The sequence below is a fragment of the Ovis canadensis genome, chromosome 2 (genome assembly GCF_042477335.2).
Source record: "Ovis canadensis isolate MfBH-ARS-UI-01 breed Bighorn chromosome 2, ARS-UI_OviCan_v2, whole genome shotgun sequence".
Lineage (NCBI taxonomy): Eukaryota > Metazoa > Chordata > Mammalia > Artiodactyla > Bovidae > Ovis > Ovis canadensis.
Genome location: NC_091246.1, coordinates 62,090,405 through 62,234,583, shown reverse-complemented (window position 1 = coordinate 62,234,583; position 144,179 = coordinate 62,090,405). Strand labels below are relative to the sequence as shown.

The 144,179-nt window shown below is 40.4% G+C and overlaps 2 protein-coding genes and 1 long non-coding RNA gene across 17 annotated transcripts; 1 reads left to right on the top strand and 2 right to left on the bottom strand.

The window, feature by feature from the left end:
- Positions 1-15,949: 15,949 nt before the first annotated feature.
- Positions 15,950-21,195, bottom strand: LOC138433526 (uncharacterized). The gene is made up of 2 exons (XR_011254341.1): positions 18,322-21,195; positions 15,950-17,692 (listed from the first exon to the last, which is right to left on the bottom strand). It is a non-coding gene; the product is annotated as an uncharacterized lncRNA (long non-coding RNA).
- Positions 21,196-26,361: 5,166 nt separating this feature from the next.
- NMRK1 (nicotinamide riboside kinase 1) lies at positions 26,362-52,338 on the bottom strand. Of its 15 annotated transcripts, none has more exons than XM_069576340.1 (11): positions 51,307-51,592; positions 50,686-50,721; positions 46,422-46,603; positions 46,255-46,308; positions 39,207-39,297; positions 38,876-38,924; positions 33,505-33,652; positions 33,356-33,427; positions 32,631-32,737; positions 30,604-30,687; positions 26,362-26,964 (listed from the first exon to the last, which is right to left on the bottom strand). In XM_069576340.1, exons 4-11 carry the CDS (start codon positions 46,281-46,283, stop codon positions 26,957-26,959), a joined length of 588 nt encoding a protein of 195 aa, XP_069432441.1. In that variant the 5' UTR covers positions 46,284-46,308; positions 46,422-46,603; positions 50,686-50,721; positions 51,307-51,592; the 3' UTR covers positions 26,362-26,956. The 15 variants fall into 15 exon arrangements, with proteins under 15 accessions (XP_069432441.1, XP_069432440.1, XP_069432437.1 ...); XM_069576339.1 differs by having other exon boundaries at positions 51,304-51,501; XM_069576336.1 differs by lacking the exon at positions 46,422-46,603 and having other exon boundaries at positions 51,304-52,213.
- On the top strand, positions 50,312-106,216 carry OSTF1 (osteoclast stimulating factor 1). The gene is made up of 10 exons (XM_069576331.1): positions 50,312-51,869; positions 78,152-78,198; positions 84,945-84,995; positions 87,932-87,995; positions 89,824-89,877; positions 91,359-91,466; positions 92,573-92,622; positions 94,821-94,899; positions 97,330-97,428; positions 105,695-106,216. Exons 1-10 carry the CDS (start codon positions 51,836-51,838, stop codon positions 105,751-105,753), a joined length of 645 nt encoding a protein of 214 aa, XP_069432432.1. The 5' UTR covers positions 50,312-51,835; the 3' UTR covers positions 105,754-106,216.
- Positions 106,217-144,179: the final 37,963 nt, after the last annotated feature.

Genomic DNA, 144,179 nt, shown 5'->3' with positions numbered 1-144,179 from the left:
ATGTACTTGCCAATATATAGACTTACATAAAAGTTATTTGGGGCTGGACTTGGCCTAGGTCAAGAATTTAGTCTATTGCAACACTCCTTAATTTAATCTGCAGCCTCCAGATTGCCCTCATATATGAGAGTGCCCAGATAAGAGACTTTAGATGATTCTTCTCTCAATAAATAGTTTTCTTTTTCAAAAGTGAATTGATTGTGTTGTTCTTCTGATTCAAATTCCTCAGTGATGTTCCACTTCCTATTGAATAAAGTCTAAGTGTCTGTTGTTACAAATGCCATGATAGGCTTCAGGGACTAAGGTAGGACTTATGGGAAAGGCTGAGTCATTGCCCAGTGAGGTCATCCCCGTGGATGCCAGGACTTGTCTAATCAGCATACTCCCCGTAACCTGGTTTGAGTTTATCAGGACGTAAAAGACATCCCCCTGCAGCCAATAGCCAATTAGTAAATACCAGGAAACCGCTGCAGCCAATGAAGATTAGCCAGTTAGTAAATACTAGGAAACTCCTGCAGCCAATCAGCCCTTGCCAACTCTCTGTTCTAAAACCTATAAATACTGCTGTAAATGTGGGCTCGGGGCTCCTTGCTCCACTCCACTGCATTGGATGTGGCGGGAGCCCTAGCTCAAGCTAGAAATAAAACCCCTTCGTGCTTTTGCATTGCTGTGGACGTCTTATTCTCTCAGTTTTGGGGACTCGGACTCTGGGCATAACATTTGGGGGCTCGTCTGGGATCCCTTTAACTGGGAAGAATAACACTCTCCTGGTAGAAGGGGTTTCCTCACTAGGAGGAAAGATATTTGAACACTGGTGTTAAGTCTGGTTAAGTCCAGCGTAAGGCCGAGGCCCAGCATATGCACTGGAAGGCAGCTGGCTCTTGTTAGGCCTAATCAGAGGTGAATTAGTCGTCCTAGCCAGTGTAAGACCGAGGCCCAGTGAGCGCGCTGGAAGGCAACTGGCAGCCAGCATAAGACTGGGGCCCAGCATTCGCGCTGGAAGGCAGCTGGTTCTGTGAGGGATTGGGAAGGAACATCTCTCCTGATGCCGAATCTGGTGGGCAGTGGACGCCCTTCTGTGAGATAACAGTGGGAAGCAAGACAACAGTAACCCGGGATAGACCTAGTTCTGTGTTTTCGGCCGATATTTGTTTGTCGTCTGTCTGTTGCCTTTCTTTGTGTGCTGGCGCCATTTTTGTTTTTTTTGTGTGTGTGTTCATTGTGAGCTCCGTCATTATGGGTCAAAGCTCTTCCACCCCTTTGTCTGTAATGACTGACCATGAAGATCGGGAGAGTCAGAAGAAGAAGCCGATACTCCAGGAATCCTCTTTATATCCTAGCCTGATTGACTTAGACACTGAAATCTCACCTCCCCCATATATGCAGCCACCCTTGCCTCTGCAGGTACCGCAGGTGTCGTCCGTAGAACAAAGGAGGGACCCAGAACCCTCACCTCCACCGTGGGAAGGGGGACCGGCCCAAGGAACTTGTGGAAGGACTCGAAGGGCCGGAGACTTGTCTGAGGACGGAAGCCGGGAGGCTCCTTCATCCACCGTTCGGGCATTCCCTGTCCGGGTGGGGCCAGTAAATCCCAGTGGGGAGCGAACATACCAGTACTGGCCATTTTCTACAAGTGATTTATACAACTGGAAAACTCAAACCCCTTCTTTTTCCGAAAAACCCCAAGGTCTTATTGATCTCTTAGATTCTATCTTGTTTACTCACAGTCCTACTTGGGATGATTGTCAGCAGCTGTTGCAGGTGCTCTTGACCACGGAGGAATGGGAGCGAATTCTATCAGAAGCACGAAAACATGTTCCAGGAGTGGATGGAAGATCCACCACGCAGCCCCACCTAATTGAGGAGGGGTTTCCTTTGATGCAATCGAACTGGGATTTTGAATGCGCTGAAGGTAGGGAGCGTCTCCGAGTGTACCACCAGACTCCAATGGCTGGTCTCCGGGCAGCCGCCAGGAAACCAACGAATTTGTCTAAGGTAAATTTGATAAGGCAGGAGCCAAATGAGAGCCCGGCAGCCTTTTTAGAGAGGTTGATGGAGGCTTTCAGGCAGTATATGCCCATGGACCCTCAGGCTGATGAGTCACCCGCAGCAGTCTTGCTAGCCTTTGTTAATCAGGTAGCTCCGGATATCAGGAGGAAGTTACAGAGGATGGAGAGGCTGGGAGAACAGTCAATACAGGATCTGGTGAGGGCAGCTGAGAAAGTGTTTAATAACAGAGAGACCCCTGAGGAGAGGGAGGAACGAATTAGATGAGAGGAAAGGGAATTTAAAGCTAAGGAAAACTGAAGAAATCAGAAAGAGCTGGCTCAAATTTTCTTTGCGGGGACGAGACTGGGACCTGATTCCCGGAAGACTTGAGACACCCAGCCAAAAGGAAGGGAGAAACCAGCCAGACCGACCCTAAAGAGAGACCAATGCGCCTATTGCAAAGAGCAAGGGCAATGGAAAAATGAGTGCCCCAAGAGAAACCTGAAAAAAAGGACTGTAAGAAAAGAAGAGTCTCCCTTGGGTACCCACATTTTATATGTAGGAGAAGATAGTGATTAGGGGGGTCAGGGCCCGGTACCCCTCCCCGAGTCCTGGGTAACTATTAATGTGGAGACGAAACCGGTCAGCTTCATGGTGGATACGGGAGCCCAATACTCGGTCCTCAATCAAAAACTCGGGCCAATGTCCAAAAAGACTAGCTTGGTCCAGGGAGCCACCGGGACAAAAAGATATTACTGGACTACTAAACGAAAAGTGGACTTGGGAGCCCAAAGGGTGTCCCACTCATTTCCGGTGATCCCAGAATGTCCGGCCCCTTTATTAGGAAGAGACCTATTGTCCAAAGTCAATGCGCAAATTCACTTTGACTCTGGAGGTATATCAGTCACAGACGAGCTTGGACAACCAATTCATGTTTTATCCCTGGCACTGAGAGATGAATACAGACTATATTCACCAAAACCCCCTACAGCTGTGGACCCGGCTATGCTACAATGGATCCAAAAATACCCTCTGGCCTGGGCTGAGATGGCAGGAGTAGGACTGGCAAAACAAAGACCTCGCATCATTGTTGAATTAAAAGCAAATGCTACCCCTGTGAAGATAAAGCAGTACCCCATGAGTCAGGAGGCCCAGCAAGGAATCATGCCACACACACAGCACCTCCTGAAGGTAGGGATTCTTAAAAAGTGCTGGTCCTCATGGAATACTCCCCTACTGCCTGTGAAAAAGCCCGGGGGAACGGACTTTAGACCCATCCAAGATCTTCGTGAAGTCAACAAACGGGTGAGTGACATTCATCCCACTGTCCCTAACCCAAACACCCTCCTGAGTGGCTTGCCACCAGACTACATCTGGTATACAATCTTGGACTTAAAAGATGCCTTTTTCAGTTTGCCTCTGGCCCCCCAGAGCCAAGAGATCTTCGCATTCAAATGGACTGACAAAGACAGTCAAACTGTAGGACAGCTGACCTGGACTCGCCTTCCACAGGGATTTAAAAACTCGCCGACGTTGTTCAATGAGGCTCTAGGCGAGGACCTCTGTGAGTACTGGACTAGCCACCCCGACGTTGTCCTATTGCAATATGTGGATGACCTCATACTGGCTGCTACTACCAAGGAGGCATGCCTAGAGGCCACAGGCGACCTCCTTCAGACTTTGGGGACATTGGGGGTACTGGGCGAGTGCAAAGAAGGCCCAAATTGCTAAACAGAAAGTCATTTACTTGGGGTACAAAATAAAACAGGGGCAAAGATGGTTGACTCAGGCTATGAAAGAGACTGTTTTACAGATCCCCAAGCCAACGACTCCTCGGCAAGTGAGGGAGATCTTAGGGACTGTTGGGTACTGCAGGCTATGGATCCTGGGGTTTGCTGAAAAGGCCCGGCCTCTATATGAAGGAAGTAGAGAAAATAAGAACTGGACTTGGACTGAGCCAATGAGGCAGGTGTTTCAGGAACTCCGGCGGGCATTGCTAGAAGCCCCGGCCCTAGCTCTCCCTGACCCAGCTAAACCATTTCAACTGTTTGTGGATGAAAAGCAGGCAGTGGGAAAGGGAGGCCTGACACAGCAATGGGGACCTTGGAGGCGGCCTGTGGCATACCTCTCTAAACGGCTGGACCCGGTAGCTGCTGGATGGCCGCCCTGTCTCCTTATCATCACGGCCGCTGCTCTCCTTGTCCATGACGCTGACAAGTTGACTTATGGACAGCACCTCCTGGTCTACACTCCCCATGCCATAGAGCGGATCCTCAAACAGCCACCGGGTAAGTGGATTTCTAACGCTCGCTTAACCCATTACCAAGCCCTGCTGTTAGATGCTCCCCGGACACACTTTCAGACACCTTGTTTTCTAAATCCTGCTACACTCTTGCCCATCCTGGAGGAGGATGGGCCTCTCCATGACTGTGTTGAAGTATTGGCTGAGGTAACCGCCATATGAAGAGACCTCAGTGACATACCATTAAAGGACAGTGAGCTGATATGGTTCACAGATGGGAGCAGTTATAGAAAGGATGGGCAGAGAAACGCGGGGGCAGCCATAGTAGATGACGCTGGGAGGGTGGTCTGGGCTGAGGCTTTGCCCCCTGGAACATCCACCCAAAAAGCAGAATTGATGGCTGTGATACAAACACTAAAGAGGGCGAAAGGAAAAAAGTTCATCATTTACACTGACAGCCGGCATGCACTCGGCACCGTGCATATTCAAGGCCCTATATATAAAGAACGGGGGCTCTTGACTGCAGAGGGAAAAGAGATTAAGAACCTTCCTGAAATACGCAGACTCTTGGCAGCAGTCCACTTGCCCCGGGCGGTATCCATAGTACATGTCTCAGGACACCAGAAAGGAGAAGATGCCAGGGCCCGAGGCAACTGTGCTGCCGATGCAGCGGCCCTCGAGGTGGCCGCTGGATACTGCCAAGCTCATGTGCTGGCTGTAGGATTACCACCACTGGGGATGGGAACTCTCCCCCCACAAGCCCCATATACTCCCCCTCCGATTTAAGCTGGATGCAGGATAACACCAACCGCCCTGCGGGCAAGGACGGATGGTATCGGGACCAGGATGACAACCTGTTTCTTCCTGCCAACTTGGGCAGACATCTCTGTACCCACTTATATCAAACCACACATTTGGGAGAGAAAAAGACTTTGATGCTTCTACAAGCAGCGCAGCTGCGGTTTCCCCGGCAAAAGAAAACCATACAGGACATAGTCTGCACCTGCAAGGCCTGTCAGATGATGAGACCGGGAAAAGGACAGCATACGGGTGTAAGATACCGGGGGAAAGGCTGGGACAGCACTGGGAGATAGATTTTACAGAGGTAAGGCCAGGCAAATATGGCTATCGTTACCTGTTAGTTTTGGTTGATACATTTTCTGGGTGGGTAGAAGCTTACCCCACTAAAAAGGAGACAGCAATAATAGTGGCTAAGAAGCTCCTAGAAGAGACAATACCTAGGTTTGGTCTGCCGGCATCTATTGGCTCTGATAATGGACCTGCATTTGTGAGCAAAATTGTTAAAGGACTGGTCTCAGCCCTGGGGACCAAATGGAAGCTACATTGCGAGTACAGTCTCCAGAGCTCAGGACAAGTAGAAAGAATGAATCGGACCCTAAAAGAAACTTTAACAAAGCTGGCAATAGAGACTGGTGGGGACTGGGTAACCCTCCTTCCCTTTGCGCTTTTTCAGGCGTGCAATACCCCCTATAAACTAGGTTTGACTCCCTTTGAAATTGTATATGGAAGTCCACCCCCCATTTGTTCAGTGTTTGAGGGAAAGACTAAACAATCTCTCTTGCTACGCACGTTCCAACAAGAGATGCTGGCTTTAAGTAAAGTGCGTAAACATATCTGGTCACTGATACGAGAAGTTCATGAGGGCCAGAGTAAAGGAACAATCCCGTCCCATGATATGGGCCCGGGGGATTGGGTCTGGGTTAAGAGACACCAGTCAAAAACCTTAGAGCCAAGATGGAAGGGCCCCTATGTTGTTCTCCTTACCACCCCCACTGCCCTAAAGGTGGACGGAATTGGACCCTGGGTGCACTGCAACCTCGTGCATCGTGCCACCCCAGAGGAACAAGAAAAGGCCCCAAAAGAATGGAAGGCGGCACTGCATCCCACCAACCCCTTAAAAATGAAGCTCGTCTGCCAGCTGGCCCCAGACGAATCCCCCGGACTCTCCTGTTGGTGGCCCTCCTTCTCCACTCCGGAACTGCTGGTGCTAACCCACATCAACCTGCTAAGGTCACCTGGACACTTCGTAATGGACTAACCCATGAGGTACTCAATTCGACTACTGGAATCCCCCCAATACTTGGTGGCCAGATTTATTCTTTGACCTTGGACCTTTGTAAAAAGAACATATCAGTATGGTTCAAGTGATGATGCTGAGACAACAATATCAGGCAATGTCTCAGAATGAAGAGGATTCCTCTCCATGATCAAAGGACAGGGGGTAATGTTGGGACCTAACAAACGTCATGGTAGGCTTTAGGGACTAAGGTAGGACTCATGGGAAAGGCTGAGTCATTGCCCAGTGAGGTCATCCCCGCGGACGCCAGGACTTGTCTAATCAGCATACTCCCCGTAACCTGGTTTGAGTTTATCAGGACGTAAAAGACATCCCCCTGCAGCCAATAGCCAATTAGTAAATACCAGGAAACTGCTGCAGCCAATAAAGATTAGCCAATTAGTAAATACTAGGAAACTCCTGCAGCCAATCAGCCCTTGCCAACTCTCTGTTCTAAAACCTATAAATACTGCTGTAAATCTGGGCTTGGGGCTCCTTGCTCCACTCCACTGCGTTGGATGTGGCGGGAACCCTAGCTCAAGCTAGAAATAAAACCTCTTCGTGCTTTTGCATTGCTGTGGACGTCTTATTCTCTCAGTTTTGGGGACTCGGACTCTGGGCATAACAATGTCAACAAACTTCTGTGGAATCACATAGTAAGTATTTTCAGCTTTGAAAATATTTACGGGGGCACTGGCCCCTGGTCATAGTCGTTCACTGTTACTCAACTCCACTGTTACAGCATCCAGTCAACTACATAGGACATGTAAAGGAATAGGTCTGACTGTGTTCCAATAAAACTTTATTTAAAAAACTGATGACTGGCTGGATTTTCTGTCAAGATATACTTTTTTATTATGTTGTCACAAAAAAATACAGTATCATTCATTTTACTTAACAAACTTGTATGTGTATAGTCAACTAAATGACTTTAATAAACCATCTACAACAGTATTTTGAAGTTGAATAGTTAAAAGAAAGAGAATGATCTAGAGATAATATCTGAGGCCTACGAGGGTCTTAAGGTAATGTGGAAAACTGGAGAAAGTAATTAATGGCAATACAGTTAGTACATTCTCCTCTTTCCCGCTTGGGTTTAGAACAATTGAGCAGTAAGACAAAATACAGGCAGATGGTGGTCCAATTTTCCCCCTTTTTACTGATTGAAGCCTACCTTGGAGAGTACATCATTATACAAGGGTCAAATGGACACTCTAACTCCATCCAGAATTAGTCAGACTTACTGGTATAGTCATAGCAGTATTGACCAGGACAGCTTTTCCAACTGGGAAGGATTTTATGGCATAAGTAACAGAAAAGAAACTGTGCTTACTATTTGCCTCTACTTTGTCTTATCTCATGGACAGAGAGGACTGGTAGGCTACAGTCTGTGTGGTCACAAAAGTCAGACATGACTTAGCATCTTAACCTCTACCACCCAGTGTAGGCACAGGGACTTCCCTGCTGGCTCAATGATGAAGACTCTACCTGCCGATGCAGGAGATGCAGGTTCCATCCCTGGGTCAGGAAGATCCCCTGGAGAAGGAAATGACAACCCACTCCAGTATTCTTGCCTGAGAAATCCCATGGAAAGAGAAGCCTGGTGGGCTACAGTACATGGGGTCACAAAAATGTCAGACATGACTTAGCTACTAAACAAAGTAGGCACACACCTCCAGAGCAAAAGAATGGGAATCAAGGCATTTGGAGTCTATGCCTAGCTCACTGGGTGACATTCCTCTGTATCTTCAATTCTGCAATTTGTAAAATACAATTGGAATGACATTTTTTATTTGTTACATAAGCATAATAAAAAAAAAGAGGGGCAGGAATCCTCAAAGGGCTCCATGAGAGAGGCTCACCTCAAGAATTCAGGTCAGCGGATCTCAAGGTGGGAGATCCCAGCAGTGGCCCCTGACGCACTGACCCTCTAGGGTGTAGCAGGTCCTCGCCCACCCCTTATATTCTATGTTCTTAATGCTGCCCATTTCAAGGCTAGCTAATCATCCAATACTAACAACTCTCCTGAACCTTGCATATACAAATTGACCAATCCAGAACCCATTTAGCTCCTTCAACCACCTTTTTAAAAAAACTTTTTTATTATGGAAAATTTCAAACATGCAAAATAATACACACAGTGTAATAATTCCCCATGAATCCATCAATTAGCTTCAAGAATTATCAACACATGGCCAATCTCATCTCATCTACATCATTCTCTCGACACTTCTCCATTTTTTCTTTTAATATAGTAGGTTCTTGATGGTTATTTACTTTAAATATAGCAGTATGTACATGTCAATCCCAAACTCCCTAAGTCTCCCTCCCCCCAACTCTTCCCCCTTAGTAACCAAAAGTTTGTTCTCTAAGTCTATGAGTCTGTTTCTGTTTTAAACCACCTTCTTTATCAAACTGTCACACAGTAAGTCAATATTCCCCTGTCCTAATCAACCCAGCTACATGTACCAGATGACTGACGACAGTCCCTACACAGCAGAGCCTGCCAAAATTATTCAAACTAGCTAGTCCTAAGATTGCTTACCCTGCCTTGCCTTTCCTGTGAAAACCACAATAAAGCCTTGTGCCCCTGCTCCCCCAACCCCTCCATCTCACGATTGGTCCTAGTGCTTCCCCTCATGGTCCTGTGTGGTGAAATGTGCCCTTCCTCTTGAAAACTGTAAGTAAAAAGCCATCCTGTCAATGATAGCTGTCCTCTGAACTCTTGGTTTCACCATACCTGAATAATAATGAAGCCTGCATTTTAAAACAGGGAACTGTCATCAGGCCCTTCTAGAGACCCCAAAATATATCTTCAGGAGGTGGTGCAAAATGTGACTCCATAACCCAGTCACTGATATCATTTCCCTTTCTTTCTTACCATATTTGTTTTTAAATCAGTAAGGTGAGAACAAAATTACCAAAAGAGCTAGGCCCTGATTAGCAACAATTTGCCCAGTTTTCATTTATTCTTGAAATTCTAACCACTGGCATCCTAAAGAAAAATAACATATCCGAAAATTTATCAGTTTTGCATCTTAAGTATAAAACATTCTTAAGTGTTGTGAACACAAGAGAAATGTAATTTATGCTCCAAGCGTTCAAGGTTATGGTCCAGTGAGGAAGTAAAACTAGAAAATATTAAACAGTTGAGATGATTTAGTGTTAAACAAATGGATTTGTTGCTGTTCATTAAGTTGCTAAGTCGTGTCTGACTCTTTGCAACCCCACAGACTGCAACCCTCCAGGCTCCTCTGTCCGGGCAAGAATATTGGAGTGGGATGCCATTTCCTAGATTAAGTAAGGTACAATGGGAGTTAAGGAAAGGGAAGAACAGCTTGCAAGTAACATGAGAGCTAGATCTTAAAGTATAAGTATAACTTGAAGAGGCAAAGAGGTGGGAGTACTCTTTACAAACCAATTCAAACTGGTTTCAGTCAAAAAAAAAAAAAAAAGATTTATTGTTTCTTATTACCAAAGAGATCAGGCATAGGTAGATCTAGAAGCTCAATTGTGTCATCAGGAATATGTTAGTTGCTATTTCCTGGCTTTCTCAAGCACTAATTTTTCTAAAAGTTCCTAGTGAAGGTTCAGGTAAGGCTCAAGTTGGACCAGCTGGGCTCATGTGTTCTTTATTGCATTGATTGCCGTGACCAAAGGATCATGGTCTTCTGAATGGCCACGCTTGGGTCACATGTCCACCCACATGCAAACCTATGGGCCAAAGGTAAAAGCTTGATGATTCCCAAAGGAAATTCTGAGTGATGCTCGAAAAGGTAAAAAACACTTCTGGACATGAAAGCATAACAATCTTTGGCATAGTTGGAGAATAACAACATGAGCAAGGTGGAAAGGAAAGCAAAGACCAGTCTGATTATAATCCATTTTAAGAAACAGAGGGAAACAAATTTTGTTAATTCAGGTGCTATAAAATTATTAGAACCTTTCAAAGTCAGAGAGAAGAGATTGAATGAGTCACTAGGCAGTGGTGATTTATTTTAGATTCTGAGGCAGTAGAGCGATATGGTAAAAGTGGAATTATAGAACAATTAATCAGATAAGAGCCAGCAGCTAAACTATTGTGAGAAAGACCAGAAAAGGAAATTGTTGAAATAATCCTAAAATGGCATGATAAAGATTTATCCTACACGGTAATAGTGAAGAGAAGAGACTAAAATCTAAATATTATTTTCAAAGGAAGAAAAGACTAAATCAAATATAGGGGATGAATAAAAGAATCAAAGTGGAAGGCAAAGGTTGTAGCTAGAGTTACAAAGATATTACTAATAGAAATTTATTTTTTTTAAAGTGGGTTTCTCTTTCTCCCAATACTGCTGTCCCACAAGCATGCTTTCTTAGCCTATAGTTTCTTTCGGTAGCCTGGATAAGGACTGCTAGAGACTCTAAGTACTGAAAGATTATGGTACCCACCTCCACCATTATATGTGTTTCCATATGAAAATATTAAATGATAAAATAAGCATAAGAAGTTTAATGGTCATGATCTGTTAAATGATATTTTTTTTACAATCACAAAATCTTCTCATTAGAAATTTACTTGCTGATATCCTAATTCACATAATATGGTTGAAATACTTGCTCACACCCCACCAAAGGTAATGAAAACAGTATCAAAGAGATACCTGCACTTCCATGTTCATAGCAGCAATATTCACAATAGCCAAGATATAGAAACCACCTAAGTATTCTTCAGTGGATGAATGGATAAAGGAGATGTGGTATACATGTGCAGATAGATAAGAATTCTGAAGTTTTATTATAACTTTCAGCTGTTAAAAAAAAGCTTATTTATACAATCTTAGGAATTAGGACTATTCAACTGGGAGTATCAATTATATATAGATGAAAAGAAGGAAGAGGAAAGATGAAAAGTGCATGAGGTGAAGTGATCTTTTGATGGTGGATGGAACTCACATTAGCATTTAGGCAAAGAGATTCACTTTCCCTTCCGACTCCCCTTCTCTGGTCACTAGAGTGGAGGATAGATTCCTTATTTTAGGAACCTGGAGAGATCCAGTGATTTGGTGGGTAGAATATAGAGACTGTCCTGAAGGAGTATAGTCTAGGAGGCACTACTAGATTAATGGTGCATTCAACTAGAGATATACATGAATGTCTTGTCACTAACTTTCCACCACAATAAATTTTAGATATTTTCTCTAAATAACTGAGATTTAAATAATAAATAAAAATAATAATATTTAATGAACACATATCTTGGGCCAGATTACTATACTAAATCTAAAGCATTTGCATGGGTTAAAAATTTAATCTTCACAGCAAATTTATAAAGTAGGATTATCATTATATTTATCTCATAGACAAGGTGACTAAGCCTCAACATAGATAATAACTTGCTTGAGGTCATACAGCTATATTTGATTTTGCTCTATGTGATGGACACCAAGCCCTGGTTTTCACTGCCACATTATACTCTTTCCCCAAATAAATAATCTCCTAAATTTCTTTTAGCTGGGTGACAATGCTCCAGCCTGAAAACCAGGATTTTTATTTCTAAAGAAAGAGGGGCAGATGGAAATTGGGAGAGTCTCTGCCACATTCAAGACCACAGTCATTTTTCCCTCTACTATTGAAACAGATCACTGTTTCCGCAGCTGAGGACCAGATGAAGCAACTGGCTTGCATCTAGGGGCTGTATTTTCTAAAGAGTGAGCCACATCCAGTATTGTGGGGTGTTCATACTCTATGTGTACACGAGGAACTAGTAGGAGATCTTATAAACTCACATCTCACCCCAGGGACCTGCCTGCCAAACACACATTCATTTTCTGTGTCTCCTTCTTTTCCCCTTTCTTCTTTCCACCTATCCCTCTCACCTTCTCTAGTAAGCCTATATGGTGGACTGGAATTTGTTGTAATAGTATGTTAACTAAATTTTTTGTGAGCATTTTGCAATACATATAAATACTGAGAGTCATTATATTGTACACCTGAAACTAATACAATGTTATATGTCTGCTATACTAAAAAAAACAAAAAAACTATTAACATAGTTAATTTTTCTTGCTGGTCTCTTTTCCATCTACTTTCTGAAATAAGTTTTTACTTTGCAAAAGTTACTGGAGTGGTACAGAGAGTTATCATATTCCCTCTATCCAACTTCCTTGCATATGAACATCTTGCTTAACCATACTACAATGATCAAAACTAAGAAATTGGTACAGTATCATTAGCTACAGAATTTAGATGCATATCACCAGTTTTTCCACTACTGTCCTTCCACTGGTCCAGAATCCAACCCAGGATGTGGCATTATGTTTACTCACCATGTCTTCTCCAGTCTGTCACAGCTCCTCAATCTTTCTTTTCTTCACATGATCTTGACACTTTGGAAAAGTACTCATCATTTGTTTTATGAAATGCCCCTCAACTGGGCTTAACCCACGTTTAGATTGAGGCTTTGCCTTTTTGGCAGGAATACCACAGAAGTGACGAGCCCTCCCCAGTGCAGCATATTGGGGAGTACAGGATGTCAATGGCATGTTTTTAATCAAGGGAATGGCATGATACAATCTACAGTTTTGAAAGATAACTCTGGCAGTGAGATGCAGAGTAAACAAAAGAGAAGGAAGGTTGTTGTCAAGGTCCCCCTTAAAGGGCTGTAGTAATAGCCTAGGCAGGCTATGAAGGTTTTCTGAACAAAAGCTGCGACTGTCAGGATGGGGGTGAAGGTCTGAATATGAGATTTCCAAAATAAAATGAATAGGAGCTGGGGAGTTATTTCCGTGAGCGAAGCAAGGTGAGAGAGGAAGTGAGGATAATTACTAGGATATTAGGATATCAGGTAGATGGGTGACTCCATAATCAATTGGGCCAAGATCTTTGTAATCCAGATTCCCTATTGAGATTTTCTTTTTTAACTAATTTGCTGGTGTGTATGGCTGCTAGAAGAGGTTGTTTGCATGTTCGTGATGCAAAGATAGGGAGACAGGGGGAGAAAGAGATCTCCAACTACTTATTTACTCCTGCTTTTGAGTTTCAGGTTTGGAAATGCAGCATCTTTGGTCTGCATCTATGAGTGAGAGAAGTCAACATCTCATCACAGCCCTCATGTTCTTTGGTTTAAATGGAATTTTCATACATCCTTGACAAATATTTATTAAATATTGCAGGAAAGAGTTAATATGTCTGAGTCAGGGGCAAAGGTGACCCCAGGATGTGATGGAAGCCGCTGTCTCATGGCCAGGAGGAATATTTCAAAGAAGCTGCCTTTGGTCTTAGCCTGGAATGGTGAAGCTAAAATGGAAATTCAAGCAGAAAGCAGTGAAGGTGAGTCTTTTCCACTCATTTCTACATTAGATATAGAGGAGAGGAAAAAACCTCAGATTTTCTTAATGTTGGAGCAATTTACCTGAGCTTCCATTGGCCTAAAAACTGGTCCTAACCCTCAAAATGCATCATGGAGGGAAGAAAGGAGTTTAGGTAATTTGAATCCAGTGCAGTATAATTACATGTTAAATATATCTACTTCCAAATGAAACAGACATTTTAAACTGGACTGCACATAAGGTTATCTGTAGAGGTTTAAAAAACTGTAGATGTTCGTGACCTGTCCCAAGTGATTCTGGTACAGAAGGTGTTTTACACAAAGTTTCTTTGATCAGAAGCAGCAGAAATGTAACTAGATCAGTCTCAGCCAACAGTTGGAGTCAGTTGTGAATTTTTATCTAATGCTGCACGTCAAATTAACCAACTCAAATCTTAGCAGTTTAAAACACACTTACCCTGTACAGTTTCCTGTGGATCAGGATTTGGTGGAGGTGGCCTAACTGGTGGTTCTGCCGCAGCATCTCTCGTGAAATTGAAATCACGGTGTCAGCTGGGTTTCAGTCATCTAGAGGCTTGACTGGGGTTGGGGGACCCACTTCCAAGGTGGCTCAGTTACATGGCTGGCGGTCTGTCTCTGGCTACTGGTAGGTGGTCCTGTTATTTTGCCACAGAGGTTTTTTGCACAGGACTGCTTGAGTCTTTTCACAATTTGTTTGCTGGTTTTCCCCAGATCAAGCAATCCAAGAGAACAAGGCTGACGTGGTATTATACAATTTTGCAGCTGGGATGAAGCTGTTTTTGAGTGGGAGGAGGGGGACCATTATAGGTGGGATATCTATTGTTCCAAAGGCTGAAGACCATCCTTACACAGTGCTTTAGGTCCTAGAGCAAATATACCATATGTTTCAACATCCCTGTTCATTTTGTATAGGGTAAAAATGATTAAAATGGGAAGGCTTGAAGGTGAAAAATAAGAATTTTTAAAACCTCAAGGGGTATATGTGACTCACCTCTAACTGTGATGATTGACTTAGGTCTGTCTTACTAAGTCCTTAATATCTTTAACATTTGCAGATTCCTTTAGAGTTTCTTGGATGATTTCATAACATTTTATTTGATCTTAAGAATAACCTTTAGGTTTGTAGGATGGAATCTGAAAGATAGAGCTAATAATAGTGAACACCCACCAAGTGCCAGGCATTTGACTAAGTACTTTATATTCATAACATTTTTAACCAAATGCCATGAGGTCAGTATTAGTCATTTCAGTTTTGAGGGAGATTTAGCTTCCTTGAGCTCAGAGATGTTAAATGGTGTGCCCACAGCCAAGCATTAGAGCCAGAAAGAGAACCCAATTTTCCTCCACCAGTCCTATGTGCTTTTCACTTGGCTGCTTCCTTTTCCAGTCTCACCAACCACTGATGCTACTTTCTCCACAGGCTATGCCCTCAACTTAACTTTCATCTGATGGTAGATTGGGGCTCCCAAAATACAGAGGACCCAATAATTGCAGACCCAGACTTATAGTACCCTACTTCAGTTCAATTGCTCAGTCGTGTCTGACTCTTTGCGACCCTATGAATCGCAGCACACCAGGCCTCACTGGCCATCACCAACTCCCAGAGTTTACTTAAACTTATGTTCATTGAGTCGGTGATGCCATCCAGCCATCTCATCCTCTGTCGTCCCCTTCTGCTCCTGCCCCCAATCCCTCCCAGCATTAGAGTGTTTTCCAATGAGTCAACTCTCTGCATGAGGTGACCAAAGTACTGGAGTTTCAGCTTCAACATCAGTCCTTGCAAAGAACACCCAGGGCTGATCTCCTTTAGGATGGACTGGTTGGATCTCCTTACAGTCCAAGGGACTCTCAAGAGTCTTCTCCAACAACACAGTTCAAAAGCATCAATTCTTCGGCACTCAGCCTTCTTCACAGTCCAACTCTCACATCCATACATGACCACAGGAAAAACCATAGTCTTGACTAGACAGACCTTTGTTGGCAAAGTAATGTCTCTGTTTTTGAATATGCTATCTAGGTAGGTCATAACTTTCCTTCCAAGGAGTAAGCATCTTTTAATTTCATGGCTGCAATCACCATCTGCAGTGATTTTGGAGCCCCCCAAAATAAAGTCTGACACTGTTTCCACTGTTTTCCCATCTGTTTCCCCTGTTTCCCCATCTGTTTCCCATGAAGTGATGGGACCAGATGCCACGATCTTCATTTTCTGAATGTTGAGCTTTAAGCCAACTTTTTCACTCTCCTCTTTCACTTTCATCAAGTGCCGGGGTCCAGCCCCGGTGGATCCAGGGAATTCGAAGCAGGGACGGTGTTGGCGAGGAAAGACTTATTTATTTATTAATATAAGATTAAATTAGGAAGACATAGTGTAGTAGGAAGATTAACTGGAGAGAAGAGGCTGATTAACTTGGGTTATGTGGAAAACCAATAAAGCTCCAGAAAAGGAACTTGCACCATCTACGTTAGGCCGCCGGCGTCCGTTTGAATATCGGAGAGTGCCCCACTTTGGGCTTTCTCTCTTACGGATCTTAGAAGCTGGGACAAAAAAGTAGACATGATGAGCCTCCTTGCTCCAGATGGGAATTCAGCCGGAAAAAGAAAAGAACGACATGGGGAAGCCCAGCATCAGTGCAAGACTCCAAATACTATTTTTCAAAATCAGCTTATATACCCCAAGTTGTACATAAAGAAATAGAATTATGCAGGGGCAGCAATCCTGACCCTCATTGAGACAAGGCTTTCTTTTTGCATACCCTCCCATATACAAAAGGTCTCAGGTGGTTTACATTATCTTCTGGCCAAGAAGCTTGTTAACATTTTTATGGCTCTCTTCCTGGATAATTGTCCAGAAAACTCCTTTACCCTGGAAGTGTTTTCTCTTTACTCTGCATCACCCTCAAAGTACAAAAGAGTTACATTCCTATAGAACAAAGGTGCAGTGGGTTATAACAAAGAAAGTACTTAACTCAAAGATCTAGTGTTGCTAATACCAGGTCTACTACCTGGTTTTTTTTATATACCAACTATACCTAAAAATAAAAGATACGAAAATTTGGCAGCAAGTATTGGCTCAACAAATGAAACCTTTAATCAGTCCTATTCTAATGATTTGACTCCTCGGAAGCCTCGACATTCCTAGGATGTTTTAAGCTTCCTGTGCCTCCCGCAGTCCGGAGGCCTCAAACAATCACATGTGCAGCTATATGAGTCCTGCAGGTGGGCTAGAAAGCCATCAGAGGGGTTTTTGGATTGAAACACTCGTATTATGCCCAGGAGATTTATTATCTAAAAGCTCTAATTTTTTTCCAGAAAAAGGTGGTGGGGGGACAGTCCCCTGTTAATGACAGAAGAGTAGGTGGAAAGCATAACATAGTAAAGCAGGCAGATTCTGGTCTTGGCGGGTGGATGCTCAGGAGTTTCCAGGGGGAATCCCTGAAGCCGAACACGTCCTTGCGTTTTGTCAGGCTTCCTTCCGCATGACCTTGTCAGGGGAGGGATTCCTCACGCTGGCTCCCGACAATCAAGAGGCTTTTTAGTTCTTCACTTTCTGCCATAAGGGTGGTGTCATCTGCATATCTGAGGCGACTGATATTTCTCCCAGCTATCTCGATTCCAGCTTGTGCTTCATCCAGCCCAGCGTTTCTCATGATGTACTCTGCATATAAGTTAAATAAGCAGGGTGACAATATACAGCCTTGATGTACTCCTTTTCCTAGTTGGAACCAGTCTATTGTTCCATGTCCAGTTCTAACTGTTGCTTCCTGACCTGCATATAGGTTTCTCAAGAGGCAGGTCAGGTGGTCTGGTATTCCCATCCATTTCAGAATTTTTCAGTTTATTGTGATCCACACAGTGAAAGGCTTTGGCATAGTCAGTAAAGCAGAAATAGATGTTTTTCTGGAACTCTCTTGCATTTTCCATGATCCAGTGGATGTTGGCAATTTGATCTCTGGTTCCTCTGCCTTTTCTAAAACCAGCTTGAACATCTGTACTATTAAGTACTGTTTTTTTGTTGTTGTTTTCTTTTTTTTTGGGCAACCACTTTATTACAAGCCTATTGGAAAGAAAAAAGAAAGGCAAAGGAGAATATATTGAAATAGAAAAGATAACTAATTCACAGTTTGTACTAAAATAAATTCCATTTTCTAGGAAGGTGTACTTTTGTTTTATTAAAAATCTGTCTCCAAACTAGACAACTTGAGTGGCCACAAAGAGCATCCTGGCATCTTATTTTCCTTTGTTGTCTAGTTGGGCAATATTTCTTAAGTTTGGCCTAACTTTCATGGGTGTGGAAGGATAGGTGGCATGAAAGATAAGATATACTTTGTGTGCCTATATGTGTTTGAGTTAAATAAATAATTTTCAAGAGGTAAACATCATCTCTATTATTAATGGCCTCAAACCTCTAACTCCTCTTATACCATACAAGTATGCAATTACATTTCCATGTTGTTTATGGCTTATTAAAAGCAATACATAATAAAAATACCTGAGATTATCAAAAATACATATCATCTCTCATCAAATAAATCTGTTATTTTTAGCAGCTGTATAGCTAAGCAAAATGTCTTCCATTCAGTATTGTCAAAGTGATAATAGCTCCTTTTCTAAGCTCTGTACAACCTTTGCTTCAGTAAGGACCACATCATAATAGAAATCTGGAGGTTTTCTCCTCTTACATACCCTACATATCCTGGCTTACAGGATACTCAGGCACTCATTGTTGTTGTTCAGTCAGTCATGTCTGACTCTTTGTGACCCCATGGACTGCAGCACACCAGGCTCCTCTCTCCTTCACTATCTTCTGGAATTTGGTTGAATTCATGTTCATTGAGTTGGTGATGTTATCTAACCCTCTCATTCTCTGTTATCCCCTTCTCTTGCTTTCGATCTTTCCCAGCATCATGGTCTTTTCAAATGAGTCAGTTCTTCGCATCAGGTGGGCAAAGTACTGGAGCTTCAGCATCAGACCCTCCAGTGAATATTCAGGATTGATTTCCTTTAGGATTGACTGGTTTGATCTTGCAGTTTAAGGGACTCTCAAGAGTCTTCTCCAGGACCACAGTTTAAAAGCATCAATTCATAGGTGTTCAGCCATCTTTATGGTCTAACTCTCACGTCCATACATGACTACTGGAAAAAAACCATAGCTTTGATTATATGGACCTTCGTCAACAAAGTGATGTCTCTGCTTTTTATATACTCTGTCTAAAGGTATAGACCTATACCTCTACAGCTCTCCTAGGCTTGTCATAGCTCTCCTTCCAAGGAACAAGCATCTTTTAATTTCATGGCTGCAGTCACTATCTGCAGTGATTTTGGAGCCCAAGAAAATAAGATCTGTAACTGTTTCTACTTCCCCCCTTCTATTTGCCATGAAGTGATGGGACAACATGCCATGATCTTAGTTTTCTGTTTGTTGAGTTTTAAGCCAGCATTTTCACTCTCCTCTCTAACCTCCATCAAGAGGCTCTTTAGTTTCTCTTCACTCTCTGCCATTAGAGTGACATCTTCAGTGAAGTCTTACTCTTTAAGCCCCTCATTCCAGTCCCACCAATTGTGTAGTCAAGCATTCCTGTTATTATGGTAGAGTGTAGTGGTTAACAGCATGAAATTGCAAACCAAACTTGGATTTAGCTCTGCCACAACTTGTATGGCCTTCAGCAAGTTAGTTTACCTCCTTGTGCCCCAGTTTCTTCATCTGGAAAACAACAGAATTTTCCACTGGGTTTAAATAAGATAATATACACAGGAAGTTTAGAATGATGCCTGGCACATGGTAAGCACTCTACAAGTGATGGCTCCTTTTATTATCACATGTGTTTTTCATACATGGTTACTGTCTGTCATCCTATGGAGCCCTTTCATAGTGTATAGATTAGGTGGCCAAGAGCTGTGGAGGTCTAGCTGCAAGCTAAGTGCAGCGACAACAGCAAGCTGGGTCACAGAGTTTCAGGACTAGCCCTGTAATACACGGTAGCACAGTGGTTCACCATTCAGGGTCATGAAGTCTTGGGCTCCAAATCTGGTTCCAAAAAATGTTACACGGTGACTGGGTAGTTATGCTATCTTTCAAAGCCTCAGATTTACATAGTTGCTATGAAGATTAAATAAAGTAATATATGTAAGGTAAACTGTAAAGATATACTTTCCAAAAGTTAAAAACATGACTCTCATACAAATATAAAGTCAGCATGTGTAGAAGAGTCACGTCACATATGACTGAGAGAGAACAGACAAAATGGTTTAAAGAACATTGGAGAGAGCAAAGTATTTGTGGTGGCTAAAGAAAAAGGTTGAATAAGATGGCTAATTTAGCTACAAAACTGGTTAAGGTACATAGCAATAAAACTATAACATCTGGGGTTGTCTTCTTTATCAGATACATAATTCACATCACTAGTGAACAAATTTAATTTTCTTCACAATCAGCAGTTGTTCTCAATTAGGGGTAATTTCTCCTTCTAGGGGATGTTTGGCAATGTCTGAAAGAAGCCTGGTGGGCTATATAGTCCATGGGGTCGCAAAGAGTTGGACACGATCAAGCAACTGAGCATGCATGCATGCGAAGACATTTTTGGTTGTTATAGCTGTGTGTGTGTGCACGCGCTACTGGCATCCAGTGGGGAGCGAGCAGGGATGGTCTTAACATCCTTCAATGCACAGGACAGCCCCCAACAAAAGAGAAATGTCCGGTCCCCAGTCCCAAAGGTGCTGAGGTTGAGAAATATTGTCTATCAATTTCTACAAGTTAACATCTACTCTTCTGAAGTTTATCAATAAAATATCCTAATCAAGAGAAAATAGCAAGTCAAACAAAGATACACACTCCTGGAAACTAGCTAACCCTTGGTGGCTGGGTGGGTTGGCTAGAAAATGCTGAGACAACTCTGAAAGGATATGCAGGAGCCCTTTGGCCTCTTTCTCAGTTTTGGAAAATTTTCTTAATGATAATTGACATCCCTAAAACATGGTAGGTACTTAGTGAAGGTTACTTATTTCTATAAATTTATAGACCACTAGATAGAAGCCCAAACAGTAAAATAAATACGATCCTTTTACATAAGCATCGTCACTGTTGAATATTTTTTTCCTGTTTAGATTGTTTCATCACGGTCACTTTGAAGTTTTAAGAAAGTCCTCCAATACAACCTTCGGACTTACAGATGATAGATCTGTTAAAAAAGACAAGTTATATTAAAAAAATTTTCCTGAAAGCCTGATTCAAAAAACTGAGCCTCTCCTCCTGCATGAAAAATTTTACTGTCACATTGAGAATATTCAAGATATCCTTAGGGAATCCATTTAAAGTCTGTTACAGAAAGGATGGTAAGGTACAGATCATAAGATTGCGGGCTGTGGCCCTTTTTACTTGTCAAAGTGTGGGGTTTTTGACTTTTATAAATTGAAGTATAATTGACACACAATAGTGTATTAGATTTAGGTGTATGACATAGTGATTCAATATTTATATACATTGCAAAAATGATAACCATAATAAACCTAGTTACTGTCACCATACGAATTTATTATAATATTACTGACTATATTCCCTATGCTTTACATTACAAAGGCAAAAAAAAAGGAAAAAAAGCAGCCCCACAGTTGCCCAAATTCATCTTGCATAAATCAGTTGAATAGTATTAATATATCCATTGGTTGTATCTATCCACTGGGTCCAATAAGGAAAGAAAAATCAGACTAATATGAACAAGAAAAGTTTGATATAAAGAATTTTATAAATTCTTAAAAAAATCAATATAATTATTTTTTAAAATAATTATATTTATAGAAATTTAATAAAGAATAAATAGAAAATGTACCAAAATGGCTGTAAATAAGTATATAACGTATATTTAAATATATTTATATAAAGCATATATTTAAAGTATGTAAAATAAAAATGTGTAAGATAAAGATATAACACATATAAACAATAATTACTGAAACAATGATAATATTTTATAAATAAAACATCAGCAAGGGATAACATTTTGTAAATAAAACACAAGGAAGGCTGCTAAGGAGTAAAGAGAATTTTAAAGAAGATAGAGGTAAGGAACACCCACAGCGGGGAGACTTTACCATACGCAGCCCCACCAGGAGGCAGAGGGGGGGGGATCCCCCTCCAGGCTATTTTCCCAACCCAGGGATTGAACCAACGTTGCCTACATCGCGGGCGGATACTTAACCATCTGAACCACTGCTGCTAAGTCACTTCAGGCATGTCCGACTCTGAACCACTGCTGCTGCTGCTAAGTCGCTTCAGTCGTGTCCGACTCTGTGCGACCCCACAGATGGCAGCCCATTGGGCTCCGCCATCCCTGGGATTCTCCAGGCAAGAACACTGGAGTGGGTTGCCATTTCCTTCTCCAGTGCATGAAAGTGAAAAGTGAAAGGGAAGTCGATCAGTCGTGTCCGACTCTTAGCGACCCCCTGCAGCCTACCAGGCTCCTCCATCCATGAGTTTCCAGGCTAGAGTACTGGAGTGGGATGCCATTGTAGCGGAGCCCACTTCAGCGGAAGCGAAAAGCAAAATCTTTCTCCTGCAACGGCTCTCCAGCGCCCCCTATTGACAAAGCTTAACATTGTTCCACTTGACAAGAGAAAATTATTTAGAGGGCCCAGATTCATTTTCACAGAAGAAGCAAAAAGGGATAATCTGGAGTTAAGAGTGAGTAAAATCAGTAACTGACACAAGTGTTATTCTGTAATACTTTTAGGGGCTGACAGTAGTGATAATTTCAGGTTGATGCTGTCTGAGTAACAGCCAGTGTGGGTCCTCCTGGGCCTGCCTGCTGCTATTTGTCAGCTATAGAGCAGTAACTCCGCATGATCCCTGGGTTGGCAATATCAACATCATGTGGGAACTTGTTAGAAATGTAGATTCTAGTACCCTACCCCCAACCAATGGAACCAGCAACTCTGGGGACCAGCAATCTGGGGTTTTCATAAGCCCTCCAAAGAATTCTGGTACACACTAAGGTTTAAGAACCATTGTTACAACAGTAAGTTCTAGAAACTTGCTGTTCAGGCACGAAGAAAAGTCAATAAGGATTTATTTGTATGAGTTTAAAGCTCAATCTTTATTTTATTTATTTACTTATCTGGCTGTACTGCCCCTCATGTGAGATCTTAGTTCCCCGACCAGGGATCAAACTCAGCACCCCTTGCAGTAGAAGCGTGCAGTCTTAATCACTGGACCACCAAGGAAGCCAGGGTCTCATTTTTTAATTTTGAAGAAGACAACCTAACTTCTCTAGGATCTGGAAGCTACCAGGGAGCATATCATTTTAACCTCTGCTTTCACATTGATGTTGTGTTTCTTGATATGTGGGCATGAATGCATCAACTATGCTCATTTTGGTAAGAAATTCTGTTTTTGATGTGCTCTTATGTACAGGTCATGCTACCTTGATGAGGGCCCCAAAGCTGCTATTGCAATTTTCATCTGCTTCTATGGGTGCACAGATGTGGAGTGTAATGCCTATTCTGCCTTTCCGTTATCTGTGCTTTTTCCTAGGTCTCCACCACGGCTTCAGCTGTTGAAGGAACAGCTCAAGCCACAAACCTAAGGTCAGCACAGCAGACAGCAACATGGAGCTCACATAAGCTCTCCACTGCACCTTGCCCCTCAGATAACCTCATGAGTTGGCTTGCCTCCTTGACAAGGCTCCAACTGCCCAGAACAGAAAGTTTCCCTTTCCCCTGACACAGCCTTTGCCTTTCCAAGCTCCTTAATTTGCTCCTTTCAAAGCAAAGATGGAGAGATGTACTCTAGCAAGAGATTTTTCTGCCATTTTTTGCTTTGAAATGGAAAATGTGTGTGTGTGTGTGTGCATGTTTGTATGCTGTAGGAATTATGGCCTGGCCCTGGTCCTGCTAGTAACTAGCTGCATGGGGTTGGGCAGGTCACCAGCTCTGGTTCTAATTTCTACATTCATATACAGAGCATCAGACCAGCTGAGACTACTCCAACATTTTAAGATTCTATGTACCACCACAAGTGTATCCTTAACAGATAACTTGTTGGGCTTCAATGTCACCCTGTAGTATAACAGTCAGGCCCTCTTCTAAACTCCTTCCTCTGGGGCTTAACATTTAGTACAACAAAACCTTCCTACAGCAAATTCAATCTAAAGGGATTGAGGTTATTTATGCATAGAAAAGTGATGTCTTCAGCAGATTTGCTCCTTTTAGCCTTTCTAAACAGATATTGGCTTGGCCAAAAAGTTTGTTCAGATTTTTTTCCATAAGATCTGATGGAAAAACCTGGGGGAGCTTTTTGGCCAATCCAACACCTCATTAACTGCTTTGATGAGTAACTAAATGTGAAAGCACATAGTGGAAATGAAATGCTAGTATTCTTCATTTCAAATTCCCAATTTTTCATTGAGAGAAGTAAACAAAAACATTTTGTTCTTCCCAACATAATTTGAATGTTTCCATTTTTAATGTCTTAGTGTTGCACCCCCCCACCCCCGCCACACACACACCAAGATAAACAGTCTCTGATCTATTTTCACATGCTGAAATGGGAAAAGTCAAATGTGATGCTTCTCAATCAACAGCGACAATATTCTCTGTGGGGAAGAGTATTTCAGAAATTTTGGGAAACAAAGTTTGAAAAGTCATTTCTAGACTTCGATATTAAAAAAAAAGATTTTGGGACTTCCCTGGTGGCCCAGGGGCATAATACAGGGAGCCCAGGTTTTGAGCCCTGGTCTGGGAACTAGATCCCACATGCTACAACTAAAGACCCTGTGTGCTGCAATGACAATTGAAGATCCCACATGCTGGAACTAAGACCTGGCTCAGTCAAATAAATAAATACTAAAAAAAATTTTTTTAACTGTTTGGATAAAACAAATTACATCCATCTAAGCTCGAGAAAATTATAGCCAGGGAGGATAAGCAGAAAAAAAAAATGTGGTAATACTTGCAAAATACTTGCAGTTGCTTACCTGTTTCCTCCTCCTTCTTTAGTAAAAGTGTTCCGTACCCCCAAACTTTCCTCAACTTGGCAACATCCCCGGGCAGTGATTCATAAGTGGTTTGAATCTATCCTAACAACTTCTTCCCAGCTTCTTTTGCAGTGAGAGTGGCCTTGGGAGCCATGGCTGCTGGGGTCACCGTTGGGTAATTTGGGGAGTCCTGTGGCTGTCTGCCTCCTGTACCCAGTTCCTTCCTTGATAGTTGACACTGTGCTGGGAGCTTCTGTGGGGCCTTCCTGTGATCTCCTGGTGATAGCTCCACAGGCCAAGGATGAAAGACTGTGGCTTTTCTATGACACTTTCAAGTTGTTGAATTTCTGAAGAACAAGTCTTAGATATGTAATAGTTAGGATGTGAAAGTTGTTTAGAGTTATCTGAAATTCAAATTTAACCATGTGCCCTCTGATTTTTTTTCCCCTTAAATCTGACAACTCTATGTAAAGACCCTAGACTACATGTCTTAAACGTTTGTTAATGTAAAAAGGATTACCTCAGTAAGTTACTATTAGTCAAGTTAACACACTGCTTGCATGTGAACTCATTCCTGATATAGTAGTAATTTGTAAGAAGTACCCAGCATTTATTATGTTCACTATGTGCTAGACACTGTGCTAGTTAACAGGGGGTATTTGTAATTGAGCCACAGAGGTAGGTCCTGCCTTCAAGGAGCTTGCAGTCTAGCTGGAGAGACAGCCACTGAATGAGTGATTCTGTAGGTGGCAGAGTAATTACAACTGTGACCAGCGCTTTGAAGGAAAAGTAGAGGAACCTAGAGAGCACTGATGAGGGCAGGGTAAGGAGAAGGGAAATCCTTGAGAAGTGGCATCACAAGAGTGAACTGAAGGCAGAATAGGAGTTAGTGGGCTAGTTGGAGGGAGGTTTGCAGAAGTTTGCTCCAAGCCTCAGCAGCAGCACGTGAGGCTGCTGTGACAAGGGAAGAGTCCTGGTGAGTTTGAGGAGAGGAGGTTCCAGTGGTTGAGCAGCATAGAGTTGAGTGATGGGAACTGTAGGCAGAGAGGCACTTAGAAGGTGGATCATGGATGCCTTGGGGGCCGTGTTAAGGATTTCAAAACTTATCCTTACTCTCTACTATACCCACACTAAGTACTGTTGGTATCCTCACCTTACAAAGAGGAAATAAAGACTTTAAAGGGTTTGATCAAAAACATAAAAATTTATTAAGTGAATGAACTGTAATTTTAGCCCAGATTTCTTTTAATAGTGTATGTGAGCAAAAAAAAAAAAAAACCCTAATCATTACTGAGTGCAAGCTAGTTACAAACTTCTAAGTAATGAGAGCTGATCAGATGAGTCTGTAGAGAGTGTTTAAAAGTTAATTTAAGAATATATTTTATATTTATGTAAAAACTGTCAGAAATGTTTTTGTAATTTATATAAAAAATGTCAGAAATCTATTATTAATAAATAACAAGTTGATCAGTAATTTAAATTCCAGCATTGAATGGGGTGTCAAGAAATTATACAATTATACAGATCACCTGTTTGTGCTTTCCAATGAAAGGTCCCCTGTACTGCATACCACTTAAGTCACTGTGGCTTACTTATGGAATTTTAGACCATTGGTTTGACAAAAACAAAATAAAACATGCACACAAAAATCCTTATTTGTAACAAAGTCTCAATATAAGTGACACAAATGATCCAGCAGTTTTAGATACATATGAGAAACAATTAGAGCAGTAACAAGGACAAAACACATACAAAAATGTACCGTTGCAAATTGTTGATTTATTCAATGTGATTGCTACTCCTGGTAATCCCATTATTTGCAGGAGGTGGGCATCGGTATGGGATGGTGACAAATATTTTTTAAAAATTAAAAACAGAAAAATATAAAGAGTAAACCAGACGTGAGGTAAATGTTATATGATAATTGATATGATACATGCAACAAATATAGACACATATGCATACATATATAGACTCATCCACACAAACACACACATCAGCAGATTACACATATACTGGGTTGTGAGCTACATCTTATTTTTCACTTTGGATCCCATTCGTAAAAGTTTGAAAATCATTAGTCTAGTGAAATGACTCAGTCTTTGTGAGCTACGCTGTATCTGTGCGCTTCTTGGTGTGAGAACAGCATTAGGGTACATTTCTGTCCATTATCATGGATAGCCACTTACTGTTCCATGTGTTAAGGAAATCATGTGAGGCAGAACAAACGAAACAACAGACTGTCATTGTAGCAAAGTGCACAATGTATCTTGGTTATAGTACTTGAACAGATTCCTTTGAATTTTCCAATTCACTCCAGGAAGGTTTCAGTCCATTTCACTTTATGCTGTCACTCACACACCTTGGGAATAATTACAAAAAGAAAAGAAATTAATGAAGAATTCCAACTGTCATTTTATTAAATCTTCACACTAACATCAAGGTGTGTTAAGATTACACAGATTCTGGGACCAGAAATGCCGGTTTTCTTTAAAGAACTAAATTGAGTCCAAATCTCATTCTTTTAATCCTGTGCTAAATTTAAGCCCATTTTCAGATATCCAGTATTATTTGCAATTGGTATAATGATCCCTGACTTCAAGAAATGAAATAATTTGAGAACTAGAATAATATCACAAAAGGTGGCTGATACGGTAATATTCTTGTTTTGGAATGATATCCTTGGTTTGAGGAAAGAAGTATTCTTACCTTTTTTAAAAGTAAGGACGCTGAGCTGAATATTTAGTGACTTTGGCTTAGAAAGTCAATGATCAGCCTGCCGCATTCTTATCACACATCTCATGTTAGAAAAGCACACATTTTTTGGTAATCTTTGAAGCATGCAAAATATAAAAATGATTATACTCTTTGACCCAGCAAGTGCTACTTCTGAAAATTTTACATATCTTTCAAAAGAAAACCAGCAACACACACAGATATTTTACAGTACATTATTTGCCAAGGTAAAAATCTTTTTAACAACACTAAGTATCTAACAGTAGGAAATGGTTCAATAATTTTATGGCAATTATACTATTATTTTATAATTGGAAATTATATTTTAAATTCAACATAGAAAAATATCCCCCCAAATTCATTTTATTAAATTTTTATTTTGCAATTTTTATCCCTCTGATTTGACATCTTTCTTCTGCAGGAAGATATCAATGTCAGGTCTTATAATTTACTTTTAATGAGCAAAACAGAACTCAACCTTGAATCCTTTAACTGGGAAACTGGGAGAGCTATTTAGTTTTATTGTTTCATTATATAATGGACTCTACAAAGCTTATTCAACATTAAATACTAATTTAAAAATAAAAGTAAACATGGCAATTAACCATGTAAGAGAGAGATTTAAATTCAATCTTTGTTTCTGTTTCATTATTATTGCTTTATCACAATTATGATTCTGTGTTTAGAATAGAAAATTAGTTTACTAGACACTATAAGAAGCATGAGGTATATTCAACTGAAACATTTGAAGGAGTCCAGAATAGCCTGGTTTAACCTCACTGAGGGTTAAACCAGGCTATGCTAAGGATCCCTCCAGGCTAGCTTTGCCAGGGCACTGTGATTGGAAGAACTGGGAAAGGTGATGGGTTACTATAAATAACACAGTAACTTATTTATACAACTGGAAAAAAAAAAAAGAAAAAAAAAAAGAACATAAATCTTGGAGGTAGGAAAAGCTGATATTCCTTGGATTTGATGTCTCTTATAACATTTCTTTTTTTTTTTTTTCTTTTAAGCTTTATCCAATATCTCAAACGCAGGCAAGATAGTCTTACGAAAGACTACTTCCTTACAAACCTCTAGGATGTAGGTAAGGAAAGAGGAGGGTGTTACAGACATGGAAATGTACTTTCCTGTGGGTTTTCAGCCCCCGGCAAAACACACCAGCTTTTCTTGGGTCTTGGACCAGATGGCAAAAGCTGGCATTCAGTATGCAATCTGCCTGAGCTACATGATCGAGGCTCATTCATTTTTATCAGCAGATACAGCATAAGGCCAAACGTCAGCACGTGACTTGGTCATTAAAGGACAACTGGGACCCAAGCCTAGCCATTATTGAGAGAATGGAAAGGTATAGGTGTTCAACCACTGTAAGCATCAACACCCTGTAAGTACCCTATCAAGGTCAGCAAGGGAGCAAACAGCTCTCAGAGAAGTGGCTCTGGCTCAGGTGCTATCATTTACAAAGGCTGAGTCCCTCCCTTCACTCTACATTCTCTGTATCCACTGATGCTGGGGCCTGAGCTTCGTGATGGGGGGGTGGGGTATGCCTTTCATCAGAGTAACAGATGGCAGGGGTAAGCAGGCATACCTGGCAAGGATTTTAAGTTCCACTTACAGGAAGAAATTTTAGTATGGTCCTGACATTTCTTTAAATAGGTTCATACCTACATGAAGGGCTGATTCTGAAACTGGGAGTGTGTTAGGATCAATGAGCTGCCTGGCTGGGCTCAAACCTCCAGTCAGTTAGGAATTTACTGAGGACACAGGAAATCTAATTCTTTCTGAGAGATGATGACATTTGCACCAGGGGAGTTGCTTCTCACCAAAAGAGCATGTAATATTCTTCACTGCCAAAGTGACTCATACTGTCTTCTCCTGAGCCAGCTGATGACTGCATTTTGTATGTTAGCCATGCAAAGTGTTAGCTCAAACAGTGCCAGGGAAAGATCTACATCTATAGTTTTGTTTTCCCAGCACACTTTGTCTTCCTTCTTCTGGTTTCTACCTCCTACTCTGCCTTCCCTTTGGAGGATTTCTCCCCTTAAATCAGGACACCTTTCCTAAGGTACTCAATTACAAGATGCGTACATGATCCACTTCCAGCCAACCAAAGTAAGCCATCTCCCAGGCATAGTGATTAGCTTAGCAAAAGTCGTGTGACCCAAGCAGGACCAATCAAAATGTTTCCTGGGACTTTTCAGCTGGGATAATATGGAAAATTGATTTTAAAATGTTTAAAATAAAGAATTTAAAACATATGCAAAACTAGTGAGAATAACATATAGACCCTTCTGTATCCAATACTCAGCTTTGTTTATCAACTCATAGACAATACTGAAAAAGGATAAAACTGTCTTTTTACTGGGGCTATTGGATTTAGGAGGATGGTGTTGCCAAAATACTTCATGTCTGTTAGTGGAGAGAGACTGACCTCAAAATACACCCAAACAGAAAGTGAGAAATTGAGGCAGAACCATGAGGACCCCGTCGGCTCTCCTTAACTCAGTTGAGCCTGAAGCCACTGCCACTCCTGTTTTTTTCTGCTTAAGCCAGATTTAGGAGGATGTCTGTCACTTGCAAAATGTATTATCTGATATGAAAACCCTAAAGAAATACTCAATAAGTTATTTTTAAAATCTTGTGTTTATTTTGGGAAATAAGTATTTATGAAAAATCTTTGAGGAATAAAGGAGAAAGAGAACTCTATACCTATTAAAACAAGATCATCAGCATTTAATTTCACTCAATTCAAAGAATAATTTCAGTCCTATTGAAATAACAGCCATCTATTAAAAATTTGAACTAAATATCAGACATATCATTAAGAGAGATAACAAAGGGTGAATATTTTCACCCTCAAAAAGTAATCGACTCCCTAGACCCATTAAGAGTCTGATTCTGAACTGTCTTCAAAGCAATGAGGGGATGGATACGATCACTCTTACATTAGCATTCTGGTATACCATTCTTGGGGCTTCCCTGGTGGCTCAGTGGTGAAGAACCCGCCTGCCCATGCAGGAGACCTAGGTTCAATCCCTGGGTCAGGAAGATTCCCCAGGAGATGGAAAGGGCAAGCCACTCCAATATTCTTGCTTGGGAAATCCTGTGGACAGAGGAGTCTGGTGGGCTGCAGTCCATGGGGTCACAAAAGAGTTAGATATGATTTGGTGACTAAAATAACAACAACAACATTCATGGGTATGTAATGAAATATTTTTCCTGGTTGCTCCTTCACAATCCACTTTGATTGGACAATACTAACCCTTCTGTTTTGCTAGTTCTTGTATTACATCTTCATATACTTGTGAAAAGAGGTCTTCCTCAGATTTTGTTCCATCTAGATAAACTGAGAAGGGGAAAAAAGAGTAGTTCAAATGCTAACAGGCTTTATTAATATGGGATGCTTACTCTGGCATTTGGCATCTCTTGAAGATACCAAAAGTTTAAAGAACCCAGGAACTTAATTTTAAAAGAAATTAATAGCCATTAAAAAGAAAAATATAAAGCTGATACAATAGGTAAGAGATTTGGGTTATTACAGAGAAATTCAAACTAGCTGATGTGAGAATTATAAAAACAAAAAAGACACAGAGTTAAGTGGCATTGTCCATACGTCACTTTAGGAGCACCAAATAGGTGCTTTCTCAAAACAATCATTTAGGGATTAGTTCTCAAACTTATCAGGATAACCTGTGAAGCTTCTTAAACCACGTTGTGTGTGTGTGTCTTTCTGTCTGCTGTTTTGTGTGTTTGTGATTTCTGTCACGTATGTGCTGAATCTGCATTCTCTAGGCCTTGAGATACTTTAAATTGCCACAGTCAGTTTGGTATAAGAAGTAGGTTATAAGAAAATTCTGTAGGTTAAAGGAAGGAAAGAGCCTTCTAGTCAGAATACTGCAGAGGTAGGGGGAGGTAGGAGAGAATTTTGCCTGTTAAGAAAAAGATGCTCAGTTTGGAAAGGCTAGAATGTGGGAAGGCATGAACAGTATAGAAATGAGATTTTAGAGCGAGGTTCTGCCTTAGCCTTTGGAGACCTTGAGATCCTTCCTGCCCGTTTAGATTTTATCCCAGAGGGCTGGAGACTCTTTGGAAGCATTTAAGCAAGGTAGGCGCATGAGATGGTAGAGGCGGGGGGACAGGCAGTAGTAAGAAGACATCCCTGCAACCAATGGTCTAGGTCGGAAATAGTGTGACCAAGACTTCATGACAGGCCCTGGGGATGCGGAAGAGGGGTTGGACTGGACTGAAGAAGGGATCGTAAGAGCCTCCAGACCATGGGGAGGTCCCGTGTGCTTTCTGTATTTACCAAACAGGCCATGAAGTCTCTCAGAGTAGGGGCAACTCCCTTTATTCTGAAAAGATGTGTCTGCTCTGGTTGCTCTGCCTCATCCAAAAGCCTTCTGTCTCCAGCCTCTGGCATCTTCTCCATGTTGTGTTCTGTATCCCAAGGTTCTGACAATTCCTGAGCTGTTGTCCTTGACACCTCAACTACCTGCACCCTCCATATCTATTCTATCATTCAGTTCCTCTGAATACGTATGTCCCATATCACACCCTACACATCTACCCTTCACAAAGCCACAAGGGTCTGACTGAAACAAAAATTTTCTATTTACCATATCCTTGTAATAAACCTTTCTGCAGAGGGCTTCCCACTTTCCTTAGGACAATGACCTTTGGCCTTGTAAGGTACCCTTCCTGTACTACCACCATCACCCGTTGCTTGTCTCTCTCTACCACAACTTTTTTGCCAGTGCCCCCTGGCCTTTCCATGCACCATACCCACTGTCTGGGGTGACCTTCTATCCCACCCCTCCCTTCGTCCAGTTGAACCCATCATAAAGTGGTTTAAATGTGGCTTCCTTAGGGAAGCCTTCCCCAGTTCCTGAGACTGGGACAGTCCCCCTGAAGCTGTCACAGTACTCAGCATAGTTAGAAAGGACAACTTGCAGCAGGTGCGTTTAACATCTGTTTCCCTGATAGAATGTTGGTTCATAAGACTGGAGATCAAGTCTGTCTTATTTCCCTTGATAACACCAGAGCAGTGCCTTGTTCAGGGAATGCAGTCAATCAGTATTTGTTGAATGAATGACCATTTAGAAGTTGCTGCACTTTGACAAGAGTCAGAGAGAGAGAAGCAGAAGCCAGGAGAGCCAGTGTGGAAAAGGGGGGCTCTGGCTTAAAATGTCCTTTTACAATCTAACATGTGAGAAAAATGCCTTCTAAAATCCTGTGTACTTTGAGGCAGTGACAGTTAAAAGTCTTCCTTGAAGGGAAAAAGACACTCACCAATTTCCCATGAGACATTCTCCATTTCTTTTTTGTGCTTTAGGTACATGGGCCACACGTGGCCATCAAAGTACCCTGGGGCGTCTGGAGGCTTGTAGACTCTTGTACTGTCAAAACATGTAGGAAACTTCATGTTGACAGAAACACAAAACTGGTAAAGTGAAATAATGGTCAGGACCATGGGGAAATCACTCAGAGAAGGGGTAAGACCATACTTTTTAGACCCAATGCCAGTTACAAAGATAACATACGACAGACTTAGTCCTCTAATCTAAACATGAACTTTGTAACTCGCTGACTACCATTCCTAATCATCTTTTCCTCTTCAAGTGGTTTATAAAAGAATTGACAATATTAATATAAATAATGATAGCAATACTGTTATGTTGCAGTAAGCTTTAAACTAATCAGTGTCCTCAATGGCTGTAGCAGAATACAGGCCAATTAACTTAAAATCATAATCAAAATGAAATTGCTCCATATGAAGATTTAGGAAAGATAAGCCAAACAGCTTATATTCATACAAGGGCCTTTTCTTAGAAAAGTAATTTGCATTACTCCATGTGGGCGGCCATTTATGGAAAAAGGTCTTATTCTTTGTGAAGAGTTGAGGCTTCCCTTGCTTGAAAAATAACTTATACACATTGTTCAATAATGCTGTTTCCTTGTTTTTCTTAAACTCTGTCTTTTGAATTACAATCCACAAAGGCATTTTCAAAACTTACCTCCTCCTTCGCTTACATTCTTCATACGGAATTGTCAGAAAATAGCTTCTATTCCATACAGTGTCAAGGGGCCTAAAATAACAGCATATTTAGTGCATATTATTTTTTTCCCCATTCATACAGTCATTAATTGAGTGGGGAATGCTTACTTATAATGGAAGAGAAGGAAACCTTCAATAATTAAGATGGGAATTTCCTTAATGCTTTCCTCATGTGTTGATACCGGAGAGCGTGTTGGGTTTTCCATCCAGCAAGAAATGGCAGACATCATTTCCTCCATGTTAAGCGCTTCAAGCACTTCAAACAAACAGACACAAATATGAAATAAATACAACAAAAGTTTTACACTGTGGCTTTTTATGATGAGGATATCCAGTGACCTATAAACATAAAAAATAACACTATTCTATTTTTCCTTCAAAACACCTAATGAACAAACATTTTAGACAAAAAGTATAAACTCTAACATTGATACAGTGGTATGCTTGATATATTTTCATTGTGGGAAAATTTAAACACATACAAAAGTAGAGTGTAGAGTACAATGAACTCCCATGTCCCCACTTACCAACTTTGACAATTATAAACTTATTGCTTTATTTATAACTTCTATTCCCCCTTGACTATATAAATGTGTAACATTTTTGGATGACAAAATATTTATAAAATAGAAAGACAGTGACACACTGGGGAAATTACCTGCCATATACTTGGCAAAGAATGGGTATCCTTAATATATAAAGAGCTCTTACAGATAAATAAGAGGAGGTAAATCATTAAAATAATTTACAAAGAATACAAATATATAATACTCAAAACTTAAAAATGTGTATACTTTCAGAGCTTACAGTTGTTAATTCTAGAAAAGTACCCTATAACAGAAATTCTTAAATTGTGGTACTTCCAGCAGCAGCAGCAGCAGCTTAGAACTTATCAGAAATGCAAATTCTCACTCCTAGTTCAGAACAACTGAATTGAGCCATCTGTATGTAGATATATTAGAGTGGAAGATTTTAAAATTATGAATTAATCCCTTTAATAGATATAGAGCTATTAAGCTTTTCTCTTTGTTCTGGTATTTGTTTTGATTAAGTTGCATTTGGTAAGATGGTTAAGTTTTCAACTGGCATAAAATTGTTCCTAATACACTCATCTTTTTGATATTTGTGGAATTTGTAGTGATGTTGACTTTTTTTTTCTCTATTTTTTTCTTGATTAGTTTTGATTAACTTTGAGGATCACTAAGATTCATCAATCTGTAGGTTTACATCTTAGGCCAAATTTGAGATGTCTTAGACAATTACTAATTTGAATACTTTTCAGCACCATACTGTTTCTCCTCTCCTTCTAAGGCTCTGATGATACAAATGTTAGATCTTTTGTTATTGCCCCACATTTCTGTTCATTTCTTTTCAGTCTATTTTCTCTCTGCTGTTCAGATTGAGTGTTAATACTTTCTATAGTTTTGTCTTCAAGTTCATTGATTTGTTCCTCTGTCATATTTATACTGCTATTATGCCCATCCAGTGAGTTCTAAAATTTTATATCAGTTTTCAGTTCTAAGATTTCTATTTGGTACTTTTTCACATGTCCTCTTTCTTTACTGAGGTTTCTAATTTTTCACTTGATTCAAGAATGGTTACAGTTGTTCACTGAAGCCTTTTTATGGATGTTATTTAAAATCCTTGTCAGAATTCCAGCATCTGTGTCATTGTGGTGTTGGTATCTGTCTTTTCTCATTCAAATAGAAAGTTGCCTGGTTCTTAGTATGACAAGTGATTTTCAGTCTCTTCCTGGAAATTTTGGGTATTATGTTACAAGGCTCTGGAGCCTATTTAATCTTGTTTTTGCAGGCAGTTACTCTGTTCAGGTGTAGTGTGCAGGTCCAGGTTGAGTGGATGTTCAGCTGTCTGCTGAGCATCACCGTACTGAGGTGTGGGGATGGCTGTGGAAGGAGAAAGAGGCAAGTAGCAGCATTCAGGTATTGCTTCATTTCAGTTCAGTGAGGACAGAAGTTCAGCTCTCCAGTGGGTCCTGCTGACAGTAGTTGACACAACTTGGTTAGGGAAAGTGGAGTGCCACCTCACACCACCTCACACTGCCTTATTCCTTTTTTTCGCTGCCCATTAGGTATGGAAGTTCAACTTTCTTTTTGGCATTACTGATATGATTCCTATGCTAACATGGAAAGCCAATGGACCCTGCTGTGCTGGTGCTGCTGGTCCAAAAGGCGAGAAATGCACTGCGCCCTGTTAACACCATGAAGGGAAGTTGTTTTTCCTTTTGTTTGGCTACAGTAAAGTGTATATTACCAAAATAATTTTCTCTTCTATTAGGGCACTGTTTTTCTATTCCTTTGACTAAAGGGAACAATTTTTTTGAGCTCCAAAATCACTGCAGATGGTGACTGCAGCCATGAAATTAAAAAACACTTGCTCCTTGGAAGAAAAGTTATGACCAACCTTGATAGCATAAAAAGTAGAGACATTACTTTGCCAACAAAGGTCTGTGTAGTCAAAGCAATGTTTTTTCCAGTAGTCATGTATGGATGTGAGATCTGGACAATAAAGAAAGCTGAGCACCAAAGAATTGATGCTTTTGAACTGTGGTGTTGGAAAAGACTCTTGAGAGTCCTTTGGACTGCAAGGAGATCCAACCAGTTCATCCTAAAGGAAATCAGTCCTGAATATTCATTTGAAGGACTGATGCTAAAGCTGAAACTCCAATACGCTGGCCACCTGATGCAAAGAACTGACTCACTGGAAAAGACCCTGATGCTGAGAAAGATTTAAGGTGGGAGGAGAAGGGGATGACAGAGGATAAGATGGTTGGATGGCATCACCAACTCAATGGACACGAGTCTGAGTAAGCTCTGGGAGTTGGTGACGGACAGGGAAGTCTGATGTGCTGCAGTCCATTGGGTCACAAAGAGTCAGACATGACTGAGCGACAGAAATGAACTGAACTGAAAGGGAACAGAGTTGTTGGGGGTTTTTAGTTATACCTATTGATGGTTCCATGTAGCAGACTTCTCTACCATCTTTTTCCAGATATATATGACAGGCAAAAAAAAAAAAAGTGCCCAGGGAACTCACAGCAATGTCATTCCTCAAGATCCAAAGTCCCTAGTCAATATGCTCTCTTCGTCTTTCACAGTCTTGGTTTGTTGTATTCTATCCAGGGTTTTTAGTTATAAGAGGGAGGAATAGCAAGCAATGGGGCAAGCCATCTTGGGTAGAACAAGAAGTACCATTAGTTTTAATATATTTTCTTTGCATTCAGTTAAAAATATTTTCTAATTTTCATTGTGATTTGTTCTTTGACCCATGGGATATAATGAAGCGTCTTGCTTCAGGTAAAATATGATGATGTCTGGGATCTGCTTCAAAATAATACAGAAGGAGAAAGTGAGTGAGGGTATAGATGAAATATAATTGGCCAAGAGTTCATCATTTTAAAAGCAGAATGGTGAATTCATGAGAGTTCATTATACTTTTCTTGCCTCCTTTTGTATCTGCTTAAAATTTTCCATAACAAAAAGTTTATAAAAATAAGAAAAAAACCACTGATTAATTTTCAAACACTTTGGAACTTTATACTTACTCTTTTGCTATTGATTTCTAATTCAGTTCTCTGACTTAGTAGCAGTAGTAGCAGTAATTAGAATATATCTCTGTCTTACTTCAATACATTGAAATGTATTAAGACTTAAGAGAATCCAAAGTCTGACAACCTGTTAACATGTTTAGTTGATTTAACTTAATATAGCTACTGATATATTTTATTTAAAGCATCATTTTACACCATCTTCTATTTTTCCACCATCCTTTGATATTTTAGTTCTCTATTTTTTACTTCTTTTATATTTATCAGCTATATTTTAATGATTCCATCTATTTATAAATGTGATAGCTATATACTTTAAAACTATTCTTTTGGTAGTTATAAAGATTTCAACATTACCTTGACTTACCTTAAACTTGTATATTTACCTAAAGAGCTCAGAATTCTGCTTAAGATAGATTCCTGGAGGTGGGACACTTGAACACATGGCATGAATATTTTGAGGTCTTTGGGACATATGCTCAACCTCCTTTTCAAAAAAGATTGTACCAATTAATATTCACCTATAAGTTATTTTGGAGAAGGCAATGGCAACCCACTCCAGTACTCTTGCCTGGCAAATCCCAGGGACGGACGAGCCTGATAGGCTGCAGTCCGTGGGGTTGCACAGAGTTGGACACGACTGAGTGAATTCACTTTCCCTTTTCACTTTCATGCATTGGAGAAGGAAATGGCAACCCACTCCAGTGTTCTTGCCTGGAGAATCCAAGGGACGGGGGAGCCTGGTGGGCTGCCGTCTATGGGGTCACACAGAGTTGGACACGACTGAAGAGACTTAGCAGCAGCAGCAGCAGCAGCGTAAGTTATTTTATTGGGCCTATGCCCATTATTTATATGGCCTGTGCCATTATTAAATAGCACTATTATTAGTGCTTTAAAAAATCTATTCATGAGGTAAGTGGGAAAAAATAAGCTTAATTCTTTAACTACTTTTGAGGTTGACTTTTTATTGTACATTCATTAATCAAGTAACCTTATGCTTCCTGTGAATAGTTATTCACGTTATTGTTTTTCTCATTAGTTTGTAAGAACTCATTTAAATTAGGAATAAATCTTTGTCAATTATTGAAAATATTTTTTCCTTGCTTAACTCTTACTTTGTAATAATCTTTCTCACTAACCAATAGAAGAGGGGAAGAGAAGAAAAAAATATACTGGCTCAAGACACAAGAGCAGATAGCCAGTCAAGGATTTTGCCTCTCTTAAAGCTATCATGTTTCTGTAAGAACTGACTACATAACATTTTCCCTTCCAGGTTATCAAAGTTAAAAAAAAGGAACATATCTCATGGTTCTTTAAGAGAGCTAGCTTGCGTAAGTACACAATGATCTTATTAAAAGTTGATAAGACCATTAAATATGGTTTCCTAGCATGATATTCCTTTATAGGTATAAGTAGATGCTTTTCTGATGGACTTTACCCTATTGGCTTCAAAGCAGTGTTAAAGTGGGCAAGGGGGGTGAAGTGAATCTATCTAAAAAATATTTACTAATCTTTCTTGAGCAGTGACAAGATCCAGTACTTAGGTCACTGGGAAAGTAAGGTCAGGAGACATATAGTCCTAGAGTTTGACCTAGGCAAGATGGGACACAGATGATCGTCTAGGTAGCTGTGTGTGTCCTATGGAGTGATCAGAACAACAGAGACTTATCTTGCCCCACCTTCAAAAGAAAAATCTATTGTTCCAATGTTTTCAGTTTTAACCATAAAACAGGGGAAAGGGTTTCATTTATTTAAAGAGCTGAACATGTACCAGAAGCCCTTACAAAAGCATGCTTAAAGTATAGCAACATATTTAAACTTATTCTGAGACTCTCTTCAGAGATAGCAAAGTTATTTGGGTTTGAAAAAGGAATGAACATTAGCACATGATGTTCTCTAAGCTCATCTACTTACCATCATACTGCAGAAATCCATTTTCATCTGTCTCTATCTCAGACTCTGGCTGGAAAAACAATAAAGTACCCAAAAGAACTTCAGTGCAGAAATAATACAGTCATGGAAGAGGTTACAAACCTTTAACAAATGCTTTGGTGATGAGGATAAATAAAATCAAAGATTAGCTCCCATAAGTGTGCCATCTGGTGGATAAGTAACACTATTGCATTGAGCCTGTCTTCACTACAAAGCTCAATCACTTAGCAAATGCTTTTGGATGTAATTCAAGTGACATTGCTATTATAACTGTTTCGATTTAAATAAATTATTTGAGAAGTTTCATAGATACCTTAAAAAAATCATCCTGAGATATGACACTGCAGTTTGGAAGGTGTTTCTGCAAATTCTTAGCCAGTGTTGTCTTCCCACCATTTGTCACACTGAACCAAAAAAAAAAAAAGAGAATACTGAGAAGGAAGATGCATTAAAAGAACATAAAACATTTAAAACTGACCTTACAAAAAGATATTTCACACAATATGTAATAACCAAGAAGAATTATTTCCTTTATAGATAATACTTCTTTGTTTGGCAAAACTATAGGCCCAAGTAGGTCTTATGAAACAGACAGGATGGAGCAGAAAGGTAACTAACTGCTGGGCAAGTGAACTGGGTAATATTAAATACTAAGACTTAAATTACAGCTATTGTAGTGGAAGTAGAACAATTTTTTGTCTATGCTAAAACATTTACAGAGTTCACATGGCACTCAGAGAAGGTGAGCAGCACATCTTAGTGCAAATATATGAAACTGTACATGCTCACTATGATTCTGTCTCAATGTACAGTGAAGAAAAGTGCAGGAGTGGCTTATTACAAGCCCACCTATCAAGGCTTCTCATCTCCTGTGGGTGCCTCCTTTCCTTCTAATCTCTCTCCACTGGTTGGGCTGGTTGGGAGGTCCATTGTAACTTACTGCATCTAGTAGTTACTTGTCTCTTCTGGCTGGACTGTGACATCAAGGAGAATGGGGACCCTCACCACCTCCTCCGCGTATGTATCCAGTTTTCTGGTACTCAGAAACATGCATAGTGGGCGCAAAGCACACCTCCTCTCAGTAACTCAGATTTTTTTTTTAACCTAGGGCTGATGTAACTGTAAAGAGTCTATGGACAGATTCAAGGTTTTTGTGAACTTGAAAAAAATTTACATCTTTATTTTCACTAAATTCTAACAGATTTTTGGCATTTCCTTTCATTATAAATATAAATCAGAAACAACACTATTGTTAATTGTACCTTTGACTTTTTCACCAATTGAAATCACAAATAGTTTCATAACATGTTGCACTTGGGGCAGACATCTTGTATTAATACCATTGATACTCATTATTACTTCAAATTTACTGTAGTTTTTAGACTTACCATTGGACAGTGCTATTTAGTGAGTTAACAAAGAAGCACGTATATCACAATGCTACAAATTTTGCTTTTAAAAATATTTTTATAACTGTATTAATATCACAGTTGGTTTCCTTTGCATTCCTCTGTTATTTTGTGCACTTAAACCACTACTGTAAGAAATCAAGACTTCACCATACCATCAAATGTCTATACTACAAAAGACTCCTGACTGCACATGTATTTGTAAGAACCTGTGCTTATTCCCCAGTAAGATGAACTGTAATATGTTTATAATCTAGAAAGGGAAAAGGATCTAATATTTTTTCATCAAAATTTTTTACTAGATATAATTAAATTATTACCAAAATACCTTATAGCTACAAAGTAAAAGGAACTTGATTCACAATTTTTTTTTGTTGCTGTTGTTTAACCTTCAGTTCAGTTCAGTTTAGTCACTCAGTTGTGTCCGACTCTTTGTGACCCCATGAATCGCAGCACGCCAGGCCTCACTGGCCATCACCAACTCCCGGAGTTCACTCAAACTCATGTCCATCGAGTGGGTGATGCTATCAGCCATCTCAACCTCTGTCATCCCCTTCTCCTCCTGTCCCCAATCGCTCCCAGCATCAGAGTCTTTTCTAATGAGTCAACTCTTTGCATGAGGTGGCCAAAGTATTGGAGTTTCAGCTTCAACATCAGTCCTTCCAATGAACACCCAGGACTGATCTCCTTTAGGATGGACTGGTTGGATCTCCTTGCAGTCCAAGGGACTCTCAAGAGTCTTCTCCAACACCACAGTTCAAAAGCATCAATTCTGCGCTCAGCCTTCTTCACAGTCCAACTCTCACATCCATACATGACCACAGGAAAAACCATAGCCTTGACTAGACGGACCTTTGTTGGCAAAGTAATATCTCTGCTTTTCAATATACTATCCAGGTTGGTCATAACTTTCCTTCCAAGGAGTAAGCGTCTTTTAATCTCATGGCCACAATCACCATCTGCAGTGATTTTGGAGCCCCCAAAAATAAAGTCTGACACTGTTTCCACTTATTCCCCATCTATTTCCCATGAAGTGACGGGACCAGATGCCATGATCTTCATTTTCTGCATGTTGAGCTTTAAGCCAACTTTTTCACTCTCCTCTTTCAATTTCATCAAGAGGCTTTTCAGTTCCTCTTCACTTTCTGCCATAAGGGTGGTGTCATCCGCATATCTGAGGTTATTGATATTTCTCCCAGCAATCTTGATTCCAACTTGTGCTTCTTCCAGCCCAGTGTTTCTCATGATGTACTTTGCATATAAGTTAAATAAGCAGGGTGACAATATACAGCCTTGACGTACTCCTTTTCCTATTTGGAACCAGTCTGTTGTTCCATGTCCAGTTCTCACTGTTGCTTCCTGACCTGCATATAGGTTTTTCAAGAGGCAAGTCAGGTGGTCTGGTATTCCCATCTCTTTCAGAATTTTCCACAGTTTATTATGATCCACACAGTCAAAGGCTTTGGCATAGTCAATAAAGCAGAAATAGATGTTTTTCTGGAACTCTCTTGCTTTTTCCATTATCCAGCAGATGCTGGCAATTTGATCTTTGGTTCCTCTGCCTTTTCTAAAACCAGCTTGAACATCTGGTCAGTTCATGGTTCATGTATTGCTGAAGCCTGGCTTGGAGAATTTTGAGCATTACTTTACTAGTGTGTGAGATGAATGCAATTGTGCGGTAGTTTGAGCATTCTTTGGCATTGCCTTTCTTTGGGATTGGAATGGAAATTGACCTTTTCCAGTCCTGTGGCCACTGCTGAGTTTTCCAAATTTACTGGCATATTGAGTTTAACCTTAGTCCACACAATTGGGTTGGATATAGGCAACCTCCTTAAAAATGGAAAAATGGGGACTTCTTTGTTAGTCCAGTGCGCAGGGCTCCAAGTTTCCAATGCAGGGGGCCTCGATTAGATCCCTGGTTGGGGAACTAGAGATCCCACATGACATGTGGCAGGCCAAAAACAAAGTAAAATGTGAAAAAAAGGAAAAGTGGGAGGGTGGGTTTACCCTATGTACTGAGTAAATGCTGTTGTGAGAATTTTTTCTCCCTCTAACAAAAATGTCTGTAATCTATATTGAATGCCCATAATTTAGTTACTGAATTTTGGTTTAAAATACATAGTAAACAAGGGTAACTTTATTACAGTATGAGCAATCTGGCTCAAAAATGTATTATTTTCTAGACCTACCTCTTTAGTTAAGATCATGTAGGTGAACTAACAAGATTGCTTTTCACTGACTTAGCTGGAGCCAATGAAAAACAAGCACCTCATTTTTTTTAGAATCAGAGGAGATGGACCAGCTAGAAGGCAGTCCAGGTCAGAGAGATGTGGTGGCGGTGTTGGGGAGGGGGAGGAGGGGAAGAATTTAACCCGTCTGAGCCTAGAACCTATAATTCGTCTGCAACCATCCTGGTGAGCTGACACCTTAAGACTCAACTCTTCTCCTTCAGCATGCTCATAACCACCGTGCACCAGCAGGCTCACAGCTTCCTTTGTGTGCTCTCCAACCACAGGGCCAGACTGTCCAGATGGAGCAGATTCCATCCTGGGATATAGGGAAGGAAATGGGTTTACTTGGGCCCACTTCCTCCTTTGTTCACAAAATCCAAATAAATGCACAACTTCTAGTCCATTTTTCTAATGTGACAAAAATTTTTAGTCCATTTTTCATGTGACAGGTAACAAGAAAGGTCACTGTATTTGGAACATGGTATCTGGCTACGGAAATGGCAACCCTCTCTAGTATTCTTGCCTCGAAAATCCCATGGACAGAGGAACCTGCTGGGCTACAGTCAATGGGGTCACAAGAGTTGGAAATGACTTAGCGACCACCACCACCACTATCTGGCTAGGGAGGAATTAAAAAAAGCTGTCTGTAATTACTCCAACAAGTGGAGAATCCCTCCTTGAACAGACAGAATTAAAATTCCCATTGTCCAGTTTAGGAACTAAGGGTTGAAAAGTTGTATGTTCATAAAAACTTGCCCAAGGTAACAACTGGAGATGAGATACAAAATCCGACTCTAACACCCCGGGAGTTTACATTTTTTAACATCAAGGAACTTCGTGAGAATCTGATGAAGGTTATAAAACCTTTCCCTAGAAAAATGAATATCTTCACACAAGCATTAAGTTTCACAAGGTTCATGGATGCCCCTTGAATCCTTCAGAAACTTCATTATTCCTTGCAGTCTCAAGTGAATAATTAGTTCAGTTCAGTCACTCAGTCATGTCCGACTCTTTGCGACCCCACAAACCGCAGCATGCCAGGCCTCCCTGTCCATTACCAAACTCCCAGAGTTTACCTAAATTCATGTCCATTGAGTTGGTGATGCCATCCAGCCATCTCATCCTGTATCGTCCCCTTCTCCTCCTTCCTTCAATCCTTCCCAACATCAGGGTCTTTTCAAATGAGTCAGTTCTTTGCATCAGGTCGCCAAAATATTGGGAGGAAGGAAGTCAGACCTTCCAAAGAACACCAAAGACTGATTTCCTTTAGGATGGACTGGTTGGATCTCCTTGCTGTCCAAGGGACTTTCAAGAGTCTTCTCCAACAACACAGTTCAAAAGCATCAATTCTTCAGCGCTCAGCTTTCTTTATAGTCCAACTCTTATATCCATATACAACTACTGGAAAAACCATAGCCTTGACTTGATGGACCTTTGTTGATAAAGTGACGTCTCTGCTTTTTAATATGCTGTCTAGGTTGGTTATAACTTTCCTTCCAAGGAGCAAGCATCTTTTAATTTCATGGCTGCAATCACCATCTGCAGTGATTTTGGAGGCCCCAAAAATAAAGTCTGACACTGTTTCCATTGTTTCCCCATCTATTTGCATGAAGTGATGGGACCAGATGCCATGATCTTCGTTTTCTGAATGTTGAGCTTTAAGCCAACTTTTTCACTCTTTCCCTTTCATCAAGTGGCTCTTTAGTTCTTCTTCACTTTCTGCCATAAGGGTGGTGTCATCTGCATATCTGAGGTTATTGATATTTCTCCCGGCAATCTTGATTCCAACTTGTGCCTCTTCCGGCCCAGCATTTCTCATGACATACTCTGCATATAAGTTAAATAAGCAGGGTGACAATATACAGCCTTGATGTCCTCCTTTTCCTATTTGGAACCAGTTTGTTGTTCCATGTCCAGTTCTAACTGTTGCTTCCTGACCTGCATACAGGTTTCTCAAGAGGCAGGTCTGGTAATTAGTTCACAGGGCAGCAAATTTTAAGTACAAGAGAGATACAGCACAATGTGTTTGGAGGAAGGCAGGCAGGAACTGCAGCTGAGTCTGGCAAGGGCTTTGCAGAAGCAGCAGCAGCAGTAAAACAAAATCCTGGCCCATGCTGAGGAAGAGACAGCGAAGACAGGCTTTCTTAGGGAGTAATGCACATGACAAGAAAGCATGACCCAGATTTCCACACGGAGGGCTGGAATACTGAGATGCGGGGCATTTATTTGCATATATGCGGAATGAAGGTTGGATTGGATCCTATAGTGGATCTGGTAGTGGCCTCCCTGGGCTCCCCCTCCTGCCACCCTGTTTCCAAGGTCTGGTTTGGAGTGACCTGCTCTCAACTTCAGAGCAGGGCCCCACTGGCCTAAACCAATCAAGGCAGTCCCCTTGCTTTTGCCTTCGACTGTGACTGTGGGTATGTGACACAGCTGGTCGAGTCTAAGAGACCCTTGGCCTGGGGGAAGCAGAGTCCCTGCCCTAGTGCTAGGCTTAGAAGCAGCACGAGGTCCCAGGAACTGCTGGTGGTCTCCTGTGACCAGATAATGGAGCCAACTTTAGACGAATTCAAAAGGAGGAAGACAGAGAGAAATGGAGTCTCTGGTGACACCCCTAAGCTCCTACATCAGATCTTTCCTGTACCCTGCCTGCCCCTGACGCTAATACATTTTATTATTTTGGATGGTCCTCATATATCCAGAAATTCAGACTCCATTTTAAATAATTGGGAACCACGGGATATTGTTCATCAGGTGAGAGAATAATTAAAAAATTTTGTATAAAGATTAAACTGGTAGAGGTATGTAGGAAAGATGAAGAGGAGGAGACTGGAATCAGGGAATATAAGGGCTTGAATTAGGATGGTGGCAATGAGCATGGAAAGCAAGGGATGGAGAAGAGAAGCCAAGGCAGAGAAAAACTGAACTTCGTTCTAATTAGACGGGAGCAAGTCAAGGCAAAGTTCTGGCATTTAATTCATGCAATTTAACTTTTAACTGATGACTCACTATAGTAATGTAATACAATAATACGATGATCTCGCCCAAATTACAACATTTAATTTCAATAGTCTTGACTATTTTTTAACTAGACTACACATAACATGAAAGTACTCAGAAGAAAGATGAATATAATGCACTAGTGAAACAAACAACGTCCTCTTGAGTTGCTGTAGCCTCATTTGAATGCCCACTTCTGGTTACATGGGTAAGGGTGACCATATAATTTAGGACACTTCTAAGAGGAAGAGGGGTAAATGATTAATAATCATGCCACGGGAATAAGGACTACTTCAAGATAAAAAAGTATGGGGAAAAAGCAGTAGAGGTGAGGTGGTTCCTCATTCCACGTGTCCAAAACTGAGCATAAGTGGAAAGAAACAATAGATTTTCTAGGTCACAGTGGAGGAGCAGCCACGTGGAGAATGATATATCACCCCAAACCAAAGTAGCATCTGATGAGGCCTTGCCGCTGGTGTCAGCTTCAGAAAATAAAGTCAGGCAGGTAAACTTTGTGTACTGACTCTCTTGTTTCTGTTTACAGGAAACTCTCCCATTTCTTGGCATCTACGTAGCCAATACTTAACTGTTTTAAATTCAACAGTGGCTTGCTCTCTTTTCTCTTTCCTTTTCACTGCTTCTTCTCCCACCACATCCACATGGCAACACTGTTTGGACATCCTGAGTATATTGACCAGCTATCGGTAGCAAAATTACTCACCCACTGATTCCAATGACAAATGTTTTCATAATTAGCTTTGAAAATCACGTCTTCCTAAAATTAAAAAAAAAAAAAAGGATATCACTTAGGTGTCCAAAAAGATAAAAGAGAGTCCTAAATTAGGAGGGCCAGCTGAAGAAGATGCTACTGAACTCTGGGTTACCCACCTTGGATTACGCACATTCCATGGGAGAGCTTCAAACAGTACTAGCTTCTCTCTGCCATACTCTCGTGCTAAGCGCCAATGGCGGGTAGTACTCAGGGCCCGACAGCCAAGTCAAGAGAACTAAAAGGGCCCCCATGGCCAAGCACACATCCCTGAGGGTCTGTTTTCAAGGGCAGGGAAGAGCTGCAGAGACATGGGGCATATTACAGAGTTTCACGCTCCCCTCAGGCAGATGACTTGTCACCTACATGACTGAATCACCCAAGAATGACCCATTAACCCCAAGGCAAGGAGTTGGCTGAGATGGCCTCTTTTTCCTTCTGACATGGGGAGAAAGTCACTGCTGGCCAGAGGCTGGAGGGTGCTCCAGGCAATTAAAGGGTGCTCCCATTAAGGGTGCTATTTCCTCACTATAGGGCCAGGGTAGAAAAACTTTTAGTAATGGGCCAGCGAGTAAATCTTTGAGACTTTGTCGGCCAGGAGGCAAAGTCAGGGTTATTATGTAAGAACTTACAAGAGAGAAACCATTTCCACAAACTTTTTGACAGAAGCCGAAACATAAGATAGCATATTCAAAAGCAGAGACATTACTTTGCCGACTAAGGTCTGTCTAGTCAAGGCTATGGTTTTTCCTGTGGTCATGTATGGATGTGAGAGTTGGATTGTGAAGAAGGCTGAGTGCTGAAGAATTGATGCTTTTGAACTGTGGTGTTGGAGAAGACTCTTGAGAGTCCCTTGGACTGCAAGGAGATCCAACCAGTCCATTCTGAAGGAGATCAGCCCTGGGATTTCTTTGGAAGGAATGATGCTAACGCTGAAACTCCAGTACTTTGGCCATCTCATGCGAAGAGTTGACTCATTGGAAAAGACTCTGACGCTGGGAGGGATTGGGGGCAGGAGAAGAAGGGGCCAACTGAGGATGAGATGGCTGGATGGCATCACTGACTCAATGGACGTGAGTCCGAGTGAACTCCGGGAGTTGGTGATGGACAGGGAGGCCTGGTGTGCTGCGATTCATGGGGTCGCAAAGAGTCGGACACGACTGAGTGACTGAACTGAACTGAACTGAAAACATAATAATAATTGAGTACTTTTTTTTGTAATGCATGTCTACAAATGAGAAGAATGGGATTCCTTTTTTATTAGGATAACATCTCCCTTACTGAATTTCAGAATGAGTGTTTCCTATTACAAAATGTTACAAGTGTTCAGGCACTGGGCTGGGTTTTAGCTGCAGGCCGCTGCTGGCTGACCCCTGGTCTGGAGGTGGAGGGCAGTTTAATGCATGGCCCCCTAAGCTTTACCAAAGTACTCTTGCGGATATTCCAAGGACCACTGTCATCTCCTTAAGTGAGAAGATGAAGCCCAGCAGCAGGAAACCTTAGCACAGTGGTTTTAGAAGGTTGTCTCTGACTGATGCTGCTCTCTATTCCTGACTGTTCTAGCGGAATGATTAGGAACCTAAGCTGTGCCACCCTGGGTACGTGGTGTCTAGTCTTGGCTGCCCTCCCAGTTCCTACCCTGATCTGTATCCAGACTCCCTCTGTGGGGATAGTAGGGAGAGCAATCTGGTAGAAAGAGGGATAGTGTTCCTTGGCTTTTCTTCAGCTTTTCTGGAACACAGTTGGCCCTTGGTGTCTGAGGGCTCCCCATTTGCAGATTCAACCAACACTGGTTTGAAAATATTTGGGGGAAAAAAAATTAGGAAGTTCCAAAGAGCAAAACTTGCATTTGCTGCACCAGCAAATATTTACATAGCATTTGCATTGAATTTACAATTATTTCCACAGGATGTCCATTGTATTAGGGATTACATGTCTAGAAATTATTCAAAGCACGTGAGAGGATGTGCACAAGTTAAATGCAAATACTTTGCCATTTTATATAAGGGACTTGGGCACCTGCAGATTTTGGCATTCCTGGGTTGGTGGGTATTGTTCTGGAACCAATCCCTACCACCCTTGATACTGAGGAACAACGGGTATTCCAAATTGAGTGCAATTGGGTAAGGTGAGGTTCCAATTTCATTTACTAGCCTATGTGAGACAAGAATGTGACTGTGACAGAAATAAAATAATACATCAGGTTGGACATCTGAGTTTTACTGGGAGTTGCATAATATTGAATATATTTATCCCCATCCAAATTGCCAAAGTGTATCAAGGAACAATTACATATAATGAGTATTATAAAATAAATTTTTACATTGTAATTTTTCTGCTTTTGAATTGTATTTTACCCTATTCTTATTTTCAATATGTCAGTGCTAGCCTGCCAACTATCCTTTTTTAGGATGGGAAAGGCTGCCCTTTATCCTGAGATGGTAGCTTTCTTACATCTTAACATCTTGCACTTTTAAAACATGTCCTTTTTCTTACAAACTTATGTTGGCAGTAAGTAATAATAGATTCATGTCCTTAATTAGCAAAATAAGAACAAAAAATTCATAGACTTTGTTGTTCCTTGCTTCCAGCGCACCTATTTTTGGATAATTTATCACAGCCTAAATTCTCAAGCCTGGAGAGATACAATCTTAAGAGATCACATGGTCCACACTCCTTCATTCTGCACAAGTTGAAAATAGCCCAGGCAATGGAGTGACTTGTTCAAGATCACACATACAGTACATGGAAAACTAGAGGGAATTCCCTGGTACTCCATGGTTTAGAACTCAGCACTTTCATTGCTGGATCCAGAGTTGGATCCTGGTCAGAGAACTAAGATCCTGCAAGCCACACGGTACAGCCAAAGAACAAAACTAGAAACAAACCTAAACCAAATGAGTCAACTACTAATCGTCTTTCAAAGCTGCTAAAAAGCACTTTACTACCAGGAGCAGAGAAAGGATGGTGTACATGCGCTGCCTAATTGTGAGGCTCTTCTGTATAACAGATGTTATTTTGATTGATTTATTATTGGTGGGGTATTTTCTGTGCCCCAACTGGAAAAATCATAGCTTTGACTAGACAGACATTTGTTGGCAAAGTAATGTCTCTGCTTTTTAATATGCTGTCTAGGTTTGTCATAGCTTTTCTTCCAAGGAGCAAGCATCTTTTAATTTCATGGCTGAAGTAATTGTCTGTAGTGATTTTAAAGTCCAAGAAAATAAAAAAAATAAAGTCTGTCACTGTTTCCATTTTTTCCCATCTATTTGCCATGAAGTGATAGGACCAGATGCCTTGATCTTAGTTTTTTAAATAGTTTTAAGTCAGCTTTTTCAGTCTCCTCTTTCACCTCCATCAAGAGGCTCTTTAGCTCCTTTTCATTTTCTGTCATTAAAAGCTGTAGATATTTCCCCTGGCAATCTTGACTCCAGCTTGTGAGTCATCTAGCACAGCATTTCTTATGATGTAGTCTGCATATAAGTTCCATAAGCAGGGTGGCAATATACAGCCTTGATGGACTCTTTTCGCAATTTGAACCAGTTCTGTTGTGCCACGTCCGGTTCTAACTGTTGCTTCTTGACCTGCATACAGGTTTCTCAGAAGGCAAGTAATGTGGTCTGGTATTTCCATCCGTATATTTAAATTATTTTACTACTAAACAGTACATTTTGGATACTAAACTGCAAAACAGTCACAGGTGGCATGTGTAGAATCAGCAGATTATAAGAAAGCTAGCAACTCCCTAGTAGGAATGGATGATGACAAAACTAAAAAGGTTTTTCAATCAGTTTCAACACCAGCCTGGTTTTTCTAGAAGAGTGAAATGTTTCAGGACTTCTCACTCAATTTATTTTCTTCAACATTTTGATTACTTTCTATGTGACAGGGAAGTCTTTTTCTACTATTTTTTTTTTTTTTAAACTTTGCTCCCTTTTGGTAAACACCAAGGCTTGCCTGTCCGAATACACAACCCTTGCCCCTTTGTCTTGTAATCACTGTTTCACTTAATTCCTAGTAGACTTCGAAGCTTCATTTTACCTAGACTCTCATGCAAAGGGTTTTCTTCTCAATTTTTATCTCCCCCCCTCTATACAAGTGATTTATCATATTGCCTATACTATTCTAAATTTTCACCCGCTGCGTTTCTTGTCTGTTCTAGCCCCTGCCTCCCAGTGGAGATTCAACCTGCTAGGTCTGGGGTGGGCAAACTTGCTCTGCTAAGTTCTGGACCGTAAATGTTTTGGGTTTCGTGGGCAGCTGCTCAACTCTGCTGTTAGGAAGTGAAAGTGGCCACAGGCAATACAGAAGCAAATGAGCGTGGCTGTGTTCTAATAAACTTTACGGACATTGAAATTTGAATTTCATATAATTCCCACGTACCACAAACTCTACTTCTTTTGATTTCTTTTAATCCATCTAAAAAAAAAAACGTGAAAATCATTCTTAGGCTATACAGTAACAGGCAACAACGAGGGCCTCCATCAGTCACTCTCAACGCTAAAGGAGGAAGATTGCCTCCTCCGATAGGGATCAAGACCTCACCCCTACCCCAGTGACTTCTCCCCAAAACCTGTATGGTCTCCAGAAGACCGATTCCCATTTTAAGGATTATTAGGGGGCGTGAGAGTAGTACCCCATTAGGACAACACTTTCTCCTGGGCAGGCCACTTAGTTTATTTAGGGTGGTAGATATCCTGACAGAGCTTGCAAGACACGGCCAGGCTCAGGCTCCAGCGCAGGAACACTCTCGAAACACCTCCAGGCCCCAGCGAGTCTGCGTGGCGGGGAGCGCGGAGTCAGGCAGGTACTACTCACCGGGCGCTAGTTCGTTCGACTGCTCCCGAGCAAAGCGGCACAGGCGATCGCTACGCGCGCGCCTGTCACTAACCCGCCGCAACCCCTGAAGCTCGTTAACCAAGAGGCGCACAGCCTCTTTCCCCGCTCCCCTTCCGGGTCAGAGGCTGCCCAGGGTAGAGAAGGCCAACCTAGGTTCCGTACCACCTGGAGCGGACGCAGCAGCAGGCTCTGGCCGGCGTTGGGCGGGGCGGGCCTCCGGCGTGCGTGGCCTCGCGCCTGCGCGCGCGATCCTGCCCTGTCCGGCCCTTTCCCGACCAGGGTGCGCGCGGCCAGGGCGGCCCCGGCGCGAGCCTGCGGCTTCCCGGTCCGGCTCCGCCTGGTTCTGCCTCCCGGCGCGCCGCCGTGCGCGCCGCCCGCGCTCCTGCCGCGGCGGAGCGGGCAGCCGGGGAGCCAATTAGCACTCGGCTAGGCGGCGGCCACTTCCTCGTCTGCGGGGCCGCGCGCCCCGGACAGCTCGGTCGGCCACGGGGCGGGGCGGGGCGGGGCGGGGCACTTCGCTGAGCCGCCTTGCCTGCCTCGGTTTGCCCGGCTGCCGAGAGTAGACACCGGTCCCTGGAGGCGCACCGCTGCAAAGCAGACAAAAAGAAACTGAGGCGCTCAGAGTGTCGGCTGGAGGCACGTTTGGTTGACTTTCCGTGCGTGGTCTTCAGAATCAGCCGCTCCAGGAAGAGAGATGTCGAAGCCGCCACCCAAACCAGTCAAACCAGGTAAGGGAGGTGCTCGGGGGATCCCGGGCCGGTAGCGGTGCCCCGCGCTCCCTCTGCCCCCTTGGCAGGGCAGGTCAGGCACGTACCCGGCCCCGAGCCTCGCTTTCGCGATCCACGCACCAGGGTGGGATTTGTTGCGTTCGCTCCAGGAGACAGATCGCAAGATTTTCGAGGAATTTGAAAATTTTCATTTTTAAAGAGGAGTCACCCTCGGTTTTTCAGCGTTGTCATTCGCTGCAGCTTTCCCATCGATGTGATGGCTACGTCCCATTGACGCTTTCCTGGAAAACAGGGCCATTGATCTCCCTTAGGGGGGAGAAAAAAGTCTTGAAATGGTTTTTTCTTCATCCACTTCCTCTTTTTTTTTTTTTTTCCTTCACTGTGTGTCACTGTCAAGTTTGAGTTCTTGACCGGCCAAAGCGAACGGGAAGTGCGCTGCTTATAGGGTGGGGTGGGTGAGCGAGTCTCCTTCGGGACTTTAGAGAGGAGCAGCAAATTGACCTTAAGATCTTGGGAAAAGCGTTTAGGAAACTGTAGTTGAGCTCCTGACTAGAAAAATCTAGGCTGCGGCAGCGTAATCTCAGTTATTACTATTCGGAAATGTCACTTTATAGTGCTGAACAAGTCCTTTGCTTTACTCCCTCTGTGAGTTTGTCGAGTTAAACTGGAAAGGGTGAGATTTCCTCAAAGCAGGTCTTTTGGCGAATGTTCCTTGTTCATTTCTTCTTCGATCCTTAGAATATTTTCTGGGACAGGGAGAAAGAATTTAAAAGGGACTGAGGCATTTCAGTTCGATACTGTAAGAAACTCATACCTTCATTGGGTAGGTGATTACAGAAAACGTAGAAAATGGACGAGAAATGGCTCTGACATACTCTCAGCTTTTTTCTTCCTGGTCTTAGGTAACTTCAGTATGTTACAGGCTGAAATGTATCTATTTACATCCAGTTTCAAAGTAACCTTGATTAAGAGAGTCGTTTCAGTGATTGATTTTTTTCTTGATTTTTCTAAACTTTAGTCAAGCTGTTCAACTTTCATCCAGTTCTCTTTCTTCACCATCATGCAGTGGTAGTTTCAAGTCATTTTATTTGAAAATTCTGTACACACTCGCATATGTGACATAGTCAGTCACCCAGAACCTGAATTTTGGTGGACTGGGGTGTGACTTTGCTGGGACTTTGGTTCTGGTGTGAGCGAAGGTGGGACATGGCTAGGATTGGGCTCTGTGTTTCTTTAGAAATGGAGTCTGATGAGGAATTTGCCTTCTAAGTGCCTTTGTGGAAAATGGCAGCTTTTAAAACTTAAGTATAAATCAGGACCTCAAGTAATCAACACAACAGAGTTATTCTTTGATAACTGAACAGAGTACTTTATTTCAAAGAAGGTCCTGAGAAGCCATTCATGAGGTTTTTCATCTCTAGACATTCGGTGATGTCTGTGCTACAGCTGGAGGGGCACGGATGTGATATGTTTTTGTGTATTTGCCTGGGTGTAGGGATCACACTGTGACCAGTTGGAAATACACTCTCAGGAACCATTTTTGTTGTCTGACCTTCCTGCTTTCTCCTTCTATTCAGTAAATCAGAAAGCAAATGGTTAAAAAATGACTACTATTCAGACTCCACATTGATTTGTAAATGAGATCCAAACTAAAATAAGATCACCCTAGAAATAATCTGTCAGTGACCTAATTTACAGTGAGAAATATTACTTTTAATCCAACTTGAAACTTTGTGTGGCCTGGCTTAGTTGAAAACAGGAGGGGACTATTATAGTCCTGGCTCTCGTTTACAGTGTGCCAGGCACTGATCTAAGCACGTTCCGTGTATTATCTCATTTACCTCTCACAATAACCCTATGAGGTCAGTACCTGCATTGTTCCCATTTCACAGATGCGGAAATGAAGCTAAGTCAAGAAAGGTCAAGTTAAGGTGCCCAAGATTAGCCACTGAGTGGAGAGGAGTGGGCAGAATTAGAACCCAGGCAGTTTGGCCCCAGAGTCTGAGCTCTTAACTGTGATGTTACTGTGCTTTACATCAAAGCCTACCATTAACTCCTGTCATCATGTGTACTTCCTGGTAGGCAGGAAGTGGGAAGGAGAGTGTCTCTGGTCCTCAGTCAGACTTTCTTGTCCTGTAGGCAAGATAGATGGGTGAAAATGTCAAAAGCAAACTTGGAATTGGAAGGCAGGGTGTATTTAATTCTTAGCTTCTTGGTTTGTTTGCACCCCTGCCTCATCCTGAATGAGACTTGATTAAAAAAAAAAAAGATGCAGGAAGTGGGGTCCTATAGAAGGAGGAAAGAATAACAAGAGGAAACTGGAGAGAAAGTTATCTTACAGACATGCATGTTGTAAGAACTTGCAAAGTTTCTAAAGAAGGCCTGTAGATTTGGCTCTTTGCTTCAAGCAGAGAGAGAGAACAGATCAATTACTAAGATTCTCAGTGTTCATAAAATTAAAATGTATTACTTGCTCTGAGAAGAGTTATTACAGTGGTAGTGAGATCTGAAATGAACTTCTCATGGGTGGGTTCTCTTTAAGTATTGCCGTGAACTGGACATCTCTACAAGAAACACAAGTGGGACATCATAATGCTAGTCTTTAGAGCTTCCTGCAGTGCAAGATCTGGGTGAAGCAGCATGGTTCAATTTCAGAGGCAGTGTGGAAATGAGGGGAGCTAGGTGAAGGAGGACAGAGGACTTACGGGAAGGTTTTAGTAGCAGTGGACATGTAGCTATAATGTGGGCTGATGTATCTGTTGGGGTGATTGGTGTATACTCAGTAGGGGTACCATTTTCCAAAGGAATGTTCTTTCAGAGTCCTAGTCAGCTGCTGGCAGGAGACCCCTGCCACTTCATTTCCTTTTTTACTTTCCTGAGGTTATACCAGAGTTTTGGTTAGTGGCCATATCCAAAATTCATTTGCTAAACACTTCTTAATACCTGCAGCTTATATTTCAGGCCTGTGCTAGACCCTGGAGCTCCAAGGAACAATAAAATATGATCTTGTCCCTGAAGCTTTTGAAACTAACAGGAGAGATTTAGGTATCTCCAGAAAATATCTTAGATTGTCGCCTATCTATAATTGGATGGCTGACTTAACCATTTTGCTTGAAAAAAACTTATAGCTAAAAAAGGAAGTAATATGTTTTTGTTATAGAAAATTTAGAAGCTGTAGTACAGAGAACAATGAATAAATAAATGAAAGTATAAAAATCATCCCTAGCTGTCATCTAGTGATAGCTTTAACTGATTCATTTATTCAGAGAGGAAAAAATTATACAAAACTTCAGATCATTTTAGATGAAAACCTTTTCCCTCTCAAAGGTGTTAGATCAGCAGCATATGTGTGACATCTTTGAAGTTTTGTAATGTTTTTACTGTAACTGTGAAGGAACCCAAAACATTGACATTTACTTCTTCAAAGCCCCTTGAATTTATTTTCCCAAGACAGTGAAATATTTAGGCTGCTTTATTTCCATCACGAAAATCAATAAGCCATTTAAAAGAATTGGTCAAGGTCAGACAGGCATCAGGCTTCCGGCCACATGGGAAGGTTATCAGACCTGCTTAGAATGAGAGGATTCTAGTCCAAATCTCATTCAACATCCTTTGGCCCATCTTTACATCTTGGGGTGACATTTTCTGATCCTCTTCATCTCATACCTGAGGTCCAATGAAAACCATTGCCAAATTTGTCTTCACTTGAGTAATGGCCATGGGAAGCAAAATACATGGGCTTGGGAAGAGGGAGAGAGACGGGGGACAGACACTTCCTTTTAGTGGGCTGATTTGAACTATTAAGTCAAATTCTCTATTCATTTGTCATTTCATTCATACTTCAATAAAGCTGGGGAAAAAACATTATCAAACAAATTACATGGGCTTGGGAAAATAGTTTCAGATATCAGTATATAGAGAGATTTTTGACTCTTTTGAACAGCTTTCTGGTACTCTATTGTATTTACTTAACCAAACCCATGAACCACGCTTCAGTCGTTTCTTCTGTTACAGCAAATAGTGTTACAACAGCCTTGTTGCTTACATGTGTGAGTATATACACAGGACATAGTCCTGGCAGTGGGATTGTTGTTCCAGAGGGTATGTATTAATACATTGCCACATTCACACACATTTCCAAAACGCTCTCCCAAAGAGGGAGTTCTAATTTACTTTCCTACCCAAAATGTTTGAGCATGCCTTACACATGTGAAAAATTGCCACACATGTGATAGGAGATATTATCAAAGTGTGGTTAGAGGGCTAGAAGTACAAGGCAAGGAGCTTGAAGACGCTGAGATGGTGTTGCTAAAGAGGGAAAAATTAAGTAGCGTCTCCAGTGCTGAGTAAGAATTTAGTAGGCAGACATGAGGGAAGTTGTTTGACATGTAAAGAAATGAAATAACTTGACACGATGGCCTGTCCACGTTTGCTTGACTGCACAGGGCCTGAGCTTCTCTCACAGAAGCCAGGGATATTTGGTGTGGAACCGTGAAGTGGAGAAACTGTCCCAAATTAAAGAGAAAGCCTTTTGCCTAGTGTCGCAGTTTGTGAAAAACATTATTGCTCCACGCAGAAAGTGAACATTTGAATGTCCACATGTGAACCATCTACTCCTGTGTTTATCAATTTGTCAGTGGTTAACAGGAGCTATGGGTGGTTAGTTTGCAGATGTGAGTTAAAGAGGGTCACAGCTTCAGCTCACTCACACAAGTCACTGGTGGGGCTGCTGAGGCCACCTCCTTTTTTATTAATTCTTTCCAGTTGTTTCCCACTCAGTGTTTGAGTGTCTGTAGAATTTTTAGGAAGTTACAAGGCAAATCCCTCAACTTACTCTTAGGGTAAGAGTTAGGGGAGAGTTCCGTGTTTGTGCATTTTGATGAGCATTTTTAAAATTATTAGCTTTCTTAGAATTTGATAAATTGCTTTGGTTTTATATTCTTGGAACCAAAGAAGATACTCATTCTCACCCCTGTCTCCACCTCCTGCCGCCCCGTGTGAACTTGAATTTATTAGAGGCGCCAGGTCAGAGGGGGTGCAGGTTGCAGATTGGGGGGAAGGTGTAGTGGGCCTGGGCAGCCTGTCAGCCAGAGGCCAAGAAGACAGGAGGCCCGAGGGGCCACACCCAGTAGCGCACTGAATCAGCAGGCAAGCAGACAGACTGTTCTTCACCGTGCAATTGTCAGGGCTGAGGGCATGAGAGTAGCTTTGAGAGGAAGTGGAAGAGGTAGGTGCCTGGCTTTAGTTGCTGCTGGGTGGACAGAACAGTGAGGAAGCCCCTACTCAGGCACTTGTGTAAGACAAGCAAGGGGTGGGGGTGGTGGCAGCAGCGGCAAGCCACGGAGGGGACCATGGAGTGGTGAGAGCTTGGGGTCCCTGGAGGGAGGTATCTGGTGGTTCTCTCCTAGTCTATTGCTCCTGTTTCCCAGGGAGCCTGAAAGCAGTTTAAGTTCAAATTAAAGGAGACCCTAGAAACTGACTCTCGGGTGTCTAGACCAGGTTTTTTCCCTTGCTGGAGGGTCAGCCTCTTACAGTGATCTGAAAACCACCCCGAGAGCCTTTCTGACATCCCTGACTCAGGGATTTTACTGGCTTCTGGGGAATTCAGGGCTTCTGTGTCAGGATTCTCTTGTCTATGAGGACAGCCTTGATTCAACCCACTGGTATGATACTTGTATGACTTCCACTTGGAGAGTGTTCTGGGGTGGCTGGATCTTCTAGAAATGTCTTGACCCAATCCATGCTTGTGGAGAGGATCCCTCCAAATTACAGTTCTCTGAGCACAGATGAGAAATGCTAGGCTGAGAGAAGACCCTCCAGGTTTTTTGGCACAGTTGGCAGATGTCTCCAGACTCCAGATTTGGAAGATTCCACGGAGTCTCATATTTCCTTTCTTGGAAATCAGACTCTTAGGACTCTCTCTGAATTGTTGTGTATGCCGGTTTACAGGGTTTGGGAGCTGCTTTGGGGGCCTATTGTTTTGATGAGTTTGTGAAAGTTTGTTGACAGTAGCCCTGTTGTTGTTCATTCGTTCAGTTGTGTCTGACTCTTTGTGACTCCATGGACTGCATCACACCAGCCTCTTCTGTCTGCTGCTATCTCCTGGAGTTTGTTCGGATTCATGTCCATTGAGTCGGTGATGCCATCCAACCATCCCATCTTCAGTGGCACCCTTCTCCTGCTGCCCTCAATCTTTCCCAGCATCAGGGTCTTTTCCAAAGAGTCGGTTCTTCACATCAGGTGTCCAAAGTATTGGAGCTTCAGCATCAGTCCTCCCAATGAACATTCAGGGTTGATTTCCTTTAGGATTGACTGGTTGGATCTCCTTGCCGTCTAGGGGATACTCAAGAGTCGTCTCCAGCTCCGCAATTCAAAAGCATCAGCTCTTCAGCTTTCAGTCTTCTTTATGGTCCAGCTCTCACATCCATACATGACTGTTGGAAAAACCGTAGCTTTGACTATATGGGCCTTTGTCAGCAAACTGATGTCTCTGTTTTTTAATACACTGTTTAGGTTTATCATAGCTTTTATTCCAAGGAGTGTCTTAATTTCATGGCTGCAGTGATTTTGGAGCCCAAGAAAATAAAATCTGTCCCTGTTTCCACTTTTTCCCCATCTATTTACCATGAAGTTTTGGGACCGGATGCCATGATCTTAGTTTTTTGAACACTGAGTTTTAAGCCAGCTTTTTCACTCCTTTCACCCTCATCAAGAGGCTGGTTTAGTTTCTCTTCATTTTCTACCATTAGAGTGGTATCATCTGTGTATCTGAGGTTGTTGATATTTCTTCTGGCAGTCTTGATTCTAGCTCTAGCTTTGTGCTTCATCCAGCCCAACATTTTGCATGATGTATTCTGCATATAAGTTAAATAAGCAGGGTAACAATATACAGCCTTGACATCCTCCTTTCCCAATTTTTAATTAATCCTTTGTTCCATAGCCAGTTCTAATGGTTGCTTCTTGACCTGAATACAGGTCAGATATCCCTGGGAGGACCTAAACTGAAGGTATTCTTACTAGTGTTTCAGACAAGAAAACTGTCTGAGAAATATAGCAACAAACACCAGTCCCTCCAAAGTTAGTTTCTGAATAGTATATCACACCCAAGATTGTTTTCAGCCTAGTTTTTCTGTTGAGGAATAAATCATTCTCTTTTATTCCTCAGAACTCAGGTTCTAAATCGAAGTCACCCAAGGAGCTGCAAATCACAACCTGGGTATACATTAAGAAGAGCTGTTGAGTGGGAGTCAGTGCTTATGGTGACTGCCCACTTCCTCTTTCAGGAAGCCTGTCCCCTCAACAGAGCTGCTTCTAGTTCTTGCCTAACGTCTTCCTACTCAGGAGAGTCCAAGTTTATACCTAAATACTGAGTCTCTAAATGGTCCCTAGGACTTGACACTGACTTAGTAGGAGCTCTGTTCTCCACAATGGGTTCCTGCTCATTTCCTGATTCTCAGTTGGCACTGGGTCTCTCTGATGTTTTGACATCTAATCAGGCACTCTCTTGTTGACTGGCACTGGGATGTATGCTGCTTGGTCTCCCCTGAACACTTGTCTTTAGTTTTCTTGGACATATGTTCCCTGTTATATGGCCTTTGGCTAACACACTGAACCTTTCCAGCATGCTGTGACCTTAAGATTGGCATGGGTCTATGTCTGATCTTAGACGGATTTCCCATTGGGTGTCCATCCTTCTTCAGACCTAACCTTTGGTAGACCTGAGTGCCATAGTCCGTTGTTGTTGGAGCTCTGATTTGGGGACCAAGGCCACGTGCCCAGAGAGCCTTACAACCATGTCTTGCCCAGGAGCATCCCGGTTTTTGTCACTGACATCACCTGGCACTTGGCTTCCTGTTTTCTCAGTTCCATGGGCCTCTGCGAATAAACTCACTGCCTCACATATGATGAGCAGATTTACCTGCAGTGTTAAACAAATCATTGATTTATCAGAATCGTCTTCCCCAATGTGCTTACATTAAAAAATAAGCTAAAAAGAGAGTCCTGAGAGAGAAATTCCTTTTTCATATGAACTAGTTGTTACTGATAGGAATTTAGGTATAAAGATGGGTTAATTAGGCTATTCTAAGACCAAAGTCTGATTTGGAGGGGAGAGAGGCAGAATATAGTAATGGGAAATGAACGTTAGCTTTGGAGTGAAATTCTGATCTCAATTTTTTTTTTAAATTAACTTATTAGGTCACTTTGATAAGTCAGTCCATAGAGTACTTTGGACCTCAGTATTTTCATTTGATTCTAAATCTGATTCTGAATCTCTATTGCCTTAGACTGACTTTTCAAATAATTCCTCAAATTTCTACATAATTTCATCCTGTGCTTTTTATAGAGCCCTGGACATTTTTGGTAGTCCCTTACTCATCTCCCTGCTACTCCCAGTGATCAGTACCATGGTAATGAAAACATGGAGGAGTTAAATATTTTTTAAGGGCAGTTCATAAATTCACATTTCTATGAGAGAGAGAGGATGGCAGGTGGGCTAGGATGGGGACATAATATATTCTTAATTAGGTCTGGGGTAATTTCACTTAGGTCTCTGGCTACACAGGATGGTGGAGTGTTTTTTTTTTCTTACACTTGCCTAGAAGGCAACATTGAAGTGGCTCTGCAGAAATGTGTCTGGGGTATGCATGCATGCATGGATGCCAATAAGATGCTCGCAAAATGTGGCCATTATTGTTGCAGGAAGGGAGACCACTTACAGGGCTCAAGAGTGGGCTTTTGTCTACACTCAGAAATTAATTGTCCAAGGAGACGCATGTGCTGACAAAGCAAGAGACTTTATGGGGAAGGGATGCCGGGGCAGAGAGGAGCAGGGTAAGGGAATCCAGGAGGACTGCTCTGCCACGTGGCTTGCAGTCTCTGGTTTTATGGTAATGAGGTTAGTTTCCTGTTTGTCTCTGGCCAGTCATTCTAACTCAGGGTCCTTCCTAATGGCACGTGCATCTCTCAGCCAAGATGGCTTCCAGCCAGAAGGATTCTGGGAGTTTGGTAGGATGTATGGACTGGTGTCTTCTCTCTCCTTTTAACTTTTCCTAAATTATTCTAGTTGGTGATATCTTGTTACATCTACATTGCTTAACTAGGACCTCCTGTTGTAAGATAACTCATGCAAGTGGTTACTAGGTGCCTGGCTGGAGGATGGTTTCAGTTAGTGGTTCCCCTAACAGTTCCCCCCTGAGAGACTTTATACTCAATATACTTCCTGGGAGTTGAGGTAGAGATCTCTTCTACAAATACTTCCTGTTGAGAGTGGGAATAGTCCTACCTAGTAGAGTAGAAGTCTCTCACCACGAGGTAGTCTTCACCCAAAACCAGCATTCTGCATTATTCTGTAACATGAGTTTAGCCTGAAACTGTTGGACCCTGTCAGAGGTAAATAGCAGCAACAAAAGAGAATATTTTCCGGGACCATAAAAGACTGTTACTCAACAGTAGCCAAAAGTGTCTGGACTACCTGTCTTAATAGTCTTTTATGGTCCCGGAAAATATTCTCTGTTGTTGCTTCTTCCCATATCTGGAGTTACACTATTACCATTGTTGATCTTGGTATGGTTATGAAACTTCATTTTATCAGAGCTAGAGTCACACTTTTGGAAATGCAGAGAACAATTTAGCTAGTAGTATTAGTAAAGTCCTAAGTAAGAATTTAAGTCAAGAACTTCCATTAGGTGTGACCCATTATTTCCCGGATCATCTTAATCTGTTCTGTACCAATCCTTATCTTTGAGGGAAGTTATATCCATAAGGCACCTAGCCCAGTTTCTTAGTGTTACTATGCTGGTTATCTCTAGTATGGTTTAATTTTCCCCAGCATGAGGGGAGCCTTTATGTTTAAATGACCATACCCTGGTGTTAACCTCCTGGTTGCAGATCATGGAGCACCTGATCTTCATCCAAAGATAGGTTACTCAGTTATGCTTCAGAAACAGACTTAGAGTGCCGTTCTCATAACTCAGTTAAACTTCACAACAATATAACATAACAGCAAGGAACTAGGAAGTGAGTCTCAGGAAATACAGGCCTCAGTAAACAGAGTTAGATTTTGATATCTACTGAAACGTCTCTTTTTCTCTGAAATTACCCTCATTTTTACAAATGTGGTCTATTGCTTGGTTGCTCAGTCATGTCTGACTCTGCAGTCCCATAGACTGTAGCCCACCTAGGCTTTTCTGTCCATGGGATTTTTCAGGCAAGCGTACTGGAGTGGGCTGCCATTTCCTTCTCCAGTATAGTCAAATCAAGGTTAACTTTTTCACAGATTAAGTGTGATCAATTGATAAAAGGTGTCTCTGAGTCAGGAAAGCCAAGCCAATGACTTGTCACAGATTTCTACTTAGGTAAATTCTTCCTTTTTGAGGTCTGCAAAGTACCTTCACATGTGCACCTGTGAGAAGGTGGCTTTTCTAGTTTATCTGATAAAGCTGCTGGCAGCCTAAGAGTTTCCAGTCCATGGAGGGGTCAGGTAGAGATGAAAGAAAAATATTTCAGTATGCTTACAGAGGTGTAATTATTAAACTGCTGGTAAGTCATAATTAGATTGAGGGGAAGGGTTTCTTTATATCTGGAAAACACAGATTAAATGTTTCGGATAGAAAAATAAGCATTATAACTGTATTCACCAGTTCACTCCATAACTAATCCTCTTGTTAAACTTTTGATGAAGTCATCAAGTTTCCTTAAGATTCTTTCTTACCTCGTTCTTCAGTATAATTTGAGATTTAGCAGAGTACAACTGTCTATAAATGACAGAAAGATTTAAAGAGTCATGATTAAATATCTGATCATAATGTAGTTGATAAGAAATTTGCTGTGACATGCAACATTTTGAAATAACTAGAATAGAGCATACTAAGTTTTTGAAATTCCATGTAATTTCTAGAATAACCCCAGTTTTAGTCACTCAGTCATGTCCAACTCTTTGTGACCCCTTGGACTGTAGCCTGCCAGGCTCTTCTGTCCATGAGATTTCCTAGTCAAGAATACCAGAGTGGGTTGCCATTTCCTTCTCCAGGGGATCTTCCTGACCCAGAGGTTGAACCCTGGATTCGATTTACAGGCATATTCTTTACCATCTGAACCACCAGGAAAGTCTAGAATAGACTGTACTGTATTAATAATATACTAATAATGTACATTATTAATGATAATAATGTACGAATCCATAATGTATTAATAATATCCATACATTATGGATATATATATTTTAAAAGGTTATCACTCATGTAATAATAATGCTCACCAAATAATTTAATGTACTAGTTAATATTTCTGTCTGAGATGCATTATGGCCTTCTAAAACATTTCAAAGTTAGCTGGAGGTCAAAAGAACTACAATTAAAAATTTATATTTTGGAAGTTTGTCAGAAAAATATCAAAAGATTTTGAAGTTTGTCTGAAAAATATAAATCCTATCTACTCAGTTAAATAGGATCATGGATCTCTGTGAAATAGTAGTTATTCACTTAGCCAAAGTAACAGTATAGTCCATGGGATCGCAAAGAGACGGACAAGACTGAGCTGCTTTACAAACCCCCCCCCCCCCAAAAGTAACAATAAAATATTTCAAAGGCAAATACAGAATAGATCACTTAAAAGGTAAAGAAACTTAAAATCTGTTATCAAAGGCAATCCAGTATTTTAAGAAAAGTTGTCCTCATATCAGAGAGAGAAGCTTTAGACCAGCTTAATTTTAAAATATAGTTACTCAATTTAATTTATTCTAAACTTAGCCAGTCCTGACTATGTACAAAACTCTTTTTTCAGGGTCCACTTCCCACAATCCTCCCCTCACTGTATCCATTACTTTTTCTTTTTCATCCAGAAATCATTAGCTCTCAGGCAGACTTCTTTTCTTTTTCCTAATAAAATGCAATTCTATTCCTCATATACCCTCTTTATTCCTCATATACCCTCATATAGCCCAAAACATGTATCTGGCTTCCTAATGTATACCGAAATGCTTCCTTTATTATTTCTATTAACACTAATTACATGTTTGAATTAGACTCCTCAACTCTTGAAAACCTTAATTTCTAGTGAAAACTAAGAATGAAGCAATTATGAACTGTCTTACTTTAACATTCTGTAGATTGGTGAACATAAATTCCTGTGATAATTTTAAAAACATTTGCTTTTTTATAGAGAACATCTCAGGGTAGCTCCAAGCATATTCATTAATAGTCCTAAATATCTTTAGTTTCTCTATTTAGTAATTGATGTCTCAGTATCTTATTTTATTTGGGAATGACCAAGCTATTCAACAGATTTCCATTATTTAAAGCTTAATTTAACACAGCTGTAAAATTTCACATTACCAAATATCTGAAAGATCATGCTCAAGTAGACATTCCTAAAACATAATTATTCTTTAAAAGTTCATCCAAAGCATTTATTACACTTATAAAAATTTCATCATACCAAATTATTTTTCTTGCTGACAAATTTGCAACAGATATAATAAGGCCTTGTTTGACTTCTATTAAACCGAGGCACAATAAAGATATTATGTTTAACGTTGGTGACTCTAAAGACAAGTCTGTGTTAATTAGATCAACAAGCTTAAACATTAATACCAAATATTAATATAATATTGAATATTTCCCAGTTCATGTGAACTGAAATTAATTCTGGCCAGTTACCTTGTGTTTTTTTTTTTTTTTTTGAGAATTTATATAAGCACTTAATTTCCTTTAATCTAATTAAGTAGTGCTCACTTACAAATTAATTTTGCTAATACCATCCAAAGGTAAAAACAAGAAAATGGCAACCCACTCCAGTTCTCTTGCCTGGAGAATCCCATGGAGGGAGGAGCCTGGTAGGCTACAGTCCATGGGGTCGCAAAGAGTTGGACACGACTGAGTGACTTCACTATTCACTATTCACTAATGCACACATAAACGTATAGACAGGCACAACCAGAGATCTCACCACCTCATTTTCTAAACTTAGCTATGAATCAGGTATTACAGTATAAAACTCATTAGCTTATAAATAACAGTTGTAATAGGTAAAGTTTAAAAGGCTTCTTACCCATTCCCCTCCTCCCCCACCCCAGTCTCAGTAATTAGATATGGTCTAGATAAGTGAGCCTGAGAGCTCTAATCAAGCACACGGAGAGAAAATCAAGTTCTCTGCTCAGTCATGTTCAACTCCTTGTGACCCCGTGGACTGTAGCCCACCAGGCTCCTCTGTCCATGGCATTTTTCAGGCAGGAAATACTGGAGTAGGTTGCCATTTCCTACTCTAGGGGATCTTCTTGCCCCAGGGGTCAAACCCTGTCTCTTGTGTCTCCTGCATTGGCAGGCGGATTCTTTATCAGAAAGGAGGGTTTTCAATGCTTTTCTAAAGCTGATTGATAGTCCTCGTGTAAGAGAGTGATTCTCAGCCCACCCGTTACTCTGTCAGTTATGTAGATCTGACACAATAAACCAATTTGTTCAAGAAAATAACATTTACATACTTACAGGGCTTCTGATATAATGGCAATGTTAAGAACGTAGACTTGTACTAATGGGAATAAGTTTTAGTTAGACTTGTACTGATGGGAATAAGTTTTAGTTAGACTTGTACTGATGGGAATAAGTTTTATTGCTGTAACTTTAGACTAAAACACAAAAAATTTGGTTCACAGTTGAAAATTATTATAGTGATCTTGAGTGTTAATTTTTCCCTAAATGTCTTTATAGATAAGGGACTGCAGTTTGTTAGGACGGATGACAAGAAGGCAGGGCACTTGTGCATCTGGATGGTGGGACACATTCCTAGTAATTATTATGGAAGCCTGCAGTTTGGGTGACCACTGAATATTGGTGGAAAGCCAAACCCTAGAGAGTGCAGAGTGTCCCCTCTTCCGTCCCTGTGGGCAGAGCAGTTGTTTTCACTGTCTACCCTTCCACATTATAAACAGCAGATAGTTCTGCAGGCTCAAGGGAGGGGACCAGAGGTTTTCCTAGAAGTTTAAGAACAAATTCCAAATTCCCTATGACCCCATGTTTCTGAAAAAGAGAAATGATCTTCTGGGCATCCATTAATGAAAAAGAGTTTTTAAAAAAATCCATAAGCAATTTGCCTTGGGTCTTAGAGTGCTGAGGTTAGTCCCTGAAAGTAAGCATGTAACCCTCAGGAATTTTATCACAGCTCCACCCGAGGCCTAGAGTAGAAGGAAGATTTTCCTACGAATGGTCCTATAATTATCCTGTTTTAATTATAACTCCAGAAAACTACAGCTGTTTGTGTTTGTCTCTGTCTAGCCTTTGGGGAAATCCTCAGGACTTAATTCTCACTCCCTCCTCGTCCTCCCAATAGCTAATCTGGTTTGGAAAAATACCTGAACATTTGTTTGGGTTAAGATTCTCCCCTGACCTTTTCCAGGAGTCATTTGGACTTTTTGGGTCTTTCCAGACTTTCCAGTTGTAGCTCCTCCTTTCCATAAACAGTGTTGACTTTCAGAACCAGGTTGATTTGGGTGGAGGAACTCACAACTGAGCACATCCCCTTTCTGGGGCTGAGTCTTCAGCAATGCCAGGTCTGGCCCTGGGATGTAGCTTCCAACAGAGGTGTTACGTCCAACTTTTCTGGGGCCACCTGGAACGTGACCCTTGGGAGCACTTCACAAACCTTTTGAAGGAGCGCTAGTATATAACTTGAGAAGGAATGCAGTTAGGGAAACAGTTTCCAGTTTGAAGGCTGTTGTCTTAGTGAGTCGATGATCTTGGAATAGCTTAGACATCTTGTTGGTTTCCTATAGGTGACCTTCTGAACTCACTTTCCTGTTTTTGGTTCTGTTATAATTTTGGATAGAAACTTGTTTAGAGTCTCTCATATGTGCTATAGAATAAAATTTGAATTATTTTTTTCTGAACTGAGAGAGACAAAGTTTTTTGCTTACTCTTTGCTTCCACTTATTACATTTTCCTGTTGTGTTTGATAATATTTTTCACTCATCCAGAGTGTATTATACAAGAGTTCTAGGATTAACTAGAAGTAGTAAAATGCTCTCACTACAGATTTGACCCCTGTGTGTCTATTAGGTAGGTAGGAAGTGAGTCCTTTAACTCTGTTCTATGTCTCTAGAGATTCTCTAATCATTTTCTTAAATATAGTATATATCTTTGTCCCTATATCAGATTTTAAGGGGTTCTGCTTTAAATAAAGGAAACATTTTTATCATCATGTTATCTTGCTAGCTTTTGTCTTTATAGAGGACTAAGACCGTTTGTTTTGTTATTGTTGCAGAGTTTTATTTTCTATGTACAATTGTAATTTCCTAAGGAATTAGTCATTCATGAAGTCTTTAAGCTTGTCCATATATTATTTGCTCAAAATTTTAAAAAATTTCTTGAATAAATAGAATACTTTCCAAGGCCATTTTTAATATATTCTGAGAGTATTTTATTTTTGCAAGGAGTACCAGATATCTAATCTGAAAAATTCCCATTTGATCTCTAAACACTGGTTATGTACATTCATATATAAATGTAATGATAAGTATTTCTGAAAAATTTTTTGTTTTTGAGTGTGTGTTTCCTGGGTCATGATATGCAAAATGTTTCTTGTTATGGGTCTCAGAAAAATTTGAGAACTCTCTAGCCTGTCTGCACTCATGTCCCCAGCCTAATCTCTCACCATTTCTCCTGCCAGGCTTCAGGCCTGTTGATCTTCAAGACATTCCTAGGCCACCTTTCACCCTTTCTGGCCTCCAGCCCCTCTGTTTACGTTCTGCTCTGTATTCTAGTCTGACCTAGACTGCCACCTGCCCCTCTTTTCAACTCCTATTATTTTTCCAAAAACAAAGTAGGTGCCACCTCCCATACGACCAGCACTGACCTAAAAATCTACTCACTGTCTGTGTTACTTACATGATCCCTGTATTCTCATTTTTGTGAGCATACTTGGTGTTACAGTTGCTTGTCTTTCCACCCATAATTTTTTTTTTTTGGTAGTGAGATCAGAGAGTCCAAGAGGACAAAAGAGAACTCATATTAATAGATACTCTGCTGATAAATAAAGTGCACATAAATTTTTGGCTCAATAGGATATTAAACTAGAGCACCTTTTCCTGGTTATATATGGGATTTATATTCTTTTAGATAAGAAAATAGAGAAGAAAATAAACATGACTTATAGTTCCACCACCCAGAGATGAGTGTTAACATTGTAGTGTTGTTTCCTTCCAGTTTTTCTTCTATGCATATCTTTATTTTACATAGCTGATTGTATATATAATATTACCACCTGTGACATTATGTTTATGTATCTGTAAAATGTAAGCATATCTTCCAAAAGCTTATTTATAAAGGTCATAATAAATCCTTTTTTAATTAATTACTGTGATAACCTGTATTCCAGTGTATGCATACATTTATATGTTCATGCATTTCTGTTTTTTTTTTTCTATAATTCTGTATTCATTGCCATTATAGACTGTTTATGTTCCCCCCAAATTCATGTACTGAAGCCTTAAACCTAATGTGATAGGGATGGGACCTTGGGGGAAGTAATTAGGGTTAGATTAGGTCATGAGGTTGGGACCCACCTGGTAGGATTTTTAAAAGGAGTGAGAGAGAGATCTATGTCTGTGCATACCAAGGAAGGGCCATGTGAGCACGCGGTGAGAAAGTAGCTATCTGCAAGCCAAGAAGAACCCTCTCACTAGAAACCAAATTTGCCAGCACCTTGATCCTGGACTTCCCAGCCTCTGTCTAGAACTGTGAGAAGTAAATGTCTGTTGTTTAGGTGCCCAGTTCATGGTATTTTGTTGAGGCAGCCTGAGCTGACTGAGGCCACTGGCTATGGGTTTCAAAATGACAGTGAGGTTTAAAACTCTAACTGAATTCTTTAATAGCCACTAAAGAATATAATATTCTTCCCTGGTGGCTCAGATGGTAAAGAATCCGCCTGCAGTGCAGGAGACCTGGGTTCGATCCCTGGGTTGGGAAGATGGAGGAGGGCATGGCAACCCACTCCAGTATTCTTGCCTGGAGAATCCCATGGACTGAAGAGCCGGGCTACAGTCCATGGGGTTGCAAAGAGTCGAACATGACTGAGCAACTAAACATAGCACACACAAGGTATATAATATTAGCTGTTATGCTTTGTTTGCTTAACAAAAGCATTTCAGCTTCTCTGTGGGGGTATTATAAATGATAAACTAACATAAAGGATAAAGTGAAGTCACTCAGTTGTGTCTGACTCTTTGTGACCCCATAGACTGTAGCCTACCAAGCTCCTCTGTCCATGGGATTTTCCAGGCAATAGTACTGGAGTGGGTTGCCATTTCCTTCTCCAGGGGATCTTCCTGACCCAGGGATTGAACCCGGGTCTCGCATTGTAGACAGACGCTTTACTGTCTGAGCCACCAGGGAAGCCCAATATAAAGGATATACAGGGTATATATATAATATAAAGGATGTATATAATCCTATATAATGCATAGGATTTTGATAAGGCTGTCTTGCCAGTGAAGATAAAAACACAAGGGATAAAATAAAAATTTATAGTAGTTAATAAAAGCTAACATGGGTGCATACAACGTCTCAGGAACTACACATAGTACTTTACATATATAAATTTGTTTAAATCCATTTAATCCCAGTGTGCCAGCAACAAAAGCTCAGATCTTTCGGAGCCATGTCCATAGTGTTCAGAGCATGAACCCTGAGCCAGACAGCCTGGGTTTAAACCTCATTTCTGCCCTAGCTGTGTGGACCTGGACACCTTGCCCACCCTAACCTGTTTCCTCAGCTGTAAAATAGTGTGAATAAGGTATTTATGTTTCAGGATTGTTTTGATGATTAAAAGTTGCTACAAGTCAGCCCTTTGTATAGTATCTGGTCTGTGTAAAGTGTCCCATAAATGTGAGCTTTGATGGGTCATTCCCTTTTGGATTAGAGGTATCAGTGTTAGGAAATGCTGTGTCAGTCTTGGATGTATGAATTCATTTGCCCAGCCAGTCATTTCCCAGAGGACAAGGCTGAGCCCCAGGCTGCTTTCAGGGCGGTCAGAGGCACACCTGCTGCCTCCTCAGGCTGTAACACGTGCTCCTTCGGTCTGACTTGTCCTTCACCAGATAAGGGGGCAGCAGACTTTTTCTGTAAAGGTACAGATGGTAAATATTTTAGGCGTTGTGAGCCGCAGATGGCCTCTGTTATAACCACTTGACCCTGCCATGGTGGTGGGAAAGCAGCCGTGGATGACATATAAATACTGACTCCGTTCCAGAACTTCACTAATGAGCACTATAGTTTGAATTTCAGGTAATTTTCATATGCCATGAAATGACATTCCCTCCCAGCCAATTTAAAATATAAAGCCATTCTTGGGACTTCCCTGGTGGCTCAAATTGTAAAATGTAAAGCCATTCTTAATTCTTAGCTCACAGATTGTACAAAAACAGGCACTGCTATCACAAGTTGGTCCCCAGACTCACCTTGTCCCTTCGCAGAAGGTGCTGTGGTCAGTGGAGCCTTTTTACTTTAAATTCCAAGAACTGAAATCAAGAATTTTCCTCCATTCTTCTCCGAGATCTCCCCAAGCTGACTTTGGAAGCAAGGTGTCTTGAGATGAAGAGTTTTACGGACCATTGCTTTCTTTCCTCTAATTTTTAACCCATCAAAACATATTGGCAGTGAACTTGTCATTTGAAAAGTCCTGCTCTTAAGGCCTTTTATGTTATACTGAGGAGAAGAAATAAAAATAACCAGCAGATGTGAAAATAACGAAATTTGCTGAAAGGCACTGAAAAGTATAGGCAAAGGAAAAAATGGGTAAGAAAGGCACACTGTTAATAAACAGAATCCTCTTGTCAGAAAACACACTGGCTACTGTTTTTAATGAGTCTGCCATTCCTGCAGCTGAAATCAAGACACATTTCAAATTCTTTAGATTTTTTTTTTTTTTTTTTTGGATTATATAAGAGGGTAGCAGGAAAGAGATGGTGCTGGAGTAAGGAGAGATGAAAGCATTACGTTCCTAGTCTTTTCTGCTAGTTACAACCTTTAAAGGTACATGTAAATAGAGTTCGTTGGATTTGATTTAACTCATCTAAGAATATAAGTATGAAGGGAGAAGCTTATTGCTGTACTCACATAGTGATTTTCTTTGCAAGAAAAACATTTTATTTTCAAGAGCAGTGGACTTGTGTGGACTGACGAGAACAGAGATCTTCACCTAGAAGCCTGTTCTGAGCTGACCATCCTGTTTATGGGCGTTGGAGCCCACAAAGCCCATGGGAGCCCCATGTTGACCTAACAGAGCACAGCTGTTTCCTTTCACCCCAGCAATGGAAGTGATGGCCTTGACTCTTGGATACTATCACATAGGCTCCTTCTGTTCTGTTTTCGAACAGAAAACATCCTGTTTCATCATGCTTGTTGAATAGAAAAATTTAAACATGCCTCGTGGAAATAATATTAATACTTTTACTTACGCTGAGACTTTTTTTTCCCATACCCACATGATATAAAGTAAGAGTAATACACCCTACTTGTGCTTAGTTACTCAGTCTTGCCCGACTCTTTGCAGTCCTTTAGACTATAGCCCACCAGGCTCCTCTGTCCATAGGATTTTTCAGGGAAGAATACTGGAGTCAGTTGCCATTTCCTTCTCCAGGAGATCTTCCCAGTCCAGGGACAAACCTGGATCTCCTGTGTCTCCTCCACTGCAAGCAGATTCTTTACCTGCCAAGCCACTGGGGAAGCCCAATACTCCCTGTATTCACTTAGATAAATGTGAGGAATATATGTATAAAATAAGTTCTTATTTTTCTGTAATTTTCCCTTTCTAAAGTAATTTTCTTCCTGTTTCTTTTCGGTTGGTTATAATTATTTAAAATGGTAAGAATATCTGCTTTGGGGGTGATAAGAGAATATTATATTTTATATGTTAGATGAATTTTGAGATTCATAAAATAAAAGAATATTACCCATTCCTTAGAGTCCTGTAGCAAATCTCTAACTTGATCAGGTAGTCTGGAGTAGTGGCTTTCACAATTTTTTTTTGACCTCGACCTCCAGTAAGAGATGTATCTTTTACTTAGTGACCTGGTACATTCAAAAACGCAGATACATATGAGCATAGGGGTTCACAGAATTTACCTTCGCCTCAAATTTCTTCCCAAACCTGCCATTCAGCTTTGGGTGACTGACCACATGGTGAAATGCATACTTCAGTGTCATATTTGGCACACCTTGTATTTTATCAAGGATGGTAGATTGCTTAGGTATTCCTCATGCCATGCCAGTGATGCAAGCTAGGCATGTCATTTGGATTTATTGTTTTCTTAATGTTTACTTTGAAAGACAGGTATATACTCTAACTTTAACTTAGTTCCGATATCCTCTTTGTACTTTATATTTGAAAATTCTCTCAGTCAACTGAAAGTATAAGTGTACTTATTGGAGAATAAAATATTGTGGTAATTAACAATGATTGTGAGGCTATGGATTTAAAATGTCCAAATATTTTTATATAAATAGTTAAGATCATAGGTGTGAAATGACATTGTTGAGAGAATATGATCCCTGATAATTTGGGGGAAACCGCTGTCTCTCTGTGGGATTGTTTTCAGTGAAATTGCATCCCCAGCATTAGGCAAATCTTTAAGCCCAGGAGATGAAGAGGAGGTAAGTCCTGACCCTAGTCAGTTTCTATTAGGCAGGAAGGACCTTACAAACTTTGTGGCAGAATCATCACAAACAGAAGCTACACTGGCAGAACTAGCACCATAATATCTTGATTTTACACAGACCTCATTTTATAGCGAGTGTTTATTTAGTCTTGCAGAAACTTCATTCAGCCTACAGTTACCAATTCTGAGGAATTATAGTTCCTGCCCTTTTATGTCAAGCTTTAAAAATGGGTCTACTAGAATTTTTAATAATAAAACTATAATCATAATTAATTTTTGAATAAAATTTCAGATTTATATTTGTTTCCCAGCAGTTCATTCTGTAAAGGTAACATTTAGCTTTGGTAAATGTTGATTTTAATACTTGACCATTTGGCATTATGTCAAAATGTGTATTTGGTAAATTTCTAAAATAGACACTCATGTCTCTGTCCAGTCCCAGTGAAACAAAAGTTTCACAAAATCATAATTGGTTCCATTATGTGCAGTGTACTCTGGTCTTTTCTGTTTTATTTAGTATTTTTAAAAACCACTAAGTTAGTTTTAGCATCTACTAATATGTCATGATCTACAGTTTAAAAATGTTGAGACTCAGTGTACGCTGGGGATAGTAATACCATTTGAGAGGGGTCATTTTTGTATGCAACATTAGGATGGTTTTCTTCCTCAGAATGCTTTTAGGATCTCAAAGACATGTTAAGACTTGTTAAAAAAAAAATGCTACTGCCAAGTAATTTTCTGTAGTGGTTGTACCAGTTTACACGCCCACTGGTAGTGTCTGAGAATTCCAGTTGTCCTATATCCTTCTTAACACTTGGCATTGTCATTGTTTTTAGATTTAACTGTCATAGTCAGTGTGTGGTAGTTATCACAGCCGTTTTAAATGTAGTCCATCTGAAATGTCTCATGCCTCCCAACATTTTTCAGCAGAATATAAATGAAATAGTCGATCTGTTTGTTAGTTCTGATATTTTGAATAGTCATTCCCTTGCTGTTTATGGTATGTTTATCCATTGTAGTGAGCTGTCACCTTTTATTACTGTCATAGTGGCTCAGACTAGCAGCTTCTCCACTGTTTCACCAACAGAGAATAAAGTAGATTAGAAATTTTGTGTTTGGGTTTATAAGCCCCAAGTCCTTCTAAGTGCTGCTTCAGAGCCTTAGTGGTGCAACAATATGTATTCTTTTTGCAGACCCCAGAAACAGCACATTCTCTTATCTGTTGCCTGTTCAGGTCCATTTACTTCAGGTCAGTTAATTCAGCCTCAATTACTCTGGACAAGGATTAGTTTAGTGAAGTTGGAGAGTGTGGATGAGGGGAGCAGGGACAGTCAGCAGAGGAAAACAGTGTTTGGCTATGACTAGTAGATTCAGCTCTTCACTATGGGCCTGGGTGAGGTTTCAGAGAAAAGAGAAGGGAGTGCCTAGCAAGGTAAGGAGCCAGCCACTGTTGGTGTCATGGGAATTTGCTCATCTTGCTTATGTTAGGAGGCCAGCCCTACTGAAATCCTTAGTACCATTCACATGCTAGTTCATGTTTATGAGAGTCACATAAAGCATCAGGCAAAAGATTGGGCCCATTTCCAGTCTTAATTCAGGATGAATTCAATTCATGTTATCTTCTTGGCTCCACTTTCTCCCTTTGTGGCATGTAACAAGACTTCCTTGAGAAAATGATCAAGAGGGAGGGCACCTGAAGAAAGCATCTAATTTAGCCTCTTGGCAATATACAAGAACACAACTATTTTGCATTGTGAATCCGCCTTCGTTAAATATGTTTGGAATTGATCAGCATTATGATTTATTAAGATTTTTTTTCTTTGATGTCTGCAAAGACCATACTGAGCTTCCCAGGTGCCACTAGTGGTAAAGAATCCACCTGCCAATCCAGGAGATGCAGGAGATGTGGTTTTGATCCCTGGGTCAGGAAGATCCCATGGAGGAGGAAATGGCAACCCACTCCAGTATTCTTGCCTGGAAAGTTCCATGGACAGAGGAGCCTGATGGACTACAGTCCATGGGACTGCAAAGAATTGGACATGGCTAAGCCACTGAACATGCACACACAAGAACAATGCTATAGAAATACAGAGTACCCTGATTTTTTTTCCCTTCATTGCTCTGCGTAATCCTGTACACCTATAGAACATTGCACACAGTTGAGTTAAACATGATGTAAGAATGATCAGTGAGTTAAGTCTTATTAATTGGCATTTTCTTGAAAGGCTCTACCCACGATTGGTAAACTGTAATCATGAAAGTCATCTGCTTTTCCTTTTTATGGTATTCTTTCATAACCTCTGCCTGTTCTTTGTATTCTTTTGTTTCATCTTGACTCAGCCTTGAGGATGGAATAAATTAAGGCCTCGGACTTTTATGATATATGGGTTCAAAGGGATCCTTACGGGGCTAATTCTCAACATTAAAATTGAGTAAAAGATTTGTATGTGAAAATGTTTTCTGCAGCATTACATGAAGAGAACATTCCCTCATGTGATGGCCTGAACAGTTGCCTGATGCTCTCTGCTTAGTATAGAGATGAATAAATCTCCAACTTTCTTCTTAGTTGTATACATTTTATAGTAAGACAGTCACAAAAGATATAGTTACAAAGAATCAGCAGCTTAGGCACACTCCATTTTATTTTTCTCCAGGTTTTAAAATTTAAGCTCATTGACATTGGATATTGTTCCCAAAGTCAGCCATTACTTGTCTCATCACTGCCTTGCCCTCAAAGGAGCAAGAAAGTTCTGTCATTATTAATTTTGGTCACTAGCATATGCTTCTTTGTGTAACTTCTCTTTGGGAAGTTCGATGTAATCATGACAGTTAATCTTCCCTTAGACAGTTAGGTCAGCAGAAAATATTTCTCCTTCCATTTAATGTTTGCTTTCTTAGACCTAAGGATATGTGGATGAAAAACAAACTCCAAATGAAAAAGAGTTTTCACTTTTGCTTCTGGAAGTGGCACTAGAATTCAGATTGCAAAAATAATGTTTTTTTGCAGCCACACTAAGTAACAGGGGATTTGAGCAGCTCTTCTATATTAAGGTGTTTAAAAGAAAGTGATTTCCGTACCTCTGTGCCTCCAGTGAAAGTATCATTTTTGTTGTCATTGATAATAAAAGTAGTACGTGCTACTTTTATTAGTAGCCATGAATTTAAACCATGTATGTAAAGTAGAATGTGAAGATTCCCATAATTGGTGTTTCCAATCAAGATGTGTGTGGTCAACATAAATGGATGGTACTTGGCTTACTGTTCTATAACTTGTTTTCTCCCACTGAATGTTTTACAGGCTTTTTGCCACATCAGTGTCTGTGAGTCTGTCTGAAGCATTCTTTTTAAATGACTCTATCATGGGGATGAATTGGAGTTGATTTATGTAGTCCCCTCTCATTACTTCTCATTTTCTCGTGTTCGAGACTCGTGTTGTTCAAAATGCTAGCCACCAGCCACTTGTGCCAGTTTAACTTAATTCAAATTAAGTGGTGTGTAAAAATCAGTTCCTCAGTCACATTAGCCATATTTCATGTGCTCAGTAGCTCTGTGTGAGTAGCACAGATAGAGAGCTTTCCCATCATTATGTAAAAATGTATTAGACAGTGCTATTCTAATCTGTTGGTTTTCAGACTTCTTTTTGAGTGCATGTTGCTTTCTTTTATTCATCTATTCTTCATCCCTTCAATAAATAATTATTAAGTAAGTGCCTCCTATGTGCCAGGCATTGTGCTAGGTACTTCGAAATACCACACATAAAACACTTGCCCTCATAATGCTTAATATTGTATCACTGAAAGGTTTTAACTGCTTCCAATAATGTATTTTTGGTTTAGTCACTAAGTCATGTCCAACTCTTGCGACCCGATGGACTGTAGCCTGCCAGGTTCCTCTGCCCATGGGACTCTCCAGGCAAGAATACTGGAGTGGGTTGCCATTCCTTTCTCCAGGGGATCTCTCTGACCCAGGGGTTGAACCGGGTCTCCTGCATTGCAGGTATATTCTTTACTGTCTGAGCCACCAGGGGACCCCTATATGTATTCTATATCATGCCATTATATTTAAAACATGTTAAAATACGAATGAAAACAAATAAGATAAAAATGTACAAAACTCCACTGTAAAAATTTTTTTATTGGGATGTAGTTGATTTATGGGTTTCCCAGGTGGCTTAGTAGTAAAGAATCTGCCTATCAAGCAGGAGGCAAAGGTTTGATCCCTGGGTGGAGAAGATCCCTCAGAGAAGGAAATGGTAACCCACTCCAGTATTCTTGCCTGGGAAATCCCATGGACAGAGGAGCCTGGCAGATTACAGTCCATGAGGTCGCAAAGAATGGGATGTGACTGAATTAACTAAACAGCAGCAGCGGTTGATTTTGACATTGTGTTGCTTTCAGGTGTACAGAAAGTGAACCTGGTATAAATATACGTATATCCACTTGTTTTTGGATTCTTTTCCCATATAGCCCTATACAGAGTACTGAGTAGAGTTCCCTCTGCCACACCGTGGTCCTCATTAGTTATCTTTTTAAAATGTACATAATTTCTGAAGTAGTCTTTCAGTGTCCTACCGTGGGAGCCGCTGTTCCTAATGGTGCTCTTGGACTAGGCGGTTATCTCTAAAGGTTCTTCCAGTACTGAAATTGAACTGTTGTCACATTTTTAAGTAGGTCTTTGATTTTGATATTTGTAGGCTTTTCCCTATACTATTTGCATTTGTTCTTATAAATTTATTTAGCAAGAATTTATTAAGTTCATACCGTACGCCAGGTAGGTGCCAGGAGATTGAACAGGTCAGGGTTCCTGCCCTCACATGAGACAGGCTCTCACATCAGTTATTTCTGATACCAGGTATTATGGAAATGCAGCGAAGGGACATATAAAAAGGGAGATGGCTTGGCAGAACAGAAGATGTGTGCTGTTTTGTTATGTACTCAGTTGCTCAGTTGTGTCCAACTCTTTGCAGCCCCCTGGGCTGTAGCCCCCCAGGCTCCTCTGCCCGTGGAATACTGGCGTGGGTTGCCATGCCCTCCCCCAGGGGATCTTTCCCATCTAGGGACCAAACGCTTGTCTCTTGCATCTCCTGCATTGGCAGGTGGGTTCATGGTTTAGCGGAACAGAGAATAGTTCTCATGAACATGACTCTTTTGTGGATTGCACTCTGTTGTGGGACTTAATCGTAGATTTTTCCAACAGGTAGTTTTTTTCTTCCTGGTATTTCCTTTTTCTTGGAAAATATAAAATCGTGAGCCATTGATTTAAGAATATGTAATTACTGTTAATTTTCCCAGTAAGTATCTTTATGTTAAACTGTTACCTTTCAGTTTTTAAACTTAGATCTTCAGGTTGGAAAGGCTTTACGTAGGATAGAAGCTAAGTACAAATAATTAGGTAGCTCCTGTTGTTTGAGAGAGGGAAGCAAAAATCACCCCCCCCAGAGGTGTGTTTATTCATACTTTCATTTAACAAATATTTAAGAAAATACCTTCTATGTAGAAAAAACATTTAATTCCAAAATAATTTCTCAAGAGGCTTTTAGTTAGGGAATTCTGAAGAATTTGAAGGATAATAAAAACTATTCACCAAAAATTAAGAAATGAAAAAACTGATCATGTGTTTTTTGTTTCCTTTCTTTTAGGGCAAGTTAAAGTGTTCAGAGCTCTTTATACGTTTGAACCCAGAACTGTAAGTATATCAGTCCCAATATTGACATAAAGGGACTTCCCTGGCAGTCCAGTGGTTAAGACTCTGTGTTTTCACTGGAGGGGACACAAGTTTGATCCCTGGTCAGGGAATCCTGCATGCCACAGGGTGTGACCAAAAAAAAAAAGATACAAAAACTGAAGGTGATTTCATTTAGATATTTCCTTTTGTCCTAAATGGCCATGACCTGCTTCAACCCTTCAATTGACTATGGACAGAGTCCCATGTGGTTCAGCCCCCTTCCAAGTCTTCCTGTCCTCTGCTCCTTCCTCTTGGTGGGTTATTCCAGTCTAGATTTGGTGTGCAGCAAAGAGATCCAACCAGTCCATTCTGAAGGAGATCAGCCTTGGGATTTCTTTGGAAGGAATGATGCTAAAGCTGAAACTCCAGTACTTTGGCCACCTCATGCAAAGAGTTGACTCATTGGAAAAGACTCTGATGCTGGGAGGGATTGGGGACAGGAGGAGAAGGGGCCGACAGAGGATGAGATAGCTGGATGGCATCACTGACTCGATGGACGTGAGTCTGAGTGAACTCTGGGAGTTGGTGATGGACAGGGAGGCCTGGCGTGCTGCGATTCATGGGGTCACAAAGAGTTGGACACGACTGAACTGAACTGAACTGAGAACTCACCCCTGACCTTTTTCTAAACTTACGGCTCTGCACCCCTCTAAACACTGATTACACCCTTCCTCTTCCTTAAAGACTTTTTGATCATCCCGCAGTGGAGTGAGATGTCTCTCCCTGATCTGAATTCTACACTTAAAAGCTTGAAATCCTGCTCATCAGCACAGTGTCTAGTGGAGAGAACACAGGGCTTTCAAGCTGCCAGTAGCGTTAGGACGCACTCTGCCTCTTTTAACAGCTGTGTGACCTGTTAAATTAAGAAATTACCTAACCTCTGTGCTTCAGTGTACTTTTCTGTAAAGGGAAAGTAATAATAATAATTTCATAGGATTTTAGTGAGAATTAAGTGATATTATTGTGTAAAGCTGCTATTAAGGAGTCATTGTTACTATTAGAAGGAGTAGTGATTTCTATATTCATAGACCCTTGTTGTTCAGCCACTAAGTCGTGTCCAACTCTTTGTGACCCCATGGACTGCAGCACGCCAGGCTTCTCTTTCCTTCAGTATTCCTGGAGTTTATTCAAACTCATATCCATTGAGTTGGTGATGCTATCCAACCATCTCATTGTCTGTCTCCCCCTTCTCTTGCCCTCAGTCTTTCCCAGTTTCAGGGTCTTTTCCAATGAGTCAGCTTTTCACATTAGGTGGCCAAAGTATTGGCGCTTCAGCTTCAGCATCAGTCCTTCTAGTGAATATTCAGGGTTGATTTCCTTTAGGATGGACTGGTTTGATTTCCTTTCTGTCCAAGAGACACTCAGGAGTCTTCTTCAGCACCGCAGTTTGAAAAAAGCATCAATTCTTTGGCACTCAGCCTTCTTTATGATCCAACTCTCCAGCACTCTTAACACATATTTTTGATTGGTTGATATATTGACTACTTTAATTCAACTGTAGTTCTACTCCAAGATGGAATCTCTACTGCTTTTTAAAAGTCTTAGTTATTATCAAATCACAGGAGAAAATAGACATTTAATTCATTGTATGCTAAGTCGTGTTCAACTCTGTGTGGCCTTATGGACCATAGCCTGCCAGGTTCCTCTGTCCATGGGGATTCTCCAGGCAAGAATACTAGAATGGGTTGCCACGCCCTCCTCAAGGGAATCTTCCCAACCCAGGGATCGAACTTGCATCTCGTGGGTTCTTTACCACTAGTGCCACATGGGAAGCCCATTTAACTCATTAGGGTCTTTGCTTTTGGCCACACCACACAGCCTGCTGAACTTCCCCAACCAGGGATTGAACATGTGCCCCGTACATTGGAAGTGTGGCATCTTAGCTACTGGACCACCAAGGAAGTCCCTAACTCATTAGGTTCTTTGAATATTCCTCATTTAAAATGCTATTTTTAATATCCATGGTCCTGAGGATCCTGGAATTAGTGCAGTGCTGCTAATTCATTCTGTATGTACTAGATGGTCATTAATGACTACCCCATGCCCTGCTGGCCCCACACTCTGCTCCTCTCCATCTCCCTTCAGTCCAGATGTTAATGGGGAGACATCTGGCTGAGCAGGTAGCCCCTAGGTCTTAGGGGGTCTTCCTGACTGGTTAAGTGCCCGTGTTTTACCAGTTGTTCAGTATTTTGAACATCATCCCAGAACTGGGTTAGTCTTACATTCGTTTTCTGAATGAGAATTTCTGTTGGAAAAACTCAGTTTGGTCTCTCTCCCCTGAAACCAAGTAGCTGTCTTCTCTAGTAGGATCAGTGTACCCCAAGTACATCCTAAACTCACCTGAAAGTCACTGAGACAAAGCAAGTTGGAAGGGCTGAGCTGTGAGACCATTGCTGACATGTGCAACACCCCAGGAAGACCTGGGTCCAGTTTTTTGCTATTGTACTACTCTCAGGAGTAGGCACAGCAATGCCCAACTTTCTTGGTGAGCCACTGAACAAGTAGGACACTGGAAGCTTGTTGCTCCTGGTTCTTCTGGCCAGTCTGTTTCTTCTCTGTCTTGATCGAAGGTAAGGTAGTCCTGGCACTACCCAGCCCTGTTTGGTTCTTATTTCTTGCCCAACCCTCAGTCTGATAAACCGCCATAAAGAGGTCCTGCAAGACTGGATAGACCAGTGTAAAGTTGCACTGATACAGAGAGAGCAGCATTTCCTATGTGCTGGATTTATGTTGATTTCTGCAAGGAAACCAGTAGGACCCACCTCTATCATATAGTGCTTGCTGGGCTCCTGTAGGTTTACAGCACTATCTGTAGTGGAAGGAGCCCTAGAATGGGATTCTAAAAGCTAAAGTAGGAGCCCAGCCCCACTGCTCACAAACCGTGTGATTTGTGGCAAGTTCTTGAACCTCTCCGAGCCTGCTTGTGAGATGGAGATTATACCCATGACCCAGCCCTGCCTTAATGGATTGTTGTAAGGATCAAATGAGATTAAGTACGCTTTGCAAGTACAGGGTACTGCTGTTGATTTTGCTGTATTGCATTATGTTGGGGTAGGGTAGGGAGAAACAAGAGAATTTCCACAGCCATTGCCTTTTATCCTGGTCATGACACCATGGCAACCAGTAATGGCTAGGCAAGACGTTCCAGTATGACAGAAAGCAGAAGTGGCAATGAAGGACAGAACCTGCCTGTCACGGTTCAAGTTCAGTGTCTACTATGTATCTGCTGTATGGCCTTGGACAAGCTTCTCAGTTCTAATGTGATGATAAGAATAGCACCCACTTCACAGTGTTGCTGGTGAGATTATAAGTGTCCAGATCAGTGACTGGCACATGGTAGTACTATAAAGTGCTAAATGAAAGCATCTGTAGTAAATTTGATTTTTTTTCTTTTATTAATTCCCAGGGCTCCAGATTGACAAAAGTGAAAAAATTTTAAAAGGATGTCACACTTTCCAAAAACTTTCATAAAATATATATTTGTGTAAACCAAGAAAATTAATGCCTTGAGAATTATATGTTACCAAGAATATATGGAACAGGAACAAGGATATATATTACCAAGTTTGTACTCATCCCCATAACATCCCAGTGGCCAACAAGTAACTTGTTCTAATACCTTGTGGTTTTTCAAGGAGAGAGGAAAAAAAGAATATGGTTAAAAACTAAAGAATAAACTAGAAATAGAGAAGTGCTTACTTGATTGTGTCACTCTTTTCCCATCATATTCCATGAATATGATGCCAGGAATTTAAAAGTAGATCCACATTGAGCAGTTTACATTAAGTGTCCCACAAGTGGTTTCTTAATGGAAAATATGAATATTGGAGATAAAAATCTAACTTTTAAAACCATGAAATTGCCTTGTTGTCTATACTGCCAGCAGTCTGAAGAATTTGATAGAGCACCTCCCTAGCTCAGTTAGGAAAAACTGCTCCTAGTTTCTTTGCAAGAAGATACTTTACTCTTGCTAAAGAGTAGCATCGTGTGCCGGGAGCTTGATTAAAAAGAAAGTAAACCATCTGTTCTCTTTTCTCTGGATGAAAAATAGCAAGACTTTTTCTACCTGACTGAAATTGACTGCCTGTTGTTGCTGCCTTAGTTGAAAAACAAGTCTGATTTAATACATGGCTGAGGCAGATACCGCTACTGAACAGCATTCATTAATTTAAAATCTGAAATAGCACTGAGAAGTTTTGAAATGACTGTACTTGGTGACATTTTTCAAATCATGCATTATACCAAACCATGAATGACAATAATCATTCGAGACCATACAATTTAAAATATTGAGGTAAAATTCACATAAAATTAACCACTTTAAAATAAACAATTCAGTGACATTAGTACAGTCAATGTTGGGGAGCTGTCACCTCTGTCTAGTTCCAAAATATTTTCATTACCCCCAAGGAAAACCCTGTACCCATTAAATGCTTACCTCCCACTCTTCCAGGCTTTATTCCTTTTTATGATGAAGACTAATTACAGGGACTCGTGTGTGTGTGTGTGTGTGTGTGTGTCTGTGACTGTGTGTTCTTTGTTTCTTTTTAAGTCATTTGTTTGGTTCTTTCTTAAAATGTGCCTTTTTTTTCAAAGGTGAGTGATCTTATTAAGTGTGGAAATTTAGGCAAACTTGACCTTTGTGATTTTAGAAGGTCAGAACTGTCGGTAGAGATGACTCTGTCACTTAAATGTAAGCACTGATTGAGGAGGATTCATTATTAGACATAAGGGGGCAAGGTTAACTTCTGTTCAAGACATCGAAGTCTTTCAGAACTCTTAGAAACTCAGAGAGTTTCTCCAAAACATGTGAAGTTTTCACATATACCCTGTTTTCTTTACTCCCTTACATTCTGCTTTTTTCTCTCCTCCCATTCTTTACTGTCATCTAAAGGAGAGAGAGTCTATTCAGATTGCCAGCGAAGGCCAATCTTACTGTTGTAGGGTGGCCTCTGTGTCCTGCCGGGGATGCTGTGGTAGAAAGTGAGTTCTCTTTCTGGCTTCTGACAAGTAAGCCAGTTTGCAGTAGGGAACTCCTAAAGTAAATAGTTTGTTTCTCTAATTACTTATTATTTCCATCACACGTTGGTTGTAATATTGTGCATAGGTCATCAGAGCATTTTAGAGAAAGACTAGAGAAAATCTTAGAAGGCTTTACTCTTTTTCTTCTAAATGTCTATTTGCAGTAATTTTAAAATATATGCCATTGATCTACATAGGTTCAGTTGATTTTGCATAGATACACTGTGTGTAAGTCTAGTCTCTGAAGATCGAAGTGTAAATTCAACAAATGTTTCAGGAAGTGCTTTCTAGAGGAACTCAGACATTTTTTGGTTTCCTTCATCATTTGCTGTTTTATATATGAATGCATATTGCATCTAAATATTTATGAATTGTGGTTGCTTAAAGCATGATATAGTATTCATTTATATTCAAGGAAAATAAAATGATAATAGATATTATCTCTGAAACTAAATAAACTACTGGTGCAGAGTCACATTTACTGCCCAAGTCTGCAGCTAAGAGAGGAGATAAACAAAAGGAAAATGAGAGTGAAATAAAATTTGTTTCACTAGCATAATTGTTATTTGTATGGAATAGTAACCATAATCAGAAATATCAGAGCCTTTAAAAAATATTTTTCACATCAAAATTATGAAAGTAGTGCATGCTCATGATAGAATTTTATGCATAATTTTGATCTTATCCTGTGTAAAATTTTGTGCCCTACATTTTTCACTCAATATGGTAATGTAAACATTTCTCAATATATGAAACTTGCCCTCAATAGATATTATATATATATGTGTGTGTGTATAATTTTTTTTTTTTTTTTTGGTTGTGTGGCTTGCAGAATCTTAGTTCACTGACCAGGGATTGACCCTGGGCCATGGCAGTGAAAGCACTGAGTCCTAACCACCCGGGAACTCCCTAGACATCATTTAATTTAATAAAGTTATGCTGATAAATGTTATCTACTGATGGGAAAAAGAAGATGTTTAATCAAAGTGCCTGGCTTTATTCAAAGAGTTTGGTTGGTCCAAAAGCACATATTGTCCATGTAATCAATTAACCCCTTAGAGCTGCTTATGGTCCAGACTGAGTTACTGCTTCATATCTTTCAGCTCTTTAGCCTTATTAATGGTTGAATTGTGTATTAACAGTTCTCATATATGAGATGTTCATTCCTTCTGAGCATGAAGAGATAAAGTAATAGTTTTCTCAAAATAAGTGGATAGTGATGTTGATATGAAAATGTTTAGATTTGAAGTCTAATCATTTAGGAGAGAGCCAAACTTCTAGCTGTTTTTCATGGCTTTAATTGTAGACATTGATCCTTTTATGAAAATATATATATCACCATTTGAAAATTTTACAGTAAGAAACTTTTATTAATAATCCTGTTTTGGCATAAAAGCACCTTTCTTTTATTGTGCAGGAAGATAAGATGTGTGTGTGTGTGGAGCTGGGAATTCTTATTTGTTATATGAATTCTTTGAAGCTTCTCATGGGAAGATTCACCTTCTTATGTTAGTTTGTTAATAATGTTTTGTTATGTGGTTTATGTGCTGATTTAAGTATGTAAAAATCTATGCTGCCTATAAGGATATTTTAGGATTTGGAGTTTGTGTAATTATTTTCATGATTGTGTTCTAATTCATGAAAAAAATTGCATAGAGTAAAACTTAAAATTTTTTTTTCTTCAGCCAGATGAATTGTACTTTGAAGAAGGTGATATTATCTACATTACTGACATGGTAAGCCCAGTTAATATTTTTTCATACCATGCATGAACTAAAGATATAAAAGACTATTTTTCAGTACATTATTTACATGTACAGCTTTATAGAAATACATACACCCAAGTTGATTCACTTAACACAATTTGTAATAGCATAAGATTGGAAGTAAACCTTATGTCCATCAGTAGGAAAATAGTCGAGTGAACTTTGCTGTATATACAAAGAAAGTATTATTCAGCCATAAAAAGGAGTGAGGAAGATCTCTATATAATATTATGGGGTAATTTAAGTGAAAAACAGCAAGGTGAAAAAATTGTAGATAGTGTGCCTTTTCTTATCTAAGAAAGGATGAGAGGATATATGTATACTTATTTTCCTCAATTTAAAATAAAAAGTCAATGGAAGAGTTATACATTTTTAAAAAGTAGTTTCCTCTCTGAAAGGAAAGGGAAATAGAATAGAGGAAATATATAGACAGAATAAAGACTTGTAAAAAAATTACACCTTGTTTTGGAGAGCACACTTTGTAATCCTGTAGAGCTTTTGTGTAGTTATAAAATTAAATGATAAAAAAGCAGTACCTGAAAATGAAAAGCAGAATGAATCAAATGAACTTAGTTATATCCCAGAGAGGTACAACACACAGAAAGGAACTATTCCAAGTGACTTTAAAACTCGACATTTTGACTGAATATCTCTAGTCAAATAATATAAGAAACAGAAAGAACTGCCGCGCCACATTATAAACTGTTTTTAATCATGATGTTGTTGGAGAAATGTTGGTATTGTTATTCTGAGATTGCTGCATGCGTGTTGCAGTTTAGAGCAAATGAGTCATTAGGTCAATGAGGTAGAAAACTGGGAGTTTCAGTCTGCAAGAAAGGGTATACAGATAGATATAAGGTCAATGAAGTTAAGTAGCTCTACATTTGAATTCAAAGTGTGTTGTTTTTTACCTAAAAGAAACAAAAATATTTCTTAATCTGTCCTTTGAATAGGCAAAAAAAAAAAAAAGACCATCCTGATAATAATATATTTCCCATTGAAAGGAAAAAAGTTCTTTTGAAAAATGTCTGGTACTAGGTTGAGAGCAGCAGAGGCACAAGATAAGCCCAGGACATCTTCCTATTAGGAAGCAAGGAAGCCAGCAAAGACTATGAGGGTCACACTGGAAAAACACTGGAACTAAATAGAAGAGGCTGCCACTAGTCAAAGATAGGACAGTTTGAGCAATCAATTAGGGCAACAATCCCGAGGATCGAAATACATCTACTCTGTTTGAATTCATGAGTTCCTAATGGTACTTAAAAACAAAACTAAACCTCATTGGTCAACCTGAGGGAATGCTAGGGAACCAGCTTTCTATTCTGGCAACTGTTAAGGAAAAGAATCAATGTTTGTTCTGCCTTTTCTTTATGAACTTTATCTCTGGGTTACGTGAGAGTTGATGAGGAAAAGTTTGTCTTTAAAGTAATATTCTAGTTATTTAAGGGCTTCCCTGGTGGCTCAGCAGTAAAAAAAAATCCATCTGCAATGCCGGAGACATGGGTTCAGTTCCTGGATGGGGAAGATCCCCTGGAGGAGGAAATGGCAATCTCATGAACAGGAGAGCCTGCCGGGCTACAGCCAGATAGTTGTCTGGGTTTGCGAAGAGTCAGACACGACTTAGCCACTGAGCATGCAAGTGCATACTAGTTATTTGAAGAAGGAATGATGGAATTAGAATGTCACCATTTGCAACCCTTATGAAATCATGGATCCAGATGCTCATCAGTGGTTACTGATGCTACAAATAGAGACCACCAGACATTGAGTGTCTCCTGATGGAAGAATCAATGCTACAGATGAAATCATCTTGCTGAAGTTGAATCTGAATCTAATTAAGCCTTTAGAACTAATTACCAGTTTATAAACAATACAGGGTGCAAAGGAACACATTTTTTTATAACAAGGGACGCAACATGCAAAATCCAGACTATTTGAAACTCTTTACAACAAACTATTTTCTTCAACAAATATATTGTGAAGGAGTGAAAAAAAATCAGTGAAGGGGGAAAATATAGACTAAAAGAGGCTTAAGAGGCAAATCATCCAGTCATAGTGTGTGGCCTTATTATGAGACATATCAGAAATTTTGAATATTATACATATTTGATGATATTAAGGAATTGTTGAAAAAAACTCTAAGCTGTGATAATGGTATTATCATTAGGTCTTTGAGAAAGTCCTTATCTTTTAGAGATTCATATTGAAATATTTACAGATAAAGAATATGATGTCTAGAATTTATTTCAGAATGATCTGAAGGGGAGGGGAGTTGTAAGTGAGGTAATACATGAAACAGTATTGGCTATGAGTAAATAATTCATTCAGTTAAGAAATGGATATGTGTAGGTTCCTTATATGATTCCTTCTATTTTGGTACAGGTTTGCATTTTTTTTTTTAATGATTAAAAAGTTACCCCAAAAAATGAAAGTGAAATAGATCTTTAGAAAATCAAATATATGTATATCTTGAGACTAAGAAATTAGACTTTGGGCAAAAAAAATCCTATAGTCTAAACTAAACATAATTGTTTCACTTCTCTTTCATATTATCTCTGTGTGATTTGTTTAAACATTGGAACTCTTCGATGAAGTGTATTTGATTTGTTGCAGGCAGATGTGTGTATATTTGTAATTTAATGATAAAGGGAATGGTATAAGTAAGTATAAATAAGTAGGGAAACAGGAAGCTTGATCAATGTGACCAGGGCTGATGGAGTTACTGTTCAAAGCAGTAACTCTGCATTTGAATTGGAAGCATGTATCTTATCTAAAATAAGACAAAAACATCTCTTGCTCTAGCCTTTGAAAAGGCTAAAATGACGCCAGCATGAGCCACAAGGTTTTAATAGTGATTGGATGTAAACTGGATTTGGTGCCACTTAATTTAACTCTTCTTTCACCAGAGTGATACCAATTGGTGGAAAGGTACCTCCAAAGGCAGGACTGGACTGATCCCAAGCAACTATGGTAAGACGGCTGCAGTGGCTTTACTTGGGCTGTATTTTGTGCATTCTCGATTATCTGGTTCCTGAGGCCTTTCTGCTTTCTCCTATGGCTGAGAAATTGATGGAGTCTTTGCTAGTCTGGGACATTTTCAGCTCTGAGCCTTCTCTTAATAGAGTGGTCATGGACCCTGAAGGTGCTTGAACTTGACTCTTTGGCTTAAGAAAATGCCCATTGTAACATTCTTGGAAGAACGTAAGGTTTCCAGGGAAATGCTTTTGGCTTTACTTTATTCAAGGTTAGAACATTTTTCTTTTTCTTTGCTTTCTCTTTTGTTTTTTAGACTGGCCCTTTCTTTAGTAAATTACTTTGCCTTGTTATGTTAATTAATGTCTGGGGCAGTGATGTTCATTAAATGAGTAATAGCACAGTGAGACATGGGTCCTTGCCTTGAAGCCACTTCTAGTTGCAAGGGGGACAAAGCAGACTTTCATAGACATCTTCAAAGTAAAAAGTGCACACAAATTGATAAACCAAGGGTCCCGGTTTTTAATTCTTCTTCTACTCCTAACAATGAGGGCCCTTACTTAAGGGATTTAACTAGTACCCGTGGGACCATTTCTCCATCTGTATCATGAGAAGTTTGATTCAAATCACTTATAAGGTTCCATTGGACATTTTAATTAGATACATCCTCAGACCAATAGTGTTGTATCAGGCACTAGTTCCAAACACTGTAAGGTGACTTACAAAATTTCTAGGAAGCACTTCACAGTTCCTAGGGGAGGGGAGGGGAGAGGAGGAGAGGGGGAGGTTGCAAAGGAGAGGAGGGGAGGGGAGGAGCCAGAGGAAAGGAGTGGAGGGGAGGAGAGGGGAGGGGGAAGGGAAATGAGTGAGGCTAAGGCCCTTCACACAGGGGCCTCACTTACCTGGTCTAAGGGCCATACCATTCTGGATTTTAAAAGGCTTTGAGCATTTCTACACTCCTCTTTGAAATCCCAAATAAACAGCTTCTGTGCACTCCCTTCCCAGCTACTCAGAGACACCGAGGGTGCAATGTGTTCCTCAGTTGCTAGATCCCTGGTAGGCAAGGGAGTGTCCAGTTACAGCCCTCTGGTGGGAGGGGTGCCTCTGAAGTCTCATTTGAGCAAGTCTTCATGTGGTCACTCCTGTTGATTCTGGGACAGTAGTGAACACACCTTTCTTAGAGGCAGGTAGGCGTGCTAATTACCCTTTCTGAATACAGAAAACAAAATATTTCTCCTTTACCCCACCCCTCTTATGCATGCATACAAGGGAAACAATTATTTTCAGCCATCTTCAAAGCAGGATGTTTTTAAAGAATGTAAAAATGAACCTCGAATGCTTTCTTTTGCAGTTTGCTGACTAAATTTCTTGTTGAAATATCTGAGCAAGCTAGTATGCAGGCCTTGGATCTGTGTGTTTTTATTTATGGTTGTTGTTCAGTTGTCCAGTAGTGTCCAACTCTTTGCGACCCCAGGGACTGCAGCCCACCAGGCCTCCCTGTCCCTCACCATCTCCCAGAGTTTGCCCAAGTTCATGTCCGTTGTTTTTATTTCTACTTCCAATTAATTGCTGCACTTATTTCTGTTTATACTCCCAGTTAATTGTTGTGTTATTGTCTTAACTTGGTTTCTTTTGACACATTCAGCTTCTTTCAAAGCACAAAACATCACTTTGATTTTCTGCCATGTTTAAAATCCACAGTAAGTCAGGGTAGCTGTATGGTGAAAGGTCCTGGCATTTCTGAAGCTTGGGTACTAAGCTGGTTTCACAGAATCCTTTGAGTGGCCTTCTCAGCATCAGTTTGCACTTTTTCTTTTCAATCTAGTGGCAGAGCAGGCAGAATCCATCGACAACCCATTGCATGAAGCTGCAAAAAGAGGTAGGTATGATTCTTTTCGATTGAGATAAATAGTACAGTAAAACACACAGATAATAATTATATAATTTGATGATTTTTGACAAATGTATACACCCGTGTAACCAACACCCAGGTCAAGATCTGGAACATTTGCATTATCCCCAAAAGTTCCTTTCCCAGTTAAATCCTTACCTCCCACAAAGGCAGGCTCCATTCTGCCTTCTTTCACTCTACAGAAATGTGTGATTTTAATTTTTAAAATGTCAGCAAATACTTTTGAGCCCCTTACCTGCCTTGTGCTTAGTGGCAAGTGGAAAGGCATGGTCTGTGACTTTCAGAGCTTAGAATCTGGCGGGGAGAGATGTGTGTAGCACATCTTTACAAGACATTGTGATAAGGACCGTGGTTGAACTGTGGGTCAGTTAAATAGGCTATAGAGGCCAGAGTGAGTAACTGGCCTCATTCAGGGCAGAGGGTTGGGGCCTCTCAGGGGTCCAGGCTCTGGGAGAGTGTTGGTATAGGGCTGGTATGTATGGGAGGATGGACTTAGGGAGGAAAGGAGCACCAGAGATGGGATTTGAATTGGGCTGGCCAAAAAATGTTTGGATTTTTTCTGTAAGATGTTATAGAGTACATGGGACTTGATCCTATTGATCAGCAGTTCTCCACTGAAGGGTCATTCCTCTCTCCAGACTTTGGGACATTTGGCAATATCTGGAGAGATACTGGCACCTTTTGGGTACAGGCTGGGGGTGTCACTCAACACCCTGCAGTGCACGGTACTGCTCCCATAACAGAGAATCCTCCAATGCCAAATGTCAGTTGGGCCACTGTTGAGAACCCTGCCCTAGATAATGGGGAGTTTTTGTCAGGCTACAATAAGCTCCCATTTAATTTTAGATTTTCTTGAAATCTGAATATATAAAAGGAAATTATTTGTTCAGGATTATGCATAAATAGAACTACTAAATCGACATTTAAAAATTTCTAGATATTAAAAAAATTTTTTTTAAGTAAATATTTAGGGCATCTAGCCAGAGGATTTTAAATTAATAGCGATACTTTAACATAAAGAACAGTACTTTGAGTAGGTTATTTAGTTTTTATGTCCTTGTAGGAACTGTAAGTGTGTTTTAAATATGAATATGAGTAGTGTCTGCTTGTTCTTAGGTTTGATTGGTTTTTTTCCCCCTCAAAGTTTTAGGAGTTCACAAAGGAAAAACAGTTTTTTCCACAGTGTAAAAATACCTTAGGTAGACCCATTTTAGCAACTGTTCCCATTAACCTACCATTAAAAATTGATGTTAATGCTTTCCATTAATAAACTGGAAGTCAAGATGGTCCATAGAGAATGCATTACAAGGGCAGGTTTTAATTTCAGACTTGCTGACTAATCCTTTGCAAATACAAATTTATGCAGGATGAAATTGATTTAAAAGCAAAACAAAACAAAAAAATGAAAATATTTTTAATGTGTTTTTATAATTATAAAACGTTTTCAGGCAACTTGAGCTGGTTGAGAGAGTGTTTGGACAACCGAGTGGGTGTTAACGGTTTGGACAAAGCTGGAAGCACTGCCCTCTACTGGGCTTGTCACGGGGGTCACAAAGGTATTATATTTTGTTTGTTACCATAAATGTCTTTGCCACTGAAAATGTACTTCATCTAGGGGACCCAGAGTTACAGAAATGAAAAAGAAAAATTGGTTATTCTTTTTAAATTCTTCAGGACATCAGCCTTTTAAAAGCCCAGTTCCTGAAAGTTCTGTAAAACTGTAGGTGGAATGTGACTGGTCAGCCTCACTGTGGGCACCTTTCCACTTAAAAAGAGTGAAACCTTATGTGAATTGAATCGCCAGTCTATGTCTGACGCAGGGTGCAGCATGCTTGGGGCTGGTGCATGGGGATGACCCAGAAAGATGTTATGGGGAGGGAGGTGGGAGGGGGGTTCATGTTTGGGAATGCATGTAAGAATTAAAGATTTTAAAATTTAAAAAAAAAAATAAATAAAATAAAATAAAAAAAAAAAAAAAAAAAAAAGAAACCTTCCTTTCCTGTCTCAGGCTTGGAAGAGCAACAGGAAAACAACAGTAATATAAAAACAAACCCCACTGTCTAACCTCACTGAAACAAGGGCCACAATTGACTCCTCTAGCTTAGTTTATCCCCCAAAGCTTTTATGATTTACATTCTAAGTTTAAGATTTAGCAGAAAGACAGCATTTGCTTGAGTTGGTGATTAAGTTGATAACGTTCTCTCTTATAATCAATAATAATGACAGATGGAATTTCTAGATGCATTTCAGCCTGGCCGAGAATCTACGGCAACCTACTCTCTTGCTCCCTCTCTACAACACACAGAAAATAATCCCAATAGTATTAGGAAAAAAAGAATCCAAAAAGTTAAATAGCATGGCCAAAGGAAAATTTAAGCACAAGTTAGTGATATGAGTGTTAAGTATCCCAGCAAATGTAAAAATATTCCTATCACAGATGTCATGTGAAAATGCAAAAGCCAAAGTATTTGAAAAAAATTATCCCTAAATAATTCTGTTTTTTAGAGTCTTAAGTCTTCTATTTACATAAATGTTGAAAAAATTGTTATAAGGAGTTTTTTGAAGATTCTTCTAAAAAGAATCCTTTTAAAATTATTATGCAGAGTCTTATCAGGCTTTTATTCCCATTCTTTAAAAAAGATTGTTTCTATTTGAATTTCAGATATAGTGGAAATGCTGTTTACTCAACCAAACATTGAACTGAACCAACAGGTGAGTTTCCTTACGCAGAAATCTTTTAACCTGCCTGCCTTGCTCTCATAGTACAGCTTATAGGTGTGTAAAATCCTGTCTTGAGGTCTTGAAACTCAATTTTTCCCATTTATTATCTTTCATAAAACTTTTAATCTAAATACTTCAAGCACATAGTTAAAAATTATTTTTGCACTAAAGTGCAAACTGTATAAAGCTCAGAATGCCTGCCACACTCCTCCTAGTATATCACTTTAAGGTTTTAGTGCTTTCCTCTTATCTTCACACTACTGAGAAATATGTTTGTGGAGCTGTCTCATAATTCACCATCTTCATAAGTGTTTTGGCATCCTATCTGGCAGGTAGAGCGATCCATGCTTGTCAACAGCCTGTCATCTTCTACCACCCAACTTCCCAATCTTTCCTCCTTTGGTTCTCCTAATATCATAATTTTGGGTTAAATTACTACATAATGCTCATGGTATTGTAGCTGTTTTAATATTGTTCGCTGTTTATATAATTTATTTTGTTTCTGTATTTATAGCCTTTTGTCCTCTCTTGATATACTTTTCTAAAATGTATATGATAATTGCTTTCTTGTTTTTCTTCTGGAATCATGCTGAAGGCCTCCATCTTCATTCTCTGATTGGAGCAGCTTGATCTCCTCTACTCTTTGATGTCTTCCTGGGAAACCCTTCACTGCCCTTCAGAAAAGTGTGTCCTCACTTTTCTGAATCCTACGTCTTCCATTAGTTGAAGAACACCTTCAATAGATTCCTGAGAAAGGGGAGCTTGGGCTTGATTATTTGGCTGATAGAATTCTGGGTTGAATTTCTCTATTTTTGAGCACAAACAGTAATAATTCAGCACTCTTTTTCGGCCACCGACTGCCCCACTGTTTGGCCTGAGCTCACCTACCTGCTCCACCATGGTGACAACAGAATGGCACAGGTTGCTTCTGTAAAGCAACATTCTTCACCTGTTTGGTGGCTTTTTGGATATGCATGCCCTTAGTGGCCTGGGCAGTTTCACAAGTGTTCTGAAAGTGAACATGAAGATTTGAACCTCTTGATTTGCATGATTTCTGGGTTTTTCCAGGTTTTTCTGGGGTTTTCTGGGTCAGATAAATAGCAAACCATTTTTAGGGGTCACTGCAGGCCACTTACCAGTAAAGCAATTATGTACATATTTAAAAACATTTCCTACTATTCACTATACTGTATCTTTTCCCTCTGAGATCTGTTAGTTTAGTTTTGATCTTTCTTCAAATACAGGATACAAATACATAGTGCCTCAAATACTGCCTTTGTCCATTCATGTTTGAGTGTGGCTAGAAGCTGTGTGTGCTTGTGGGGCTTACTGACTGGTAGGGTTCTCTGTTGGGTGAAATGGTGAGGTCCTCACTGTTTTTCTGGCTTATTCCCAGATGCCAGTTAAAATAGTCACTTCCTCCTCTCTGTTGGGGCTGTTCAGCTCTATCAGAGCAGCATTCTCCAGCCTCCTTCTTGGGGTAGATGCTAGACTGTACACACTGGGGCTGTGTGTGTGTGTGTGTGTGCGTGTGCGCGTGCAAGCTGGGGCAGTGGGGTGAGGGTATGTGGGGTAGGTAAAGGCAGCTATGAGAGGGGTCTTACTGCTCATTGTGTAGGATTTTCAGCTAGCCCCTGCTTTTAATTCCTGGCCTCATTACTACCTTCTCTTATGCCTCCAAGTTCCATAAGCTTGGAAACTGTCTGGTTAATTTCAAAATATGATAATTCTACCATCTGTACTGGGTCATCTGACAGCAAGGAGAGAGAAAGGTGATCTAGGGTTTGGGGGTTCTAATTACTCAGTAGAAACATTTTCACCTAGTACTCTTGGTTTCACTCCCATGCCTCCTTCCTGCTCCAGAGTCTCCAGTGTCTCCAATTCCTCATTCATGCTGATTTCTACAGGGACAGATCTGCTTGCTTCCTCCGGGTATCTCCCTCTGTGAGCATCTGCATTTCCACACGTGCTCTGCCAAGTCAGTTGCTCCTCCGCCATCGCATTCCCTCTCCCCATATGACTCATCACTCATCTCTTGAGTCTCTTTTCCCTCTTTGGAATTTTATATGTTTCTTTCACTTTGTTCTCATTTTAGATTTACTTTAGGCTAGAGTAAACCTAAATTTGTGTATATTTTCAATCCTCACTCTCTTTTTTAAAAATGCTGCTCTCTCTTGTTATCACCATAGAACAAGCTGGGAGACACAGCTTTGCATGCCGCTGCCTGGAAGGGTTATGCAGATATTGTACAGTTGCTTCTGGCAAAAGGTAAAGTGTTTAGTTTTTCTGGTCTTGGATCACTCTGAAAATCAAGCTCCATCCAATTACACCATTTAAAAATTTTAGGGAAAATAACGGGCTTCTTATTTTATAACTGGGAAAGTACATGAGGCTAGTCTGAATTGAGATGTGCTTGAAGTGGAAAATGAACATCAGGTTTTGAAAACCTAGTGGGGAAAAAAAAAAGTGATGTATCAATAATTTTTATATTGGTTACATGATGAAGTGATAACATTTTGGATATACTGGGTTAAGTAAAATATATTGTTTAAATGAGTTTTACGTCTTGAAAATGCAGCCACTAGAAAAGTTTAAATTACATCTATGGCTCACATAATTTTCCATTGGGCAGCACTGGTTGAAATGGTTTTCCTCTGGCATCCTGTCTCTGAACATTTCCCATCCTGACAGAAATCATGTATGTGAGTTCTCAAGTGTAAAGTAAGATATGATTAATCTCAGAACTGTGAACACGCAGGATGTTTGACCTGTAGCACAGCGAGAGAATGAGGTTTTCTATATCACCCCAGCTGTGGATAGATCTCAGGCTCTTCACGAGAGATTTTTCACACACAATCACCATATTGCTAATTAAATGTACTTTCTCTCTCTTTTTCTTTTGGCTTTTTTTCCTGTTTTTTTTTTTTTTTTCCTTGGCGATATTTTTGTGCCTTTGAGTTTTAGGACATTTATTTTTTGCTTACCAAAGAGGATGTGTTTGTAGAGAAAATGGCACTCTCAAACACTGTGGCAGAAAGTGTAAATTGGTAAGCCTTCTTGGAAGGCAATCTGACAGTAGCTAACAGAATGAAAACATACATATCCTTATATTTCAACACCACTAGAAAAACATCCTTCAGAAATACATAAAAGATGTGTTTCAAGGAGGTTCATGGCAGTATTATTGTGATAATGAATATTAGAATCTAAGTGCCTGTCAGAGAGGGGTGGTTAAATAAATCTTGGAACATCCACAAAATGGATTAATTATCAATGTTTAAATAAATTGAGTTATAAGTACGTGTACTACTAAGGGACAAATAGCATGATATATTGTTAAGTTAAAAAAACCAAAACTAGTATGGCAGAGGCCAGCACAATATTGTGAAACAATATTCTCAAACCAAAAAAATATAAAAACTATTGGTTATGAGTGAGAAGAGGGAAGGGGGAAGGATAAAATAGAGCTAGGGGATTAAAAGGCACAAAGTACTGTGTACAATAATAACTATAAATGGAATATAACCTTTAAAATTCGTGAATCACTGTTGTACAACTGAAACATATAGTATTATACATCAACCATACATCAGTATTTTTTTTTAAAGGAAAATACCACTGGCAAAAAAAAACCCCACATCAAATTACAGACCAATACCTGTAGTATGATTTTGTATATGTGTCCACGAGTGTCTGTGCATGCACTCTTGCATGTAAGGGAGATGGGAACTGATGCCCGTTTGTTGGGAATGGTCACCTATGTGGAAGGTAGAAGATGGGGAAGGAAGGGGTTAGTTGAGAGCTGAAATGAGACATAAGCTATTGTTTAGCATATGTCTGTATTTTCAGATCTTTGACAATGAGAATATATTTATGAATTCTGATGTAATTTATAATAAAGATGGGGAAAAGGTGAGTGGAAGATGAGCTATGCAAAGAATGGATTGCCTCCAGATTGCAAGGTTTACTAATTCTGCTAATAATGTTTGAAAGTATACTTAAGATAAATATTAATGTCCTCAAGCTCAACTCATATCGTCTTTTCTAAAGACCTTCTTGAACGAAAGAGGCAAAGGGTGTATTATTGCAAGGAATGTTGAGTCTAACTGATCTAGTGTTGTACATGAAGACAGTAAACTTCTCAGGAAAAATTTCACATGCAGTTCTACAGGGTCTTGAAAGGAAAGGCTGTATTTCAATTGTATATAATTATTATAGGTGCAGCAGTAAGCTCCCTGATTAAAGATGCCAAATATGCTGTTGCTGACTGTGAAAGTTTTACTGAAAGAGCTTACTTTAGGGCCAGATGATTCTGTCGTTAGTTTTGCCAAAAGCGATGTTTTGATAGAAAGAGGATTGGCTGCTCTATAACTAACATCATTACTGTTTGTTATATAAGAAAGTTAAGAGAGTAAATCCTAGGAGTTCTCATTTCAAGGAAAACATTTTTTAATATTCTTTTAATTTTGTATCTATATGGGATGACGGGTGTCCACTCAACTTGTGATAATCATTTCATGATGTTTGTAAGTCAAATCATTATGCTATGTACCATAAACTTATAGTGTTGTGTGTGAATTATATCTCAGTATAACTTGAAGAAAAGAAAGAGAGGAAAAAGAAACTTAAGAAAAAAAATGATTGGCTGCTATTATAGAGTCTTCAAAACACCTAATTTCCTTTCTTGTGTTGCGGAAGGTGCTAGAACAGACTTAAGAAACAATGAGAAGAAGCTGGCCCTGGATATGGCTACTAATGCTGCCTGTGCATCTCTCCTGAAAAAGAAACAGGGAACAGGTACTTGATTTTAATCCTTTTCCCTCATAATGCCATCGCGACTTAAGATTTATCAATTCAGTATTGAGGAAAGATTTTTCTTGCTGAATTCTACAGATGATTCTAGAGTTAGATTTTATATCCTTGGTCTGAATCGGAACTTCCAACATGGACAAATGTATCTGTAAAAATAAATTTGTAGAGACACTGATCTTTTGCTGTGATTAGTATGTTTCTCCTTGCAATCAAGTTCTAATTACTTTGCTTTCTATTATATTCTATATATCATATATATAAAGAAATATTTCTATTTCTTTTTATCAAAGAACCATTGTTTCCATACTCTTGTTTTCGATTATATATATATTTTTAGATTTTTTAATTGAAGAATAATTGCTTTACAGAATTTGTGGTTTTCTGTCATACATCAACAAGAATCAGCCATAGGTACACCCATGTCCCCTCCCTCCCAGACCTCCCTCCCATCTCTCTCCCCACCCCACCCTTCAGCCTGTCGCAGAGCACCTGTTTGAGTTCCCTGAGTCATACAGCAATTCCCACTGGCTATCTGTTTTACACATGATATTGTAAATTTCTGTTACTCTTTCCGTACGTCTCCCCTTCTCCCTCCTCTCCTCCCACCTTGTCCATAGGTCTATTCTCTGTGTCTGTTTCTCCATTGCTGCCCTGAAACTAAATCCATCAGTGCTATCGCTTCAGATTCCGTATATATGTGTCAGTATATGATATTTATATTTCTCTTTCTGACTTATTTCACTCTGTATAATGGGCTCTAGTTTCGTCCACCTCATTAGAACAGATTCAAATGCATCCCTTTTTATGGCTGAGTAGTATTCCATTGTATAGATGTACCACGCCTTCTTTATCCATTCATCAGTTTCACGTTCTGGCTATTGTAAATAGTGCTGCAGTGAACATTGGGGTACTTGTGTCTTTCTCAGTTTTGATTTCCTCAGGGTATATATGTCTAGGACTTGGATTATTGTGTCATATGGTGGTTTTATTCTTCACTTTTTAAGGAATCTCCGTACCGTCTTCCATAGTGGCTGTATCAGTTTACATTCCCACCAGAAAGGCAAGAATGTTCTCTTTTCTTCACACCCTCTCCATCATTTATTGTTTGTAGACTTTTTGATGATGGCCATTCTGACTGGTGTGAGGTGGTATCTCATTGTAGTTTTGATTTGCATTTCTCTAATAACGAGTGATGTTGAGCATCGTTTCATGAGCTTGTTAGATATCTGTATGTTTTCTTTGGAGAAATGTCTCTTCAGGTCCCTTTCCCTCTTTTTGATTGGGTTGTTTGCTTTTTTGGTATTGAGTTGTATAAGCTGCTTATATATTTTGGAAATTAATTCTTTATCAGTTGTTTCCCTTGCTATTATTTCCTTTCATTCTGAGAATTGTCTTTTCACCTTGTTTGTAGTTTCCTTTGCTGTGCAAAAGCACTTAAGCTTAAGTGCTTAAGATCTCACTTGTTTATTTTTGTTTTTAATTTCCATTACTCTAGGAGATGGGTCATAGAAGATCTTGCTTTGATTTATTTCATTGAGTGTTCTGCCTGTGTTCTCCTCTAAGAGTTTAATGGTTTCTGATCCTACATTTAAGTCTTTAATCCATTTTTTTTGTGTGTGTATAGCATTAGGTAGTGATCTAATTTCACTCTTGCATGTAGCTGACCAGTTTTCCCAGCACCACTTATTGAAGAGGCTGTCTTTGCCCCATTGTATATTCTTGCCTCCTTTGTCAGAAATAAGGTAGCCATAGATATGTGGGTTAATCTCTGGGTTCTCTATCTTGTTCCATTGGTGGCCAAAGTATTGGAGTTTCAGCTTCAACATCAGTCCTTCCAGTGAACACCCAGGACTGACCTCCTTTAGGATGGACTGGTTGGATCTCCTTGCAGTCCAAGGGACTCTCAAGAGTCTTCTCCAACAGCACAGTTCAAAAGCATCAATTCTTCTGCACTCACCTTTCTTTATAGTCCAACTCTCACATCCATACATGACTCCTGGAAAAACCATAGCCTAGACTAGACGGCCCTTTGTTCACAAAGTAATGTCTCTCCTTTTTAATTTGCTAGGTTGGTCTAGGTTGGTCATAACTTTCCTTTCAACGAGTAAGGTTTTATGAGTGGTTATTGCTAAATATTTTTTATTTATGTATTCAAGAGTTTTATGATTATAATTTGCTTCTGTTGTAAATGATGGTATCAATAGGCTGTGATCAAAATTATTCTAGACTTTGGAAACTTATCTGTTCACAGTTCTGTGGGTGGTTTTTATTTTTTATTTATTTATTTTTTGTGGGTGGTTTTTAAAGATAGGGTGTACGATCGCAAAGATAATATCTATTGATGTGGGAGAAGAGGTTTGAAAAGTTTGAACAGTTTGGTGGTTTTGAAAAGGTGTTAAAGGAAAGAAAAGGTGTTAAACACATTTGTGCCATTCATGATACTATTCAGAAACTGGCTGTTTATTTGACTTCTCAGTATGTAGCCTATTGAATGTGCTCCTCCAGATTCATTCTGATATGGTGATTTTCCAAAAAGGAGTTCTGGGAGCAGTAGAAGGGTGTGCCTTGAACTCTTCTTCCCATCCATCTCTCCTTTGTCCCTCTTTCATTCTTCATTAGCCTCCTGGCCCATGAGAAACCCAGAGGGGTTTGAAAAAAAGATGCTTGGTTGGAGAGGACATTTGAACTCAGTCCCCCCTGCATTGGGAGCATTGAGTCTTAGCCACTGGACTACCAGGGAAGTCCCATGGATACGTTTTTACTACTGTTTTCTAGAAAGGAGCTGTGCTTAGTCTCTCAGTTGTGTCTGACTCTTTGTGACCCCGTGGACTGCAGCCCATCAGGCTCCTCTGTCCATGGGGATTCTCCAGGCAAGAATACTAGAGTGGATTGCCATTCCCTCCTCCAGGGAATCTTCCTAACTCAGGAATCAAACTGGGGTCTCCTGCACTGCAGGCAGTTTCTCTACCAGCTGAGCTACCGGTGGCGGGGGAGGGGGCAAAAATGGAAGACTCACCTTTTGCATGAGTTCACATTGCTACTCATCATTGTGGACTCTTTTTAGTATTGCTTTAGAGCCCAAAGTTTAGTCTGGTCCATGTTGGTGGAGAATGACCAAAACAACTTTTTAAGAAATTTCTATTGTAGAGGGTAAGTGCATGTATTTTCATTTTGTCCTTAGGGTATTATCATTTTCAGAGTTCTAAAACTTGGGTCAATTAGATACTCATTTCTGTTTTAATCATATGAATCAAATTCCAATTCATGTTTGAATTCTTGGGAAACTTTTTTCTCCTATCCCTTGATTTATGAGAAGAGTCAGTATTATGCTGTCTCATAGTCCATTTCTAGCAGAAGCAACAAAGTACAGTCAGTTGCCTGGTCTCCTGGCTTCATCAGTCAAAAAAAAAACCAACAGCCTGCCTCTCTCCTTGGCTTACCAGGGGCGCTTCCCAGAATCATCCTTCTGCCGTACATGTGTGCTAAGTTGCGTTAGTCATGTCTGAGTCTGTGCAACCCTTTGGACTATAGCCTGCCAGGCTCCTCTGTCCTTGGGATTCTCCAAGCAAGAATACTGGAGTGGGTTGCATGTCTTCCTCCACGGGATCATCCCACCCAGGGATCGAACCCACATCTCCAGTGTCTCCTGCATTGGCAGGCAGTTCTCTACCACTAGTGCCACCTGGGAAGCCCCATCATCTTCCTTACCTATCATCAAATTCTCATCATAGTTCTCCTCACCAATCCATTGCTCCTTCTGTTCCTTATTTCAGATGAGTATTTGTACCAGATTTTTATTTAACCTCAGTCCAGGTATAGTATAAACCATTAAACAGTTAGGGATTTCTTACTTATTTAAGCCATGAATGTTCACTGGCAGAGCAAGTTGTCCTTTAAAGAAATTACTCATGCATAGATTTATACAGGTTCTACTAACAAAGTAAGAAAGTTTTTACCAGCTGAGTGGTGCTCCCCAGCAACATTTTGACCCAGAAGTCATGTTAGAAGCCATGTGGGAGAGACCCTTTTATTTGAGGTAGATCTCCCACTCCCTGCTGCCTTGGTTGAGTCAGGAACAAGGACTGTGACCTAATTTCCTTTCTCTGCCGGTGACTTCCTATTGCTGTATTAGTACCTCCAAAGCATCCTGACTGAGGAGTACCAGTTTCTTATGAGTTAAAGGGTGTCAGTCTCATGCACACTGAGTGTGACTGTGATAGACAAGGAAGATACCACACCTGCTCAGACCCCAGAGGGCTACACCTCGAAGGCTCCACATGAGCAACTGGAGCAGGAAGAAGCAGGTGACAAAACTTTCCTCTTTTTTCCCTTCGATTTTTTTGTAGTCTTTGTAGAAAAGGGCTAGGAGGTGGATGCCCTTTTTCTCTGTTTACTCCAAGTATCTCTAGTCTACCTCTCTAAATCTGTGCAATACTCAGTTCAGTATTGAGGTATAATCTTGGGACCTGGCACACAGAACCAAGAAATGAATTTTCATATTTCAGTTTTCATATTACCTTTTTCTCTGCTTTTTTTCTTGTTTCATTCCCCTAGTCATCCAGTTAAAAATTTTTTTAATTTGTATTTTGATCCTAGTTGGAATAAGAGCTTGAATTCTGGGTCATATAGCTAATTGCCAACATGAACTCTAAACTAGAAAAGGTATATTTTCATATTGTTGGCCACTTTTGAAAGTACCTCTTGAATTTCTTATCGGGACAAGATAATTTACATGTTACACTAACATGAAGAGTAACTTTAGGATATAGGGGTAGGGTCAGGCCATGACTGAGGACTGAACTTTGAACCTTTAAGTTGTTCTTCCAGTTTTCAAAAGCTGGGGTATAATTTACACTAACTAAAATATGTAAATCCTAACTGAACATCTTGATGATTTTTTTTTTTACTGTGTTTTGCTTTTTTTAAAAAATTCATTAACCTGGTTTAATTCACACTGAAATTTTGTTGTTCTTGTTGTTTTTCGGCTGCATCATGAGGCTTGTGGGGATCTTAGTTCCCCCATCAGGAATCGAACCTGGGCCCCTGAAGTCGAAGTGCAGAGTCCTAACCACTGGACGGTCAGGGAATTCCCACTGTGCTTACACTTGTTAACCACAACCCCAATCAAGATGGAGGGCTCTTCCCACATCCCAGAAGCCTCCCTCAGCATCCCCTGCTTCTCTCACCATAGATTAGTTTTGCCTGTTTTCGAACTTAATATAAATGGAATCAAACAGTATGTGCTTTTTGATGTCTAACTTCTTTCATGTAACATGTCTGTGAGATTTATGCATGTTGTGTTTTTCCCTCCATCACTCATTTATTCACTTGTATTTCTGTCTTACGTTCTGGTGCTTGACTTGGAACGTGTAATCCAGGGCAGTGAGACTGAGGAAAAAATGGAAGTGAGGGAGGGCTGAGAAACATTGTTGGGAGATACATGACCATGATGGTGACGCCCCAGGATGGGCTGTTGAAGATACAGCTCATCATCAGCACTTGGCCGTGTTGGAAGTTTCCAGAGAAACTGTGTCTCAGAGAGTCTGTGGAAGTAAGGAAGGAAGGAGAAGGAGTTTATTAGCCTGCCTGTCTCTCACTTTGTGTGCGGTCAGCATTTGTACCATGGCAAGTTATCTTTCTCTTGCTTAAAGCAAAGTGCCAAAGGAACAATTGAAGGATCGAGAATATTTCCGATATAGCAAAACATAGGTTGTAGTAGCAAAGTACAAAAGAAAGGGGGAGAGCTTTGCTATATTTGTCTTTTTGTATTTAATTTAAAAAGCTACCAGTTCACAGCCAGTCGTGAAGTTCATGGGTGTGTGTGGGATAGAAGAAGATACCTTCCTCCCAGGCCTCCAGAACTCCTTTGAAGGAGAATGGAGACAAGTACAATCAACCTGGAGATTTCTAGTAGTTTGGAAGCTGGTGTGAAATTGCTGAAGCATACTTCTGTTCTGCCTATACTCACTGTTCTTTTCCCTTTCTTTTTGTTCCATGTATATGATGTAAGATAAGTTGGTTTCTATATCCCTCATATTGACTCTCCCCTGCCCCTCCCTTTTAAAAATCATTATTTTCCTAAACATATTCTTTAAAAGACTACAGTATCATCAAATATCTTGTTATAGTCTAGATTTACCATTTTCTTTCATATGTTTGTTTATTCTTTGCTTACTTATCTATTTATTTACAGTTTAAGTAGGGTCCAAATTGATAGCTATGTCTCTTTTTTTCTCTGCTTTTGTTTTTCAATTAATGTTTCCTTCCCCTCTGATTTTCCTCTTTGTTTGGCCTTGCTTTTTATTTGGTAAATAAATTGGGACAGTTTCCCTGAATTTCCCAGTCTAGACATGGCAAGCATGCATTTCCATGGTGTAGTCTGTCATGCTCCTCTGTCCTCATCTTTTTGTCAATTGGTGTTATGTCCAGAAGCTTGGTTAGACTTAGATTTTATCTGTCTCAGGGGTAGAGGGAAGGATACGTAATAAAAAAAATTGTGTTCTTCTATCAGAGGCACATAATATTAATATCTATTTGTCACTTTTCCTGTGATGTTGGCATCCATGGATGATTATTGTCTAGATCCATTGTTTCACTGATGGTTACAAAATGGTGATATTTTAATTTCATTCCCTTCTCGGTTATCAGTTAGAACATCCTATAAAAAAAAATCTCCCCTTATCAACTGTTTGCTTACTTAGAGCAATAGTTTGTATAGCAGGGGCAGAATAAGAGTTCTGCCCCTGAAAGCCCTTTAAGAGTTTTCAAAGCAACCTGCTGGATCTCTATTATTTTTTGAAGGGAACCAATGAATTCTCTTTGTGTGTTGAAATATTTGCTGTGTTTTGATCCAGTATTGTTAATTACTGGTAGCCTATCTTTGGCTAGTGGAGACCCCTTCTGGTTGGATCCTGAGCCCTTTTAAAATGATGCTGTGTTTGCTAGGATCCTTGTTTTATAGCTTAAGAAGGGGTTTCAGGTCCATCTTTTACAGTTTCTGTCCCAGACTTGAAATCAATCATATCTCCAATGAGCAGGGGCTTATAGTATTTAGAGACAATGTTCTGGGTGCTATAATACACATTTATTGAGCTCGTGGTCATGTATGGATGTGAGAGTTGGACTGTGAAGAAGGCTGAGCACCGAAGAATTGATGCTTTTGAACTGTGTTGTTGGAGAAGACTCTTGAGAGTCCCTTGGACTGCAAGGAGATCCAACCAGTCCATTCTGAAGGAGATCAGCCCTGGGATTTCTTTGGAAGGAATAATGCTAAAGCTGAAACTCCAGTACTTTGGCCACCTCATGCGAAGAGTTGACTCATTGGAAAAGATTCTGATGCTGGGAGGGATTTGGGGCAGGAGGCAAAGGGGACGACAGAGGATGAGATGGCTGGATGGCATCACTGACTCGATGGATGTGAGTCTGAGTGAACTCCGGGAGTTGGTGATGGACAGGGAGGCCTGGCGTGCTGCGATTCATGGGGTCGCAGAGTCGGACACGACTGAGCGACTGAACTGAACTGAACTGAACAATGTGTTTATACTTGCATTTCAGTTTTTCACTTAAAACTATACCTTGTGTAAGCTGTTGCTGTAGGAATTTGATTAGACTATTTGAATGTGAATGGACAGGTGAACAGGTAAAAAGATCAGATACCTTCCTTTTGAACTCTGTTTAGGGTTGACAACATTTGATGGGGTTCAACTCTTTCTGTTTTAAAACATTATTTATTTTTCATTTCAGTTTCCTTGCTTCTGCATATTCTTTATCAATGTTTGCTAAAATGAAACTGAAGCTTCTATGTTTTCATTCTCTTTCTTTTCCTTTTCCCCCTCATTAGTTATCTTTCTGCCCAGTGACCTTGCCTTCAGGTAAGGCTACAGGTTGTGGACTGGCTGAAGCCACCTGTGCACTTGTCACTGGGAGAGGAGGTTTGGAAGCACAGGTGTCAGGGTGGACGGGCTTCTGGTGTGTCCCCCATTGGTCCTGGCGCATGTGGCTGGTTGTGTTCTGTGGTGGGAGACAGACTAACAGCACCTCAGCACCACGTTTGTTGCTTTTGTGCGTGTCTAGGTAACATGCAGATCAATATAGCTGTCAGCCTCTGTGGCAGCAGAAGCTGATTAGCCTGGAAAGCAAAAGTAGAGAAAGATCCTTGGGGGAAATACAACCCCTAGGAGCTTTGAAAGTGAAAAAAAAATCCAAGCCATTTCTAATTTTTTTGTTTTGCTTTTCCCCCTGTTCCTTTTAGATGCAGTCCGATCATTAAGCAATGCCGAGGACTATCTTGATGATGAAGACTCAGATTAATTCCCTTCCGGAGCTTTGAGATCTGAAACTTCTGTTGCTTTTGCCATTTCAAAACCTTGTCTTTGTCAGAAGAGTGTTGGTAACTGTTAAAAAAAAAAAAAAGAAAAGTCTATATGAACGTGGCAGTATTGCACTGTGTTTGAGTAAAACTTGTAAGTGACTAGTTCTCACCTTCAGTTTGCCAATAAGTGACTGGATATTTTGCTGTATAAAGTACATATTTGCTCACCAGAGTAGAACAAGAAGAGATTATTTCTATTTATCAAGCTTAACGGAATTTAAAACATTTTTTTCTTTAAAAAAGTCAGGTTATTTTTTTTTTTTTTAAAGTTCTTTACCTCAAGGATTGAGATATTTTGAATGGATTTTTCAAGGGAGGGATGCTTATTATAATAATAAACCAAAAGATTTAACAGAAAATTGTCAGCTATTCTGACAAAAATAAACATTTTAAGAGACTTTATTTCTTTTGTCTGTTTTATGGTATTATTCTTTGCTGATAAATAAATAAAAGCTTTTTATATTTAGGTAAAGTCTGATTTGATTTTTTAAAATACATTTTGTATTATTAGCAGAGAAGTCATAGCAGCCAAATTTCTTTCTTTTTTTCTGGGTACAGTGTACTTTGTTGTTGGTACAAGGTGGGGCTCCCTAAGCCCCTCCCCTTCTTCAGAGGCTGTGGGATGGAAACTGTGGACATGGGAGATTCTCAGTGTGTTAGGGGATCAAGTTGGCATAGTACTGTGGAATTTCGGTTCAGCCTTCTGTTGATATATCTGCTTTGATTAAAGTCAAGGCAGCAATCATTGAGGAGATACATTTCTAATAAAATATGTAAACTTAAAAAAAACTTTTTATATTGTATTGGGGTATAGACAATTAACAATGTTGTGATAATTTAAGGTGAACAGGGAAGGGACTCAGCCATATGTAGACATGTATCCATTCTTCCCCAAATTCCCCTCCCATCCAAGCTGCCACATAACATTTAGTAGAGTTCCCTGTGCTATACAGTAGGACCCTGTTGGTTATCCATTTTAAATACAGCAGTGTGGACATGTCCATCCCAAACTTAAACATTGTGAGATTTTCGATTTTCTCTCCAATGTTATACTTAATGTGAAAAAATCTAGGAACTCATTACAGCTTGCTTAAGATTTGAAAGATGAACAAAAATTATTTCCTTATTATGAAAGATGCTGTAGTTTTCCATAATGGAGGAGCCATGAGCCATGAAATTTTTTCCCCATTCAATTTTTCACTTTGGTAAGTTATTTTCTCTAAACATGGCTCTAGTTCATAGTGATCTGGCTTCTTTTGATAAAACATCAGTGTAACATTACAGGGAGCCTTCTGTACTACCGCAGTGACACTTCATTTGAGATTCTACTTTTGATCACAATAGTGATGATACTAAAAAATGACATGGCCATTGGCATTTGCCTAGATTTTAGGCCTCAGATCCAGAAGTATGTTTTGCAAGAGGACTTTGATGCTAATTTCAGAAAACACATTGGTGAAGAGAAGGGAATGTTTGAAGAAGGAAGTGGGCTAGCTCAGGAAATGAATAACTGCCTGTAGAGGAGTTTCCTCTGTCTGTGACTTTGGTTTTTCTCTCCATGGGTGCTTTGAGAAAGGATACCCTGAGAAGCCTGTTCAAGGTCTGTCAAATATCCCAAATAAATTTTAATAGAAAGATATCTGTATAATTATTAACAGTCAGAGATGAGCACAAAAATCTGAAATTAGTAAAAAAAAAAAAAGGGGATATTTTATTTTTAAAAGAAACACCTAAATTTAAACATTTTTATTACTTTATAAGCATAGTCTTGAATATATGAAATCCTTACTGAAATTCTTTTCCCACAGAACCTTTAAGTATTTGTTTTTTAAAATGGGAAATCTCTGACTTTTTATTCTTGTGTACTTTGGGCCTGGGACAGTCAGGATAGTTGCCAACTAAGCACTCAATTTTTTTTTTTTAACATTGGTAGAGATAATGTTTGTAGAAATATAGATAATTTTAATGAAAATACTATGTACTTGATGTAGATTTTTAATGCATTTGAGGAAAAGAGGCCTTACTGTCATTGCTTTAACATTAAGAGAATTCTAGAAAGTTGGCCAACTATATATAGTTCTTTTGGCAATGCAGGGCAGACTTAGGTATACACTCAGTTTTTTCTGTTGCAACAGCCACAATATACAATTTGGCTGTGGTTGAAACTCCATGAGAAAATTTACTTTGCTTTTTGTTTATTCAGTCTAGCTTATCTGAGCTTTCTCAGAGATTGTTTAATGCTGAACTCAGCAACAAAATCCAGTTCCAGGAAATTGCCACCACTCAGACTCTGTGCAGAGGAGAGCTTTGATTATATTCTAGAAATGACATTGGAGGTTTTACTGCAACCCAAGCTTTCCGATAGTCACTGTGGCCTGAACTCCTTCCCAGCCATTGCATCCTTAACAAAGAAGATGCCTTCCAGCCCCTCGGGCAGTGAGAGACTGGTACTGCTATCGGCCCAGTGTATGTGCTTAGTCGCTCAGTCATATCTGACCCTTTTTTGGCCCCATGGACTGTAGACTGCCAGGCTCTTCTGTTCATGGGGATTCTCCAGGCAAGAATACTGGAGTGGGTTGCCATACCCTCCTCCAGGGGATCTTCCCAACCCAGGGATCGAACCCAGTCTCCTGCATTGCAGGCAGATTCTTTACCAGCTGAGCCACCAGGGAAGCCCATCAGTTCAGTTCAGTTCAGTCACTCAGTCGTGTCCAACTCTTTGCGACCCCATGAATCACAGCACCCCAGGCCTCCCTGTCGATCACCAACTCCCAGAGTTCACTCAAACTCATGTCCATCAAGTCAGTGATGCCATCCAGCCATCTCATGCTCTGTCGTCCCCTTCTCCTCCTGCCCCCAATCCCTCCCAGCATCAGAGTCTTTTCTAATGAGTTAACTCCATAACCTTATGCAAAAAAGCCCAGTTTTTATCGAAGGTTCCCATTTTAGTTTCTTTCCAGGACTGCTATGGTGCAAATTATTTGTTGTTGAAGCGCCATGCATTACAGTTGTCAATTTCTGTGTTTCTTCACTGATCCCGCCTCACCCCTATTGGCTACTTTAAAAAATAGGATTGGCTGTATTTTTACCCAATGGGAAATGTTGAGCAAAGCCATGGTGACCTTATTTTTTTTTCCCCCATCTTAAAAACCAAACTAGAAATGCTGAAAATGAAATCTAAGAAAGTTTAGGCAGAAGAAAACAATATTTCCATATAAGCTTTCTTCATAAATGTTTTTTGCTGTGTAGAATTTCTGATTCACTGGTATTTTTTCTTTTCTAATAAATGATGCTTTTGATAGGCTACAAGAATCTAACATTGACACTGATCCTCTGCATTTCCCTGTTTGACTTTGTGCTTGTTCTCTTGAATTTTGTGTTGTAAATACGTATGCAGCAGTAATACACAGACAACCACACGTCAGACTTCAAAGTGTCTGATTACTAAAAGTTGAGGTTTTGGTGGGAGAAGTATTGCAAAAGACCCTGCTCTTGCTATTTTAACTGAAAATATAGCTTTGGTGAACAGTTTTCTGAAGTGAAGGAAAAATTGCAAACCACAAATCTATGGTTTCTGTCTCTTTATTTCTTAATGACAAGCCTGTACATCTTCTCCTCCCTTAAAATGACATAAAATTAAATAAAACAACCATTTATTAAGTGTCTATGCTGCCAGTTCTGTGCTAGGCACTTTCATAGACATGATGTCACTTGATCTTTACAGCAAAACCCCAGGCAGCAAACATTAATGCTCTTACCTTTTTACAGAGAAGATGAGGTTTGAAGAAGTTAAGTAACGGTCTCAAGGTTGCACTGCTTGAAGGTGGAAAAGCAGGTCTGGTTGACTCCTGAGCTCATTTGTTGCCTACTGCAACTGGCGGGTGACGCCATTGGCAGCCTGCCAGAAAAATTGATGCAGACCAGCTCCTTTTCTAACTCAGGCTTTGGATGTAGCATGAAATAAACTGAGCTAACTTAATTAAATGTGTTATTTAACTAACCCTCAAAAAGAATTTAAAAAAAAAAAAAAGATCTCCTTTTTTTACCCCAGAAAAATTTTGGCAACATTTTTGGGTTCTTCCCTGCTGGCTCAGACAGTAAAGAATCTGCCTGTAATGTGGGAGACACAAGTTCAACCCCTGGGTTGGGAGATCCTCTGGAGAAGGGAATGGTAACCCACTCCAGTATTCTTGCCTGAAGAATCCCACAGAGGAACCTGGAAGACTACAGTCCATGGGGTCACAAAGAGTCAGACCAGACTGAGCGACTAACACACACACAATGCTGGAGAAATATGATATAACGAAGCAGGTCATACCCTCAAGTTCCCAAAATTTCCAAGTTAATGCTCAGTAGACTGAGTAAATGTTAAAGAAGGAAAGTCAAGATTAGCAGCTATTCACCTTGCTCTGAGTTTGCACTGCTAACTTCACCATTTCCCTCAGATAGTCTGAGAGCTCCTCACATATTTCCACCTCACCATGAAAATAAGTGCGTCCCTTCAGAAGGCTCAGGGAGTGTTTCTTATACAAGCGTGCGAGCTCATCGTGGATGCGGTTGTAACCTCACGCTCCCAGGCAGTTCTGCTGTTCTGCCGGTGGCCTTCTGCTTATGGTTTCCATCTAAACTTGTGCTGTTGCCAACTAGGAGCTGAGTGAGGCCAGGTTTCCTGGCTGTGGCTGGAAAAGAAAATGCAGGAATCTGAAGGTATGAGTTAGACGGAGAGGAAGCAGGAAGGGAAATGGAAGGAAGAAGAGACAGAAAGGAAAAGAGGCTAATCAGCAAAGGAGATAATGGTGACCTTCTCTAAATCTCCCGTAGTTCTGATATAAAAGAAGAATGCTTCAAGAAGTGACCAAGAGTATGGGCTTTGGAGTGGGATTCTCTGATTCAAGTCTGGTTCTGTTGCCTGTTGCTGAGTCACATGGACAGGTTACCTAAACACTCAGATTCCTTAACTGTAAAATGGGAGAATAGTACCCATTGTCTAACGTTAAAAAGGATTAAATAAAATGATCTACGGTGATGACTTTGAATAGTACCTGGCAGAGTAACTGCTAAATGAATGTTGGCTATTCATAGGCTTGAATGAGGGTTTTCATTAAAAACAAATTGATGTGTACAGATGAAGAATGTGTTAACAAACTTGTGTTTCAAAAGCACCGTTATTTGTGAAGAGTGGATTCCCTAAAATGCTTTTAAAATGGGGGGAGGACAATGATATTTCCTTACGGTCATTTAGGTGTGTTTACATATGGTAGTAGTGGTTTTCAAGGTAAATATACTTTCTGTGAAGTATAGGGAAGAGGTGCATAGCTTAACCTGGTTGAAATAATTCAAAGTTGAAGTGAGGAGATTATCCCTGCCACTACTTCAGTTTTATATTGTTGCTTTGGAGTGGTTTGATGGGCTTGAAAGAGCATAGGTCCTGTATTTGGTATGTGATTATTTTGAGTTGAAAGGCTATTTGGTGTTACCATTTTGCTCTTATTTTGTTGTTGTTCAGTTGCTCAGTTGTTTTCAACTCTTTGCGAGACCATGAACATCACTTTCACCATCTCCTGGAGACTGCTCAAACTCATGTCCATTGAGTCGGTGATGCCATCCAACCATTTCATCCTCTGTCATCCCCTTGACTCCTGCCTTCAGTCTTCCCCAGTATCAGGGTCTTTTCCAATGAATGAGCTCTTCCCATCAGGTGGCCAAGTATTGGAGCTTCAGCTTCAGCATCAGGCCTTCCAATGGATATTCAGGATTGATTTCTTTTAGGATTGACTGGTTTGATCTCCTTGCAGTCCAAGGGACTCTCAAGTATCTTCTCCAATAGCACAGTTCAAAAGCATCGATTCTTCAGCGCTCAGCCTTCTTTATGGTCCAGCTCTCACATCCATATATAATTACTGGAAAAACCATAGCTGACTATACAGACCTTTGTTGGCAAAGTAATGTTTCTGCTTTTTAATATGCTGTCTAGGTTTGTCATAGATTTTCTTCCAAGGAGCAAGCATCATTAAATTTCATAGCCGCAGTCACCATCTGCAGTAATTTTGGAGTCTGAGAAAAGAAAGCCTGTCACCATTTCCCCATCTATTTGCCATGTAGTGACGGGACTGGATGCCACGATCTTAGTTTTCTTAATGTTCAGTTTTGAGCCAGCTTTTTCACTCTCCTCTTTCACCTTCATCAAGAGGTTCTTTAGTTCTCTTGGCTTTCAGCTGTAAGGGTGGTATCATTCGCATATCTGAGGTTATTGATATTTCTCCCTGCAATCTTGATTCTAGCTTGTGCTTCATCCAGCCTGGCATTTCTTATGATGTACTCTGCAGTTAAATAAGCAGGGTGACAGTACATAGCCTTGATGTACTCCTTCCCCAATTTTGAACCAGTCTGTTGCTCCATGTCTAGTTCTGTTTTGCTCTTATATATGCCTTGCCTTCAAAATGGAAACAACCTATTTAAATTGGTAAGTTTTGCAATATTGTATGTTTCCGCCATAAGGTCAACACTTAAAGAATTTGGTCTCCCAGTGTCAACAATATATGGTAAAGCAACGGTCCTCTGGTTCCAAATAGGAAAAGGAGTACGTCAAGGCTGTATATTGTCACCCTGCTTATTTAACTTATATGCAAAGTACATCATGAGAAACGCTGGGCTGGAAGAAGCACAAGCTGGAATCAAGATTTCCGGGAGAAATATCAATAACCTCAGATATGCAGATGACACCACCCTTATGGCAGAAATTGAAGAGGAACTGAAAAGGCTCTAGATGAAAGAGGAGAGTGAAAAAGTTGTCTTAAAGCTCAACATTTAGAAAACTAAGATCATGGCATCTGGTCCCGTCACTTCATGGGAAATAGATGGGGAAACAGAGGAAACAGTGTCAGACTTTATTTTTTTGGGCTCCAAAATCACTGCAGATGGTGATTGCAGCCATGAAATTAAAAGATGCTTACTCCTTGGAAGAAAAGTTTTGACCAACCTAGATAGCATATTCAAAAGCAGAAACATTACTTTGCCAACAAAGGTCTGTCTAGTCAAGGCCATGGTTTTTCCTGTGGTCATGTATGGATGTGAGAGTTGGACTGTGAAGAAAGCTGAGCACCGAAGAATTGATGCTTTTGAACTGTGTTGTTGGAGAAGACTCTTGAGAGTCCCTTGGACTGCAAGGAGATCCAACCAGTCCATTCTGAAGGAGATCAGCCCTGGGATTTCTTTGGAGGGAATGATGCTGAAGCTGAAACTCCAGTACTTTGGCCACCTCATGCGAAGAATTGACTCATTGGAAGAGACTCTGATGCTGGGAGGGATTTGGGGCAGGAGGCAAAGGGGATGACAGAGGATGAGATGGCTGGATGGCATCACTGACTTGATGGACGTGAGTCTGAGTGAACTCCGGGAGTTGGTAATGGACAGGGAGGCCTGGCGTGCTGCAATTCATGGGGTCACAAAGAGTTGGACACGACTGAGCGACTGAACTGAACTGAACTGCAGTTGCAGCAGCCTACTCCAGTTTTCTTGCCTGGAGAACCCCCTAGACAGAGGAGCCTGGCAGGTGATAGTCCATGGGGTCGCAAAGAGCTGGACACAACTGAACAACTAAGCATGCAGGCAAGTTGCAGCAAGTAAGATGAAGATGTGTGCTACATTTGTAAATGAGGCAAAAAACTCATTTGTGGTAATAAAATGAAAATGTGGACCAAGTGAACCTTCTACATGGTCTCCAAGGTATCTTGCAGGGGTGGGTCCAGCTGCCTGGAAAGGCTTACTGTCCTAGATGGCCAGCATGCCAACTCAGGCTCTCCCCAAACTCCTTACCATCTAACCAGGCACACTTTCTGCCCTCAGGCACTTTCTGTTCTGTTCCTTCCTGCACACCAGTGATAAAATGATCTAACTGACCATTTTCCACAGGGAATGATCATCTGTCTTCTCCTGTTCTTGAAACTGAAATTCAAGGCCATCTCTTGTCCTGAAGCATTTTCTGTTTAGTTAAGCTAGAAATGATCTCTTTCTCCTTTTATTTCTTGTAACATTTGCTGTTTTTACTTTTCAGTTATCATGTGTCAAATAATTTTGTGCCATAGTTACTTTGTGTTTCTCGTCATTCCTTATCTCATTGAGCAAATTGCTTTTGCCTCAGATAACATAGTGCCTGGCATAGAGTTTAAGTGCTTTAAAAAAGTTATGCAGTCACGTTGACTCGTCCCCCTTTTTTATGAATTTTAACAATGTGTATATTTGCATAACCACCACAATCAGGATATAGAATAGCTCCCTGCCCCAAATAACTTCATGGGCTATCCTTTTATAGTCATACCCTCCTGCTACTCCACCAGCTGTCAATTACTCCAGTGACTGCCAATTACTGATCTGTTCTCCATCCCTGCTGTCTTTTCCAGAAAGGCATATAAATGGAATCATTCAGCATATAATCTTTTGAGACAAACTTCTTTCATTCAGCATAATATCTCTGAGGTTATTCAAATTTGTTGCATGTATCCTTTTTCAAACTTCCATTTTATGGATGTAACACAGTTGCTGAATGTTTAGGTTGTTTCCAGTTTTGGGCAATTATGAAAAGCCATAAACATTAAGGTACATGTTTAGTATTTTTTTGTAAGAATGGAAAGCAAATCAGATTTCCCTGTATTTACATCTTTAGCAGCAGGTGAAGCTGCAGGAATGGAACAGGGGCTTGAATTCTAACCTCCCACAGGTGCTTGGACCTTTTCTTGCGCCCATAATTTCCTTCCCCGTCCTGTCCTTCAAATAGTTCTCTGTTTATTTTGAAAATCTACATTTCTTTGGCTGCACACTCAAGGCTTGGTGCTCCGATGTCTGCTACCTTAGCCAGGCTATACTTGTAAATCAGATTTTCCCGATGCATTCAGTAGCCGGTCCAGGGGGGTCTCCACAGGGTTCTCCCCTCCAGACTAGTATGGCGTCCATGCGGGCCACTACTGACTACCTGTCGTTGAAGGGGACCGTGGGCAGAAGCACAACTAAGGGGGCTGGATTGAGGCAGCGTGGGGTGGGTCTCTGGAGGACCCTCCCCATTGCCCTCACCTTGCTGATCCGCCCCCTCCCACCTGACCCGGCTAATCTCTTGAGGTCTGGGCGAGGAGGTTTCTCCCCACTACCTGCAGCACCAGGTTGGCGTTTGGGGGAAGCTGTGGCTTTGACACCTGGAACAGAAGGCCTTGCCACCATGTCTTGTGCTCTGCTGCGCCCTCTGCCTCTGGGGCAGCCAGCATCCCTGCTGTTGCCACATTTCCGAGGGTGAGTTCCACAAAGAAAGGCTGCCGGCTTCCTTGCCTTCATATCCCCTGCCCTGGGGCACCGGATCCCAGGCCTCCACTTCCAGCTCGGTCGCCAGCCACCTCTTAAGCGCCTTTTCAGTGAGTAGATGACACATGGTCAACGTGGTTTCAACCGCTGGCTCTTATGGACTGCTTTATGTTAGCAAAACTGGGGATAGGCCTCAGTAGAGGCCAAAAAAGAGAATCTGTTTACTATTTACACTCGGACACCAACGTGTGTATCTCCCCCACACCAGCAATTCTCCAGCTTCCTGGATGCCAACCAGAGCCCTGTAATTTAGTCAGTCCTGACACTCTCTACCTGGGGTTAGCACTAATATCGCACAAGTTAAAGGCTCAGTCCTACAGGACTGCCCCTGGTCACTCTTCAGAGGCCAGGCACAAGCCCAGTGTGCTTCTGACCTGCTAGTTATGATTCAGATATACTTATGACCTCCTGCCCCATCTTGAGTGTGATAATTTGCTAAAGTGGCTCACGGAACTCGGGAAAATAGTTTACAGCCAAGTGGAAGAGCTGCATAAGGCCAAGAGTGGGGGAAAGAATGGGGTGGGGGGCGGCGGTGTCCCTGCCTCTCTGAGTGTGGTGCTCTCCACCTGTTCACTAACCCAAAAGTTCTCCGCACCCCTTCCCTTAGGGTTTCTTAATGGAGGCTTCATTACACAGACATGGTTGATTAAATCATTGGTCATAGGTGATTAACTCTACCTCCAGGTCCCTCTTTCCTCCCAGGTGGGACTGAAAGTTCCAACCCTCTAATCACAGTCTTGTTTCCCTGGATTAACAGCCTTCATCCTGAGGCTTTCCAAGATCCCCCAGCTGTTAGTCATGTCGTTAGCATACAAAAAAGACACTTAGCACTTCAGAGGTTACAAGGGTTTTAAGGAACTGTGGGCCAGGGAAAGGGGAGGGAGACCAAATGCACATTTCTTAAAACATATTTTCTCTCTCTATATATAATTAATGTATATCTTCTACATACATAAAAATTATACATACAAGTTACACTGTATGTGCATATATAATGAGTAGTTCTGAAATGGTCATACAATGATCTTTCAGATTTCAGGCAAAGAGAATTACTTCTGGCTAATTGTGGGTATCACTGAGGTATGATCAATATTATTTGTATTCTGAAATCAGATAATTGCTTCCCAAACAGAGGCTGGACCTAGCAAATCAAGGAAGTATAAGCACTTATATGAAGATTTAATTTGTGATTTATGTAGCACTGACCATTTCTGAACTGCTTGTTTATATCATTTATATCAAGCAGTCTGAAATATCAGTTTATATATCATTGATAGAATCATTCCCTATGACTCCGAAATACAGAATATTTTAAATATAGCTGTTTTTTTTTTAAAAGAAATTGTCACTGTAGACATTCTTAGAAATTTCAAATAGAGCAAGACATTCTCAGAAAAAAGTCAAGAGTAAAAAACACTCTGACGTCTCCTTTTACTAACAGAGGGCCATATGTTTTACAAAATATGGCATAGAGAAAAAGGCATTCATTTTCAGGGAGAGTTGTTTTAAGTCTTGGATTAGCTGCAAATTCAGTGAATGACTTCAGGCAAGTCACTTAACCTCTCTGAGCCTGTTTATTCATCTCTAAAATGAGAGTACTGTTGGCTCCAAGCAAAATGGGTTTGCAGATGTTGAGATAATATACAGAAAATATTACTTGTATTATTCATTTAATAAGTACTAAGTTCTTGTCTTCTCTGAAATTTAACTTCCTTATCTTTAAAATTTCATTTTAAATTGTCTATGAGTCAAACCTAGAGAGTAAAAGAGAATGTAAAACATAATGGGCTTCCCTGGTGGCTTAATGGTAATGAAAACCCCCCACCCCACCCAACCCCCGCCAGTGCGGAAGACATGGGCTCCATCCCTGGAAGATCCCCTGCAGAAGGAAATGGCAGCCCACTCCAGTATTCTTGCCTGGGAGATCCCTTGGACAGAGGAGCCTGGTAGGCTGCAGTCCATGAGGTCACAAAAGAGTCAGACACACTTAACTGATCACCAACAACAAAGGACATAATTGTTGACTTGCTGATCTTGAAACATTGTGTCTGGCAGATACATCTGTTCACAATTCAGGCAATCACAAAAAGTAAAAGCAAAAATAAAAAAATCCAGAGCTGGAAAAATTTTTATAAATCATTTGGTCTTAGTCCTACAGTTAAAGATAAGGAGGGCTTCCCTGGTAGTTCAGCTGGTAAAGAATCCTCCTGCAATGCAGGTTTGATCCCTGGGAAGTTGTTTTCTATTTAAAATTTCTTCAGAGGGTATGATGCAGGAGATTATGCATTGTGATTCTATCTTTCAAATTAAGGTTTGTATAAATGAAGAATAATGACATTAAATGTCTAACCTTGAACTCAAAGGTTCCCAAATGCTCTGTCAGTTCAGTTTAGTTCAGTTGCTCAGTCATGTCCAACTCTTTGCGACCCCATGGACCGCAGCACACCAGGCCTCCTTGTCCATCACAAACTCCTAGAGTCCACCCAAACCCATGTCCATTGAGTTGGTGATGTCATCCAACCATCTCATCCTCTGTGGTCCCCTTCTCGTCCTGCCCCCAATCCCTCCCAGCATCAGGGTCTTTTCCAGTGAGTCAGCTGTTCACATCAGGTGGCCAAAGTATTGGAGTTTCAGCTTCAACATCAGTCCTTCCAATGAACACCCAGGACTGATCTCCTTTAGGATGGACTAGTTGGATCTCCTTGCAGTCCAAGGGACTCTCAAGAGTCTTCTCCAGCACTACAGTTCAAAAGCATCAGTTCTTCGGTGCTCAGCTTTCTTTATAGTCCAATTCTGACATCCATACGTGATTACTGGAAAAACCATAGTCTTGACTAGATGGACGTTTGTTGGCAAAGTAATGTCTCTGCTTTTTAATATGCTGTCTAGGTTGGTCATAACTTTCCTTCCAAAGAGTAAGCATCTTTTAATTTCATGGCTACAGTCACCATCTGCAGTGATTTTGGAGCCCCCAAAAATAAAGTTTGCCACTGTTTCCCCACTATTTGCCATGAAGTGATGGGACTGGATGCCATGTGTTAAGATTCTAATTATTCTTCTTATAAAGATAAGGCAGTTTTCCTATAAGAATGCTGTTTATGGAGATGGGTACTTCAGTCTTATGATAGCCTTACACTTAGTCGTTTAAAATCCTTTCCCAGCCTATCAATCCTTTCCCAGCATTCCCATCAATGTGCCAAGATTGGCTTTTACCTAAGACTGCATGTCCAAGGCAGGGTTTTGTAGATATTGCATGAGCTTGCATGCTCCGTTCTGTCCAACACATTGCGACCCCATGGACTATAACCCGCCAGGCTCCTCTGTCCTTGGCATATTCCTGGAAGAATACTGGAATGGGTTGCCATTTCCTCCTCTAGGGCATCTTCCTGACCCAGGGTTAGAACCTGTGTCTCCTGCATCTCCTGTAGCAGTAGGCAGATTCTTTACCACTGAGCCATCTAGGAAGCCAGATATTGCATAAGTGCTCCTAAGTTCAAGTTCCCTTCCAGACTCATCTACTTTTCTTCTGCTTTAAGATACTGTGGCTTGGGACTTACCTGGTTCATTGGTTAAGAATCAATGCAGGGGACATGGGTTCAACCCTGGTAAAGGAACGAAGATCCCACATGCCTAAGGGCAATTAAACCTGCACACCCAAACTAGAGAAGACTGAGCTACAATGAAGACCCAGCTAGCCACAACAAAACTAAAACACTGTGGCTTGTACATCAACTTTCCTGTGCCCCTTAGCTTATAGATGTCGTGTCTATTCATGATCAGTTTCTGTATATCTGTATTTGCATTTATTTGTATGGCACCTTTAGATTTTTCACCTTGACACAAACATGGAGGTTCTGTAGGATGGTTCTTCCAGTAACTACTCAGTGCTGCATACTGCAGTTGCTGGCAAGAATTGCTTCTCTTCTAAATTCTGCTAGATAAGTCTGATGATCCTCTAACCTGCTTACCATCTGGGTATTTGCCTAAGATCCTAAAACAAGCCATGGAGATGGGAATTGAATCAAGATCTACCTGACTCCAGAGCCCTGTTTTCAAATTTTAAGCTAAATTGCTAATGCAGTCCCACTATTTGGGTCTCAGTTAACATGAAAAGGGCTTCCCTTGTGGCTCAGATGGTAAAGAATCTGGCCACAATGTGGGAGACCTAGGTTCGATCCCTGGGTTGGGAAGATCCACCCCCTCACCCCCCGGAGAAGAGAAAGGCTACCCACTCCAGTATTCTGGCCTGAAGAATACCATGGACTGTATAGTCCATGGGGTCTCAAAGAGTCGGACATGACTGAGTGACTTTCACTTTAACATGAAAAAGTAAATTTGTGTTAATTGGATTGAACATTTTGGTTTTTCAGATTTTAGTTTCCTCTTTTTAATCTAAGGATTATGATGGTTCATAAATAGATAAGGAACTTTGGAATCACCCAGAAAGTAGGCATACTCACTCTTCACTGATACTGTGCTCACTTATCCATATCAGCTCTCTGGATTGATCTGAGATCACTGAGGGAAGCACAAAGAGGTTCTGAGTAGTGAGAAATGACACAGAAACCACAGCTTGCAAAACTACCATAACTTGCAAAACAGAGAAACTTGTTCCAAAGCATGACTGCAAGGCAAACTGTCTAAGCTCGGATCCCCTTAACACCAGTTCATTCAGACTCCTACATTCAAGAGAAGTCACAAACTTGATTTAATGGTAACTGTATAAGGACTTGTATCTTTTAAAGATAAAAACCACTGATTGTACCAATAACTCACCTAGTTGGCAAATTTTTACTGATCCCCACCAAAGACCTTGCTCATTATCTTCTGTCCTAAAACCACTGAATGACAAATTCCAGGCTCCCAAACCCTGTAAATACCTTTCTCTAACTATTCTAGTTTGAGATATGTGTGCTCCCTCTTGCTACAGGAAACTAATAAACTTAACCTTTTTTTAAAAAAAACTTTTTATTTTACTTTCCATAAACTGAGGAGCCTCAGTCCATGGGGTCACAAAGAGTTAGACACAACTGAGCAACTAACGCTTTGATTTCATAGCCGATTAATAATGTGGTAGTTCCATGCGCACAACAGAGCGACTCAGCCATACACATACATGTATCCATTGTCCCCCAGACGCCTTTCCCATCCAGGCTGCCACATCGCATTGAGCGGAGTTCCCTGTGCTATATACAGTGTGTCCTTGTGAAACTAACCTTTTGATCAAGACGGTGTTTTGGTGATTTTTTAGTGAGTTGACTTTAATAGCAGAAGAAAGAGACTAGTGAGATAGAAAAAGAGAAATCAGATATTACATCTCGAGAAATATATTACTGTGCAGGGCCGCTCCAACAAAAGATCACGGACTGGGTGGCTTAAAGAATAAAAATTTATTTCCTTACTTCTGGAGGCTGGTTGATTGAGATCAGGATATTGGCAGGTTTGGTTCCTCCTGAGGCCTCTTTCCTCTCTCCTGAAGTTGGCTATCTTTTTGCTGTGTCTTTCTTTCGTGTGTGTATATCCCTGGTGTCTCTTTGTGTGACCAAATTTCCTCTTCTTATAAAGACATTAGTCAGATTGGATAAGGGCTCACCTCAGTGACTGAATTTTAACTTAGTCATCTCTTTAAAGAGATGTAACGACAAGCATAACACAATGAGTAAAATCTTTTCCCCTCAGAATGGACACTTAATAGAAGGAAAATCGATTTACAGAATTTTGTTGTTTTCTGCCAAATATCAACATGAATCAGCCATAGGTACACATATGTCTCCTCCCTCTTGAACCACCCTCTCTTTTCCCTCCCCATTTCACACCTCTAGGTAGATACAGAACCTCTGTTTGATACAGAACCCCGGAGTCATACAGCAAATTCCCATTGGCTATCTACTTTACATGTAAGTTTCCATGTTATTCTCTCCATACATCTCATCCTCTCCTTCCTTCCTGTGCGCTCTCCACACCCCACTGTGTTCTTAAGTCTGTTCTCCTTGTCTGTTTCTCCATTGCTGCCCTGCAAATAAATTCATCAGTACCATGTTTCTTGACTCCATATATATGTATCAGTATACTATATTTATCTTCCTCTTTCTGACTTACTTCACTCTATATAATAGCTCTAGGTTCATCCACCTCATTAGAACTGACTCAAATGTATTCTTTTTTATAGCTGAGTAATATTCCATTGTGTATGTACCACAGTTTCTTTATCCATTCATCTTTTGAAGGACATCTAGGTTGCTTCCATGTTCTAGCTATTGTAAGTAGTGCTACAATGTACAATGGGATACGTCGTTTTCAGTTCTTGTTTCCTCTGGGTAAATTCCTAGATTTTTAGGAATCTCCACACCACCTTCCATAGTGGCTCTATTGATTTACATTCCCACGAACAGTGCAAGAGGATCCCTTTTCTCCACACTCTCTCCAGCATTTATTGTTTGTAGATTTTTTGATGATGGCCATTATGTCTGGTGTGAGGTGATATCTCATTGCAGTTTTGATTTGCATTTCTCTGATAATGAGTGATGTTGTGCATCTTTTCATGTACACCACCCTCATGGAAGAAAGTGAACAAAAACTAAAGAGCCTATTGATGAAAGTGATAAAGGAGAGTGAAAAAATTGGCTTAAAGCTCAACATTCAGAAAACTAAGATCATGGCATCTCGTCCCATCATTTCATGGCAAATAGATGGGGAAACAGAGGAAACAGTGGCTGACTTTGTTTTTGGGGGCTCCAAAATCACTGCAGATGGTGACTACAGCCATGAAATTAAAAGATGCTTACTCCTGGGAAGGAAAGTTATGGCCAACCTAGACAGCATATTAAAAAGCAGAGACATTACTTTGCCAACAAGGGTCCATCTAGTCAAGGCTACGGAGAAGGTGATGGCTCCCCACTTCAGTACTCTTGCCTGGAAAATCCCATGGACAGAGGAGCCTGGTAGGCTGTGGTGCATGGGGTCGCGAGGAGTCGGACATGACTGAGCGACTTCCCTTTCACTTTTCACTTTCATGCATTGGAAAAGGAAATGGCAACCCACTCCAGTGTTCTTGCCTGGAGAATCCCAGGGATGGGGGAGCCTGGTGGGCTGCCGTCTATGGGGTCACACAGAGTTGGACACGACTGAAGTGACTTAGCAGTAGCAGTAGCAGTCAAGGTTATGGTTTTTCCAGTAGTCATGTATGGATGTGAGAGTTGGACTACAAAGAAAGCTGAGTGCTGAATAATTGATGCTTTTGAACTGTGGTGTTGGAGAAGACTCTTGCGAGTCCCTTGGACTGCAAGGAGATCCAACCAGTCCATCCCAAAGGAGATTAGTTCTGGGTATTCATTGAAAGGACTGATGCTAAAGCTGAAACTCCAATACTTTGGCCACCTCATGCGAAGAGCTGACTCATTGGAAAAGACCCTGATGCTGGGAAAGGTTGAGGGCAGGAGGAGAAGGGGATGACAGAGGATGAGATGGTTGTATGGCATCACCGACTCAGTGGACATGGGCTTGGGTGGACTCTGGGAGTTGGTGATGGACTGGGAGGCCTGGTGTGCTGCGGTCCATAGGATCACAAAGAGTTGGACATGACTGAGCAACTGAACTGAACTAGCCATCTGTATGTCTTCTTTGGAGAAATATCTGTTTCGATCTTTTCCCCATTTTTTTGATTGGGTTGTTTATCTGGTATTGACTTAAATGAGCTGCTTGTATGCTTTGGAAATTAATCCTTTGTTCATTGCTTCATTTGCTATTATTTTCTCCCATTCTGAAGACTGTCTTTTCATCTTGTTTATAGTTTTCTTTGCTGTGCAAAAGCTTTTAAGTTTAATTAGGTCCCATTTGTTTATTTTTGTTTTTATTTCCATTACTCTAGAAGGTGGGTCATAGAGGACCTTGCTTTGATTTATGTCATCAAGTATTCTGCCTATGTTTTCCTCTAAGACTTTTATAGTTTCTGGTCTTACATTTAGGTCTTTAATCCACTTTGAGTTTATCTTTGCATATGGTGTTAGGAAGTGTTCTAATTTCCTTCTTTTACACATAGCTGTCCAGTTTTACCAGAACCATTTATTGAAGAGACTGTCTTTGCCTCATTGTATATTCTTGCCTCCTTTGTCAAAAATAAGGTACCCATAGATGTGTGAGTTTCTCTCTGGGCTCTCTGTCTTGTTCCATTGGTCTATATTTCTGTTTTTGTGCCAGTACCATACTCAGAGCAGACACTTTGTATCTTGTGTTTTTCACATCAGTTGCTCAGTCGTGTCTGACTTTTTCTGACCCTATAGACTGCAGCACGCCAGGCTTCCCTGTCCATCACCAAGTACCAGAGCTTGCTAAAACTCATGTCCATCGAGTTGGTGATGCTATCCAACCATCTCATCCTCTGTTGTCCCCTTCTCCTCCTGCCTTCAACCTTTGCCAGCATCAGGGTCTTTTCCAATGAGTCATTTCTTTGCATTACGTAGCCAAAGTATTGGAGCTTCAGCATCAGTTTTTCCAATGAATGTTCAGGACTGATTTCCTTTAGGATTGACTGGTTTGATCTCTTTGAAGACCAAGGGACACTCAAGAGTATTTTCCAACACCACAGTTCAAAAGCATAAATTCTTCAGTGCTCAGCTTTCTTTATGGTCCAACTCTCACATCCTTACATGACTACTGGAAAAATTATAGCTTTGACTAGATGGAACTTTATTGGCAAAATAACATCTCTGCTCTTTAATATGCTGTCTAGGTACATGTCTTTCATGTACCTAGTAAGAAACTTTTACATTAACATGATATTGGATCAATTCTTTACAAGCAGAGCCATGAAGAGATACCTAGTTACGTGATTAAAACATGGAGTTTCCCAAGTTCAGTGCAGCTTTAAAAACACTGTTGTTGCTGATCTTATATTTACTTTTTCAACAAGATCTCTTTGTACAGAATTCTCTCACTCTCCACTTTCCACCCTTGCCAGTAAGAATATCACTCTTTTATTTTTATTTTTACTTTATTTTGCTTTACAATACTGTATTGGTTTTGCCATACATTAACATGAATCAGCCACGGGTGTACATGAGTTCCCAATCCTGAACCCCCCTCCCGCCTCCCACCCCATATCATCTCTCTGGATCATCCCAGTGCATCAGCCTCAAGCATCCCATATCCTGTATCGAACATAGACTGGCGATTCGTTGTTTACCTGATAGTATACATGTTTCAGTGCCATTCTCCCAAATCATCCCACCCTCTCCCTCTCCCTCAGAGTCTAAAATTCTGTTCTATGCATCTGTGTCTCTTTTGCTGTCTCGCATACAGTGTTATCATTACCATCTTTCTAAATTCCATATATATGTGTTAGTATTCTGTTAGTATTCTGTATTGGTGTTTTTCTTTCTGGCTTACTTCACTCCGTATAACAGGCTCCAGTTTCATCCACCTCATTAGAACTGATTCAAATGTATTCTTTTTAATGGCCGAGTAATACTCCATTGTGTATATGTACCACTGCTTTCTTATCCATTCATTTGCTGATGGACATCTAGGTTGTTTCCATTTCCTGGCTATTATAAACAGTGCTGCGATGAACATCGGGTACACATGTCTCTTTCAATTCTGGTTTCCTCGGTGTGTATGCCCAGCAGTGGGATTGCTGGGTCATAAGGCAGTTCTATTTGCAATTTTTAAAGGAATCTCCACACTGTTCTCCATAGTGGCTGTACTAGTTTGCATTCCCAACAACAGTGTAAGAGGGTTCCATTTTCTCCACACCCTCTCCAGCATTTATTACTTGTAGACTTTTGGATCACTGCCATTCTGACTGGTGTGAAATGGTACCTCATTGTGGTTTTGATTTGCATTTCTCTGATAATGAGTGATATTGAGCATCTATTCATGTGTTTGTTAGCCATCCATATGCCTTCTTTGGAGAAATGTCTATTTAGTTCTTTGGCCCATTTTTTGATTGGGTCATTTATTTTTCTGGACTTGAGCTGCACAAGTTGCTTGTATATTTTTGAGATTAGTTGTTTGTCAGTTGCTTCATTTGCTATTATTTTCTCCCATTCTGAAGGCTGTCTTTTCACCTTGCTTATAGTTTCCTTTGTTGTGCAGAAGCTTTTAATTTTAATTAGATCCCATTTGTTTATTTTTGCTTTTATTTCCAGTATTCTGGGAGGTGGATCATAGAGGATTCTGCTGTGATTTATGTCAGAGAGTGTTTTGCCTATGTTTTCCTCTAGGAGTTTTATAGTTTCTGGTCTTACATTTAGATCTTTAATCCATTTTGAGTTTATTTTTGTGACTGGTGTTAGAAAATGATCTAGTTTCATTCTTTTACAAGTGGTTGACCAGTTTTCCCAGCACCACTTGTTAAAGAGATTGTCTTTACTCCATTGTATATTCTTGTCTTCTTTGTCGAAGATAAGGTGTCCATAGGTGTGTGGATTTATCTCTGGGCTTTCTATTTTGTTCCATTGATCTATATTTCTGTCTTTGTGCCAGTACCATACTGTCTTGATGACTGTGGCTTTGTAGTAGAGCCTGAAGTCAGGCAGGTTGATTCCTCCAGTTCCATTCTTCTTTCTCAAGATTGCTTTGGCTATTTGAGTTTTTTGTGTGTTTCCATACAAATCTTGAAATTATTTGTTCTAGTTCTGTGAAAAATACCACTGGTATCTTGATAGAGATTGCATTGAATCTGTAAATTGCTTTGGGTAGTATACTCATTTTCACTATATTGATTCTTCCGATCCATGAACATGGTATATTTCTCCATCTATTAGTGTCCTCTTTGATTTCTTTTTATAATTTTCCATTTGTCCATTTCTTCCACGTTGTCCATTTTATTGGCATATAATTGCTGATAGTAGTCTCTTATGATCCTTTGTATTTTTGTGTTGTCTGTTGTGATCTCTCCATTTTCATTTCTAATTTTATTGATTTATTGATTTTCTCCCTTTGTTTCTTGATGAGTCTGGCTAATGGTTTGTCAATTTTATTTATCCTTTCCAAGAACCAGCTTTTGGCTTTGTTGATTTTTGCTATGGTCTCTTTTGTTTCTTTTGCATTTATTTCTGCCCTAATTTCTAAGATTTCTTTCCTTCTACTAACTCTGGGGTTCTCCATTTCTTCCTTTTCTAGTTGCTTTCGGTGTAGAGTTAGGTTATTTATTTGACTTTTTCCTTGTTTCTTGAGGTATGCCTGTATTGCTATGAAGTTTCATCTTAGCACTGCTTTTACAGTGTCCCACAGGTTTTGGGTTGTTGTGTTTTCATTTTCATTCGTTTCTATGCATATTTTGATTTCTTTTTTGATTTCTTCTGTGATTTGTTGGTTATTCAGAAGTGTGTTGTTCAGCCTTCATATGTTGGAATTTTTAATAGTTTTTCTCCTGTAATTGAGATCTAATTTTAGTGCATTATGGTCAGAAAAGATGCTTGGAATGATTTCAATTTTTTTGAATTTACCAAGGCTAGATTTATGGCCCAGGATGTGATCTATCCTGGAGAAGCACTTGAGAAAATGGTGAAATTCACTGGGGTGAAATGTGCTATAGATGTCAATTAGGTCTAACTGGTTTATTGTATCATTTAAAGTTTGCATTTCTTTGTTAATTTTCTGTTTAGTTGATCTGTCCATAGATGTGAGTGGGGTATTAAAGTCTCCCACTATTATTGTGTTATTGTTAATTTCCCCTTTCATACTTGTTAGCATTTGTCTTACATATTGCAGTGCTCCTATGTTGGGTGCATCTATATATATAATGTTATATCTTCTTCTTGGATTGATACTTTAATCATTATGTAGTGGCTTTCTTTGTCTCTTTTCACAGCCTTTATTTTAAAGTCTTTTTATTGGATATGAGTATTGCTACTCCTGCTTTCTTTTGGTCTCCATTTGCATGGAATATCTTTTTCCAGCCCTTCACTTTCAGTCTGTATGTGTCCCTTGTTTTGTGTTGGGTCTCTTGTAGGCAGCATATAGAGGGGTCTTGTTTTTGTATCCATTCAGCCAGTCTTTGTCTTTTGGTTGGGGCATTCAACCCATTTACATTTAAGGTAATTATTGATAAGTATGATCCCATTGCCATTTACTTTACTGTTTTGGGCTCGGGTTTATACACCCTTTTTGTGTTTCCTGTCTAGAGAATATCCTTTAGCATTTGTTGGAGAGCTGGTTTGGTGGTGCTGAATTCTCTCAGCTTTTGCTTGTCTGTAAAGCTTTTGATTTCTCCTTCATATTTGAATGAGATCCTTGCTGGGTACAGTAATCTGGGCTGTAGGTTATTTTCTTTCATCACTTTAAGTATGTCTTGCCATTCCCTCCTGACCTGAAGAGTTTCTATTGAAAGATCAGCTGTTATCCTTGTGGAAATCCCCTTGTGTATTATTTGTTGCTTTTCCCTTGCTGCTTTTAATATTTGTTCTTTGTCTTTGATCTTTGTTAATTTGATTAATATGTGTCTTGGGGTGTTTCACCTTGGGTTTATCCTGTTTGGAACTCTCTGGATTTCTTGGACTTGGGTGATTATTTCCTTCCCCATTTTAGGGAAGTTTTCAACTATTATCTCCTCAAGAATTTTCTCATGGTCTTTCTTTTTGTCTTCTTCTTCTGGGACTCCTATAATTCAAGTGTTGGAGCGTTTCATATTGACCTGGAGGTCTCTGAGATTGTCCTCATTTCTTTTAATTCATTTTTCTTTTTTCCTCTCTGATTCATTTATTTCTACCATTCTATCTTCTATTTCAGTAATCCTATCTTCTGCCTCTGATATTCTACTCTTTGTTGCCTCCAGAGTGTTTCTGATCTCATTTATTGCATTATTCATTATATACTGACTCTTTTTTATTTCTTCTAGGTCCTTGTTAGACCTTTCTTGCATCTTCTCAATCCTTGTCTCCAGGCTATTTATCTGTGATTCCATTTTGATTTCAAGATTTTGGATCATTTTCACCATCATTATTCGAAATTCTTTCTCAAGTAGATTCCCTATCTCTTCCTCTTTTGTTTGGTTTGGTGGGCATTTCTCCTGTTCCTTTACCTGCTGGGTATTCCTCTGTCTCTTCATGTTGGTTATATTGCTGCGTTTGGGGTGGCCTTTCTGTATTCCGGGAATTTGTGGAGTTCTCTTTATTATGGAGTTTCCTCGCTGTGGGTGGGGTTGTATCAGTGGCTTGTCAAGGTTTCTTGGTTAGGGAAGCTTGTGTCGGAATTCTGGTGGGTAGAGCTGTATTTCTTCTCTCTCGAGTGCAATGAAGTGTCCAGTAATGAGTTATGAGACGTCTGTGATTTTGGAGTAACTTGAGCTGCCTGTATATTGAAGCTCAGGGGTGTGTTCCTGTGTTGCTGGAGAATTTGTGTGGTATCTCTTGCTCTGGAACTTGTTGGCCCTTGGGTGGTGCTTGGTTTCAGTGTAGGTATGGAGGCGTTTGATGAGCTCCTATCGATTAATGTTCCCTGGAGTCAGGAGTTCTCTGATGTTCTCAGGATTTGGACTTAAGCCTCCTGCTTCTGGTTTTCAGTTTTATTTTTACAGTAGCCTCAAGACTTCTCCATCTATACAGCACTGATGATAAAACATCTAGGTTAAAGATGAAAAGTTTCTCCACATTGAGGGACACCCAGAGAGGTTCACTGAGTTACATGGAGAAGAGAAGAGGGAGGGGGTAGTTAGAGGTGACTGGAATGAGGTGAGGTGGAATCAAAAGAGGAGAGAGCAAGCTAGTCAGTAATCACTTCCTTATGTGTGCTCCACAGTCTGGACCGCTCAGAGATGTTCACAGAGTTATACAGGGAAGAGGAGAGGGAGGAAGTAGACAGAGGTGGCCAGGAGGATAAAAGAGGGAAATGAAAAGGAGAGAGACAGATCCAGCCAGTAACCAGTTCCCTAAGTGTTCTCCACCGTCGAGAACACACAGAGATTCACAGAGTTGGGTAGAGAATTGAAGGGGGCGGGAGGAGACAGAGACAACCTGGTGGAGAAAAAGGAGAGTCCAAAGGAGGAGAGAGTGGTCAAGCCAGTAATCTCACTCTCAGGTAAAATTGGGTGCTGAAGATTGGGTTTTTACATGTACAAACTTGACAACAAATACCAAAAATCTAGAGTAGAGGTTGGATTTTCAAAAATACAATATTAAAGAAAAGAAGAAGAACAAGAAGAAAAAAAAACAAAGTCATGGGAATTATTGAAAGACAACAACCACACACACAAAAAATATATACGGCGTTTGCTTTAAAAATAGGGTCTTTTTTTTTTTGAAAAGTGATAGTAGGTTATAAAACTTAAAATTGAAGGAGAAAAAAAGAAAAAAAGGAGAAAAAAAGAAAAAAGAGAAAAAAAATTAAGGGAGAGATAGAGGACTTAAAAATTTAAAAAAGTTTAAAAAAAGGAGAAGAAAAAGAAAAGAAGAAAAAACAATCAAACAACAACATCAACAACAACAACAAAAAAGAGAATGGTTGTTAAAAATAGTAAAGATATATCTGGTCCTTTCTCTGGTGTTGTGGGCAGTGTGGGGTCACTTCCAAGGCGGTTCCCTCTGTCTAGCTTCTTCTGTTTGCTCATCTCTTTAGTGTCTGATTTCCGCCCTGACACAAGGGGGGCAGTGGTGGACACTATTTTTTTTTTTTAGCCTCACTTGTTCAGTCGCGCTGTGGGGAGGGAGGGATGCTGCAAACAAATAACACTGGCGTGTGCTTGCAGTGTCTCAGCCATGCTGGGCATGCCCCTGCACACGGTGCACACCACTCAGGCTCTACGTTGCTCCACGGGGAACTGTCTGAGGCCTGCCCTAGGCTGCATGCACCTCCCCAGTCGAAGCCGCTCAGGCTCGGTTTTCAGGTAGCCCTCACCCCTGAGGCACAGATTCAGTTGGGCCTATATTTTGTGCCCTTCCCAGGACCGAGTAGCTCAGGTGTTTGGCGAGCTCAGTCGCTGCAACTTATCGCTTTTCCCTGCTGCTCAGTTTTCTGGGTGTACCACTGGCGCCCCTTGCCAGGCAGATGGTGACTGTCCAGAACCCCAAGAAGTCTTAGTTAGCAAAGAAGCCTGCTTGTAGTTTGGTAGGTAAAGTCTCTCTGGGGCTGCGATTGCCCCCTTCCAGCCCTTACGGCTCTGGCTGCCTGTTACCAGAGGGGGATGGTCTCCAGTCGGCTATTTCTGTTCCGTCCTTTGTTCTGTGTGCGGTCCTGGAGGTGTCTTATATTAGAGCTTTTCACGTGGTAGCTATCCCGCAGTCTGGTATGCTAGCCCAGGTTAGTTTGCTCTGGTTACATTTGGGGCATTCTGGCCCGATTCTTAAAAAGCACTGCAGCCCGCACCTCCCTGCCCAGCCCCCACTTGCTAGTGGCAGATGCAGGCGTCTGTGCTGCTTCTCCGCTGGGGGAGTTACCGTTGGACTCGTAATCTGTTGGTTTTAATTATTTATTTATTTTTCTTCCCTATTATGTTGCCCTCTGTGCTTCCAAGTCTCGCCACAGACTCAGCAGTGAGAGTGTTTCCTGGTGTTTGGAAACTTCTCTCTTTTTTAAGACTCCCTTCTTGGAACGAGACTCCCTTCCCAGGATGGAGCTCCTTCCCCACCTCCTTTGTTTCTTTTTTCATCTTTTATATTTTTCCTACCTGTTTTTGAAGACAATGATCTGCTTTTCTGGGTGCCTGATGTCCTCTGCCAGCATTCAGAAGTTGTTTTGTAGAATTTACTCAGCATTGAAATGTTCTTTTGATGAATTTGTGGGGGAGAAAGTGGTCTCCCTATCCTATTCCTCTGCCATCTTAGGACCGTCCCCCCAAAAAGATGTCTTGTTCTGGCATAAAGATGTCTTCAGATACAATCACATTCAGAAGTATCGGGTGTTAGGCCTTGAACGCCTAATGTGAATTTGAGGGGTATACAGCACAGCCTGTAACAAGGAACATAGATGTTTGGGGCTGTTTTGGGTAAGCATACTGGTTTGGGTGTGAGGGTACTGAAGGAGCAATCTTTTTTCCTTGGTTCTCTGCTCTCATCATGCAGGGAAGTATGAGCCAACACTTGGTTGAGCCTTCCTCAATTGCGGAGTTACAAACAACATATCAGGTGAATCATCAGGACAGGCTCCCTCAGTGACTTCCATGAAATGAATCATCTCAGTTTTTTCTCCTGCATTGAAACATGATGGATAATATTCTCCAGTACAATATAACCATGGTCACATTCTTACTGCCCTCAAGCTAACGCTTACTTTGCCTTTTTCAATCAGTTAAGTATGTTAAGTGCAAGTAAATAAGGGTGATACTAGACCCTTAAGAGAACAAGACCATTCTACTTTATTTTTTTTAGAAAAACACACGAATAATTTTCAAACTTTAGCTCTTTGATACTCATCAATTTGTTGTCTGGTTGTCTTCATATCCTTGGAGATTATGTGGTCCTAATAGAATTATTTCAACATTAGTCCCACATGCTGTTGGAAATCTGTGTCTTCCCCAGTATCTCCGGAGTTCTCTAGAAATTTATGTTTCTTTAGGTCACACCTGCTCTAATTTCTTGTTTCTTCTGAATCCTCCTAGTTTTTTCCCTGCTATGATCTCATTTTCCCTATTAATTTCTTCTTCTTGTGAATACCAGCATAGCCCTTGGAAAGCCCTATAGTAAACGCAAGATCACATGCCTTACATGGATCTTCTATATACTTACCATGTATACATTCTTTCAAAATTCCATTTCCTTTTGGTCTACTGTCACCTTTCTCATCTTTCAACTCTCTACAGAGTTATTCTCATGTTTATATTTTTTAAATTATTTATATTTGATGTGATTGGGAAGGAGAGAGAGAAAAATGTATATGCTTGGCTAGGTATCTTGAAAACTAGCCATCACTGCTAGTTTTTAAAGGGAAAAAAGGTAAGTGATTATATCATAGGTAAAAGAATGTCAAAGAGTTAAAAATTTCCATAGCAACATTCATGATTCATTAAACCACACCCATGATTTCTGGTTTGTGTTGCAATTACTTACTGAAATAAATTTCTACACCCAAGATGGAGCTGCAATGGCCTGGGGTGCCAAATCAGGAAACTGAAATGTGGATTTTTTGTGTCCCTGTAAATGCTTTGCTTGATCAGAAGTGCAGTATGTCCAGTCAGCTAACCCCAAATACCAAGAAAACTTTGGGAAAAAATCTGAACAACTGAAGGTCAGGATATGTAGTTTATTTGTCTAGGTATCTCACATAGATTTCTACAGTATCTGATATACAGTTGATGCTCAATATGTTTAGTCAGCGAGCAAGTAAAAGGCTTTAGTTTTTATCAGTTCTGATATTGGCCACTAGAGGGCACTAGTTGCAATGATTAAAAATTAGTATTCCTAAAAAGTTATATTCAGAATTTGGGACCCTGAGGAGCCACCCCGAGCCTGAGGCTAGGGACGGCAGCTGGAAGGAGCCACCCATGCACCCGAGGCCAGGGCCCACAGCCGGGAGGAGCAACCTGAGGAGCAGTGGCTGCGCAGGTGCTGGAGGGCCTAGAGGAGCTATCCCACGTTGAAGGTCAGGAATGGTGGTGGTAAGAAGACACCCCTCATCCAAGGTAAGGAGCAGTGGCTGTGCTTTGCTGGAGCAGCCGTGAAGAGATACTCCCACATCCAAGGTAAGAGAAACCCAAGTAAGATGGTAGGTGTTGCAAGAGGGCATCAGAGGGCAGACACACTGAAACCATACTCACAGAAAACTAGTCATTCTAATCACACTAGGACCACAGCCTTGTCTAACTCAATGAAACCAAGCCATGCCTGTGGGGCAGCCCAAGACGGGCAGGTCATGGTAGAGAGGCCTGACAGAATGTGGTCCACTGGAGAAGGGAATGGCAAACCACATTAGTATTCTTGCCTTGAGAACCCCATGAACAGTATGAAAAGGCAAAATGATAGGATACCAAAAGAGGAACTCCCCAGGTCATTAGGTGCTCAATATGCTACTGGAGATCAGAGGAGAAATAAATACAGAAAGAACGAAGGGATGGAGCCAAAGCAAAAACAATACCCAGCTGTGGATGTGACTAGTGATAGAAGCAAGGTCCGATGCTGTAGAGAGCAATATTGCATAGGAACCTGGAATGTCAGGTCCATGAATCAAGGCAAATTGGAAGTGGTCAAACAAGAGATGGCAAGGGTGAACGTCAACATTCTAGGAATCAGCGAACTCAAGTGGACTGGACTGGATGAATTTAACTCAGATGACCATTATATCTACTACTGTGGGCAGGAATCCCTCAGAAGAAATGGAGTAGCCATCATGGTCAACAAAAGAGTCTAAAATGCAGTACTTGGATGCAATCTCAAAAATGACAGAATGATCTCTGTTCGTCTCCAAGGCAAACCATTCAATATCACAGTTATCCAAGTCTATGCCCCAACCAGTATGCTGAAGAAGCTGAAGTTGAATGGTTTTATGAAGACCTACAAGACCTTTTAGAACTGACACCCCAAAAAGATGTCCTTTTCATTATAGGGGACTGGAATACAAAAGTAGGAAGTCAAGAAACACCTGGAGTAACAGGCAAATTTGGCCTTGGAATACGGAATGAAGCAGGGCAAACACTAATAGAGTTTTGTCAAGAAAATGCACTGATCACAGCAAACACCCTCTTCCAACAACGCAAGAGAAGACTCTACAAATGGACATCACCAGATGGTCAACACTGAAATCAGATTGATTATATTCTATGCAGCCAAAGATGGAGAAGCTCTATATAGTCAACAAAAACAAGACCAGGAGCTGACTGTGGCTCAGATCATGAACTCCTTATTGCCAAATTCAGACTTAAATTGAAGAAAGTAGGGAAAACTGCTAGACCATTCAGATATGACCTAAATCAAATCCCTTATGATTATATAGTGGAAGTGAGAAATAGATTTAAGGGCCTAGATCTGATAGATAGAGTGCCTGATGAACTATGGAATGAAGTTCGTGACATTGTACAGGAGACAGGGATCAAGACCATCCCCATGGAAAAGAAATGCAAAAAAGCAAAATGGCTGTCTGGAGAGGCCTTACAAATAGCTGTGAAGAGAAGAGAGGCGAAAAGCAAAGGAGAAAAGGAAAGATATAGGCATCTAAATGCAGAGTTCCAAAGAATAGCAAGAAGAGATAAGAAAGCCTTCTTCAGTGATCAGTGCAAAGAAGTAGAGGAAAACAACAGAATGGGAAAGACTAGAGATCTCTTCAAGAAAATTAGAGATACCAGGGAATATTTCATGCAAAGATGGGCTCGATAAAGGGCAGAAATGGTATGGACCTAACAGAAGCAGAAGATAATAAGAAGAGGTGGCAAGAATACACAGAAGAACTGTCCAAAAAAATCTTCACGACCCAGATAGTCATGATGATGTGATCACTAATCTAGAACCAGACATCTTGGAATGTGAAGTCAAGTGGGCCTTAGAAAGCATCACTATGAACAAAGCTAGTGGAGGTGATGGAATTCCAGTTGAGCTATTTCAAATCCTGAAAGATGATGCTGTGAAAGTGCTGCACTCAATATGCCAGCAAATTTGGAAAACTCAGCAGTGGCCACAGGACTGGAAAAGGTCAGTTTTCATGCCAATCCCAAAGAAAGGCAATGCCAAAGAATGTTCAAACTACCACACAACTGCACTCATCTCACATGCTAGTAAAGTAATGCTCAAAATTCTCCAAGCCAGGCTTTAGCAATACATGAACTGTGAACTCCCTGACGTTAAAGCTGGTTTTAGAAAAGGCAGAGGAACCAGAGATCAAATTGCCAACATCTGCTGGATCATGGAAAAAGCAAGAGAGTTCCAGAAAAACATCTATTTCTGCTTTATTGACTATGCCAAAGTCTTTCACTGTGTGGATCACAATAAACTGTGGAAAATTCTGAAAGAGATGGGAATACCAGACCACCTGACCTGCCTCTTTAGAAATCTGTATGCAGGTCAGGAAGCAATAGTTCGAACTGGACATGGAACAACAGACTGGTTCCAAATAGGAAAAGGAGTGCATCAAGGCTGTATATTGTCACCCTGCTTATTTAACTTCTATGCAGAGTAAGTACATCATGAAAAATGCTGGACTGGAAGAAGCACAAGCTGGAATCAAGATCGCTGGGAGAAATATCAATAACCTCAGATATGCAGATGACACCACCCTTATGGCAGAAAGTGAAGAGGAACTAAAAAGCCTCTTGGTGAAAGTGAAAGAGGAGTGTGAAAACGTTGGCTTAAAGCTCAACATTCAGAAAACGAAGATCATGGCATCTGGTCCTATCACTTCATGGCAAATAGATGGGGAAACAGTGGAAACAGTGTCAGACTTTATTTTTTTGGGCTCCAGAATCACTGCAGATGGTGACTGCAGCCATGAAATTAAAAGACACTTACTCCTTGGAAGAAAAGTTAAGAGCAACCTAGAGAGTATATTCAAAAGCAGAGACATTACTTTGCCGACTAAGGTCCGTCTAGTCAAGGCTATGGTTTTTCCAGTAGTCATGTATGGATGTGAGAGTTGGACTGTGAAGAAGGCTGAGCACTGAAGAATTGATGCTTTTGAAGTGTGGTGTTGGAGAAGACTCTTGAGAATCCCTTGGACTGCAAGGAGATCCAACCAGTCCATTCTGAAGGAGATCAACCTTGGGATTTCTTTGGAAGGAAGGATGCTTTAGCATCATGCTTTCAGCTTTAGCTGAAACTCCAGTACTTTGGTCACCTCATGCGAAGAGTTGACTCATTGTTTAAAACTCTGATGCTGGGAGGGACTGGGGGCAGGAGGAGAAGGGGACGACCGAGGATGAGATGGCTGGATGGCATCACGGACTCGATGGACGTGACTCTGAGTGAACTCCTGGAGATGGTGATGAACAGGGAGGCCTGGCTTGCTGCGATTCATGGGGTCGCAAAGAGTCAGACACGACTGAGCGACTGAACTGAACTGAGTATTAATTCTGAAATAAACTTTGATCACATTTTATGTGCAATGTGATTTCTGGTGTTTCCTCTGAAAAAGGCAGCTTTATTTGAGGGCTACCCTGCATTTTCTGCTAAATTCTGTGAAGTTTGCAGTATGAATAAGATTACAACGAAAAGAATTCAGGAATGATGGAAAGATCTTTTTTTCTCAGGGAATGTGAGGAAATAGAAATAAGTTAAATAATGGAAAATAAATGGAAAAACTTAACAAATAGATAAACGAAGAGATGGGATTGAACAAGACTATACAGAGGAGAAAGGGAGAGCGGAGGGTTCATGTGAAATTAAAGGGAGTATCTTTTGATGTGGTATTTCTTCATTAATTTTCCCTTTACCAGTGCTTCTCACGGAGAAGGCAATGGCACCCCACTCCAGTACTCTTGCCTGGAAAATCCCATGGATGGAGGAGCCTGGTAGGCTGCAATCCATGTGGTCGCTAAGAGTCGGACACGACTGAACGACTTCACTTTGACTTTTCACTTTTATGCATTGGACAAGGACATGGCTACTCCCTCCAGTATTTTTGCCTAGAGATTCCCAGGGTTGGGCGAGCCTGGTGGGCTGCCATCTATGGGGTCGCACAGAGTCGGACACGATTGAAGCAAATAGCAGCAGCAGCAGCAGCAGCAGCAGCAGGGCTTCTCAAACTTGAGTGTTGAAGTGGGCTGAATGGTGATCCCCTTAAAAGATTTTTCTCCAGAACCGGTGAATGTGATGGGAATGGATGTCTTTGCAGGTGTCGTTAAGCTAAAGATCTCCAAGTGAACCCTAAATCCAATGACGAGTGTCCTCATAAGAGATAGAGAAGAGAAGGCCGTGTGGAGACAGCAGCAGGTTTGGAGTGAGGCAGCCACAAGGAGCGTCAACAGCCGTCAGATACCGGAAGAGGCCAGGAAGAGAAGGAGCCTTCAGAGGGAGGGCAGCCGTGCTGACACCTCCAGAACTGTGGGAAAATACATTTCTGTTGCTTTAAGCTACCGGTTTCTGGTAATTTGCCATGGCAGCCCTAGGAAATGAACACGGGTGTGCACCAGGCTCACCTGGAGGGATCCTTGAAACATAGACTGCCGGTCCCCAGTCCTGTAGTATCTGATTCAGTAGGTGTGAGTCAGCAGCGAGAAGTCACATTTCTGACAAGTCTCCAGGAGATGGTGCTGCTAATCTGGGAACATTTTGAGAATCACACATCTAGACTTACCAGCTTTTCCGTACTGGCTTTACATTACAAATTTTCTAGGGATGCTCTTAAAACACTCGGAGATTCTGATTTTTAATCAGTCTCTAGTGGGACTTAGCGATCAGTAGTTAAAAATCTCGGCAGGTGATTCTGATTATAGCTGGCAAAGAACTACTTTAGACTTGCCATTTACTTTAAAATTCCTCCAAAGTAGCTTGGTAATGTGAAAAGTGATGTATTTATGAGATTTTAAAAGCAATTGATTGCATCATTAATGTAAAATTAACAGTGATTGTTTTTTTCTTCCTCCCACTCCCACCCTGACAGTGATTATTTTTAAGAAGTCAGGAATGAGAATATATTAAAATTTTTTAAATTTTATATTGGAACATAGTTGATTAATAGTGTTGTGTTAGTTTCAGGTGTGCAGTAAAGTGATTCTGTTATATATATAAATATTTCTATTGTTTTTCAAATTCTTTTCCCATTTAAGTTATTACCATGTTTTGAGCAGTGTTTCTTGTGCTACACAATAGGTCTTCACTGGTTATCTGTTTTAAATATAACAGTGTGAACATGTCAGACCCAAACTCCCAGTCTATTCTTCCCCTCTGTCCTTTTTCCCTTGTAACTGTAAACTTGCTTTTTAAGTCTTGAGGCTGTTTCTATTTTGTAAATAAGTTCATTTGTATCATTTTTTTAAGATTCCTCATATAAGTGATATCATATGATATTTATCTTTCTCTGGTTTTTAAAAGTGTTTTTATTAATTAAATAATTTATTTTTGTCTGGGCTGGGTCTTTGTTGCTGTATGCAACCTTTCTCTAGTTGGGGTGAGGGGGGCTACATTCCAGTTGCAATGCATGGGCTTCTCATTGTGGTGGCTTCTCTTGTTGTAGGGCATGGGCTGTAGGGTGCTCTGGCTTCAACCTAGGCTCAGTAGTTGTGGCTCACAGGCTTAACTGATCTGTGGCATGTGGAGCTTTTTGGAGCAGGAACTCATGTTCCTTGCACTGGTAGGCAGATTCTTAACCACTGGACCACCAGGGAAGTCCTTTCTCTGTTTACTAAGTATGATAGTATGATAATCCCCAAGTCCACCTATGCTACTGCCAATGGCATTAATTTTTTCTAACAGCTGAATAATACTCCATTGTGTATATGTTTCATGTCTTTATCCATTCATCTGATGATGGGCATTTAGGTTGCTTCATGTCTTGGCTATTGTAAATAGTGCTGCAGTGAACACTGGGGTGCATGTATCCTTTTGAATCATGTTTTTCTCCAGATATGTGCCCAGTAATGGGATTGTTGGATCATATGGTAGCTCTTTTTAGTTTCTTAAGGAACCTCCATACTGTCCAATGGGAATCTGTTTTAAAATGATTTCCTAAAATTATAAGGTCTTAATATTACTGTTAATTCTCAGAGAATGGGGTCCAAAGGAAGGGCTACAGTTTTGTTAGCATATTACACTGACAGATGGTTTGGTACAGTTCTTCTCTGCAATTAATTCCTGAGTAATGTCCTTAATATGGTATTTGGGACTTTTTGGTGTTAGAAATGCACACTTTGTAGAGTAGGATTTAGAACTCAGAGACTAGAGATTTAAAAGATAACTGATTACTGGCTAGAATGGTCTCTCCTCTTTTGACGCCCCCTCTTCTCCTCCTGCTCATCTCTGTCTCCCTCCCCCTCTTCTCTTCTCTTCCCCAATGTAACTCTGTGCACCTTTCTGGGTGTCCCTCACTGTGGAGAATTTTTTCACCATTAACCTTGATGTTTTATCATCTGCACTGTATCGATGGAGAAGTCTTGAGGCTACTGTGAGCATAAGACTGAAAACCAGAGGCAGGAGGTTTAAATCCAAAACTTGAGAACACAAGAGAACTCCTGATTCCAGAGAACATTAATAGATAAGAGCTCATCCAAAAGCCTCCATACCTACACTGAAACCAAGCTCCACCCAAGAGCCAAGAAGTTCCAGAGCAAGACATACCAAGCTAATTCTCCAGCAATGCAGGAACACAGCCCTGAGCATTAAAATACAGCCTACCTAAGGCCATGCCAAACCCATAGACACCCCAAAATTCCCTACGGGACATTTCACTGCACTCCAGAGAGAAGAGATCCAGCTCTACCCACCAGAACACAGATATAAGTTCCCCTAACCAGGAAATCTTGATAAGCCCCACCAACAGGGAGCAAGCTCCACGATAAAGAGGAACCATAAACTTCCAGCCTACAGAAAGGCCTCCCCAAACACAGTAATATAAACAAAATGAAAAGGCAGAGAAATATTCATCAGGTAAGTTCAGTTCAGTTCAGTCACTCAGTCATGTCTGACTCTTTGCAACCCCATAAATCGCAGCACGCCAGGCCTCTCTGTCCATCACCAACTCCCAGAGTTCACCCAGACTCACGTCCATCGAGTTAGTGATGCCATCCAGCCATCTCATCTTCTGTTGTCCCCTTCTCCTCCTGCCCCCAATCCCTCCAAGCAGCAGAGTCTTTTCCAATGAGTCAACTCTTTGCATGAGGTGGCCAAAGTACTGGAGTTTCAGCTTTAGCATCATTCCTTCCAAAGAAATCCCAGGGCTGATCTCCTTCAGAATGGACTGGTTGGATCTCCTTGCAGTCCAAGGGATTCTCAAGAGTCTTCTCCAACATCACAGTTCAAAAGCATCAATTCTTCAGTGCTCAGCCTTCTTCACAGTCCAACTCTCACATTCATACATGACTACTGGAAAAACCATAGCCTTGACTAGACGGACCTTAGTTGGCAAAGTAATGCCTCTGCTTTTGAATATGCTATCTAGGTTGGTCATAACTTTTCTTCCAAGGAGTAGACATCTTTTAATTTCATGGCTGCAGTCACTATCTGCAGTGATTTTGGAGCCCAAGAAAATGAAGTCTGACACTGTTTCCTCTGTTTCCCCATCTATTTGCCATGAAGTGATAGGACCAGATGCCATGATCTTCATTTTCTGAATGTTGAGCTTTAAGCCAACGTTTTCACTCTCCTGTTTCACTTTCATCAAGAGGCTTTTTAGGTTCTCTTCACTTTCTGCCATAAGGTGTCATCTGCATATCTGAGGTTATTGATATTTCTCCTGGCAATCTTGATTCCAGCTTGTGCTTCTTCCAGTCCAGCATTTCTCATGATGTACTCTGCATACAAGTTAAATAAGCAGGGTGACAATATGCAGCCTTGACATACTCCTTTTCCTATTTGGAACCAGTATGTTGTTCCATGTCCAGTTCTAACTGTTGCTTCCTGACCTGCATATAGGTTTCTCAAGAGGCAGGTCAGGTGGTCTGGTATTCCTATCTCTTTAGGAACATGATAAATGCCCACCAAACCAAAAATAGAGGAGGAAATATGGAGTCTATCTGAAAAATAATTCAGAATAATGATAGCAAAGATGATCCAAAATCTTGAAAACAAAATGGAGTTACAGATAAATAGACTAGAGACATGGATTGAGAAGATGCAAGAAATGTTTAACAAGGGTTTGGAAGAAATAAAAAAGAGCCAATCAATAATGAATAATGCAATAAATGAGGTCAAAAGCACTCTGGAAGGAACCAACAGTAGAATAACTGAGGCAGAAGATAGGATAAGTGAGGTGGAAGATAGAATGGTGGAAATAAATGAAGCAGAGAGGAAAAGAGAAAAAATAATTAAATGAGGACAACCTCAGAGACCTCTGCGACAATGTTAATGCCCCAACATTCGAATCATAGGAGTCCCAGAAGAAGACAAAAAGAAATGGCATGAAAAAATACTTGAGGAGATACTAGTTGAAAACCTTCCTAAAATGGGGAAGGAAATCACCACTCAAGTCCAAGAAACCCAGAGAGTTCCAAGCAGGATAAACCCAAAGCAAAACACTCCAAGACACATATTAATCAAATTAATGAAGATCAAATACAAAGAGCAAATATTAAAAGCAGCAAGGAAAAAGCAACAAATAACACACAAGGGGATCCCCATAAGGATAACAGCTGATCTTTCAGCAGAAACTCCTCAGGCCAGAAGGGAATGGCAGGACATACTTAAAGTGATGAAAGAGAAAAACCTACAATCCAGATTACTATCCCAGCAAGGATCTCATTCAAATAAGGAAGGAGAAATCAAAAGCTTTACAGATAAGCAAAGGCTCAGAGAATTCAGCACCACCAAACCAGCTCTCCAACAAATGCTAAAGGATATTCTCTACACAGGAAACACAGAAAAGGTTTATAAACTCAAACCCCAAACAACAAAGTAAATGGGATCATACTTATCAATAATTACCTTAAATGTAAATGGGTTGAATGATCCAACCAAAAGACAAAGACTGGCTGAATGGATACAAAAACAAGACCCCTATATATGCTGTCTAAAAGAGACCCACCTCAAACCAAGGGACACTTACAGACTGAAAGTGAAGGGCTGGAAAAAGATATTTCATGCAAATGGAGACCAAAAGAAAGCAGGAGTAGCAATACTCATATCAGATAAAATAGACTTTGAAATAAAGGCTGTGAAAAGAGAGAAAGAAGGACACTACATAATGATTAAAGGATCAATCCAAGAAGAAGATATAATAATTATAAATATACATGCACCCAACATAAGAGAACTGCAATATGTAAGGCAAATGCTAACAAGTATAAGAGGGGAAATTAACAGTAACACAATAATAGTGAACGACTTTAATACCCCACTCACACCTATGGATAGATCAACCAAACAGAAAATTAGCAAGGAAATACAAACTTTAAGTGATACAATAGACCAATTAGACCTAATCGATATCTATAGGATATTTCACCCCCAAACAATGAATTTCACCTTTTTCTCAAGTGCACACAGAACATTCTCCAGGATAGATCACATCCTGGACCATAAATCTAGTCTTGGTAAATTCAAAAAAACTGAAATAATTCCAAATCTTTTCTGATCACAATGCAATAAGATTAGATGTCAACTACAGGGGGGAAAAAAGACTATTAAAAATACAAACATATGGAGGCTAAACAACATGCTTCTGAACAACCAACAAATCACAGAAGAAATAAAAAAAGAAGTCAGAATATGCACAGAAACAAATGAAAATGAAAAAAATGACAACTCCAAAACCTATGGGATTCAGTAAAAGCATTGCTAAGGATATGGTTCATAGCAATGCAAGCTTACCTCAAGAAACAAGAAAAAAATCAAATAAATAACCTAACTTTACACCTAAAGCAATAGAAAAAGAAGAAATGAAGAACCCCAGGGTTAGTAGAAGGAAAGAAATTATAAAAATTAGGGCAGAAATAAATGAAAAAGAAGGAGACCATAGAAAAAATCAACAAAACTAAAAGCTGGTTCTTTGAGAAGATAAATAAAATAGACAAACCATTAGCCAGACTCATTAAGAAAAAAAGAGAGAAGAATCAAATCAACAAAATTAGAAATAAAAATGGAGAAACCACAACAGACAACACAGAAACAGGATCAAGAGAGACTACAATCAGTACCTATATGACAATAAAATGGACAATTTGGAAGAAATGGACAAATTTTTAGAAAAGTATAACCTTCCAAAACTGAACCAGGAAGAAATAGAAAATCTTAACAGACCCATCACAAGCCTGGAAACCAAAACTGTAATAAAAAATCTTCCAACAAACAAAAGCCTAGGACCAAATGGCTTCACAGGTGAATTCAATCAAAAATTTAGAGACGAGTTAACATCTATCCTACTCAAACTCTTCCATAAAATTGCAGAGAAAGGTAAACTTCCAAACTCATTCTATGAGGCCACCATCACCCTAATACCAAAACCAGATAAAGATATCACAAAAAAAGAAAACTACAGGCCAATATCACTGATGAACATGGATGCAAAAATCCTCAACAAAATTCTAGCAAACAATTCAACAACATAGTAAAAAGATCATACATCATGACCACGTGGGCTTTATCCCAGGGATGCAAGGATTCTTCAATATTCACAAATCAATCAATATGATACACCACATTAACAAATTGAAAGATAAAAACCATATGATTATCTCAATAGATGCAGAGAAAGCCTTTGACAAAATTCAACATCCATTTATGATAAAAACCCTCCAGGAAACAGGCATAGAAAGAACATACCTCAATATAATAAAAGTCATATATGATATACCCACAGCAAACATTATCCTCAGTGGTGAAAAATGGAAAGCATTTCCCCTAAAGTCAGGAACAAGACAAGGGTGCTCACTCTCACCACTGCTATTCAACATAGTTTTGGAAGTTTTAGCCACAGCAATCAGAGAAGAAAAAGAAATAAAAGGAATCCAGACTGGAAAAGAAGTAAACTCTTCACTGTTTGCAGATGACATGATACTCTACATAGAAAACCCTAAAGACACCACCAGAAAATTACTAGAGCGAATCAATGAATATATAGTAAAGTCGCAGGATATAAAATTAATTCACAGAAATCCCTTGCATTCCTGTACACTAACAATGAGAAAACAAAGAAATTAAGGAAACAATTCCATTCACCATTGTAATGAAAAGAATAAAATACTTAGGAATAAATCTACCTAAAGAAACAAAAGACCTATACATAGAAAACTATAAAACACTGATGAATGAAGTCAAAGATGACAGAAATAGATAGAGAAATACACCACATTCATGGATTGGAAGAATTAATCTGGTGAAAATGAGTATACTACCAAAGCAATCTATACATTCAATGCAATCCCTATCAATCTACCAATGGTATTTTTCACAGAATTAGAACAAATAAATTCACAGTTTGTATGGAAATACAAAAAACCTCGAATAGCCAAAGCAATCTTGAGAAAGAAGAATGGAACTGGAGGAATCAACCTGCCTGACTTCAGACTATACTACAA

Coding starts and splice junctions, on each gene's coding strand:
- OSTF1 (XM_069576331.1), top strand. CDS start 51,836: ATGTCGAAGCCGCCACCCAAACCAGTCAAACCAG. Junction 87,996..89,823: donor ACTGATCCCAAGCAACTATG/GTAAGACGGCTG, acceptor TTTTCAATCTAG/TGGCAGAGCAGGCAGAATCC. Junction 92,623..94,820: donor ACATTGAACTGAACCAACAG/GTGAGTTTCCTT, acceptor TTATCACCATAG/AACAAGCTGGGAGACACAGC.
- NMRK1 (XM_069576335.1), bottom strand. CDS start 46,283: ATGAAAACATTTGTCATTGGAATCAGTGG. Junction 33,653..38,875: donor TGGATTTCTGCAGTATGATG/GTAAGTAGATGA, acceptor GTTTGTTTGAAG/TGCTTGAAGCGCTTAACATG. Junction 30,688..32,630: donor GAATGTCTCATGGGAAATTG/GTGAGTGTCTTT, acceptor TCCCCTTCTCAG/TTTATCTAGATGGAACAAAA.